The sequence below is a fragment of the Ptychodera flava genome, chromosome 1 (genome assembly GCF_041260155.1).
Source record: "Ptychodera flava strain L36383 chromosome 1, AS_Pfla_20210202, whole genome shotgun sequence".
NCBI lineage: Eukaryota > Metazoa > Hemichordata > Enteropneusta > Ptychoderidae > Ptychodera > Ptychodera flava.
In genome coordinates this window covers 62367072-62511250 of record NC_091928.1, presented here as the reverse complement: position 1 = coordinate 62511250, position 144179 = coordinate 62367072, and the positions used below count along the sequence as shown (strand labels likewise).

At 37.4% G+C, this 144179-nt stretch overlaps 7 protein-coding genes across 11 annotated transcripts; 2 read left to right on the top strand and 5 right to left on the bottom strand.

Annotated features, from left to right (window-relative positions):
• Positions 1-5472: 5472 nt before the first annotated feature.
• On the bottom strand, positions 5473-14996 carry LOC139146396 (uncharacterized). Its single transcript, XM_070717771.1, has 3 exons — positions 14936-14996; positions 13847-14800; positions 5473-6405 (listed from the first exon to the last, which is right to left on the bottom strand). The coding sequence occupies exons 1-3, from the start codon at positions 14994-14996 to the stop codon at positions 5576-5578; spliced, it is 1845 nt and encodes a 614-aa protein (XP_070573872.1). The 3' UTR covers positions 5473-5575.
• Positions 14997-40044: 25048 nt separating this feature from the next.
• On the bottom strand, positions 40045-54148 carry LOC139142614 (kelch-like protein 12). Of its 2 annotated transcripts, none has more exons than XM_070712631.1 (3): positions 53965-54148; positions 51226-51895; positions 40045-48846 (listed from the first exon to the last, which is right to left on the bottom strand). In XM_070712631.1, exon 3 carries the CDS (start codon positions 47395-47397, stop codon positions 45175-45177), a length of 2223 nt encoding a protein of 740 aa, XP_070568732.1. In that variant the 5' UTR covers positions 47398-48846; positions 51226-51895; positions 53965-54148; the 3' UTR covers positions 40045-45174. The 2 variants fall into 2 exon arrangements, with proteins under 2 accessions (XP_070568732.1, XP_070568723.1); XM_070712622.1 differs by having other exon boundaries at positions 40045-47885; positions 51593-51895.
• A 280-nt stretch (positions 54149-54428) lies between these two features.
• Positions 54429-71994, top strand: LOC139142622 (vesicle transport protein GOT1B-like). Its single transcript, XM_070712647.1, has 5 exons — positions 54429-54575; positions 59181-59272; positions 65915-66093; positions 67012-67093; positions 69771-71994. The coding sequence occupies exons 1-5, from the start codon at positions 54551-54553 to the stop codon at positions 69807-69809; spliced, it is 417 nt and encodes a 138-aa protein (XP_070568748.1). The 5' UTR covers positions 54429-54550; the 3' UTR covers positions 69810-71994.
• Positions 71995-80619: 8625 nt separating this feature from the next.
• LOC139142592 (formin-binding protein 4-like) lies at positions 80620-85193 on the bottom strand. The gene is made up of 4 exons (XM_070712582.1): positions 85022-85193; positions 83497-84035; positions 82505-82668; positions 80620-82179 (listed from the first exon to the last, which is right to left on the bottom strand). The coding sequence occupies exons 1-4, from the start codon at positions 85161-85163 to the stop codon at positions 82089-82091; spliced, it is 936 nt and encodes a 311-aa protein (XP_070568683.1). The 5' UTR covers positions 85164-85193; the 3' UTR covers positions 80620-82088.
• On the bottom strand, positions 85066-106321 carry LOC139142576 (formin-binding protein 4-like). Of its 2 annotated transcripts, none has more exons than XM_070712562.1 (11): positions 106209-106321; positions 105436-105519; positions 104929-105110; positions 104037-104148; positions 97432-97819; positions 95197-95749; positions 93541-93637; positions 90868-91025; positions 89891-89995; positions 88622-88754; positions 85066-85224 (listed from the first exon to the last, which is right to left on the bottom strand). In XM_070712562.1, exons 1-10 carry the CDS (start codon positions 106306-106308, stop codon positions 88707-88709), a joined length of 1827 nt encoding a protein of 608 aa, XP_070568663.1. In that variant the 5' UTR covers positions 106309-106321; the 3' UTR covers positions 85066-85224; positions 88622-88706. The 2 variants fall into 2 exon arrangements, with proteins under 2 accessions (XP_070568663.1, XP_070568670.1); XM_070712569.1 differs by lacking the exon at positions 85066-85224 and adding an exon at positions 87873-88139.
• Positions 106322-106832: 511 nt separating this feature from the next.
• Positions 106833-124797, top strand: LOC139142560 (chaperone Ric-8A-like). 2 transcript variants are annotated; one of them, XM_070712550.1, is made up of 15 exons: positions 106833-107129; positions 109933-109977; positions 110508-110703; positions 112459-112528; positions 113079-113151; positions 114495-114547; positions 117017-117233; positions 117913-118007; positions 119303-119474; positions 119767-119871; positions 120382-120443; positions 120673-120755; positions 121417-121585; positions 123741-123860; positions 124311-124797. In XM_070712550.1, the coding sequence occupies exons 1-15, from the start codon at positions 107040-107042 to the stop codon at positions 124426-124428; spliced, it is 1668 nt and encodes a 555-aa protein (XP_070568651.1). In that variant the 5' UTR covers positions 106833-107039; the 3' UTR covers positions 124429-124797. The 2 variants fall into 2 exon arrangements, with proteins under 2 accessions (XP_070568651.1, XP_070568644.1); XM_070712543.1 differs by having other exon boundaries at positions 106834-107129; positions 113076-113151.
• A 3793-nt stretch (positions 124798-128590) lies between these two features.
• On the bottom strand, positions 128591-142967 carry LOC139142550 (NAD-dependent protein deacetylase sirtuin-3-like). 2 transcript variants are annotated; one of them, XM_070712521.1, is made up of 8 exons: positions 142756-142967; positions 140922-141117; positions 139671-139829; positions 136721-136953; positions 136060-136211; positions 134773-134889; positions 133165-133377; positions 128591-132470 (listed from the first exon to the last, which is right to left on the bottom strand). In XM_070712521.1, the coding sequence occupies exons 1-8, from the start codon at positions 142805-142807 to the stop codon at positions 131937-131939; spliced, it is 1656 nt and encodes a 551-aa protein (XP_070568622.1). In that variant the 5' UTR covers positions 142808-142967; the 3' UTR covers positions 128591-131936. The 2 variants fall into 2 exon arrangements, with proteins under 2 accessions (XP_070568622.1, XP_070568630.1); XM_070712529.1 differs by having other exon boundaries at positions 140922-141114.
• Positions 142968-144179: the final 1212 nt, after the last annotated feature.

Genomic DNA, 144179 nt, shown 5'->3' with positions numbered 1-144179 from the left:
AAGAATTTTATTCCATAGAAACACACTTCGGGAACTGTGGTAGAACAAGTACAATAAATCAAACATTACACATATAATCAGGCAAGACTGCTCCCGAGACTGCTGCTGGGAATGAATAAGACTACTGGACTGAAGCTATAATGCAAATCTGAAACTACACCTGAATCCAAACATCACCCTGGATATCGCATCTGCTGGAGGATGCTATGGCTACCATGAGGCATGTGAGATGGCGCACAGGCGTTCTGTTGAGTGGGTAGTTTTTAAAAATGTAGTTCTGCTACGTTCCGACGTTAAGGCTACGGAAGAGAACGTCCGAACGTAGCATAAACTATACTTTTACAAACTACCCACACAACAGAACGCCTATGAGGTGGCGGTCTGTGCGATGGCATGGCACCTAATTACATTTTTGGCGCGGAGGTGAAAAAAGAGGGAGGCGTTGACAGGCCTAGGTAAGAAATATTAGCAAAGCGTACGGTCCATATCGTCAGGATGGAATTCTAGATAGCTAAGCTACGAAGTCCCACCTATGAGATGTAAAACACAGATAGTTGATGACAAAAGCTAGGTTGTCAAGACGCAATTTTGACGATTTTTCCCGTCATACATGGCGTTTCACCATGGCGGCCTAGGATAACGTCGATGCGAAGGCAGCAGTCGTGGTAAGTTTTTACTGTTATTTTTAGTTTTGAAGTGAGAAATCGTGAAAAAATGTATCGCCTTCCGGGTCAAATATCATGGAAAATGCCCTCGTGAAGTATTTTTGTCGAACGTTTGATATTTTTAGAGAAGATAGATGTTAATTGCGGACTGCTGTGGGTCTGCTAAGCAGATCTGTGCGATATCCATAGAAAACCACGTGCGTATCAGTACAAGTATGGTACACGTTATGGTACAAGGCTTTATACCAACTCATCGCAGATGAGCAGAATTTGATGATCTAAGCAGATCTGTGCGATATCCATAGAAAACCACGTGCGTATCAGTACAAGTATGGTACACGGTATGGTACAAGGCTTTATACCAACTCATCGCACAGATCTGCTGGTAGACCCACAGCAGTCCGCAATTAACATCTATCTTCTCTAAAAATACCAAACGTTCGACAAAAATACTTCACGTAGGCATTTTCCATGATATTTGACCCGGAAGGCGATACATTTTTTCACGATTTCTCACTTCAAAACTTAAAATAACAGTAAAAACTTACCACGACTGCTGCCTTCGCATCGACGTTATCCTAGGCCGCCATGGTGAAACGCCATGTATGACGGGAAAAATCGTCAAAATTGCGTCTTGACAACCTAGCTTTTGTCATCAACTATCTGTGTTTTACATCTCATAGGTGGGACTTCGTAGCTTAGCTATCTAGAATTCCATCCTGACGATATGGACCGTACGCTTTGCTAATATTTCTTACCTAGGCCTGGTTGACGGATCGTAACTTCTAAAATGGATCCATTGAACTGCATTGCTGATTGTTTGTTAATTGGCGCGGATGCCACTTCTTTTTCGTTTTTTGTTGCCAAAGGTCTGCAGACTTACGGGAGCACCAGTTGATTTAGGGGATTGTGAAGATGGAGGTGTAGACAATTTTTTTTTCACCCATTATGACGCATTTTTTTCAAAAGCATGCTTGCGAAACAAATTATTTTCTGCACAAACTGAAGGCAATGCATTCATTTTGACAACAAATGAAATATAATATTTCATTTGTTGTCAAAATGAAGTGCACGTGCATATGTTTTGCATGTCAAAGTTCATTCATGCAACCTGTAATCTTTATTGCAGAATTTTGCATATCTAACCACTTCCCACGTTAGAAAATTTTAAAATATCCAGATCTCAAAGATCAAAATACCAAGGTCGGTTCTAAACATTCACTTTTGGTAATTCCAGCACCTCGCATCACATTTTTGCCTTCCTCTCAGGGAAGTGGTAACATTTCTTTTCTCACTTTGGGGTTTTGCAGAAAATTATTTTATCATTCTCCGTGGGGGGGGGGGGGGGGGTTGACAATATTCCCCCTCCCGAATCCTCCAGCCCCTCCTTCAGAAATCAAATGATTCTCCCCTTAGCATGCTCGGTAAAAAACGAGGGGCTGAAATCAATCTATCGAATGACTAAACAACTAGGTCGAAGGACATCAGTAATACATACAAAAGGCATCGCTTATACTTACATACACAGTCGATCAACGCGTTAACATGAAACTACGGCCGTTTTGCAATTTAAGTCATTCTTTTGTGATCAGTTTTTGAAGGCAGGTAGTGTTTACACCCCTAATTGTCGTTGTATGCCGTACACATGCAATTATTGTTTGAAAAGTATGCTGAGCTATTGCGATCGTACAAAACAGAGTGCACAACTACATGTTGGCCACAGACACGCCCTCTTTTGGGTTGACAACCCCTCCACACTATGGTACTGCCCTCTATAAGGCGTGATTCACGGGCTACGGGTTAGATTTAAATTTAGATGTAGCTTCAAATTGAAATTACAGCCTAGTTTCCTATGGTATTTGACATAATTTTCATTTTGGAAACTTCAAAAATTAAGGTGCCTTACTTGTAGAGTTGAATAAATGATATATTTTATTTAAATCAAAATGTCTCTCTTAATTCCATTCTTTTCCGCTCAAAAATTCTGTGGACGAAAAATGGACTCTAATTAAGAAAAAACTAATTTTTTATTTGGTGTGGCTATTCCGTTCCGTTCCGTTCCGTTCCGCTCCATTCCGTTCCGCAAATTAGTGTAAGCCTACAAATACGTGAGCTTTGTATAAAAATGATGATACGAATGATTTTAGTTTTTTTCACAAATGAAAATTGTATACCTTCAATACTGACCCCCTGTTTCTAAAATGTTATTTTGATTTTCACTGGAAAATGAAATTTAATGTGCACTCTGAACAACCCTACCCATACTGAACATTTTATCACGGTTTAAAATACCGTACGTGTGTGCATTTACCAAATTTTACCTTCCTCCTGTTTACACAAAAAGCGAAGTCTGGGAAACTAAAGTGTAGACGGACCCTTTCGGCGTCATGCCACAGAAAACAAGTGTAAATTTGACCAGTTATAGACTCTCCACCAGACTTTTTATTTGTCATGAAAACGAAAATACTGAATTGATAGACAATACTGAAAAAAAGTCTTCTTGTGACGAAAACGAATGTCAATGTATAAATAAAACAACACATTAGTATCAAACTCACTGGTAACTGTAGCCCTGCGTACGATGCTGTGTGTTCCGCTACAGCTAATAGCCCCGCTCACCACAGCCCTGCAAAGACCCGTACGTAGGGTCGGTGACTTCAAATCCATTTTTGGACTTGACGTAAAAAGCTAAATTACTGCCGAAATTCAGCGTTCTTGGGCCCAAGTCGTATCCCTGCCTACCTCAGCTACTCGATCGCTTCCAAAAATGCCAGTCTTTTATTCACTTCTCGTAAATAACCGTCGATGTCGGCAACTCTCTCGTACGCGTACGCAGGGCTATGGTTAAATAATAACACACGCCAGCAAGGGCAAGATCACGATTTGTTGCCCGCCCAAGGGATGGTGCTCATGACGGTAATATTGATGATGCCCGAGCCGAAGGCGAGGGTATCATCAATATTACCGTCATGAGCACCAGCCCGAGGGCTGGCAACAAATCGTGATCTTGCCCGTGCTAGCGTGTGTTATTAATTTTATTACACCGAACAAACACTTGTTTTCGAAACTTTGCTCAGAATGCAGTCAAGTGTCGATCGAGACTCGCCACAGTGAAACGTTCGATTTGTTTCTCGATCGCAATGCTACATGAAGTTGAATTAACGTCTACAAACGAAGACAGTGTTGTTCACGCTTTTCTCGTCGTCGTGTACTTCAGGTCGAGCTAATTTCTTGTACCTTTTCAAAAGCCATTGCTTCACAGAAAATACCAAGCAAATGTACGCGATGATGTGGTACGCGAAGAAAGGACGCGCGGTATTCCAGAACGTGGTAGCGGGCTATATCACTGCACGCGACAGGGCTATATCACCGGGGCCAGACACTTCGCACCAAAACCAGTTCGCCCCACACAACTTCGTCCCAAAACCATTTCGTACCAAAACCACCTCGTCCCAAGTACTACTTCGCCCAACCCCACTTCGCCCCAAGTACCACATCGTACTAAAACCACTTCGACCAAAGTATAGTACCGTCAACTCGTCCTGAAACAACGATGTTACGACGTATAATAAGGTTGTTTTTACCTACAACTTGGAAGCATTAATGTGTTAGGACATTTTGGCTACCAAAAACCATTTATTGTTGCATCATGGTTGCATGAAACCATAAGCGCTAGAATAAGAAAATAGAAACACGCAAATGCTACAACTCAGGTGCCTTGCGCGGAATTGCACGATGTCAATTTCGCGAAATGCGTACACTTTCAAGATTTCAGTCCCAGGATGACAGAAAGGTGGTTATTTTCAGCTTTACCAGTTAGCGATAAGTTTCGGGCAAAGTGGTTTGGGGCGAAGTGGTTTCGGTACGAGGTTGTTTTGGTGCGAAGTGGTTTTGGTGCGAAATGGTATGGGACGAGATGGTATGGTGCGAAGTGGTTTTGGTGCGAAGTGTCTGGGAACCATATAACCTGTGCCATGTTCTATCACTTTTTGTTCTATATCACGTGAGTGAGGCTCAGCCAATTACAGTACCTGAATAATACGTGAGGTGTAATAATAACTGTTGGAGAGATCACCGATCGTTCATCGTATCAGCTGCAGCTGGCTGCCGGTACTTGTATGGGCGATAGCGCCCTCTACAAAAGTTGTGTCATAGTTCATCGTGATGGCGTCGGGTAAAGATCGTGTCCGTAGGAACGTTGAAGATAATGACTGATGTCGGCGTAATTTTGGTTCATCAACAGGAAAACTTGAAACCATAGATGACAGAGATAAGAGAGGATATGCAGGTAATTTTTCAAAACATTTTGCACACACAACTGTAGCTCTGCATGGCAGGGCTGTGTGTTACCGGCGTTGTACGGCCTCCCACCAGAGGCCGTATAACGCCGGTAACACACAGCCCTGCCATGCAGAGCTAACACAACTGTTGATTCGCCATTCTGTACGAGTTGAGATGTGACAGGATCAGTTCCATATGAAGCTTGTATTGCAGAACACACCTTTTGACAAAATGACTTAAATATTAAAGTACACAATCTCCAAAACAACTCACTTTTGGCATATTTGTATCTAAGAATAAAGTGACAGCTATGTTAAATATTTCAGTTCAAAATTCTGAATCACCGTCGATTGTCATACACTTCTTGTCAAAGTTCCTGAAATTTTTCAGTGAAAATGTGTCTGAAATTATTAAAATTCATTATGTTCAAACTCTAGAGAAGTAGCAACAACAACTTTGAATATTTTGGGGCCCAGAATATTGGTTCTAAATGTGAGAATAACCGATTATATTAGTTGGAGGGTGATATAAATAGTGCAGGCCGATCGTTTCGTCACGCTTGAGTGACGATTAAAATTAGCGCTTATAAACGTTTGAACAAATTTCAATATTTTGATGAAATTTAGACATTACACATCATCTTGGTGTTTCTGTCTACTTAGAAAATACATAGATTTCATCGTGGGATATCCTCTAACAGCAATTCTATCACCGTCGGCGGTCACTGCCATGTACCAGGGGTAGATCCCTTGACGATGGAAAAGATGACCTATCCAAGTCCAATCTCGACTCCAAATCGAAATCCTAGCATTGCGATCACAAACATAAACATGATCAGCGCCATCAACGGCAATGCTCTCTGGGTAGTACAGCTGACTATCACCGTGACCACTGTGACCGTATTGGTACAGAAAATTGAACTGAGCATCAAAACACTTGATGCAGTGATTCCCCCAGTCAGACACCATGATGACATCCTTACTGTTGACAGCGACAAAACTGGGGTAGTTGAATCGTGTATGGCCGCTACCAAGACTACCAATTTGTCCAATGTAAGGTCCATCCTGGCTGTACTTCAGGACACGATGACCGTTGACCTCTGTGACAATAACAAACCCCTTTCCAAGAGCAATGCACCAGGGATTTGAATCTGTAGGTAGGGTAATTATTCTGATAACTTTATTATTTTGATTACAAACAACTATTTGCACATTACTGTCATCAAGGATGAAGTAGAGGTTGTCCTGAGAGACAGCTATGGACTGTGGCTTGAATGGCTTGGCAAACTGACCACCAGAACTGCCCAACTCCTTTTTGCAAGTGTAATCTTTGTTCAGTATGTGTACAATATTGTTGTCTCTGTCACACACCAAAAGTTTATCCTTATGGAATGCCAGGCCTCTTACAACGTTGAACTTGTGTCCTTGATGACCCTTCAGAGTTCTTCTTGACCAACGTTCTGAAAGGTCAAAGGTCAAAACAGGATCATTAGAACATGAAATAGAAATACACTGACAACAGGCTGTACTGGAGCTCGTATATCTTGGAATTAAAACAGATATAGACACAAATGAAAGCAAAGTACAAAGTCAATTATTCAACAAACTTTCTACTTTTTTTCTCATCATCCTATCTTACATTTTAGTACATTATTACCATGGCAACACAAGTGTTAATTTTATCTGAAAGGTCATTTCTAAATGTTTTTCACAATATCTCGGCTTCTTTATATGCTTTGTCGATCAAATTTGACTCAGACATATTAGTGCAATAAAGGGAACATTGTCCAATGTAGCTGATTGAGGGAAAGTCATGTTGCCATGGCAACATTTTGTAGATTTTGGTTCAAAAATTATTATTTTGGTATATCTTCTGAGTTTCTTTTGTTGAAATGAAAATTCTTTACAAACCTTTTTTGATTATAGTAAACATTGAATTGTCAGTACATTGTGAATTCAAGAATCAAATATAATGACAAAATGCAGGTTTTTGTGTAAAAATGACGTTTCTGCAATTTTGCTGAATGAAACAAAGTTGCAACTTTCTACCTATAATAAATTCTGTCATTTTACAATGTTAATAACATCAGCGTGTGCGTAAATGTTGCACTCATTTTGTGAATGATTGCTGTTGTGCAACTTATCATTTGATAAATTTATTGATATGTTGTCATAGCAACACTTGTGGACCAAATGTTAAAATTTATAACTCAGTTATAATGTACTCTCTTTATTGGTAATGTTTATTTAAAATTCTCTAACAATAATCTACAAAAATTACACAAAGCACAGTGGTACTATAATTAAATAATGAGGACAATGCTCTTTTTACACATGTTATTTATTTATTGAATGATAATTTTTATTTTTTTCAAAGTTTTCATACAGCCTCAACTCATCATTAGACAGTTTTAAAAATATTGCTGTTATCATTAGTAACCTATGAATCAAAATTTAAATGATGAAGTTTATTGATATATCAAGGCTTACAGGTAATGTAAAATCTTGCACTATGTCAAATTGAAATAGCCAACCAAGTTGGTCACTCTTTTTAAGGAGAATGAATGTAAATTTCCTTTGTTTCATCCATTCATAAAAGTTACCATACTTTGTATTGGCCATACAGTTGAAACTGGTTTCTCTGTTTCCGTGTATTAGCTTTATCATAAATCTGTCAGACTGAATGTCTGTAAGAACGTTTTAATCTTTCTGGAAATTACTAACTCCTCCACAAAAGGTCATCATTAATTTCCCTGTTTATTCAAATTAATAAGAATAAACAGAAAATAAAATGTTCATTCTCTGAAAATTGTCTCTGAATTTCTGAATTTCTGTACGACTGATTGCTAGAGTTTTGATGTCAGTGTACAAATCAGGTTGAATTATGGGTAATTTGCATCATACTATTGAAAAATTACCTAGAGTAATTTCAGAGGATATTTTTTGCTGACAACTTGAGAACTGTTGGTACAAATGTTTTATTTCTCTATTGTAGGTCAGTTTACAAACAATGGAGTCATCATGTATGTACAGTAGTAGTGTGGCCTTTCTTGAACCTGTTCAGCATTTTATGTGAGTTGATTTCAATTCACATTTCATTCTTTCAACATATACAATAGTACCATTACATTAACCCTTTGCACCCTGACCCCCTGGTACTCTATGACGTCATCGGACATTTCTGTCGGAGCCGGGTTCAAAGGGTTAATAGATTATTTACACATTCATCCAGTAAAATACTTGATATACATTCTTGTATATTTATGTATATGAATGTATATGGAACACAACATTAGATATGCACTACGTATACCACATTATGTGGTGTTCCATATACCTTCATAAACATAATTATATCATACCAGTATATTGATGGTGTGAATACAGCTATCTGATTGGTCGAGACGTGAACAGTCCCGTGGTATATTCATGATATACCACGGCTGGCACACGGACGACCTTTTGGCTTGAACAAAAATCCTGTTTTGATGTTCCACGCCAGAATTTCAATATACTGTTATGATACAATATTAGCAATAAGTCACAGCCAGCAATGGTATACCACAAGATGTTGATCGGTTCACGACATATTTGCACTCACTATTGCCAGGGTTCGCGGTAGAGGTCGCCACAGTCGAAAATGCGACTAAACTTGTTTGTGGCGAACAAAAACCCATCGGCAATCGCCAAGATCTCAGAAGCATGGCGACAGCTGATTTCTATAGTCGAAATTTTCCACTAATATGCTAAAGACAACATAAAAAACTCTTTATTTAAAGCACTTACTTGAAATTGTAAAGGAAGACAAAATACAGAAAACAGTTACAATTTACATTCTCGCGATCTCCATGAACTGGCATTCCGATCACGTTGATACTGAGATAGACAACCATAGCCAAAAGCAGCAAAACTCAGCGACGATTCCGAGCTTTATTGACACAGTATTTCATATCGCAGTATCAAATCAAACTGATTACACAATCCCTGGATCAGCGACATTTTAGTGAAATTTCCACATTAATCATAACTTGAAAAAAGTAAACGTGAAACAAAGACGTCGTGTATGCTGTCGATCAACAGCATAGTGTGAACCGTAAACTAACTGGCATGTGCATTGACTGCACATAAAAGCAAGTCGACATTGCAATATCAAACGGTCTACATCTTGTGAAAACAACGACATAGCAGTGAAAGTTGTAATAGTCACCGGTAAAAACTCTTCACTGATGAAAGGATAATAACTTCAAACAAATGAAATTGCATATTTAGAGAAGGAAAACCAACGTCGCATCGTGGCCTTGAGTGAGAATAACAATGGCGGATGTGCGGAGTGGGACTATTCTATTTATGTACTGGGGTACGGAGGGACACAGATTCATGAAGGTACTAGCAAACCGTGCCATTTTCCAAACGATGCTGTCACGGAAACTTCAATGTCCCATTGTTGTAACTCCTTTTTAATAGTTTTTCTGATCGGAAAAGTAATTTTACTAACTGTAATGATCTATTATACGCTCATCACCTTTCTGTATCTGGTTTAACTAGGGTAAAAGCAAGTAAAGTAAAGTGAAGTAAGCCTTTATTGAAATCCTATCCCAATGGGGATCTTGATCATAAAGTGCAATACAGGTTTTGCAAAATCAACAACAAAAGAGTATATATAGATGAGGATGTAACATGTTCATCAATATTTTACTCTTTTTCATTTTTATTTTGGTCTGAGTTCAAACAATTTTCCCAAATCACATAATGATGATTTGTCTGTTCTTGAAAAATTTTATAAGGTCTTGTGTGTCTCTGAATGTGTTTTTACAAATGTTTAGTTAAAGATCATGTCTACTGTCTGTGTAGCCTTTGCAGCGAAAAAAAGAATGTATAATCTCATGTATCTCATATATATATATATATATATATATATATATATATATATATATATATATATATATATTTAGGGGTTATTACATGAAGTTTGGGCAATACCGTGTCGTATTCGAGTGATGTGTCCGTGTTTTGACTCGTTGTGAAGCAACGAGTCAAAATGCGGACACATCACGAGAATAAGGTCTTGTGTGTCTTGTGTGTCTCTGAATGTGTTTTTACAAATGTTTAGTTAAAGATCATGTCTACTGTCTGTGTAGCCTTTGCAGCGAAAAAAGAAATGTATAATCTCATGTATCTCATATATATATATATATATATATATATATATATATTTAGGGGTAATTACATGAAGTTTGGGCAATACCGTGTCGTATTCGAGTGATGTGTCCGTGTTTTGACTCGTTGTGAAGCAACGAGTCAAAATGCGGACACATCACGAGAATACGACACGGTATCGCCCAAACTTCGTGTAATAACCCCTTTATCATACATGCATGTTTTGGTTATGGCTGCTTTCCTACGGACGTTCCGAAATTAGCGACGAAATCAGCTGAAATTGACCTTGCTTGCTCATCGCTGCCGCGCTGTACTGATAAAAATTTGGTTGCTAAGGAGTGATGAGAACCGTATCACTTCTTGATATTATTCCGCTGTTGGGCCATTCCACTTCAAAGGAGGGTTTATGGCACACTTTTGTAGCGAACAATTTAAATATTAAGATGTCGGCACAGGTTTTCACACTTTGAAGAAGATTTACTTTTGATTTGAAATGGCGATGGAAGTAAAAATAGGCTGGAGTGTGTAAAATGAGTGTGTTTCGTGTTTTGAAACATACACTCACCCTTCGCGAAATCGGATCAAAATACTCGCGCCGCGCCAACGTTCGATTTCAAACTCGATCATGTTGATCGAGCAGCTGATCAGCATAGAGCAAGCAGCTCTGCGACATCTATGAATGCACAGTGGATATAATAGCCGTACCAGTCAGTTTATCTCCAAGAATTATACATGTCCTTAGTCGTCAAATATGCCGAATTTACCATCTTAGAAAGGAATTTGTTAGCGGATTAGGGGAAAACGTGAAGTAAGTACACTGTAAGCTGTAGCGTCGTAACTCGTTTGTGATCTTGTTGCTGTACGAATAAAACATTTCAAAGGTATTTTCATCGTCTGCTCGTATATTTTCCTTACTGGCTTGCCTAAATAGAACTAAATTTCTTTCACAACAACGTAAACGAAAGTTTTACTTTCCCTAGTATCTTACATTGTCTCCGAAACCCACACCGGTGCCACCGGGCACAATCATGACCTGTGAATCTCACTGACAGACCTGTACAAATCGGAAATATAATATGTGCATATCGTCTGTCGCGAGTATTTTCAGTGCGGTTGGATTTTGTGGCTCATTTATGGCAGTAAACGATGTAATTCACCACTCAGATACTTAAACTCGTCAACAGGAAACTTTTCATATAGCGGTTCTGTCAACCGAGATCGTAATCTTCGGCAGCGCAGAGAAGACGACATGAAAACACCACCGTATGGGACTGGCCGTGAACGATGACAGGTGTCGGGTCGGCAAAACATACACATTTTCAATGCGTTCGTTTGTATGTTTTTGGTACAACTACTTGTACCTAAGTGCAATGCCCATGAACTGACTGCAAACAACAAAATTTTGACCATAATCACATTCACAATGACGTTTCGGAGTGTCACAAGTCTATTCGCTCAGCAGTTTTACATGTATGTGAACATCCCAGCGAAGGTCACGCGTACGCGTAGCTGTAAGTAGTTCGGTTACAGTGAAAATATAATTCGTATTTTCACTAGTTAAAATACGAGTTCATATCAGTACCGTCTAAACAATAGGAGAATGGCAATACAGGCATAGCATGTATGATAAATATATATATATATATATATATATATATATATACATATTATGTATAATGTATAATCTCATGTATCTCATATATATATATATATATATATATATATATATATATATATACCGTATACATATATATACCATATATATATATATTATATATATATATATATACATATATATATATATATATATATATATATTATATATATATATATATGTGTGTGTGTGTGTGTGTATTTATGAATGTATCACATCAAAAACTTGAAGACTGAAGCATGTTTCTACCAGTATTTAGGGGAGAACCATTTGATTTCTGGGGGGGGATATGGAGGATTTTGAGAAAAAAAAATTTGTTGCAAGGTGTGATAGAAGAAAAAAAAATTTGATCCTGTCATGGCCTGAGGCCATGAGGGGATATCCACGCAACTCAGTACCAAAACACTAGCGCTCACAGAGTGAGCAAACACAAAGTGAGTACCCCTAACGTCAGCTCAGTAGTCTGTAATAGATTGTAGTCAACTAAGAAACCTTGGAGAAAGGCTTAACACTGTGGCTATGCCGCTAAGTCCCTTTTGATTTTTGTCATAGCTCAAAATCGTTCTCCCACACCTCAACCTGAGCCATGAACACCCCCACCAGTTTATGATATGACCCATCACAAGGCATGACGTCAACGGATCTTGACAGACGGAAGTCTTGACAGACGGAAGTTCTTGACAGCAGCATATTGGTTTTCAACTCTAATACCTTCTCTGTCTATAAATAGACACGAGAAGGTAAAAACACCTGTCAGATTGCACCAGACTGCACCATTGCACATATCAATATCTTAAAAATTTCCATGCAAGATAGGGGAAAGCCCCTGTGACACTTTCCCCCTAAGCCTCTCGCGTGTTCTCGCCCTGTACTTTCAAATTCTGCCCGGTCAGATATCCTAGTGAAAACCCTGTCATAAAACCCATCCAAATCAAACAATATGCTATATTGTTAGATACTGCGTGAGCTTTTATATCTTTATTTTATTTGACTTTGAATTTCATTTTGATGTGTTCACCTTTTTTGAACCATCATGAGATAACTGATGATAGTGTAGCAGGGTACATTAGGATTTGAAAGGTCTTTACTGTTGCTGTATTTTGTAAATTTTACAATTACATGTATTGGTATTTAACTTTTCTAAGTGGGGGGGGGGGGGGGGGGTCAGTCAAAATTTCAGAGTTAGAGAGGGAGGTTACTCAAATTCATCAGAAAGTGCCACCAGAGTCTTTCTTCTCTGTGGATGGATAAGAAATACCTACATCAACAGTAAGTTCTGTACTGCAATTTTAAAGGGCTAGTTATGCTAACCTTTCATGATTTTTTCCGTATTTTTGTTTTTTAATGTCAATCATTATTTCCTGTTCTACTCTCAAAGGCAAGTTGATATATTCAGCTTGTCAACTCAGCTTGTACTTGTGTAAACTGTGTTTTTATTGTTGACAATTGAATTCTTGTCTGGACTAGAATTCAAATGTAAACAATAACAATGCAGTCATATAGACACAATGTTGACAAGCTAAATAATGCATATTTTAGCATTATTTTGGATAGAACTGATATTTTATTTGTGGGTTGAGATTGACCATCACTTCAAGTTTGGAATTTCTTTTTCCAGCAAGTGTTAGACAGAACTTCCCCTACAGTGTAAGACATTCCATCTCAGACCATTGGTTGGTTGGAATACTTTTGTCACATCTCTCTTATACTTGCAAAACTTAGAGTCCAATACATTAGTGTTATTTATTGTACAATAAATGGCAAAATGTTCAGGCATTATCTGAATATTTTATCAAATTATTTGTGTATAATTGTATTTTTTACCCTGTCAAAGACAATATTCAAATTTATAGGATTTTCACATTATAAATGACAACCAGTAGGCCAAATAAATATTTTGCATTGTGCATGTTGACTGGCTATCATATTACAATTGTTTCACTTCTACATATATTACTTATCAATGGCAATAGACAATGAAAAGAATGTGTTAAGGTTCTGATGTGCTTTCGCCATGGTAACTAGTCCTTCATTAACACTCTTTTCTACAAAATGTGCTTTGAATAACATTGTTATGTCATTTCTAGTACCTTCTCGCAGCACCTGCGGTCGTGTTGGTGTGGCTGTCTCACTTCCCTCCCTTACAGTCATCTCAGGTTGTGTTTGTGTGGCTGTCTCCGTCTCACTTCCCTCCCTGACAGTCATCTCAGGTTGTGTTGGTGTGGCTGTCTCCATCTCACTTCCCTCCCTGCCAGTCATCTCAGGTTGTGTTGGTGTGGTTGTCTCCATCTCACTTCCCTCCCTGACAGTCATCTCAGGTTGTGTTGGTGTGGCTGTCTCCATCTCACTTCCCTCCCTGACAGTCATCTCAGGTTGTGTTGGTGTGGCTGTCTCCATCTCACTTCCCTCCCTGCCAGTCATTTCAGGTTGTGTTGGTGTGGCTGTCTCCATCTCACTTCCGTCCCTGCCAGTCATCTCAGGTTGTGTTGGTGTGGCTGTCTCCATCTCACTTCCCTCCCTGCCAGTCATTTCAGGTTGTGTTGGTGTGGCTGTCTCCATCTCACTTCCATCCCTGCCAGTCATCTCAGGTTGTGTTGGTGTGGCTGTCTCCATCTCACTTCCCTCCCTGACAGTCGTCTCAGGTTGTGTTGGTGTGGCTGTCTCCATCTCACTTCCCTCCCTGACAGTCATCTCAGGTTGTGTTGGTGTGGTTGTCTCCATCTCACTTCCCTCCCTGACAGTCATCTCAGGTTGTGTTGGTGTGGTTGTCTCCATCTCACTTCCCTCCCTGACAGTCATCTCAGGTTGTGTTGGTGTGGCTGTCTCCATCTCACTTCCCTCCCTGACAGTCATCTCAGGTTGTGTTGGTGTGGCTGTCTCAATCTCACTTCCCTCCCTGACAGTCATCTCAGGTTGTGTTGATGTGGCTGTCTCCATCTCACTTCCCTCCCTGACAGTTATACTTTGTTGCAGTGTTTTGTCGTCCTTGTTGTCAGGTATTTTTGCTTTACTCTGAGCATCATCCGATGTAGTGCCAATGACATCTGGAAACAGGATAAAAGAACAGATGTAAAAGTCTACAGTACTTTTGTCTGAATTTTAAAGGGCTAGTGTCTACAACTTTTGATAATGTTATGTTTTGTACATTAATTGCAAGTTGTTGTTCTACATGTACTGACCAACATGTTGAAACACCAACAGCACCAAGCTATTTTGCTTATCAACACAGCAGCTACTCATGTTAGATTTATGTTTAGTGTAACATATTTGAATCCTATTCAGGACTAGAATAGGAATTTGCAGTTAAAATACAAAATAAAAATAGTGAGAAGAAAATCATGCAAGTGTTTTTGACAAGATGATACTTGGTGCTGCCTTTCATATGTATGTACATAAGGAAAGCAGCTTTCATTGATTTTTTGGCAATGTAATATTTATCATTATTATGGGAAAGCAAAGAATGGAAGTTGTTCATTTTGCCTAGATGTCATAAAGAGGATCTTTTTTATGAAATGTTTGACATGCTAGAAGTCATGCATCAACATTCTTTCATTCATTTAGTTTTATTGAAATATTCCATGTATTCTTGTTGTCATAAAAAGGTAAAACAAGAATGACTTTGCCGCTTTAAGGTTTGGTGCGCCTTTTATTTCTCACCAATAGATTTCAATTAAAATTTCTGGATGGACCAAGAACCCTATAGATTAATATTGTCAAAAAAATTAGGGTGTCATCATGAAAATTTTTGAGATATCCAATCATTAAAATTTATGATTTTCATGTTTATGCATAGGAAAACAATGGACTGAATAATTAAGAAATAACATGGCAGAATTTAGTATTTCCCGCCAATAGATTTTGATGAAACTTCCTCAATCGAGGGATAAGTGACCAAAAAGTATATCAATAGAAAAAAAAGTGGGGTCACCACCTTAGTTCTTTTGATATAGCCAAAAGTTCTAAAAACCGGAGACTTTGATGTTGAAGTGCGCCTCCTTGAGGCAAAGATAAGAAATTATGTTTCACAATTTAAGGCAATATTTCCATGATATATTTATAAATTGTGAAATTCTTGACAACTCACAACGATAAAGTATGTGACATAACAAGTAATTGCATCAATAATGCCTTTAAATCATGTTTACTTCAGCTTTTGAATGTTACTCTACCGTGACAATCATGCATACAATGTTTTTTTTTGTATCAGTGCTGTGAGATTGCTGTAAAATTATTTGGACTGAATAATGATGAGATGTAGGCATCACTTTGCTTTAATATGTTGAATGGAAACATAATTAAATACAATAGGGCATTAGTGAGGGTGTTTTCCAACCTTTAACTCAAAAACTCCTAGACAACATTGTAACACTGATGATACCATCAGTGTATTGGTGAATTAATGGAATTTTATTCATTTTGAAAACTAAACTACTAGACAAGTCTATAATGTGTAAGAAAAAGCTCTCTTTATTCAAATACACTATTTTCATACTAGGTACCACTGAAGTGATCAAACAATGAATCAATAGTTTTTTTTTGTGTGTTTTTGGCTGGGCCATGGCCACTGACTGTAGCTAGCAGGCGACATCGCGTCGATAGCTGTATTCGCATGCGGTACATGTTTACATTTTCTTCAAATGGATTAGAATTGGATAATGTTTCTTGAATACACGAAACAGGTCAGCTACGAGGCATATAGAACTTCCTAAATTCACCTACATTATTTGGGAATCAATATTATTCGTGGGATTTTAGATTGGCATCAAATTTGTTCATGTTCATACATAACTTACGTAAGCTACGTAAATCTTAAACGGTAATAAACGATGTTGTGCTGCCACTGACAAGAAACAAAGTACCTGTACGCCATTGAATTCGTAACAAAAAGAAACATGAACGGGATAGGGATAAAGTTCATCATGTACCTTGTTCAATTTTTCCAATTTTTTTTTTGAGCTTGACTTCGCCTTATTATTGATTTTCTGGAAACATATTTCCCTGCCGTCGACGCGTTGCGGACGCGGACTGTTGCATAACGCTGCCATCTTGACTGACCTCTATAGTGCGCAGAATACGTTGCGCACTATTAAGGGCGCGCTAAACCTTAAGCTGGTTATCTAAATAGAAAATACCCTAAGCTTCTTTTACCGGTAGTATGTTTGAGTAAGATGTTAAATTTGTTGTAGATTTACAGTGGCTTTCACTGACTAAAATTATCAAGAAGTACACTTGTATGACGCTGTACAGTGTTGATTTAATGCTGGATAAATCTGGGTCTGAAAGCTGCAGACTTTATTCCATGTTCTTTCATGTATCTTTAATAAGAATTCACTTTGCATTATGATTGATTATTCCTGATTCAAAACATCACAACAAATCAGTACTTTTATTGTGTTTCTTCTCATGAATAGTAGGACAGACTAAAAAGGTCTTACCTTTTATTCCTCTCTCATCATCAGAATATTGACTTCCAACTTTCATTTTAGCCATTCCTTGTAGTTCCAACTCAGACTGTATCTCTTCCAGAGCTGACAGTTTTGCCTTAAGATCACTGATGATCTTTTCCTTCTGTTCCAGTTCAGATGAAAGTTTCTCATACACAGACTCAATGCCAACACGTTTGGTCAATTCCTTTTCAGTTATGTCTATTGTCTGAGTTAATTTTCTAATGTGTTCTACCAAAGTAGCCTTTTCATGTTTAGCTTCATCTAGTTGATGCTTTAGAACTGACTTTTGAAGATCTATTTCAGAATCTTTCTCACTTATTTGTGCTAACAGCTGCTTAACTATGTACTCTGTGATTTGGACCTGGCTAATTTGACATGGAAGTAAACTTCTAGCAAGTAAACTGACATTTTCATCTGATACTGGTAGAGTTTGAACTTTAGTGCCGTCTCTGATGAGTTGTACCTCCATTTCTATAATGAAAAAAAAACCAAATTAGTTATTAAGACCATAATAATCCAGATTGTCATCTTCAAGACAGAAAAAGACAAACTAACTGATCTGACTGAAGGCTGTCCTTTGCTAGTGACTGCATTTCATGACAGGTGAAAATAATACATACTCCCTTACACAGTATTAAAACACAAATTGTAATGTAATGTCTTTCAAAAAAGACACCATTGACATTGTTGGATTAACTGAGCAACCTCTCTTCTTGATGTTGAATATGAAATAACACTCTGTACAAAACCAGCATGTACTTTTCAGTAAATGCAGTTTTGCAAACATACTGTCTGTTTCAATCACTGAGCTGTTAATTTTCATGTTTAATTTAACAGTTTCATAATCACACTTATGGCTACATTTGAAGTCATTAAAATTGCTTTCTACACTCATGAAACAATTCAAATTATAAAATGATGACAGACATGAAAAGAGTTGTGACATAATACACAAATTTGCATATTGTGTCGCACATTCTTTCTATCTAAACCTAAAAAAGTCCACAGATCTCTCCCAATAATTCAGATCATACACCTCCAGAAGCCAACAACATGCAACATTGACCTGTCTCTATGAAACATTTTGGTGCCAGCTGTCACTTAAGGTAGTAGAAATAATGTGTTAATGCAGACCTGAACGTAAGTCACCAAGTAATGTTTAAGTAGAATTGTACATTTGCCAGGAATGTTTGTAAGTGGTTCAATGTTGACTTTATCTTCTTGGATTAATTGTAATATCAGTAATTGTTACCTTGAGTATCCATGTCCTGAGTTGCTGCATCAGTCAAGAGATACCTTGTAACACCCAGTAGTGCTAAGACATCCTGTCTACAGGATAGGATATGTTGAACTGTGTCTGTATTTGTTGTCAGTACTTGCAGCATATCACACTGCCTTCCTTTCAGTCTGATACACTTCTCAGCTTTGAACATTGTCTGTACACTAGTCTCAGTGGATGACTTCATTTCCAGTGCTGGGTCAATCTCAAGTAGCAACAACTTTGATGGATCCTTTCCTGCATCAAAAATAATTAATACGAAAATGAGTAAGGTTTTAAATAATTTGAATAGATCAAAGTGACATAGTTGCATTCCTGTTGATTTTATATTTTGCTGGAATATGAAAAGAAAATGTATTATTTTTGCTCTTAGTGGAAACTTGAATGTTTGGTAATGAAATCTGCTCTCTGCATATAAATTAAATTGCAAGCTAGTCATGTCATGTTTGATGTCATTCATATTGATGATAAAATATTTAGTTTCAATTATTTTCAGTTAAAAGTTCCCAGTATATGGAAGAAGTATTTAAGAAATCATTTGCATGCATGGTTCTTGACTTAAAATATTTCACTTCTTTAATAGGTATCATTGTTTTATTCTGTCAAAGTTTAAACCTATCAAGTTAGTACATACCCTGTTTAAGATCATCCACAGAATTGTCTGTGACATTGTCTTCAACATAACCAGTTTCCTCAGCCTTCTAAAACATAAAGATTACTGCATTATATGGTACATTTGCCAAACGAAAACTTTTCCACTCATACTTGTTATTAATGATATTGTTATTCATAATTTCACCTCTTTTTATTGTCAAAACTGATGTTCCATCACAGACCAAAATGGGCCCACCGACATTGGTATCTGTTATTAGTGACTCGTGTTCGGGTGGTGAAGTCGAGTATATTTATTTGTTTGTTTGATCCCTGGGATTTAGATTTTGTAAATTACTGTAAGTAAATTTCTTTTCACCCTATAGTCAATAAAACACTCAAAAGAAGCTGAAATGAACTCCCTTATGTGTTTGCATTTGCACAGATTTCTACTAGTAATATTTTGAATTCACCAAGGGTTGATCATGGCCATCATGTGTTGCTGTATGTTTCATTACATTTTGAAACAAAGTAACAACATCTATTCTAAGTCTACCATCACAGTGTCACATGGCAGATATATATCTTGTTCACATTGGCAACCCAACTGAAATTTGGTCCGACGCAAAATAATTGTCCTTTTGGGATTAAATTTGGTCCGTGTCCACACCTACCGGTACCAGAATTAGGGCCGACGTAACTTTACCTTCCTTTGTGACCTCTGACCTGTCAAAGTTCAAAATGGCGTATTTGAATATGGCATGCTGTTTCTTCTGTTCATGATTTTCCTGTGTTTTTACGCACAAGAAGGGCAAATATGACTACCACTAACCCTTTTAATCATCGGAGAGATCTTCACCATTTATTGGATGAGCATATGGTATATATAAGACCGCGGTGGAGAAATAACCAGTGCGCGGCATTTTTGACATGCCTCTCTAGTCTATTACGTGCACTGTGGAATCGAATGACATGGTCTCGTTTGCGGAACAAAGGTTGGTGGGAAGTTCAGCGTACATGGGATGATAAAATGTAAAGACTGGATTGAAAACTTTCGATAGGTGTAAACTTTAGTTTCAAACGTCGTTTGTTTTGCGCGAATAGTGTGACTAGTTCAACTTCGATCCATAGCGGAGGCCTGGTCAACTGGGACCAGGGCCGACGTAACGTGTCCACACTGGCGATTTGCGTCGGACCAAATTTTGCGTCGGCCCTGAGTCGGCCCTGAACCCCCCTTCTAACCGGGACCAAACTGAGTCGGCCCAGGGCCGACTCAGCGTGTCCACATTGGTTTTTTACGTCGGCCCCGGCCCTGGTCGGGACCTGGGCCGACGCAAAGTCGTCAGTCTGAACGTACTACTAGTTATAGATACCATATACTGTGAGTTCAAATTTAATCAAGATTACATACATTTAATGGCTGTCATTACAGACTATCTCTCAACATATAATGACATGAAATAATATTTTGCACACCTTTGAACTTGTTTGCACTTCATCATCACTGTCTTCTGCCAGGACATCATAGATTTTCATGGGTTGAATTCCACCACCATCTCCTACAGGAAAAAGTATAGCAATATTATAATACAACATTAAGTTATATGGTATTCACTAGTTTCACAGCAGTGCAGAACTTTAATCTAATAAGTTGTCTTGCCAGATTACATGATGTATATAAAGGGATATCATGACTCGCTAATTATGCATCAGCAAATTAGAAGGCATACTATTTAGTATTTCATTCAGAGTTGAATAGCTCATTGTTTTGAATAATGAATGAAATCTTTTCCCAATATTCTTAAGTCATTTATTTATTTATTTATGAATTCAATTTAAATTTGTCAAAGTAAAAAATGAGGTAGTTGAATGACAAAGTGGTTGAGTTCAGAGAAAAAACAAACAATGATACACCCAATACTGTAACAATCATAATAACTTTCCCATAAACCATACACAATTATTTCAGAATTACTAAATATTCTCAGCTGTTTAAATTATCAAAACTTACGATTGATAAAGAAGAGTTCAAGTTCCTTGAACCTATCTGGGTTGTATGTGGCCTTCAATTTCAGTTTGATTCCAACTTTTGCAGCAATCTCTCTCATTTCATCTGTTATCAGTAGTGGTTCAAATGCTTTGGCCAGACTTCCACATCTACAAGTCTGCTTTACTCTGTAGAGATTATAAAGAGTTAGTAAACTAAGTATGATACCCAAGGACTTTTCTGTCAAGCTTTTGGCATCCACCTCATCACCAAGTATCTTCTTGCAAAGTTTCGTTACATCTCCACTGCCATCTTCATTAGCCACTACCTCTTCTACTTTACGTTTCTGTGCCTTTTTACAGTCTCTCCATGCAGCCTTCAGTTTTGCAATCTTTTTCTGTCTCTGTTTTGCAGGAAGGGCTTTAAATACTTCTTCTACATGTAGTTCTTTCAGAAGTTGGTCATGTACATTATCGTCTAAACCTACTTGTACATCAAGAGAGTCTGTGAAAGTGAAGTAATGAAAACATTAGAGCATCATGGGACAAAAATAAACAGGGTCTCAAAGATTCTGTAACACACATAGCTTTAGCTGCTGATCGTCACTTACACTCATGACATCTGTTATCATGAAATGGTGTAAACAATACCACTAAATATATGAAGTCTTTAATATCAAATGTGAAAATGAAATAAATTTAAACCATTACTTTTGTTTTCTAGGTGTACACGGTGTACGATAATTAAAAACTCAAATATAATCGATGTAAATGCAGAAAATAGAATGACCAGAATACCTTTTCCATCTTCCCCAACTTCATTATCTTTACTCTGTTCTCCAGATCGTTGCTGAATATTTGTAGTTAGCATGGATGCAAACCTAGCATAGCTTGTTGATATGACTTCACTGTTCAACAAGTTTATCTTTAGGTCCTTTGCTTTCTCAAAAGCCAGAGCTGTGTCTGCCAGATGTTTCAGTACCATCTCTGACAGGTTTTCCTCAGGATTTCTTACAATGCAGTTGTCAGCATGTTTCTTAAAGTATTTAATGATGAAGTGAGCCAGGTGAGAATTTTCATCGACAGCCGTTGGTAAACCACATACCATTGCTTCTAATCCATAAAAGCTGTAATCAATGTACCATGGTGCAGGCAGACAGAGATGAGACTGTTGAAGAGATCTGAGCAAATAGTTTTCTGAGTGTCCTGGATGAAGTGTGGGCTTGATATGAGGACACTTCATCTTATCAGAAAGTAAATTTTCAACAGTCTTTTCTGCTTGTTTAGAGACACCCTGTATCTTCCACATTGGAGGGTTTGTGTGCGTTGCCTTCCTCTGATTAGCTGCTTTACCAATGGATGTTGCCATGACACCACATCTTTCTATGGCTTCTTGCACATTTAACTGACCACAGGTTAGTATGTGGTGCTGTGTGATCTCTCCTGTTGGATCTTTCCAAAAAGAGCAGCAGATTGGCTTTGGAAGAATCTCCTCATGCGGAATTTCTGACAACTTTCTACCATGAAACTCTGCCCTGTAAGCATTCTTGAAATATTCATGTATCCAAGGTCCGATGGAAAATATCAGGTCTGCTTTACTTGCCATTCGCAGCATCTTTTCTTCAAATTCATGTATCCCGTACTCTTCAGCTTGCAGGCAGTTAGATTCTGGACAGGCATGGTTGATGAGAACTAGCTTTGCACCAGGGAAAACTTCTGCTCGGATATCAGCTGCTGGGGAACCTGTTTTTGGAGCGTAGCCAATCACATATTCCACATTTTCCAATTCTCTCAGGTCTGGGTAGTAAATCTGATGATGTAGCAACCATGTCTTCTTTTGTTGTTCATCTTTTGGATCAGTCCATTCCTTTTTTTGTGCTGGAATCAAGGTAACACCACAGCTCTCAGCATCTTTCTTCTGCTCATCACTGATTTTGACATCAAGTACAGTACAGTAGGCTTTCAGATCTCCTGCCTTGGCCTTCCTTTCACAGAAATCTTTGACAAGATTTCTGTGAAATCCTGTCAGACCCAGCTCATCTTTATTCCAGGAATTTCCAACAAATAATGCTGCAGGTTTGGAACTGAGTAGATGAAGTTTGGCATTTTTGAAGAGATTTTCATTTATTGCAGAGGCAGCATTGTTTGTCTTTGCAAATAACCCTACCACATGTCTGATATTTTTCAATTTTGCCAGCTCTGGATAGTAGTTGATATGATTTAGAAGCCAGTTGATTGCAGGTGGATCTTCAGCAGGACTGGACCATTTTGGTCTGGTAGCTGGAATCAACGTAACTCCATGTCTTGCTGCATCTTCCTTTTGTTGCTTACTCAAATCAACATCAAGGACAGTGCAGTAAATTTTAGAAAATTCAACAGGTTTCTTTTTCAGTGTATTTTCACAGAAATCCATGATCATCTTCCAATTTGCTAGGCTATATGAATTTCTCTTCCATGATGTTATAACAGTGCTGCAGATCCTTCCATTTTGTTCCTTGGTGAAATTCCAGATTGCATTAATTGTGAACTTCTTGTCCTGAAAATAAGTTAAAAATGACTACATGTTTACAATAGTAAAGTATCGAGTATCTTCATCAAAGTCACATGCTCTGTCTTATACAGTAATGACTTGTCATTCAGCTTCAAAGTTCAAGGGAAAAGATCTTTAGAAAATTATGTTGGCATTATTATTTGTAGAGATGACAGTTCAGAAACACCTCTTTGATTTCATCCTAAAAGCCAGCTGTTGTCCACATCTCAACTGCATGCATGTAAATTAATGTACCAGGTATGTAGCAATTCAGCATTAATATGTTAGATCTGATATTTAATGGCATACACATTGCTTACAACACATGAGTCTAATACAATGTTACAGTAGTTTTTGGTCTAAGAAGGCATTTTTTACACACTTGACTTTTCTAAATTAAGGTTGACATTTACAACACATAGTTACAGAAAAGACCAACACTTTACAAAACACAAATTAAATTTAACATAGTGTGCCATTTCACTAATGACCAGAGTAGATAAGGTGAATTACCTGCCAAATGTGATCGGTATTGAAACCTATGTTAACCTTTATCAAAAAGTCTAATTTCTGGCATTTGTTTTGGAATTACAGCTTAGTTTTTGTCAAACTATTATCTTAAACCATATGGGTTTGCAATATAACAGATCTGTTATTTTACACATATTGTGGAGGATAATTTCTCATTTTTGTCAAAACAGACCTTCTCTGAAATTGCCGATATTATAACTTTCTCAATCAATTAACAAAAATGTTAGTGTAGGACTTCTTTCAAATAAGTGCATACCGGTATGATGATGAAATATGCGTACATTTCTGGACAAAAGTCGGTTGTTTTTAAAGTCTCTTTTTCAGTGATTATTTTAATAACTGAAATCCCTAAAATTACTGATTTCAAATTATCAAAGTTAAGAATCATCTGTGAATTATTGAATACTAGATAGCAGCGGCTAATTTTCATTGTTTTTTTTCCAGAAACAACCAAGGATGGTTGCCGTGTATGTTCTTACTGGTATGCCAACAACAAATAACAACTGGTGAACAGATCATAAACCATGGCATGGCTGATACCTGCACTCAGGACTTTGTACTCACTTCAAGTGGTCAGTAAATCAACCAGTAAATCTGACATCACAAGGTGTACGCAAAGTACATGGCAGCATTGAAATGTATTGAAAATTCTGAAATTGGTCAATATGAAGACTATGCTTTTGAGTGTTGAGATCACACATTGTTCAAAGATTGTGTAGACTTGAATTAGAAATTGTAATTAGCTGGCATTACTACTCACAGTTGTGGGGATAATGTTTTTGACATCCACATTTACAAAAATGATTTACAGTACTATTTGCAAAGCCTTACTCCTGTAAATAGACATTTTAAAATACAGGCTCTTAGAGAGCATGTTTTGTTTTTCAATCATCCAGGTCTCCTTTTACTAAGAGATTTGAATTACGGCTGGTAAGAGTAATTATTGTTCTTCAGAATCACCACTTCTACTTTGGAATTTTTTTGAATGTGCTGGAAATATATCGGTATAATATTAATTCCACATTGCAACTTTCAGGGCAATTGTTTTTTGTGGTTTGCTGTGGATATTATTACAGTTTTTTGGTTTCTTGTTGGAGCATTTTGAAATGCTCATAATTGTTTTGTCAACCCTGCCTGTATATGTAATGCCTCTATTATTGTGGATGATTTGTAAAATCTAGACTCCAAGTGACCAGAAAAATGTAACTAGTGGAAGATTTTGCTGGTTCATAAAAAATTTGAAACATATTTTGTTTGCCACCTCTGTAGCTTTACAAAAAATCCATGGGAGAATATTTTGTCTCTGTCCTAAGGGAAAAAATACTGGAATGCTATGTGCTTGATTTATCCTCATCTGAATTTTCACGGAGGTTTATCTTGGTAAGATGTTTTTATCAGTCAAGTTGGGTTTGTGTAATAAATCTACTAGCTTCTTGCTGCAAATATGAAGATTATTTAATAAAAGATTATTTAATAAAATCCCACTGTGGGTACCTATCGCAATTGAGATTCTAAAGTTGTGTATATTTATTTGTCACTGAGTACGTGTTTGCAAAGAAATAACAAAATTATGCATGCAATGCTTGATTTGTTGTATTCATATTGGTACACAGCTCCTCAGTACTTCCAGTACACATATCCACTAACTTATACATTATTAACAGCAGAAATGATCTCAAAGTAATCAAAATCTACCAGTTACTGCACCACTGGTACCATGGTTCCTGTCACAATGGAGTACCTTTGTAGTGTTTTTTGTGAGTATGTGGGGTAGCAAAGATGGCTGCATTAGCAAACTATCCCTTTCTGCACTAGTGATTTTCTGTCAATTCAGTCCTTAAACCAAATGAAGAAAATGTATAACTGGTCCACTGTTTTTGAAATGTTTTTTGCATTTATGCAGGGCAAATACTTATAATAGGCTTAGACACTCATCAATAAAGTGTAACATTTGAGATAAGAAGTATGTGAATACTACACCAAGTGACGTTACAGAATGCTCTTTCAGGTATGCAACAAGTCATGTAAAAGTTAGCATGAAAATCTGTACCTGGCATTGGTAAATTTGACATTTGACAATTGTTTTCAAAAAATAGGTGTCTTTCAGATGAAAAACTTTTGGCCAAGGATAACTTTATCAACTAAACCTGTCGAGGTTAAATCGTATTTTGCTTTACAGCATGTACATTTCATAAACATTACTAGTGCGTATCTGCTGTGTTTTTACTGTATACAATAAATGTACTTTGTTTTGAGTGTGTGGAAGACCTCTGATTTTTAGCTCCCATAGCCTATGTATATATGGCAATGGAAGCTATTCTTATAGGCTAGGGAAATGTCTGTATGTCTGTATGTCTGTATGTCTGTCCGTCAACATCAAAAACTCCAAAACCGCTGTACATTTCATCTTGATATTTGGTGTGTACATGGATGATGGGCTGTAGATGAGATTTTGTTCAAATGAAGTTGTCATTGCCAAAAATATGCAAATTAAGTGAAAAAATGTAAAAACAGTCAAAATTGAAAAAACTCAATAACCACTGAGCAGATTACATGAAAAATTAGCATGTAAGTACTTTGGGCTGACATGAAATGATTGTGCACATCTTGGGTCAGTATCTTGGACTTGCTATTTTTCATGAATTTTTTTGTAATTTTCTCCCATTTTTGGTCAAAAAATCTCCTGCTCTGAAACCACAAGTCCGATTGATTTGAAACTTGGTATGGAAGTGCATAGGAGTGACCTTTCCCAAATTTGGGCAAATCGTGGTGAAATTTGCATATTTTTAGTTTACACGTCCATAGACTCCCATGTATAAGGCAGATCTCCATAGACTCCCATGTATAAGGCCATGAAAAATAAAAATTTAGTTTCTCATCGTATTCATATTGCAAAAAGGATGCAGTGACACAATTTTTAGTCCCCACGGATGAAGTCCAGTGAGCTTATAGATTGGGTCATGTCCGTCAGTTCGTCCATCCGTGAGTCCATCCGTTCATGCAGATATCTCGGATATTTTGACAAAATGTCATGTGACCTTGATGACCTTTGATCTCAAATATACATATTTGTCCATAACTCAGTAACCACAAGTGCTACCACCCTTCATATATGGTATGATGGGACAGCTTATGACGCCACATATTGTACCTCATTAATTATGCACATATCTAATTTTGAGCGAGCCAATAGAGCTAGAGGCCTGATTTTTGGTATATAGGGATAACTTAGCAAAACAATTTTTTTGACAAAATGTCACGTGACCTCGGTGACCTTTGACCTCAAATATACATATTTGTCCATAACTCAGTAACCACAAGTGCTACAGCCTTCATGTATGGTATGATGGGACACCTTATGACGCCACATATTGTACCTCATTAATTATGTGCATATCTAATTTTGAGCGAGCCAATAGAGCTAGGTCTGATTTTTGGTATATAGGGATAACTTAGCAATACAATTTTTTTGACAAAATGTCACGTGACCTCAGTGACCTTTGACCTCAATATACATATTTTTCAATAACTCGGTAACCACAAGTGCTACAGCCTTCATGTATGGTATGATGGGACAGCTTATGACGCCACATATTGTACCTCATTAATTATGTGCATATCTAATTTGAGCGAGCCAATAGAGCTAGAGGTCTGATTTTTGGTATATAGGGATAACTTAGCAATACAATTTTTTTGACAAAATGTCACGTGACCTCGGTGACCTTTGACCTCAAATATACATATTTTTCCATAACTCGGTAACCACAAGTGCTACAGCCTTCATGTATGGTATGATGGGACAGCTTATGACGCCACATATTGTACCTCATTAATTATGTGCATATCTAATTTTGAGCGAGCCAAATGAGCTAGAGGTCTGATTTTTGGTAGAGGGATAACTTAGCAAAACAATTTTTTTGACAAAATGTCACGTGACCTTGGTGACCTTTGACCTCAAATATACATATTTTTCCATAACTCGGTAACCACAAGTGCTACACCCTTCATGTTTGGTATGATTGGACACCTTATGACGCCACATACTGTACCTCAATAATTATGTGCATATCTCATTCTGAGCGAGCCAATAGAGCTGGATGTCTGATTTTTGGTATATAGGGATAACTATAGGAGAGAAATTTTTTGACCAAATGTCATGTGACCTCGATGACCTTTTACCTAAAATATATGTTTATGTCAATAAATAAGTAACCACAAGTGCTATGTCCTTTGTATTTAGTAGGATGGGAGACCTTATGACAACACACGCTTTACCTCATTAATTATGTACACATCTAATTCTGGGCAAGTGAATAGAGCTAGAGATCTGATTTTTGGCATATAGGGATTAATTAGCAATATAATTTTTTCTTACAAATGTCATGTGACCTCGATGACCTTTGATCTTGATTATACATATATATGCATATTTCAGTAACCACAAGTTCTATACCCTCCAATTTTGATAGGATATTAGACCTTAAGATGTCACATCTTGTACCTCATTTATAATGCGCATATGTATTTCTTGGCTGGCCAATACTGCTAGAGGTCTGATCTTTTTTTTCCCGATTTAGAACCATAACTTAGACATGCCTCATGTGTTTCAAATTGGGAACAACGACATAGACCTATGTGCCCATAGATCTCAACATATACACTCCAGTGATACTTCTTAATGACCACATTTTCCTGCCCCATCAAGACTAATACTCCTATTACAAGTGGGGACTATGTCATTGTAAATGACTTGTTGAGTTAATGGTTGTATCACAGTATTCGATATATCTAATTCTGTATTTTTCCATTTTATATTCTGAATAATTACATTAAACATATTTCACTGTCTCCAGTACATTTCATTTAAGTATTTTCACTTCATGCACTTTATCCCTTTCACACATGTTCAAATATCTGACCAGAGAACAAACACTAAATAGTCCAGGATGGGAGCTACAGTGTCATTGACGCTATTTTTTAAAAAAATGAAAGAAATAAAATTTGCATTTGGATTTTTTTGAATTTTGCATTCATTTTATTTTTTAAACTTGCTTCCCTGTAAACCGTTCCTCTGTAAACTAAAAACTTTACAATTTGTATTTTGGTTCCTAAGGAATTACTTCAGTGATTTTTCACTTTTGATAGCTTTGGAATTCAGTGAGTAGATTAATGTGGATGGCATCATCCAGATTTCTTCAAAGGATGATTAAATTTGAATACTCAAATTTGTAAGGCCTGTACGTTTTCTACTCATTACTGTGGAAAGACCTCTTCAAGGACATTCAATATACATTTATCAGTATAACCCGCACATACCGGTATGGTGTGTTCTGTTCAAATAGAAGTGTTATTGACACTATTTTTGCAAAAGTTTGTGACTGAGTACAATTGATTTGTGATGATAGATTTGTTTCATATTGACCCCCTTCAGAAAGTTTTGCAAATAATGCCTACCAGAATATAAGGAATCTGGATATCCAATTTTTGTGAGCTCAATTATAATGGATACAACCATAGGAGGAAAGAGGTCAAAACCATTCATTTAATACACACCCACTAATCCCCATTCCTGATTTTATTTCCCACCGCCATTGTTGTTGTTTCAGAAAGGTCATTTTAGGTCACACTGACTTTGTACTGATACCTCACCTTACTCTGAGGTAAAATGGCTGAAAATTCCACAAGGCATAATTTGCTTTCCAATTCAAAGTTTTGATCCTGATCTTTGACAGTGTAATCAAAATCATAATTGTTTTTAAAATCCATGTTCTAGTAAAGTTAGACTATTTTACCCTTGAATGTTTGAATGCCCAGATGAATTATTCAGAATTCCTGTTGGAATTGAGCGAGAAATCATAATCGCTTGTTTCCCATGATTCAAATTACATGGAGTCGATGAAGCCCTAAAATGCAATTCCAGCACTGTTTTTATCCGTTTCTGTAAAAAAGTCCCGCGAGTTATAATGGCGAAAATGGCTTTTCAGGAATAAATCGCAACCGCAAAGCTAGCATATATGTAAAAATCATCCTTGGTGAACTTCCCCTTTAAATCAAAGCACAAACTTGGAAAGAACAGGAAACAAGTATAACATACCTAAGTCTCTGGATAATTATCTGTACTTTCACCAGCGGATCCTCAAATCACACCTGAAAAGCCACAAGGAAGTCAGACTGGTAGTACAAGCTTGCTGTAAATGTAGCAACACAGCATCACGTGATAGAAATCAGATTAGGAATTTATATCTGTTATCCAAATGACATGATGAGGACAAAGTTCACTTATGAAGTGTTAGAGGTTGTTTTCATAACTTTCCACAAAGCTCAATCAACTTTATGGTAGTAGTATATTTTCTGTAAATGTTATCTTGTGTCAAGATTATTGTTTGCCTATGACCTTGTTTTGACTTTATAATCTGGTTCCTAGTGCCCCATTGCTACCGCTGGCTGCATGCTAACGAAAATAGGGTCAGGTATGGGCCGCCATTTTAGTCAAAATTTTGACTGAATAGTAACGAGGTTAAAGTCACCTGACGAGATCATGTGATCAAAATCCATAAACAAGATTTGCATCCACTCCACAGGTTTCTGTAGCAAAGAAGTTAATACTGCATATTGTAAGTTTGTTCCCTGGAATGGCAAAATTTAGTAACACAACAGGATTTGATATGTGTTTGTTTGTACCAACTAGGCTGTTTGCTAAGGGCGTAACGTAAACTAATGTAGACATGAAGTCCTGCTTTTCGATGCATTTCAAACCAAATGGCTGAAAACCTCATCCCATTATGGCATGAATATGGGGAAGTATTGACCCACATACACGCTACAACCATACTTTGGTATGCCATATATTTCTAATTGGGATGGATTTACCTGCACCAAGGAAATATTCTGCAACTCCTGCATATTGGCAGCAAACTTTTCACAAACTTGCTGTAAAAATAATCTTTGGGAAGGGATTGTTGTTGGATGAGATATGGTAGCAGTATTGATCTTGTAAAGTGAGTGCAGAGGAGATCACAGCTATGATCATGTAGACAGAATTATAACACTAAAATATCACGTTTCATGGATCATCCAAAACTATATTTATTTTTAAATTCTTAAAAGAATACATGAAAACAAGCATGCTTTCATTGACAGATTGATAGAAAACCTTCCATGAATACAAACAAGTTTATGGATATGAATGTATTTAAATATGAACATACATTACCACCAAGCCATACAACATTTTGAGAGGGAAATATCTGTTTGGTTAAAGATAATATCTGCTGGTTGGTAAGAAACAAGTATCTGTGGGTTTGTGAGAGGGAAATATCTGTGGGTAATTGCTGGGAGGGAAATATCTGTGGACTGGTGAGAAGACTATCTGTGGGTTGCTGAGAGTGAAATATCTATTGGTTGCTTAGGGGGGCGGGCAATATCTGTGGATTGCTGAAGGAAATTATATTAATTGTTGATTGCTGTGAGGAAGATATCTGTGGGTTGAGAGTGGGAAATATCTGTGGGTTGAGAGTGGGAAATATATGTGGGTTGAGAGTGGGAAATATCTGTGGGTTGAGAGTGGGAAATATCTGTGGGTTGAGAGTGGGAAATATATGTGGGTTGAGAGTGGGAAATATATGTGGGTTGCAATGAGAGTGGGAAATATCTGTGGGTTGAGAGTGGGAAATATATGTGGGTTGAGAGTGGGAAATATCTGTGGGTTGAGAATGGGAAATATATGTGGGTTGAGAGTGGGAAATATATGTGGGTTGGTTGAGAGTGAGAAATATCTGTGGGTTGCTGAAAGGGAAATTCTATTGGTCACTCAATCTGATTAAAATCAGATGTAGAGTATGGCGACGTCTTTGCGCGGAATTGTCTTGCTATCGCTTCTCACTACGTGACAGCAAGAGAATACTGCGTATTATAAGAACCTCACCGTACTCTACATCTGATTTTAATCAGATTGTTGGTCGCTGAGAGGGGAATATCTGTGTGTTGTAAGAGGAAAACATCTGTGAATTGCTGAGAGGACGCATCTTTGAGTTGCTGAGAGGGAAATAAATGGGTCACTGAAAGGGGAAATATCTATGGGTTGCTGAAATTACACGATTGGAACTAATTTGGGATAATTGGATTTTCATATTTTTTAGAAAGTTAGGTGCCCTGTAGCTGAATGTTCCAATATTGCAAATTACTCATAAAAACAAGTGTAATAACTTGAAAAGAAAAGCAGATGAGATTGCAGTTGCAGATTAAATCGACATTACTTCACCATCCAATTATCCCAAATTAGTTCCAATCGTGTGAAAGGGAAATGTCTGAGGATTGCTGAGAGTCAAACATCTGTGGATTGCTGAGAGGAAAATATCTGTGGATTGCTGAGAGGCAAGTATGCTACAAAACAATCAGGCATCTTCCCACGATTACTTTGGGACCAAAACAGTTGACTCTGCAGATTCGGAGTACTTTGGTTAACAAGGAATATAGTCCATAAAGAAAGTAGTACTCGCTTTAATGCAGTCAAAAAATAAAGAGTTTTACATTCATTGTAGAAGACTGTAAGTTACGAAACAATAGGGTATCTTTCATGAATCATTCTGGACCAAAATATAGTTGTCTGTGATGCAGAGCACCTTTAACCCTATGAAGATAGTACATAAAGTTAAAGAAAGAAAGCAGTACTCAATTTTTGAGTTTTCTAACCTGTGCAATACTTGCTTAACTTGAGCTTTAGATTCCAAACAGTGGTGAGAAATCAGTTTTAGCTCGCAATATCTTATTCAACGTCAGTGGAAACTTTGAGGAGATAACTAAGTTCACTGTCATGGCAAGTATTTTGGTCAGCCATAGTTGGCAATAAAAGTTGTACCAAGGTTTGAGGTTTCCGACATGCAGAAATTCTTGTTTAACATGAGATTAGTATGCAAAAGATATGTGATAAAAACCTTTCATACTCCCTCGGATGTGTAAAGTGAGACAAGGACTTAGTGTCAGAAAATGTTGTCCCTCTCAAGGAAGTAGAGACAAGTACTCTGCCGTGTGATTGAGTTTTCAGCACTGAGCAAAAACACTGGTCTCCCTGAGCGGACAAAAAGTCCCTAAATGACTGAATTTACTATTTTTTCTCTCAAAATTCAAATATGTAAACCTTCTTTGCAGATTTACCTTATATTCAAACATATAATTGACCTTTTCCTGACTTAGAGCCACCTAGCAGGTATATTTTTGGATAAACAGCCTCCACAGGTAGTTAAGCTTTAATGCAGTCAAAAAAACTAAGAGGTTTACATTCTTTGTAGAAGACTTTCAATTAATTTGACATCTCCCCGAATTATTCGGGACTAGAAAATAGTTGACTGTGATGAAATCAGTTATAGTTCCCAATTGTTATTCAATGTCAGTGGAAACTTTGTGGAGATAACATAGTTCACTGTTATAGTGTTATGTGGAGTTATTTGGTTTCTTAAGTCTGTAAGCAAAGTGTAGTTTGAGTTTCCGACATGCAGAAATTCAGGTTTAACTTGAGATTAACATGTGAAAGATAGGTAATGAAAAACGTTTCATACTCCACGGATGTGTAAAGTGAGGTGAGGAGTCAGTGTAAGAAAATGTCACTCTCAAGGAAGCAGAGGCAAATACTCGTCAGTGTGAGGGCGTTTTCTGCTTCACCAAAGCAAAAAAAGGTCTGCCTGAGCACTGGGACAAATGTCCCAAAATGGCCGAATTCTCCAGTTTCTCTTCTCTTGAAATTCAGATAAGTAAACTGCTTTGCAGGTTTGGCTTATATTCAAACATAATTGACCTTTTCCCGACATACAGCCACCTAGCAGGTATATTTTTGGATGAAAAGTCTCCACAGGTAGGTAAGCTTTCAGTCAAAACACTAAGGAATTCTGGGGGCTATGCCGAGAAGGCATTCTCTCAGCAAAATGAGGCCGCGTACGGTACCGCCCAATCCAGCATTAATCAGCATTTGCTGTTGAACTTACATTCTTTGTAGAAGACTTTAATTTATGAAATAATCGGGCATTTTCCCAAAATTATTTGGGACTAAAAAATAATTGACTGTGATGCGGAGCATTTTGTGTACCCTAGAAGGTATAGTCCGTAAAGAAAACAATACCCGATTTTGAATTTTCTAACCTGTGTTTGAGTTTTACGTCATGCAGAATTCTTGTTTAACCCTTTGATTTTTGTGAACTTTTTTGTAATTTTTTTGGTAATTTTGGACCAAACGAACTCAACATTTCATTGGCTACAGTTTTTTATCAAAATTTTGGCAAAAATCTGATAAAAAGTAACTGAGTTATATTTTCTAAGGGCGACAAAAATTGACTTTGGCGCTCCAAGGGTTAAGTTGAGATTAACATGTGAAAGATTTGTGATAAAACCATTTCATACTCCTATGGATTGTGTAAAATTAAACAAGCAATTGGTGTAAAAAATAGTGTCCCTCTCAAAGAAACAGAGACCAGTTTTCGGCCTTGTGAGGGCATTTTCTGCTTATCCAAATGGGAAAAAATAGCGCCAATGGCACTTAATCACAACTGGCACATTGTGATACTACTCTATCTCTGGGTACACCTATACATGAAATACCGAATGGGTAGGTGCTGCGGATTTGGAGTTTGTCAGTACACACTACCACACAATCATATCATATACCAACTCAAAGACAGACAATCTCAAACCTATTAGAATAATTTGCACTGGCACATATACTCTTGGCCATATGGGAGTTTGAATGAGTTAGCTCTACATACTGACATAGAGGAGATGTTGTTGATTTTGCCAGCACTTCAAATATTAAAGAATAGCCACCTGGTATTTGTAGCTGACAGCTGGGGAAAAAGTGACATGGGACAAGTATGGATTTTAACTGTAAACAAATTTTATTCAATATATAAACACTGAACAGTATTAAAAAATCAAGCAGGTAGTATTTTGTAAAAAATACCGTCAAGGACAGTGTGCTCACATTCAGTTTGAATTGGTCTATTCGAGAAATATTTAAACCAGGAAAAACAAGAATGACAAAAGCAAATAAGGTCTGAAAGGTAGGTACTCGAGGTCATCTTTGGAAACATGCATATCGACTTCTATAGCAATGGGACAAGCAGATCCTAAACCACGGTCCCTCCACAAAACGGTCAAGAACGCCACCAGTTTCTTTTGTTATAGTCCGGGTTTCGATTGATTTTACTGATGGGGATAATCCCGGATTATCACGCGTGCGGCGGGAGGTGTTAACAGTTACGTGCATAAAATTATCGTAAGCAGAAACTTAAATTCTCCCAGAATGCATTCAGATTATTGTCTGCGCATGCGTCTGAAGGCCAAAGTTTGTTTACATGTGCCTGCCGTGGAGTCACGCAGCGTGAACTATGTACAAGTTCAGAGACGATTTCGTCAATTTTGACGACTCCCATGTTGATTGGGACTTCATTTTGGAAGAAAAAATCCTGCGTCGACACGTACTGCTGCGAAACCCAAGCCTTGCGTGGTCTTCCAATGTCCACAGTGTAGCAACCGATACAATCAGTTTGTATATAAATACCCATCGATGGGCTGACCACGGTCTCTCGTGGGTAACATACGAAAACCCAAACACGACATGATTTGTATCTCACTTGATCCTCAATAAGGAAAATCCATGGCAGAGAGTTGGCACCCAGGCTTGGGAGGTCATGTCACCAAAATGTCGCGACACTTGTAGGGTTTCTAGATTCTCTAAATTTGGCGGTCTGAGAATTCGAAAGGTCGACAAAATCAAAACATCGGGTTCGGCAGTAACTTGTGTCTTTAAGAAAGAACAGATTCCGTCATGAACCTGATTGCCTACTTTTGAGAAGACTGAACGATCGGTAGGGATGCACTTGACACCTCTGAACGATCGATAAAGGAGAAAAAAAGGGGAAAAAACGTTGCACTATTACCATAACGCCAACTCTCAATGGGTCGACGCACGGTCGACGGGAGCACCTTGCAAAAACAAGGTCATCGTAAGAGTTCCTTGATTTCGTGCATTGAATTTTGTTGAAAACGATTAAAAATTTCAAATCGAACTCTCAAAGTTTGGAACTGAGGAATTATCATGTTAAATCGATATCAAAAGGGAGTTAAGGAAGACATTTTAGGATTTTCCCATGCAATGCACATACGACTCGTCGATCCCAAGCGACGCCATTTTGTTTTCAGTTGAAAATATAAACGCGGCAAAAAAGACTAGTTTTCTTGTCGAATTAGGTTTCAAAATAACAACACAACACGATTCCCTATTTTTTCGAAGTCTTTGCCTTGTTAGGAGGTGCATGACTTACTTTTTTGATGAAAGGTGAAAAAACAAACGGGGGAGTAAAATTCACAGTGTTCCGAAATGCATGGCGTCGGTCAAGATCACCTCATGGCTGAACTCAGCCATAAAATATCATCCAAGATTTCTCGATAGTGACCTAGATCTTTAAGAAACTGTTTTACTCATCTTCTCACCAGTCTTCAAATACATGCGAAACAGTGCAGAAAGATGAAAATAAAGTAGCTTGATTGACTGAAAATCGTAGGATACCGGAGCGGGACCGTGTCACAAGACGCCACTGAAACAAGACGCTAACTTGCCTATGACGTCATTCGCTTCCTGCGTCCACCGCAACGCAGACTGTTGCAACTGTGTAGGTGATTAGCACCTTTGAACAAAAGCGTTTCTTGACCGTTTTGTGGAGGGACCGTGGGTAAACGCATAAGCAAATGTCAACAACAAAAAATAGACAGAGAAGGCTTGATAAAAAGAAAAGGTGGGAGTGGTAAAAAAAATGTACAAGGGATCTGGTAAAAAAGTAATGCTACCTCATCAATCTTCTAGACCCTACCCCTCCTGAATATCAAATGTTCCATCCCTTGGTATTACATAACGCCAGATGACAGGAAATATATTTACAACCTTGGGGAGTTTTTAATTACAATGGATGAGTGTTATCATTCTAATGTAAACAGTACTGAAGTTAGTTACAGATAGTGAAATTCCTTCCGCTGTGGGTGGTGATTACAACATCTGGAATCATCCTGGGTCCAAATTTCTCATCAGTTCTTGTATGTCTTACATAGAAAAGTTGCAAAAATTCGTCTGCAATGAAAAAATTTACCTCAGCTTTGTTTTCTCAATCAAATTTTCCTACAAATTGATACCAAATACGACAAAATTACGTTCACAGCCTTCGATACTGTCTCATAATATATCCTGGGTTGGTGTAGGTCATTTAAGGTCACAAACTGAGAACATTACCTAAACTATACAAATATGGGGGGTTCCCATCACTTTGAGCAGAAAAATTATCTAATAACATCCCTCGGGACTTTATACCAAATTACAAAGCTATCAAACAAGTTATTTTGAAAAAAACTTTTCTTGACCAAAAATGACAATATTGTCTTAAAAATACAAATTTGTATATTTCAGGACAATATCCACATATCTAACTATTGTAATCTCTGTACATCTGTTTACCAAATATAAAAGCTGCCTGTCCAGGGGTTTTAAAAAGAAAATACTGTTTAAGAATTTTTGACCAAAAATGACAAAATTGCTCCAAAAAAGTAATTTTCCAAATTTTGTCATAATTTCAACAAATTAGAAGAGTAACACCTGCGCAAGGATCCAACCCAAATTTGAAAGCGATTGGGCTGGTAGATTCAGAAAAGAATTTTTACTGAAAATGAGAAAAATCACCAAAAAATTCAGCAAAAATACAAAATTAAAGACATCTTCACAATATTCATAAAACTGTATAAGGTTCACCTAAGGTACTTGCACACACATTTTCAAAGCAATCAAAACAGCGGTTCTAGAGTTATTAATTCTTGACCATTTTCACATTTGGTAAGCTCATTTGCATACTTTTGGCAATGCAGACTTCATTTGAATAAAACCCATCTATAGCCCAGGATGCATCCACATACCAAATACCAAGCTGAAACGTGCAGCGGTTTGCATGTTTTTGATGTTGACGGACATACATACACACATACAAACTGTCTCGGGACCTCCAGTGTCCCATCATTTGTAAAATATAACAAGTGTGCCATGAGTTTCATTGAATACAGTGATATCAAACACACATAGTTGTAAACTGGCACGAAATGGTGATCCATGGAGAAGCTTGCATGGGGAGATGGAATGGAGATATACCACAGCAGGCACAGTGTATCTTTTCTGACCAAAGTACCTCGGAGTTTTCCAAGGGATATTGGAAGATTGGAGGGAAAGTGATAGGGGCTTATCAAGGTTGGTCTGCGGTTAATTTGTGTGCTGTTGTAAGAGTCCTTCGTTCTCTCACTGAACGGATTGATCACGCAATACAGTTTTTGATCCAAATGCAAACACAAAACAAAGTCCCAAAGTAGCGAATTCCAGCCATTTTTAAACCACACTGTTGTCAGTGGGGTAAACAATATTTGCAAAAATCACATTTCCAGGCTAATAGACTATGTTTTACGAAATCACACGTCCTCATCACAAAATAAAACGATCTTTGTCTTTAAATCAATGCGCCAGTAAACAGGTCCAGCAGCTAGTTATGTCATCAAGTCTGTAATGTTAAGGGTCATAACAAATGTGAGAAATCTAAAACATTAAATATGTTGTTTTTTATCAATTTTATTACCAAAAGTGCATGAAAATCTCTGATACTTTGTATCAGCCATCCTGCATATTTCTAACATTCATCAAAACCTCATTTCTGTTCCACAACTCATTAAATAGTCCACAATGCAGGATTGGTGTACATTCCAAAACTAATATATGAAAGACCCCTAAAATCAATTAGTTAAAAGGGGGGGTTAGAAATTTCCCAAACTATCTAACCGCTGCTCCGTTTGGCTCCATTTTTCAGAATCAGAACCTTGGAACCATTCTGAATATCTGTACCAAATATCAATGCAGTCTGTTCAGCGGTTTTTGACTTTTGTCGTTTACAGAAAATGGACACACGGTTAAAGCTAACCCTATATCACAACTTCCAGTTGTGATAAAAAGTCCCCCCTGGAGCTGACAAAAAGTCCCTAAATGGCTAAATTTTTGTCTCATGAAATTCCAATAAAGAAACCTGCTTTGCAGATTTAGCTCATATTTGAGCATATAATTGACTTTTTTCCAACATCGATCACCTAGCTGATCAATTTTTGGATGGAAAGCCTCTACAGGTACATAAGCTTTAATGCAGCGAAAAACTGACAAAGACATGAAATAAGTTCAGACAGGGCAAAAAAAAGACTAGCAAAACAGACAATTTTCTACACTTTGCATTGACATTGACTTAGTGTCATTGACCCTACAAGTACACTTGAGTAAAGGAACTTTCAGCATTCAATTCTTTGCCCTTTTTGGTCCCCATTAATCAGGGCAACATGGCCGATTGTTTTGTAGCTAAATGTCTTGTAAAAGGCAACACTCTACGTTTTTGACATTGCATTAAAGCTTACCTACCAGTGGAGGCCTTTGGTCCAAGTATTGACCTACTCAGGGGTTTTATGTCAGAAAAAGGTCAAATGTATGCTTGAATATAAACTTGACATATTCAGAAATTCGCTTTTTTGAATTGCGAGAGAAAAAAACAGGAAGATTCGGCCATTTGGGGACTGTTTACCGCTCTGTCGGAGCCTTATTTTTTGCCTGGTGTGGACAAAAACGCCCTCACACAACTGAGTATTTGCCACTGCTTACTTCAGAGCAGTGGTACGCAAGTTTTTGATATGGACGGCCAGACATCCATATACCCATACACCCATATCTACATACAGAACAGACATATTACATACAGATATTTTTACATCATATAACCTCCCAGTTGCAATATATGTATGGCAAATGGGAGCTAATACGCATCACCAAGTAACTTGTGGTCATTATACATTGTTGGTATGAACAAAAACTCTCATAAAATATCTACTGAGCATATAACAGTTCTTATATTAAGTTTTAGTATTTACATGAAACAACTTGTGTACATTTTACATACTGTCAAAAACTAATAAAATATCTGAGCATACATGTATTTTGAGTTTGTGTTTACATGAATTTCGATAAACAATATGACAAGGGAGTAAACCTTCTTGAGTTATTGCTATCTAAAATTTTGTTTATCATTGCAATTATAAATTGAATTCTGATATGAAGTCAAAATCAACAATATGGAAATACTTCAAAGAGTTGACAAAAATAAAACTTCTCACAAATGAATTCTAGTCACCAAATCATGATATTGAAAACTGAGAAAAAAATTGGATCAGGCAAACTTGAGTAATAATGGCCATTCAGATATAACAAGTCATCGTTGATGACACAGTCCCCACTTGTTAATGGGTACATTGATTACATGTCCTCAGAGAGGATAGAGTCCTCTTCATTAATTAGGTTTGTGATAAAAATACTTTGATAGAGATGGCGCTCAATGGCCAAGAATGAGATCCATGGTGATGAAAACATAAAACCAATGTAGGCACCATCCTAAAGTTCATAAAATGAGTCAACTAGGAATTAATCAACAGGATGTTGCAAAACATTTTTGCATACAATCCTAACACTTAACAGATTATCACTGGTACCATATTTCATAAAGTTTGATGCAGTATTTACAAAACTATGAGATCAACATCTGTATCAAGTTTCATCAAATTTGACGTTGTATTAATTTGTGGCTATATCACTCTAATTAGGTAAGTCCATTACTTATGCAATTACAAATTAATTAAAATGACACTGATAAATGTCTTTTTCAATGTTAAAGCAATGTGAGCTTAACATCTGCACAAAGTTTCATGAATTTGATGTAGTATTTCTTGACATATTAGCCTACTTACGAAACTTCAATAATTGACATGTTACTGCTACATGACGTGAAACAAATTGACGAGCATATGTATGAAATAGGTCGATGTCCTTGTACCAACTTTGAATGATACTGGTGGAAATATGTCTGAGTTACGGCTCTGTACATTAGAAAACTGTAACAAAATCACCACCATGCAGCGATATTTGATCTTACTGTTTAAAAAATCAACAAGTATATCAATGTTCATGTACCAACTTTGGATAAGATCAGTTGAGACTTGCCAGAGTTATGGCTCTCGACATGAAACAACCATAACAAAATTGCTACCATGTGGCCATATTGGACCATCTCGTGAAACCAATCCACATACATACAGATAAATAAATCAATGTCCTTGTACCAACTTTGAATAAATTCACTTGATACATGTCTGAGTTATGGTTCCGGACATGAAAAAATCGGGAAAAAAATGGCCACAAGGCGGCCATATTGGATTGTATCACAAAACAAATCAATGTGCATATGCATGACATAAGTCAATGTCCTTGTACAAAGTTTGCATAAAATGGTGAATAAAATCAGTTGAGACGTGCTCAAATTTTGGCTAAGGACATGAAATAATTGTAATGAAATGGCTGCCATGCAGCCATATTGGATCATATCATAAAACAAATTGACCTACATATGTATGACATAGGTTAATGTCCTTGTACCAACTTTGAATAAATCGGTTGAGATATGCTGAGTATAATGGTTCTGTACATGAAAAAATCGTAACAAAATGGCCGAATGGCAGCCATATTGGATCGTATCACATAACAAATTGACATGCATATGTATGACATTAGTCAATCTCCTTGTACCAACTTTGAATAAATTAGCTTAATACATGTGTGAGTATTATGGCTCTGTACATGAAAGCATCGTAATAAAATGGCTGCCTAGCGGCCATTTTGGATCATATCACAAAACAAATCGACATACATATGTATGACATTGGTCAATGTCCTTGTACCAACTTTGAATAAAATCGATTGAAACATGTCTGAGTTATGGCTCTGTACATGAAAAAATTGTAATAAAATGGCCGCCTGGCAGCCATATTGGATCGTATCACAAAACAAATCGACGTGCATATCTATGACATTGGTCAATGTCCTTGTACCAACTTTGAATAAAATTGGTTGAAACATGTCTGAGTTATGGCTCTGTACATGAAAAAATTGTAATAAAATGGCCGACTGGCGGCCATATTGGCTCCTATCACAAAACAAATTGACATGCATATCTATGACATTGGTCAATGTCCTTGTACCAACTTTGAATAAAATCGGTTGAAACATGTCTGAGTTATGGCTCTGTACATGAAAAAATTGTAATAAAATGGCCGCCTGGCGGCCATATTGGATCATATTACAAAACAAATCGACATGCATATCTATGACATTGGTCAATGTCCTTGTACCAACTTTGAATAAAATCAGTTGAAACATGTCTGAGTTATGGCTCTGTACATGAAAAAATCGTAATAAAATGGCCGCCTGGCGGCCATATTGGATCGCATCACAAAACAAATCGACGTGCATCTGTATGACATATGAAGTAATCCTTGTACCAAGTTTGAATGAAATCACTCCCTGCATCTCTGAGATATCTGCGTGAACGGACGGACGCACGGACGGACGGACGGACGCACGCACGCACGGACATGACCAAACCTATAAGTCCCCCCGGACGGTGTCCGTGGGGACTAAAAAAGTGCAACAAAACGGGTGTAAGGTGGCTACATGAAATTACTATTGTTAAAATTACTGACATGGATGGGTACACTGGAATGGCACAGTATACGGAAGTAGACACCAGAGTACAATTCCTTATACTAACGTTAAATTAACATTGGTTTAGGTTAAATCATGTTTTAGGAACAAATATTGAAAGTCTAAACAGTCCATGTACACATGATCCATGTGGAAGGAATTCAAATGGACCATGGTACAAACAAACCCATGTGCGCAAACGTGAATAGAAATGTATGCGCTTGTACAAATGGATTTGTTTGTACCGCCATCAGGTGATCACTTGGATGTACTGATTCTGTAGAACACATCACGTCATTTTTTATTCCGGAATATAAGCATTAATAATTACAACTATGGACAGAATCAAGACTTGCACATAAAGCATCATTGAGGGCAACACTACAATAAGTTTTCATTAAAAACAAATCAATTTTAAAGAACAAAGACCATAAAGTTCCTTTAACATCTGGTAAAATTTAAAAAGCTTTCATGAGATGACTCCAGTTTTGTAATCCTTATCAGGAGAGGTAACACATTGTGTAGCACAAGGTAATTTGGGCAAAACTGCACAGCTCTTTCAGTTTTCAAATATTTTCACTTTTTTCAAATAACAGTAGTCACTAAGATATTTACTACCACTATGAACTGTATAAGAACAGTAACAAGTCATAATTGTAATCCTAGATGTATTTTTATGTGAATGTATTACAATCCAAAATCTGGACATCTGTGTTGTATAATGGACACTCCCAATGATTAGCAATTTATGTTTCAAAGCTACTTTGCACACAGCTGAGGCAATAGTTACCTACTTGCATACAGCTCAGGCAATAGTTACCTACTTTGCATACAGCTAAGGCAATAGTTACCTACTTTGCATACAGCTCAGGCAATAGTTACCTACTTTGCATACAGCTCAGGCAATAGTTACCTACTTTGCATACAGCTCAGGCAATAGTTACCTACTTTGCATACAGCTCAGGCAATAGTTACCTACTTTGCATACAGCTAGGGCAATAGTACCCAGATGTGAAGATATGATGGAACTAACAATAATGGAACTGGTCACAGATTTATCTTCTTCTAAGCATTTCAATAGACTTAAGAAAACCCTGAGGTGAAACTGTCCAAGGTAAGAACTGCCATACAACAGAGTTCATTATGACTCTGTAGAATCATCTGTACACTGAACTTTTGTTTCAAATTCTAATAATATTAAAGTGGAGACCTACTTCTCATTTCTGTACTTTTAAGTATACCATACAATTTTGTGCACTATTCTTCGTAATTCTGTTTTGCTCTGATCTCTAATATAAATTACGGTAAAATCTTCAGCAAAAACAGACCAGTGGTCTTTGAAGATCATTCAACAAGTACACACTGAGACAAGCAGCAACATTTTTGAACAGAAAGTTCGATACACAGAATTTGACAGCACTTCAGGTAATATGCGCCTTGGGGACAGATTTTTGGACACTAAAACTGTTCCAATTCTTTCTGATCTACCTCTTTTGGAGTCATTTTGAAGCCGATGGAGTAAACAAAACTTTCACTGTGAGTCTTACTTTTTTTTTTAAATCAACAATTTGTTTTCTGAATACAGGGCTGGCTGACATTTTGAATTTCAAATATCAGTAAATCTTGGGTAATTAGTTTCTCTAGTACCAAAATTTGCACAGTGACCTATGATTTTTAATCTTGGTTTTGAAAGAGAATGGTTGAAATTGATTTCCTTGAGGAAGGTTTGAGCAAAAGTTTAAGTCTTTCACTTTCAAGGTGCTTACTACCTTAATGGCAATGCCATTGTGTAGATTCTATTCGATATAACTTATAAGCATCACTGTCGAGTCTATAGCAATGACATGTAAGTAACACTGTAGTTTATAACAATTACATGTAAGACTCACTGTAGAGTCTATACAACAATTACATGTAAGCATCACTGTAGAGTCTATAACATGTAAGCATCACTGTAGTCTATAACAATTACATGTAAGCATCACTGTAGAGTCTATAACAATTACACGTAAGCATCACTGTAGAGTCTATAACAATTACATGTAAGCATCACTGTAGAGTCTATAACATGTAAGCATCACTGTAGTCTATAACAATTACATGTAAGCATCACTGTAGAGTCTATAACAATTACATGTAAGCATCACTGTAGAGTCTATAACAATTACATGTAAGCATCACTGTAGTCTATAGCAATTACATGTAAGCATCACTGTAGTCTATAGCAATTACATGTAAGCATCACTGTAGAGTCTATAACAATTACATGTAAGCATCACTGTAGAGTCTATAACAATTACATGTAAGCATCACTGTAGAGTCTATAACATGTAAGCATCACTGTAGAGTCTATAACAATTACATGTAAGCATCACTGTAGAGTCTATAACAATTACATGTAAGCATCACTGTAGAGTCTATAACAATTACATGTAAGCATCACTGTAGAGTTTATCACAATGTTTAAATTGTTTGAATGTTGCTAGTTTGCAATATCGCTTACAGCAACCTGGATGCAATGCCTGAAGTGTACGCCATCGTTTTGTGTGAATGTCATACACATCCAGCATCATACCCTTGACATCAACTCCTTCCAAATCATAGACATACTCTTTCATTATCACATAGAGTTTACCATTCAAACTACTAGCACTGACAATATCAACATTTCTATTGAATGTAAAGGGTATCTGCATTGAATGTTTCCATAACATTGTAGATACATCTAAAATCCACAGATTTGGTTCCAACATGCCATCAGTCAGACCAAGGCAGTGTATTTCTTGATTAATCAGAAATGCAACTTTAAAATGGCCAAGGTTTGCTGGTGGATGATATTTTGATAAAAGATACCATTGATTATGACTTGGTAAATAGAATTGCAATGTATCAACACTCATATCACCATTGAACACAAACAATCTACTTCTTTCCTCATAGGATACTGCTACAGGGCTTCCTAAACTGTCTAACAAGGGCTCTCCATTTTTCCAGGAATCAGTGATTGGATCATAAACTTCCACCTCATCCATGGAATACTTTCCGACACTGAGTCCTCCAATGCAGTAAATCATTCCTGATAAAACACAGGCAGCATAGTTCCAACGTTTGACTTTCATGGATGGTTTTTGTGACCATGAATTAGTAACGGAAGAATACTTCCACAACTGACTGGTAACTTCAGGAAGTCCAACATCACTGCAGTAACCCATCACATAGATATCATTATCCAATGTGACTACAGTCACTGGTACAATACCAGTAACTAAACATGGTAATGAATTCCAGCTGCCTGTACTTACTGAGTAAGTTTCAACTGACAAACTTGGGCCACAAAGACTCTCACTTCCTATCATTACGATGACTTCCTTTGTGAGTTTATCACGTGCCCTGTAACGCTGTGTATTATCTTGGCTATCTGATTCTAATGGTGGCTTGTTTGATTCCTCTATACACTTCCTGACTATTGGTGATGTCATTATGTGTGACTCACTTAGTATCATTTCATGGAGATAGTTTTTGTTGACAAACGGAAATCTGACACATTTCATAACATCATTGATTAGAGCAACTCTCATCTTTTTATCATAATTGATCCACTTGACAGCAGCATGGAGTACTGTGTCTTCTTCATTAATATTCAGATTATCATCACTAATTATTTTAATTAGATGATCTTTGGATAATTCCAAAAATTGCTTCGTCATGTAAACTTTTGAGAAGTTAGTCACAGCGAGTTGAATGGCTGCTTGATCAAGTGACGGGCTCAATAAGGCAACTGACATGTTTAAAGCCTGCAAACAAGTTGAAGGCGACAGTTTTCCCAACAAAGAACTGGTACAGGTTTCTGCTAACTTTTCTAAATGGATTTGAAAGTAATTGACAGTTGTAAGCATGTCCTGCATGTCATCAGGCAAAAGTACAAGCTGTGCTGTGTATATGAATTCTATCAAACTCTCAAAGATGTCAGCTGAGATTTGATTCAGCGTAATATGGTGACAGTGTTTTTCATTCATTTCATTTGTAAACATTGCTTTAAAATAATCACTACAGCTTGCAAGCACAGCACGGTGACAAGCAAACTGTTGACCTTCAACTTGAATCTCAGCATCAATCAGAATTTTCAGTTTTCTCATCTCATTTAACTCGGATAGAATTGCTTTGGTGTTATTGACATCAAAGAAATGCTGGTATCGAGGATTTACCCTTGACGAATTCATTGTCTCTGATTTTCTATCGCCAGTTTGTTGTACATGGAAATGATCACATGCTTTCTCTAACGCTGAAAGATGAAATTTCTTTGCAATGCATTTTAAATCTTGAATGTCACTTTCATTGATGACAATATTGGATGTGTAAATGAAATCAATGACTTGCTTTAATACTTTAGGTTTGACATCAGTGAGATTTATCTGATTAGTTTCCATCCATGCTGTCTTGCTTGGTTTGTTGGTATGACTTGTACAACTTGCTGCCATCAACACAATTTTATGACATTTGACCTCTGTGTTACCAGCAACAATTGTCAAATCTGTTAAGCATTCTTTGTCTCTCATTTGGTTCAGCAACATCAAAATATTGCTTTGATGACTAGAGTCTGTCACCACTGTTTTACGGCGTTTGCCAACCTGAGAAAATTTATTGCCCATATCCAGTATTGTTTTATTTCTTTAATCAGTTTACCGTGAACACCATTGGTAATTCCAGTAAGGCCCAAATTTGTCTAAAATTAGACTCTTTCAGTGGACTTGCCACATTCTTGAATCCAAATACAGACACACATTTCCCTGCAGCAAAGTGGTTTTATCAGTCCGATAGAGACCTTGTCTGTATCATTCTAGTAGATATGTCACTGCTTGAAATCAACAATATTCTTGAATCTTGAGAGCCACTTCACTACTTCAGACTACATGTAGCTGTATCCTTCCACTTCACTACTTCAGACAAGCTGTATCCTTCCACTTCACTACTTCAGACAAGCTGTATCCTTCAAACATCCCTGCTGCAGAAAGGTTGTGTATTCACGGCCAGTGGTAGCCTTCCTTCCTACCGTCACTTCACAGGTTGACTGTAACCTTGTTTCCACACATATACTGTACCTTCACACTTCAAGCTGGTAATTCTTCATCTACTTGCCCTGATAGAAAATATAATTTTTCCATGTTATAGATTGACAGTAAATCAACGAAGGAAAGTGTAGTATTAACCCTTTGAGTGCTGTATTTTTTCCCACCAAAATTTTAGTGCAACATTTTACCAATTTTTATGAACTTTTCTGTAATTTTTGATAATTTTGGATCAAATGAACACATTTTATTGGCCACAGTTTTTATCAAAATTTTGGCAAAAATCTGACAAAAAATTGACTGAGGTATATTTTCATAAGGGCGACAAAAATTGACTTTGGCACTCTAAGGGTTAACTGTTTGGCAGTATTGATTATCTTCACAAACACAGTATTTCACTTATCCAGTATTCAACTCAGAAAGAAACTTTTAAATTTTAACTCTATTATTCTTTTTACAGAACAAACATTTAATGGTCACTCTGAAATTTTTATTTTTGTGTTATTACAGGCCTTGTACATTGACTGACACCACATAGGATCACACACCGCATAAGAACAAATAATAACATGTTGATAATGACATGGGCCCTGACATAGTAATTTGACTGAAACTCAACTATTTTCAAAGTACATGACAGTGAGGCAAATATGTTCATTTGTTGTTCATTGATGAAAAGCATTTTATTTGTGAAGAATCTTGTACATCATGGGCATTGCCACTGGCACAAAACATGTTATTCCTACACAGAGTTTGTTTATGATAGATCCTAACAGATTGGTTTGCAGTGGTCAATATTGACAACTTTACTGATTTGATTTCATAGACGCTGTGATTTTAAGAACGACAAAAACAACCTGTTTATCTCTCTAAAGTCTGCCTATCTTTTCATTCAGGACATAACAACAGTCAAAACATTTCCTTTTGTCAAAAATGTCCCTGGAAATAAATACAGAGCATGTAGAATGGTTTTGAAGTTTTGATTGTTTGACTGTATGGCCCAATTGTTATCTACACAATTGACTGTTTGACCTTGTATGGCCCAATTGTAATCTACACAACTGATTGTTTGACTGTATGGCCCAATTGTTATCTACACAACTGATTGTTTGACTGTATGGCCCAATTGTTATCAACACAACTGATTGTTTGACTGTATGGCCCAATTGTTATCAACACAACTGATTGTTTGACTGTATGGCCCAATTGTCATCTACACAACTGATTGTTTGACTGTATGGCCCAATTGTCATCTATACACTGATTGTTTGACTGTATGGCCCAATTGTCATCTATACAACTGATTGTTTGACTGTATGGCCCAATTGTCATCTACACAACTGATTGTTTGACTGTATGGCCCAATTGTCATCTACACAACTGATTGTTTGACTGTACAACTGATTGTTTGACTGTATGGCCCAATTGTCATCTACACAACTGATTGTTTGACTGTATGGCCCAATTGTCATCTACACAACTGATTGTTTGACTGTATGGCCCAATTGTCATCTACACTACTGATTGTTTGACTGTATGGCCCAATTGTTATCTACACTACTGATTGTTTGACTGTATGGCCCAATTGTCATCTACACAACTGATTGTTTGACTGTATGGCCCAATTGTCATCTACACTACTGATTGTTTGACTGTATGGCCCAATTGTTATCTACACTACTGATTGTTTGACTGTATGGCCCAATTGTCATCTACACAACTGATTGTTTGACTGTATGGCCCAATTGTTATCTACACAACTGATTGTTTGACTGTATGGCCCAATTGTCATCTACACTACTGATTGTTTGACTGTATGGCCCAATTGTTATCTACACAACTGATTGTTTGACTGTATGGCCCAATTGTCATCTACACAACTGATTGTTTGACTGTATGGCCCAATTGTCATCTACACAACTGATTGTTTGACTGTATGGCCCAATTGTCATCTACACTACTGATTGTTTGACTGTATGGCCCAATTGTCATCTACACTACTGATTGTTTGACTGTATGGCCCAATTGTCATCTACACTACTGATTGTTTGACTGTATGGCCCAATTGTCATCTACACAACTGATTGTTTGACTGTATGGCCCAATTGTCATCTACACAACTGATTGTTTGACTGTATGGCCCAATTGTCATCTACACAACTGATTGTTTGACTGTATGGCCCAATTGTTATCTACACAACTGACTGTTTGACTGTATGGCCCAATTGTCATCTACACTACTGATTGTTTGACTGTATGGCCCAATTGTCATCTACACTACTGATTGTTTGACTGTATGGCCCAATTGTCATCTACACTACTGATTGTTTGACTGTATGGCCCAATTGACATCTACACAACTGATTGTTTGACTGTATGGCCCAATTGTCATCTACACAACTGATTGTTTGACTGTATGGCCCAATTGTCATCTACACAACTGATTGTTTGACTGTATGGCCCAATTGTTATCTACACAACTGACTGTTTGACTGTATGGCCCAATTGTCATCTACACTACTGATTGTTTGACTGTATGGCCCAATTGTCATCTACACTACTGATGTTTGACTGTATGGCCCAATTGTCATCTACACTACTGATTGTTTGACTGTATGGCCCAATTGTCATCTACACAACTGATTGTTTGACTGTATGGCCCAATTGTCATCTACACAACTGATTGTTTGACTGTATGGCCCAATTGTCATCTACACTACTGATTGTTTGACTGTATGGCCCAATTGTTATCTACACAACTGATTGTTTGACTGTATGGCCCAATTGTCATCTACACAACTGACTGTTTGACTGTATGGCCCAATTGTCATCTACACTACTGACTGTTTGACTGTATGGCCCAATTGTCATCTACACAACTGATTGTTTGACTGTATGGCCCAATTGTTATCTACACAACTGATTGTTTGACTGTATGGCCCAATTGTTATCTACACAACTGATTGTTTGACTGTATGGCCCAATTGTTATCTACACAACTGATTGTTTGACTGTATGGCCCAATTGTTATCTACACAACTGATTGTTTGACTGTATGGCCCAATTGTCATCTACACAACTGATTGTTTGACTGTATGGCCCAATTGTCATCTACACAACTGATTGTTTTACTGTATGGCCCAATTGTTATCTACACAACTGATTGTTTGACTGTATGGCCCAATTGTTATCTACACAACTGATTGTTTGACTGTATGGCCCAATTGTCATCTACACAACTGATTGTTTGACTGTATGGCCCAATTGTCATCTACACAACTGATTGTTTTACTGTATGGCCCAATTGTTATCTACACAACTGATTGTTTTACTGTATGGCCCAATTGTTATCTACACAACTGATGTTTGACTGTATGGCCCAATTGTTATCTACACAATTGACTGTTTGACCTTGTATTGTCATCTACATAATAATGACAATAACAATAACATTACAAATTCCACATTGTTTCACAACCATTTGTTCAAATCTTGACAGGAAATGCGTCTTTTATAGTTTTACATGTCACTATGTTAAAAGAATGATAAGACGAGAACAATGATAAACTCTAAACATTAATTCCACCTAGAGCAGTCAGGTAAAACTGCATTTCAGAAAAAGTACATTTTGAATAACTTTAAAAAATCGCCCTGCATGAATTTTTCAAGCATAAATGAAGGTACATCTACATAACTAAATGCTGTAAAGTAATTCTTGTTGTGAAAAAAAAATTAATGACTTGTCCCTGGACAGTAAACACATTAGTTGCTTACATACCATAAATTCACCTCTGCCTGCTCCTTGATATGACCTCAGTGTGCTTGATACGACATTCTTGTGTTTGTTGCCATGACCTCAGTATGATCTTTGACATGACCTCAGTGTGCCCTTTGACATGACCTCAGTGTGTTCCTTGACGTGACCTCAGTGTGTTTCTTGACGTGACCTCAGTGTGTTCCTTGACGTGACCTCAGTGTGTTTCTTGACGTGACCTCAGTGTGATCTTTGACATGACCTCAGTGTGCCCTTTGACATGACCTCAGTGTGTTCCTTGACGTGACCTCAGTGTGATCTTTCCAGCTTCAAAACAGTAGAATCAATAATTGATTTAAATCTTTGAAATACTTTGCTACCAATACCAGACAGTGGAAAAAATCCAACATTATTTCTTATGTTTAATCATGACTGTTACCATGACAATTGTTTAGGCTACAATGCACATCAAATGAACATTTTTTTCACAAGTTTGAAAATAAATTCATGATTAACCATAAGATTGTTCCTAAAAGTTACAATAGGAACATCAGCAGGTGTTGGTAAAGCAAGTATATTTTAAATTTGAATTTTTGAGAATACCACCAGAGTAACTCATCCACCGTTTTGTGATCTGGTACACCACTTCAGATATACAAGGTGATGCTCTGACCATTAATGTTTATTTATGGACAGGGGCAAGAGGAAAGGCAAAAATTAACTGACAAGGCTTGCCGAGCCTGTTTACTTTGGCGTCCGGCGTCCGCTAACCTGCACCCATAAATAAATGTTAATGGTCAGGGTGGAGTCTGTTGTTTCCATTAAATTATCAATGAACCCCCTCCCCCCTCAAAAAATAAAAAATAAACTAAATTTTTGAAAATTTCCCACGCAAAAGATGACGAGGCCCCATTACTTGTATTACACAAAAGTATTCACTGAGCAGTGATGTGTTAGATTCCCTGTTACATGAGCTGTGCAAATTTTTCAAAACTGGAAATTTTTCAGAAAAGTGTCCAAGCTTGGCTCACGAGGCCCCATTACTTGTATTACACAAAAGTATTCACTGAGCAGTGATGTGTTAGATTCCCTGTTACATGAGCTGTGCAAATTTTTCAAAACTGGAAATTTTTCAGAAAAAAGTGTCCAAGCTTGGCTCACAAGTGCTCCATTTATTTTGTGATTGATTATGATCTTTGTACAAGCACAGTCCCTCTGTGGATGGAGGGACTGTGGTACATTGTTAGTCACAATTTACATTTTAGCTCTAGAAATACGATGTTTACGATACTGTGTGTTGCTAATACTATTATTCATATTCACAGGCATGTAAACAAACCACTACTGTGTATTTGTGGTCGGTCATATGGTTCAGCTCAACCAATGAATATGCGAAGGACACGGGATGGTCCAATTATAAATCTACTTGTGTAGACTTTTGTAATTTGCACTGTTCTGGTCTATCAACAACCTCACACATCCATTTGACCTTTATTCAACTGCTATGATTAAGTCTGACTCCTGGTTATAATATGTTAATTAATTATCTGATTATCTGATCTGTCGATATGATGATTATTCATTTGTTGCATAGTCTGATCAATGCACGCAATTGAAGTACCTTACTCTGGACAGTATTGATGCATTGAAAATTTACACTAATATGTCCATTTTAACCAAACCTTAGTCCTTGTGCACATACATTTCAAAATTGTTGAGTAGAAATGCTTTTTGTCTGTTTGTCATACATCAAACATTTAAGTTTAGAACACTTACAAAGCAATGATGGGACCTACTTGGCTACTGACAATATCGTTGCCATGTCAACAACGTTGAGGTCTGGTGATGGGCGCACGCGCATTGAGAGACAGTGCCTTCCACGGCATAAAATATATAGGTCAGTCACCGATGGGGAGAATGAACCTGACTTTTTTTAGTTTTTTTATGACCAAAAATCTAATTCATGACCTGCAACTTACACTATAATGATCTTTCATGTCAAAAAAATGTATGATATTTGTCGGCTTGGTCCCAACATCTAAAGACACATTACTTCCGTGCATTTGTACCCATAGTGTCTGCAAAAACAATTTTATATACTAAATGTACAAAGCTTCATTCGCGATCGCGATCAGTACATGTATTCGTATAATTCATACCGTGGTGTTCTGTACCAAACCCTCCGCCGGCGCTGTCTGTGACACTGAAATTTCTTCCGAAGAGAGACTGAAAACATTCTATGCAGACTCACTTCTACAACCTGCAACCTTTTCACTTGAGTCTTGAGCTGCAAACCCGCAAGTTTGTTGCCTTGTGAAAATGTGCGCCTTCCCTAAGATTATAAACCAGTAGTTTCGCTACACAGTACATGGGATAACACTTTACTAAACACTTACCACTTTACTACTATGTTCCCATTGCCAACTAAGTTACCACGATCGACGTCCCGATCGTCACAACGTCAGCGATCACTGGTGTCATTCTATCTGAAAGTTGACAGTCATATCTTGTCAGGAGGTTGTGCATCGTCAGTACGTTTACACTTTCACAAGGAAAGCCTTGACATATATATAATACACTTGCAATGATTGGAGAACTCGCCACACTGGTGTGTATGGTAGCCAATCATTATTTACGATATACACCAATAAAAAGAGATCGTTTATTTCTTAATAGGGGTGTCAAAGAAGAGAATATCGGGATCGAAGAATATTTTCCTTTATTTGGAGCATATGCAACAGTGGAGCATATTAAAGCGCAATAATGACATAAAACAAGTAAAATGATGTCAAATTTCGACCATGTACGTGTGACGTATTTGATAATTTGGAATATGAAAATGTACCCTAAGCTACACTCCCCCGTAATCGATAGACTTGCCAGTGATTTCCGCTTCAGACGTGGCCTTCGAGTTGGAATAGGTGCCATGTCCGTCAGTTGTACACACTCGCTCTCCAAAACCGGCTGACATCGGACTTAAAAATGTTTGAAATAACAGATTATCAGAGTAAGTGCTACAATATCCATATATGTATCCATATGAATACACTTCCGTGATAAAGACCAAGGAAACCTCAAAATTATTTCCATCCGAAGGATGATGTTTTCAACTAAAATCTCGTGTATGTGATGGATGATATGACTAGACTGGTAGACCGCTAGACGTGTAAACAGTTGGTATTCGTTCTTACCTTTCGACAGCTGTGTGAGATATCTTTTCGTGTAAATATTCTGCGTTGTCGGTAGACTTAAATGACACATATGTACGGATGTACCGACCTGTCCCATACAGTGTCATTGTCATTGTCATTGGTTTGAGCCTGGGGTGGAAGCTGGAATCCACCATGGTGTAGTCCAACACAGTAACACTGACAGATGTTGAGTAGATTCTACAAAAGTTAGTTCATAGTTGTCATTGATTGATGATAGTTGCAAAAATCGCGTGAGATTTTTTACTAGTTTTAGACATGTTACCGTGGTTTGACATGAATACACTGATAAAACTTCTGATCAACTGTACTTCCCAATGAACAGTGATGATTGATGTTAATTAAATAATCACACAGCAGTCCTTCAAGTTCACATGTCGAGGTTGGTAGCTGCAAAATTGTAGCTCTACGGTGAGGCGGTCGGTGAGTTTTGGTTTTTGCGACTTCGCTCACCAGTAGAGCTACAATGCCGAAGGCCCTGTAGCATTCAAAATAAGCGCGTCGCACATGACGCGGCATTTTGATGTGAAATCCCACATATTTACTGCATTTGGTCATACCGATTTATCACTACTACAGTATACTACACTAACCTTGTCGTTTATGTGGTTTGGTATTTGTTCAAACACATCGATCGCATTCCAAAAACATTTCTGGGAGCCGCCATTACCAACTTCCGGTAATGGCAGCTCACAGAAACACGCTCAGTGTTTTTGGAATGCGATCGACGTGTTTGAACGAATACCAAACCACATAAACGACAAGATGTAGTATAGTGTTTAGTCTTCAGTAGTGATAAATCGGTATGACCAAATGCAGTAAATATGTGGGATTTCACATCAAAATGCTGCGTCATGTGCGACACGCTTATTTTGAATGCTACAGGGCCTTCGGCATTGTAGCTCTACTGGTGAGCGAAGTCGCAAAAACCAAAACTCACCGACCGCCTCACCGTAGAGCTACAATTTGCAGCTAGTCAAGGTGGTTGTCCTTTGTTTTGTTACAAGTCATATGTGACAGATAAGAAAGAGCACTGATTTTCAGTACAATCTCAAATCTCACTCCTGCTGACTTGTACAGGACTTAAGATGCAGTCAAGAAGTTTATTTTAATGGAACACAAGTAAAAAGCAAACTTACCTTATTCTACATTTGACCTTGAAGACAATATTCAATAGGTGTCATTAGTTCGAAATTATAAAAGCAAAAAAGCAAACCCAGCGACGGTATACCACGACATTTTGACCAGTACACGACATATGCACAAGCAATAGCTTTACTTTACTTTACTTCATTGCTCAACAACACACTCAGGGAGTGTGGTAAGACAAAAATTACAAAACTCAAAGATGCAGACTTCAACAAACACTTGATGAACCTGCTGCTGGGGGAGGAACTAAAGTATCAGAAATAAATTTGGCAAGAGGTAGTTTATCTTTGTGAGTAAAGATATACGTGAACTTTTCTCTATCATTCAAATCAAGAAAACCAGGATTATACAAACTTGTGGATGAAAATAGAATATTTCGATAAGCTGATAAGTTGTGTACTTTGGACATTCTATTACAAAGTGAAATTCATCCGCAACTGAAGTCTTACAATATTTGCAGAATCTTTCACTTGCAGGAACTTTTGGAATTGACCTACTCAGTTCTATTTGAAGGTTATGATTCGAAATTCTTAGTTTTGTTAGCCACTTCCTATAGGTAAAAGATTTTATATGTAACGAGTAACTTTCAATTTTAAAATTTGTCTTAAATAGTCTATAAGTTCGGAGCTTATTCTTCTGCATCCACACTTCCTTGTATCATTATGATTATTTCTCAGCCATGTTTGTTCATAAATTTCACATAAACTATCATACATTGTTATCACAACTGGAAGTTGTGATATAGAGGTGGTTTCAACCGGTGTTTGATGTCGTCCATTTCCGTAAACGACAAAAAGTCAAAAACTGCTGAACAGACTGCGTTGATATTTGGTACCGATACATAGACTGGTTCCAAGGTTCCAATTCCGAAAAATGGAGCCAAACGGAGCGCGGTTAGATAGTTTGGGAAATTTCTAACCCCCTTTTTAACTAATTGATTTTAGGGGTCTTTCATATATGTAGTTTTGGAATGTACACCAATCCTGCATTGTGGACTGTTTTATGAGTTGTGGAACAGAAATGAGGTTTTGATGAATGTTAGAAATATGCAGGATGGCTGATTCAAAGTATAAGAGATTTCTATGCTCTTTTGGGTATCAAAAGCAATAAAAAAAAACATATTTCATAGTTTAGATTCTCACTTTTGAGATGACCCTAAGCATTTGTTATGTAAACATCCTTGAGTCAATATACAGACTTTGACATTCCTGAGATTAAGTATCCATGACCTCACATGTTACAGTCTTTCACTACCATGGTATGGCCCAAACCCATTGTTATCAATGGAGAGTGTGACCTGTCTACAGGAAATTGGGGTGAACAGGTTTAATAGACAATGCCATGACAAGTTGCAAGGTAGCACCAGCATAGAGTCCTACGCATGTCCATGTGTTCTCACAGGAAATTACAGGGAAAAAAATTATTTGAGAAGTTTCTCTCCTTTAAATAGAAGTATATTACAATTTAAACCTGTCATGGATAGATTGCTCTCAAATGATCTGAAACACAGTTATTGCCCATTAGCAACAAATCTATAACAAGATTTATGTAAAGTTCATGAACTTACACAAGGTATTAGACAAAAGATGACCATGACTTTGCTACTTTCAACATTTATTTCATTCAGATTTCCTCAGCTTAGTGTATAATTTTGTAATCTTAATTACTGTCAACTTAGCTTTACTAACTTATTCTAACCTCATTATTCTTACACTACATACTGTATACCTTATAACCACAAAATTTCAAGAGATGCATATATGATTGTCACTTAACAAACAATTTACAAATATGTCTTCTGCTGTTTTCTCCATATACATATACATGTCCCTTTTCTCATAAAAATGGGCTTAAAATCGCAATGTGAAAAATAGTCTTTCAGCTGTATGTTGCTCATTGACTTTGTGGTCTGTCTAATTAGTCTCCACGGACACCGTCCGGGGGACTTATAGGTTTGGTCATGTCCGTGTGTGCTTGCCTGCGTCCGTGTGTGCATCCGTCCGTCTGTTCACGCAGATATCTCAGACATGCCCTGGTCAATTTCTTTCAAACTTTGCACAAGGATAGTACCCTACCCCATACAGATGCACGTCGATTTGGCCATGTTAGAGGACTTTTTAGTTTACACCACCATAGACTACCATGTATAAGTCAGCTGTCTATAGAATCCCATGTATAAGGCCAAGTAAAATAAAAATTTAGTTTGTCATCATATTCATATTGCAAAAAGGATTCAGTGACACAGTTTTTAGGTCCCATGGATGAAGTCCAGGGCCTTATAGATTGGGTCATGTCCCTCCGTTCACGCAGATATATAAAATATTTTGACAAAATCTCCCGTGACCTCGGTGACCTTTGACCTCAAATATATACATATTTGTCCATAACTCAGTAACCACAAGTGCTACACCCTTCATATTTGGTATGATGGGACACCTTATGACGCCACATATTGTACCTCATTAATATGTGCATATCTAATTTTGAGCGAGCCAATAGAGCTAGGTCTGATTTTTGGTATATAGGGATGACTTAGCAATTCAATTATTTTGACAAAATGTCATGTGACATATACATATTTGTCCATAACTCAGTAACCACCAAGTGCTACACCCTTCATATATGGTATGATGGGACATCGCATGACGCCACATATTGTACCTCATTAATTATTAGTAGTTTCACAATGTGCCAGTTGTGATCAAGTGCCATTGGCGCTATTTTTAACTGTGGAATTGATATTGCAACTAGAAGTCCATATATCACTCCCACTGTAAGAGTTCAATATGCTTTGTATATAATTGGACCAATCTGGGTGTATAAGCAGACCTCAGTAAGATGTCATCCGATAAAACCAATCTATGCCAGTATTTGAGCATGTGCTTTTATCACCATATAGTGAATTGGATATCTAATAACGAGTGCATATATTTTGTGAATTAGTCAAAATCTCGTAGTATACAGTCGGTGAGGTGGGTTATTGCTATATCATAACAGTATATTGAAATGCTATTGTGATACATCAAAAACAGTTCTTCTCTAGCTGAGAGCTCACACATGTTCAAACTGTGGTATATCATGAATATAGCAAGGTTAGTTTCACGTTTCAACCAATCAGATTGCTGTATTTGCGCTATCAATATACTGACCAGTATGATATATGATAATCATTTGAAATCAAACCATAATGAATGGTATCAAAGAAGCAGTAAAAAGAGATCTAATGATTGCATTGATTTTGATTTCATCAACAGAAATCGGAGTGGGCCTGTCTGGCTTTGGTGTTTTTTTCTTATTTCTTGGAATATTATTTTTCTTCGACAAAGGACTCCTTGCCATTGGAAATGTGAGTAATTATTCAAGCATCTTTCTTTAGCTGTCAATATTGTTAGCTTCAAGGAGAACAAAGATTTAATCTTAGAAAATTAGACTTCCACTGTTTTGTGTATGTCATATTGGCATAGAGGGCGTACTGACTGTTGTCTTGGGTGACAATGACTCTCACAGTGATCAACAGACAAAAGTTTAACTATGTTTGTAAAAAGTGTTGAAGCATATCCAGTATTCTTTTCTATCAAATGACGTTATGCGCGTCATTCGAATTTCCAGTTGTTACGTGCAGAGAAAACGAACAAAAGGGTGAACTCAGCAGTTTATGTTTAAACAAAATTTATTACGAAAATAAAACTAATTGCTAAGTCAGGGATAGAGTACAAGCTTTAAAAGTGTACAGACTACTTATCTCAGCTGGGACGGCAAAAGTTGTAACAGTCAGTCGGATGAATGAACAGTCCTTCGGCTTGCAGGCTAGTAGTTGCACAAAGTCCACAGTATAAATCCAGCGTTGACAGTGAAGGTCTTGAAAGGTCTTGAGAATGACTACTGCTGGAGTTTAGTAACACACAAGAGACACGATCCCAAAAGTCTGACTGGAAGCTGTGCACGTCCCTTTTATAAAGGCATGTAAGAACAATCTAGAACTTTTATTGACATGCTAATTACTGTTCTAAATTATCTCCCTTACACAACTAATCAACTTTCCAGAACATTCCAAACATGACTAATTGAATTCAAGGTTGTGAGGTCATTAAGGGCAGTGACCTTGAGAATGTTCTAGACTAATTGAACTCAGGTCATGATGAGTGTGGGGTAAATGACCTACATAACACACCCCCTCTTCAAAAAAGAAAATTTTTCAAAGAAAAATCTTTCTTTTACAAATGTAATCTTGAAAAGGATTTAAGTACTCAAATTTTGTTTTTACTCTAAAGTAAAGTTTCTTGAAAGTGAACAACAATAAAATTTCTTGAAAGTGAACAACAATAAACTCTAAATACGAGAGAGACAGTCTGCAATTAAATTGTCTCTGCCTTTGATATGTCTAATGTCAAGATTAAACTCCTGTAACATTAAACTCCATCTTAGCAATCTCTGATTTTTGCCTTTAAATTTCTGCAGAAAAACAAGAGGGTTGTGATCAATATAAACCACTATTGGCTGATTTGAAGAAGTAACATAAACTTCAAAATGCTGTAAAGCTAATATCAAAGATAAACACTCTTTTTCAATTGTAGAGTAGTTTCTCTGGGATTTGTTAAATTTGCAAAATTTGTTAAAAATAGCAAACAGGATGATCGGTCCCATGACTATCCTCTTGAAATTTGATATCGGAAAACTCGAAATGGCACTGAATTTGGCATAAAGTATGCATTGTAAAGTCCAGTTATTTTTATTGAGTTCGATAAAGTCATTGTTCGGCAAATACTTGGCTTCCTCCTGGAGATATTCCGCTTTTGCAGGATTCAGTCCGTCTGGATGTTGTTCCACTGGATTACTGTCGCAGACATCTTCGTTGTGATGGGTGACGTTTGTCCTCGTTGGAACATCTTGAAACAGGTGTTTATATTCATGGAGCCGTTCTTTCACCTGTTGTTGTTGTTCTGGCTGGAGGTGTGCCAACTTTGTAGACTCCAGCTTCTCCAGGATTTCTGAGTTCTGAAGCTTGACCGAGCCCAGCTTTGAGTTTAGAGTATTTTCACTCAAGTCAGTTTCAGTATCACTATCTTCATAATGGCCAGAACTGACTGCACTGACAGGCTGAGTTATAGTAGGATTATCCCTATCCAAATATGGCTTAAGCATATTTATGTGACATAGCTGTTTTTGTTTTCGCCTGTCAGGTGTTATTATGATGTAATTTAAATCACTTAATTTCTTATCAATTAGGTATGGCCCAAAGTAGCGAGCATGGAGTGGTTTGCCAGGAATTGGAAGTAGAACAAGAACTTTTTGACCTGGTTCAAACTTCCGTTTTGAGGTGTTTTTATCGTATTTGGTTTTCATTGACTGCTGAGATGACTCAAGATTTTCTCTGGCTAATTCACATGCTTTAGAGAGTTTTGTACGAAAATCTGACACATATTGCAAAATATTCAGACAATCATCATCGTCTGATAGGAATTTCTCTTTAACTAGCTTAGTGGGCCACGGACTGTATGTCCAAATACAAGCTCAAATGGGCTAAAACCAAGAGACTCTGAATTGACTCTCTAACAGCAAAGAGCAGAAAATGAATTCCTTCATCCACTGCTTCTCAGTGTCAAAACAGTAGGTCCTAATCATGTTTTTCAAAGTTTGATGAAATCGCTCAAGAGCACCCTGACTTTCTGGATGATAGGCGGATGACCTATACTGTTTAATGCCTAGCTGATCCATTACTTGTTGAAAAATTCCAGACATAAAGTTGGAGCCTTGATCGGACTGGACACATTTAGGGAGGCCGAATAAAGTGAAAAATTTGACTAAAGCTTTCACTATAGTCTTTGTCTTTATATTTCTCAGTGGTATGGCTTCGGGGAACCGAGTTGATGTACACATTATTGTCAGCATGTACTCATTTCCTGATCTTGTTTTTGGTAGGGGCCCAACACAGTCTATTAGTATCCTACTAAATGGTTCTTGAAATGCAGGATTGGCTGTAAAGGGGCCTTTGGAATGGTCTGATTTGGCTTTCCTACCATTTGACATGTGTGACAAGTTTTACAGAAATGTGCTACATCCTGCCTGAGATTAGGCCAATAAAAGTGACTGAGAATTTTATGATAAGTTTTCCTGACTCCTAAATGACCAGCCCAGGGGTTTCATGGGCCAGGCGCAATATTTCAGCACGATAGGGCTTTGGAACTACAATTTGATGTTTTATAGCCCAATCGTCATCAACCAAAACATCTGGAGGTCTCCATTTACGCATGAGAATACCAGATTTTGTATAATAGGAAACAGAGCTATCTGAAGTTTTACCTTCATCATCTACCCTGTCAAACAAAGACAAAATATCTGGGTCTTTGTGTTGTTTTGCAATGAGATTTGATCTAGAAAATGTCTGACTTTGGTCAGCAGAAGTTTTACTGGAAGTTTCAAATCCACGAGGGATAACGGAATGATCCGTGTCAAACACCTGACTGAGAAAGGTGTCATTTAAGTCAACATCTGTGACATTATTTTTGAGAGTATTTTGATTCTCAGAAGTTTTCTTTAACATGGCTCGAGTAATGACACATGAAGGAAATAAATCGGGTATCTCTTGTTCAATGGCTCTGGATCCTGATCTAAACTAGGATTATCAGTCACAAGTGGATTAGTAATGACCTTGTCCCCAGCAAGGTCGTTTCCAAGAAGAAGGTGAATCCCTTCAAAAGGCAAAAAAGGCCTAATACCTAAAGTCACAGGTCCAGAAACAAAGTCCGAAGACAAATAGACATTATGGAGAGGAACAGGAATGTAGTCATTGCAATCTACCCCCTTAATAAGAACTTTAGAACCTGAAAATGACTTTTCAGAAAACGGCAGGGTATCTGCCAACAAAAGAGACTGGGAAGCCCCGGTATCTCTTAAAATTTTGACAGGGGTAGCGGAAGAAAAATCACTAGAAAGTGATATAAAACCATTATGAATAAATGGTTCGAAAATACCCATAATGCTATCTTGAGAAGAATTGACCTTGACCTCATTAATTGGGGATAAGAGGGGTTTAACCTCAGAAAATGTGTTACACACATTATTAGACTCTAATTGAGTTGATGAAGAAATAAAGCCGGTGGGCTTAGATCCACTTTGACCACTTTGACCTTCACGTTTTCTTTTCAATTTGAAACAATCTGACATTAAATGGCCGTCTTTCTTACAATAATTACAAGAAAGTGTACCGAACTGTTTGTCAGAAGGAGATTGAGACTTGGGATCTGATGATGTGGGAGTGTTACTTGAATTTTGTGAACTGTTGTCATTTGATTTTCTACTGTCCTTTGAGAAATTCTTGATGAAAAGGAGGAGTTAAATTTACCTGCATTGTTTCTGTATGAAAAGGACTGGATGGTTTGCTGAGAAAGGAAGATTGTGGGTCAATGAATAATCATCGGCCAAACGTGCAGCAACCTCCAATGTATCTGCCTTTTGTTCATTGATAAATGTCTTGATGTCACTCCGGATGCACCTTTTAAATTCCTCAATCAAAACAAGTTGTCGTAATTTGTCATAATTCTGACTGACCTTTTCAGAAGAACACCAACGATCAAACAGTTGTTCTTTTGTTCGAGCAAATTCAACATAAGTTTGATCCTTCACCTTCTCACAATCCCTAAATTTCTGACGGTAAGCTTCAGGCACCAACTCATAGCCCTTGAGAATTAATTCCTTCACAGAATCATAATCTGAAGCCTGCTCTACTGACAACTGAATGTAAATTTCTCTGGCTTTACCCACCAAAGCACTCTGCAAAAGCATAGACCAGGACTCCTTAGGCCAATTCAGACTCTGAGCAATTTTCTCAAAATGAAGGAAATATTTATCAACATCCTTTTCTTGGAAAGGGGGAACTAACCTGAAATGCTTAGTGATGTCAAAACCGTGTGAAGGGAAGGATTTTCCTGACTGTCCAAGCTCTAAACGTTTCATTTCTAATCTTTCCTGCCTATCTTTCTCTCTCTGTCTTTCTTCCATTTCTAACTGCATTTGTATTTTTTCTTTTTCTATTTGTAATTCTAGTTTCTTGATCTCCAAATTTGTCTGCATTTCTAATTCTAATTTTCTTAGTTCAAAGGTAGACTCGGGCTCATAATCTTTCAATGTGGATTCCTCAAATTGGCCTAAATTAACTAAATGTTTGGCAATACGGTACTGTATTTCCCTCTTGCGCATAGATCTTTTGACTTCTACTTTAAGGAAATTGGCCAGTGTTATGAGGTCGTCTTTTCTGAGGGAATCAAATGTGTCCTGATCAAGGTCATCCATTTCCTCTGGTTTAAATTCCGCCATGATTAAATTTCGCTGAGTTCACAGTATACAGTAGTTTTAAAAAGGCTGGCAAAATGTTGTCAAACGGCTCAAAATGTTCGTCTCCCGGACGAGCCCCCAATTTGTTACGTGCAGAGAAAACGAACAAAAGGGTGAACTCAGCAGTTTATGTTTAAACAAAATTTATTACGAAAATAAAACTAATTGCTAAGTCAGGGATAGAGTACAAGCTTTAAAAGTGTACAGACTACTTATCTCAGCTGGGACGGCAAAGCTCCAGTCTCAGAGTTGTAACAGTCTGTCGGATGAATGAACAGTCCTTCGCTTGCAGGCTAGTAGTTGCACAAAGTCCACAGTATAATCCAGCGTTGACAGTGAAGGTCTTGAAAGGTCTTGAGAATGACTACTGCTGGAGTTTAGTAACACACAAGAGACACGATCCCAAAAGTCTGACTGGAAGCTGTGCACGTCCCTTTTATAAAGGCATGTAAGAACAATCTAGAACTTTTATTGACATGCTAATTACTGTTCTAAAATTATCTCCCTTACACAACTAATCAACTTTCCAGAACATTCCAAACATGACTAATTGAATTCAAGGTTGTGAGGTCATTAAGGGCAGTGACCTTGAGAATGTTCTAGACTAATTGAACTCAGGTCATGATGAGTGTGGGGTAAATGACCTACATAACACAGTTGACGGGCAACGTGCGCATTCTGCATGCAGTATGTGGTACAACAGTGCAGACAACAATACCATGCCATGCCTGACATATGTTTAAGGTATACAGTCACCTGTAATCTAAATATGCCCATATATGGTCAAAGGGGCGTTCCTTGGTATTCAAAATGCCCATGTGAGGGCGCTGTTTTTATAAAGCGGCCACCCGCTTAAAATCTGTGATTGGTTAGATTTTCTCTTTCCATGGTAACTGGCAAAATTGGAACAGGTGACAGTATACCTTTTAGTGTATGGTTGTAATAATCAATCAAATAGGGAAGTTGGAAAGACACTTTTTAGGATACCAAAGGAAGTTGTGCACAAGGGTGAAAAATCAAGAAAGTTGAGAAAAAAGGCTCTTCAACCTGTCAGTATGTTGTACAATATTGTTTTGCCCGTCACTTAGTGACAACAATGTCTTCGATCACATGCCCTGGTCACATGATTGATACCTGTGTCACGAGGTAGTATGCACCTCTGGGACAGATATTCAGACTCTCAAACTTTTACAATTCTTTTCTAAACCACCACTTATTGGGATTTATTTTAAAGCTGTTGGTGTTGGAAAACTTTTCACTGCCTTTGTTAGCATTACTGGCCCTTTATTATAAATACACTGTCCACACTGACAAGGAAGTGCTTGATACATAAGTACAGTGCAGACTTCTTTTGCACAGTTTGTAAGTTTGTCCAGAAAAGACAGTAGCTCTCAAGCGTTGTAGTATTCACTGCTGCATGTTGTTGTACAGTGAGGGATATAAAATTGAGGTGAACAATTCATCTCACATTGTGTCATTTCCTGGAAGCCACTGAATGAATCCTGCAGTACAGTATTGTTCTCCCGTGAATCAACACCCAGAAATATTTCATGTATAATGCAGCTGTCTTGTTTACTCCCACTGTAAAGAGTTCAGTCATGTTTACTTACACTGTAAAAAGTTGAGTCATTTCTGTAAAATTCTGTTTTGTTTGCAGATACTATTTCTTTCTGGGCTAGGGTTTATCATTGGATTGGAGAGGACTTTCAGATTTTTCTTTCAAAAACACAAACTTAAAGGCAGCAGTTTTTTCTTTGGTGGAATTCTCATAGTATTGATTGGTTGGCCATTGGTCGGAATGATAATTGAGTTGTATGGCTTTTTTCTTCTTTTCAGGTAAGTATTCCACTGCAAGTATTTCATGAAAGTTTTTGATGTTCAACCGTTCAGTTTTCATTGTTAAAGCCACAGAATACTGAAAGTTTGAATTACAATATTTGATTACTTGAGACCTGAGTATGCTGTAAGTTTTTCAAACTCAGTGTAAGTAATTTTGAAAACAACAGCAAAACTCTTTTAATTATCATGTTTTGTCATTCAAAACAACTACAACTCTGCAATTATCATACCTTGTCATTCAAAGATGTATGACATCATCATCATGTCACATTTCAATAATAACACATGCTAGCAAGGGCAAAATCTTGATTTGTTGCTCGCCCAAGGGATGGTGCTCATGGCTGTAATATTGATGATGCCCGAGCTGAAGCCCAGGGTGATCTTGCCTGTGCTAGTATGTGTTATACATTTTATTACACCCAACAAACACTTTTGTTTTCGAAACTTTGCAATTGATGTAGTCAAGTGTCAACACTTGCCACAGTGAAATGTTCCATTTGTTGCCCGATTGCAATGCCAGATGAAGTAAACTTGGAAGGTCAACTGAAATTAATGTCTAAAAACAAAGAAGATGTTGCTTTTCTCATATAATGTACAAAATGTCGTCTGATTAAAGTCCAGCTAACTTCTTGTACCGTACCATTTCAAAAGCTATTGCTCTGCAGAAAATATGAAGCAAATGTACATTATGCGGTATGCACAGTAACAACGTGTGGTATTCCAGAACATGGTAGCAGGCTATATCACTGCACGTGTATGCGACAGGGCTATATCACACAAGCACTTCTTGTTCTATATCACGTGAGTGAGGCTCAGCCAATCACAGTAACTGGATTATACATTAAGTGTGTAATAACTACAGAATCTGTGTCTGTTCAATTTTCACAAGTTTTCATATTTGTTTTCCTATTACAGAGGCTTTTTCCCAGTAGTTGTAAATTTTCTCAGAAGGATACCAGTTATAGGTCTTCTCCTGAATTTACCTGGAATTAGTCAGGTAATTATATCAACCTGCTTCTCATCTGTTTCTTGATTTTACAAATGGTTGAAGGTGAGGGACTGTTCAGGCCAGTTTTTGTGTATGAAGTGGGCGGAGGAAAAGTTTTAGTATTGGTGGGGGTCATATTTATTCTAACAGATGAAGAAGGGTATCACCATGTTTTTAGACTGAGATGACAAATAAACTGTTTATACTACAACAAAATAGTGATTCAATTATAACACATGAGAGCGAGGGCAATATCACGATTTATTGCCTGCCACAGGGATAGTGGTCATGATCGAAATACTGATGATGCCCGAGCCGTTGTATTGTATGTAGCTTAACCAACACAACCTTCAAAGTGCTACAAGTTTCCAAGTTCAGTCTCAGATCAAAAGTCTTGAAATTTTATGCCAGATGTAACTTTTATGTGTGGTGTATTGTTACAAGCCACTCTTTGATTTTTAGCTCATATTTGGTATGTATATGATTACCAAAAAGAGCTTATATGGTGAGCCGGTGGCGTCTGTATGTCTGTATGTTTATTAACAGTAAATAGCTGTATCTTGAGGACATGATGGCAAAAAAGCATTGCAGATTAGAGAAATACAATTTGATATTGGCCAACTTGGAGACATTCACAAATGAATTATTGTGCATTTTAAAAATTGTCTTGAAGATCAAAACCAAATCAAAGTTCTGATGAAAATGTGCTATAGATTGGTATTTGAAGGTTGTTGAACAATTGTTAATCGGCAAGGTGGCTCGAAAATATTGAGAATTAAATTTCAAAAAAATTAATTGTACAACTGTCAACATTATGATCTATCATAGTTCAATACGGATACATAGCGCTACTAATAGACATGAATGGTATGTCAGATGAGTCTGAAGAATCGATCCCATTATACTCTTTGGCAATATATACACATATCATTGTTACACAGCAGCCTTTAGAAGTTTTATATTTATAACATTGTCATACAGCATGTGCCAATATTACCACACTGACAATTCCATTGTTGTATAGTATTTAGCAATATTGCTACAGTAACCGTTTCATTGTTATATAGTATGTAGCAATATTGCTACAATCTAACCATTCTACTGTCATATAGTATGTAGCAATACTGCTACACTCTAACAATTCCACTGCCATATAGCATGTAGCAATATTGCTACACTCTAACAATTCTACTGTCATATAGTATGTAGCATACTGCTACACTCTAACAATTCCAATGCCATATAGTATGTAGCAATATTGCTAAACTAACAATTCTACTGTCATATAGTATGTAGCAATATTGCTACACTCTAACAATTCCACAGCCATATAGCATGTAGCAATATTGCTACATCTAACAATTCCACATCCGTACAGCATGTAGCAATATTGCTACACTCTCACAATTCAACATCATATAGTATGTAGCAATACTGCTACACTCTAACAATTCTACTGTCATATAGCATGTAGCAATATTGCTACACTCTAACAATTCCACTGCCATATAGCATGTAGCAATATTGCTACACTCTAACAATTCTACTGTCATATAGTATGTAGCAATACTGCTACACTCTAACAATTCCACTGCCATATAGCATGTAGCAATATTGCTACACTCTAACAATTCCACTGCCATACAGCATGTAGCAATATTGCTACACTCTCACAATTCTACTGTCATATAGTATGTAGCAATACTGCTACACTCTAACAATTCTGTCGTCATATAGCATGTAGCAATATTGCTACACTCTAACAATTCCACTGCCATATAGCATGTAGCAATATTGCTACACTCTAACAATTCTACTGTCATATAGTGTATAGCAATACTGCTACACTCTAACAATTCTACTGTCATATAGCATGTAGCAATATTGCTACACTCTAACAATTCCACTGCCATATAGCATGTAGCAATATTGCTACACTCTAACAATTCTACTGTCATATAGCATGTAGCAATACTGCTACACTCTAACAATTCCACTGCCATATAGCATGTAGCAATATTGCTACACTCTAACAATTCCACTGCCATACAGCATGTAGCAATATTGCTACACTCTCACAATTCTACTGTCATATAGTATGTAGCAATACTGCTACACTCTAACAATTCTACTGTCATATAGCATGTAGCAATATTGCTACACTCTAACAATTCCACTGCCATATAGCATGTAGCAATATTGCTACACTCTAACAATTCTACTGTCATATAGTGTATAGCAATACTGCTACACTCTAACAATTCCACTGCCATATAGTATGTATTAATATTGCTACACTCTAACCTCTAACAATTCTACTGTCATATAGCATGTAGCAATATTGCTACACTCTAACAATTCCACTGCCATATAGCATGTAGCAATATTGCTACACTCTAACAATTCCACTGTAGTATAGTATGTAGCAATACTGCTACACTCTAACAATTCCACTGCCATATAGTATGTATTAATATTGCTACACTCTAACCTCTAACAATTCCATTGTTGTATAGTATGTAGCAATATTGCTACACTCTAACAATTTCGCATTTTGACAACATAGTGAAGATAGTGAGATGTTGCCATCAAAGATTTCAAGACTACCAGTACATTCTATACATCCATAATTATTCTCCTCTACAGCCAATATTACAACCCAATACTTTTCTTTTTTCCCTTGCAGCTTGTTGGCAATTATGACGAGTCAAGGATTCAAGTGTGACAGATGTTTATTCAAATCATTTTTTCATCATTTATATTCAGAGATTCAATCAACAGTTGGAATAACAGCAAAGCCTTGGTGACTGTGTACACCGAAATATCATCAGTCCTTCAAGATTTTGTTTTTTTACATCAGCGTCCCTTTAACCTGAATTAAAGAGTGGCAAAATGTAGCTGTTTTTTTTATCTGTGTACAACAAAAAGGCCAAAGATTACACTTGTGAAAGGGTGTTTTTCTAAAATTATTAAATTACTAAACTCAAACCAGTGCCTCCAATTTGGTATGTTAGCGTATTTTATGAGACACATTTTTATTCTGTTGCTCAGCTGTTAGCTGTGCACATTGTTTATCAGATTGCAGTAGATTGTGATGTCACCTCCATTGTGACATCTCAGTGTACATTGTGATGTCACAGTGTAAATTGTGATGTCACAGTGGTCATTGTGATGTCAGTGTCTCTATTGTGACATCACCATGTGTAGATTGTGATGTCGTAGTGGAATTTTTGATGTCACAGTCTCCATTGCGACATCACAGTGTATGGTACATTGTGATGTCACAGCCAGTGTACCGGTACATTGTGATGTCACAGCCAGTGTACCGGTACATTGTGATGTCACAGCCAGTGTAACCGGTACATTGTGATGTCACAGCCAGTGTAACCGGTACATTGTGATGTCACAGCCAGTGTACCGGTACATTGTGATGTCACAGCCAGTGTACTGGTACATTGTGATGTCATAGTGGCCATTGTGAATGCGTCACATCACAATGTGCACTGTGACATCACAATGTACTGGTACGCTGTGGCTGTGACATTGTTTAAAGAGTCAGATATATGATCTGATTATGACATGAAGTTACAAAAAAGACGTTAAATGCGGAATTCACTTCTCAATAATTGCCTGATGACTGCAGCATTGAGATTCTGACAGACTCTTGTTTTAATCTGTAAACATGCAATGTAAGTTTCTTTGAAAGAGTTGTAAATTTGTAACGTAATGCCATTGTCAAGACTGTCTGCCCAGGGTTACTATACAACATTTCTGTATTTTATTAAATGTATAGTTTGCTTTAAACTCATTGTTAAGTTTTCAGAGTTTAACTGGAAACATTTACTTGTAACAACAAGTCAAACTGTTTTCTGCATTTTTTTGTTTTCTGGAGGTATTTCTAGGGAGTGTTTGGTCTAATTTGAAACTGATAGACTGTCACTAGAATGTGTTCACAGCAATGATCTGTGTTCCAAAGTTAAATATTTGACAAAGATGGTATACTGGTGTTTTGATACACAGATATCTAGTTCTTTAGTTGATGAACATAAATATTAAATATTCCTGGCAACTATTCTTCAGCTGTTTTACAGTGTCTAGAGCTGTTTTACAATGTCTAGAGCTGTTTTACAGTGTCCAGAGCTGTTTTACAGTGTCTAGAGCTGTCTTGCTGTGTCCAAAGCCAAAGCAAAGACTCTTAAACCACTCTGTACAAACTTAGTGCAAAGAAAATACATATCAGATAATTTGGTAAAAGATGGTACTGACTGATGACAAAATTCCTGCTCCCTTTTTGAAAAAAATTTGTCAAAGCTTCAAAGTCTACACACACCTCAAAATGGCTATTGCTGAAAGTTAGATACAAAAACATATGTGAAACATTCCGTGGAACTGCCACTACTTATATCAACGGTGGCACCCACAATGCTTTGCACCTAGTGGTATTTCAATTGCTACGCACATTCCGCCTTGGTACAGCTACTCTTTACAGGTCATTACAGTCAGGCTATAGTTGCCACTCACAGAAATTATCTCCAAATATTAAAAAATTAGTTTTCATTAGCACGGAGTGCATGGTAGCTTAGCTGTTGACTATGTAATTTGCATACTTGATTTTGATACACCATAATGACATTGTAGTTCACAGTGTTTAGATGATAGAAGAACCACATTTAAAGCTAATCATCTGTGTGCACAGGGTACCATAGGGAAGCTAGCCATCTGGGAGATTCCATATGTGAATAAGACTTGCTATGTTGAAATAGTAACACTCTGGTAAAGGCAAGAAAAATCTGCAATTTCATCTCTGAAGACATTATTACTCTCCTGAGGACATCATAAATGATAATATTTATTTGTCAGGTCATGTAGAGTGATTTTAAAATTTGACATAGGCACCAATAATATTTGAATAAAGGTCATAGATACGACTGGAACTTTCATGGTCGGTATGAGTGTAACATACACAACTTCAATTGAAATATCTAGATTGAGGTACTCCATAGAACTTGTATGACTGTAACTCACAGACATGTCTAACATGTTGCACCTCAGTAGCAATAGTAACAATATGTTCCCAATTACTGCCCTGCTATACTATCATACCTTGTATTATGTCTGATGGCTATTAACCAGACCGGTGAATTTTTGGCACAACGCAAAGCATGGAATTTTATTTTTTTACAAACCATTACATTTTTCAAATGATTTTAAAACATTGACTGGCAAGACACTGCCCATATTAAATGGGGTAGAATCAAATACAAAATTTCATTTCAAACAAATTTTACAGTATTCACCGTACAAGGAAAGTGATCACTGATTAAGCAATGATTATTAGGTTTTAAAAATCCAGACAAGTAGACTTTGTGATCCTGTCGACCAATTCTGAAACTCTGTATGGCTATTTCATCTTATCTGTGATATTTTATCTTTTCATTTCATTTTGTTTCATTTGCCATTTCAATAATAAGTTTATCATGAGTAAACAATTTCAAATTTGAAATGTAGCAACAGAAAGTTAATCAGCAGCAATTACGGTGGTCAGATAGTAGCTTATCCCAAGATGTCTGGTTTTGGCAGAAATTTCTCTGACATGCTAGGTAATAAGGCCAATAACAGCAAGTGGTGACAAATTTCCCAAACGTGACTGGAATGTCAGTCATTGTTCTGCATTCCCAGTAAATTAAAGATCTATGTTAAATCTTTTCCTGCCAAGTTCATATTGCACCATCAGGTCAAGTTGGTTTAAACTAAAGAAGCAAAAGATGTCCCATATGGTGCAATTTAACAAAGATTTGAAGATTTGAAAGTCCCTGAAGACAGAATACTATAAACATGATTTTTACAGACTAAAGCTCCTTTAACACACTTTTGAAGCCAAGTGGATGAAAATACATATGGTTTTGGCTCAATACCACTTTTTACTGACTTGGCAGATGGGGAAGTGATACTGTCCGGCAGGTAAAGGGTTAATGGCTTTTGAGGTAATCAGTGACAATTTTTAGTTGTCTTGTCACTGTCAGACATCGTTGATAGATATTAATGTCCATGTTCAAATATAGTACCAATAGAATAGAAGACAGTGACGTGAAGACATGCAGTGTTGGTGCTGTCATTTTGGAATGGAGTGAAACAGTTGGATACCTTACAGTCTATGAGTACAACAGACACTGACGGAAAATGTTTCTGTCTCCAAAGTCATCCTGTGTTTTGCAATAAATATTTGTAAACAGAAGGGTGTAGTTAAATTTCTTTTCCCTTGGACCTCAATTTTTTCAATAAAAATATTGATATTTTTGTCAGACATCTGAGGGTGAGACCTGTCATAACATTTGTAACAAAAAGCTGTGTTAGGTCTTTTATCAAGTACATGTACTTGTCCACAATAAAATTTCTTTCAAAATAATGTCAGAGATGGACTCCATTTTTTTGATTTATATACCGGTAGCTACGATGATTTCTGCCAAAATTTAATCAGTAAAGTTGAAATCTCGCAGCGTATCAACTTTTATGTCAACATTTCAAAAGTTTTGCCACGAATGACAAAACAAGGAGACATTATTTTGAATAAATATAGAATGTTCTGGGATGTGTCATAGTGTCTGTCTGTGTGTCTGTTGATCTGTATGTGTGTCCGTGAATTCGTAGAAAGAAAGTTGAAAATGACATACATTGGTGTGAAAATGACAATTGTAGTACTATGTTGGCTTTCTGATGAAAATCAGTTTGTCACGGTATTCATGTTTATATTATCATAAAATTTTACATAAACTTCGAGTAATGTTCAAATTTAAACTTGAAGACATGCTAGCAGCAATTTAATTACATGTGAATACAAATTATAAGAATATTACAAGACAGACTCATAGAAAGCTATTCCTGGTACAATATATCCAGACTGATTATCATTACAGAAGTAGCAAATCACAATTATTTATGTGAATAAATTTATGGAAAGACAGAAGACAGAATTGTCACCAACCTGGAATTACATGTACTCATCTGGTACCGGTACTACTGACATTTTTATTGCAAAACCATCAACGCAGACAATATTCTACAATGTGTGCAAAAGTGATTATCTGGTACAGTATACAGTAAAATGTCAGACACTATCAAAAATGAAATGCGGTTACAAACTGGTAATTGGAATATTGCATTTTAATCACACTGATAGTGATCTTCCTCGGTGCACAGGTGCATTGCCTCAGACATTTACAACTTCATCACAGTGATTTTCTGTCAAGCCTTACCTTATAGCGCCCTCAGTAGGTGAGATCTCAGTCTGACAGGCCAAGGGGGACAGTGTTGCATTGCTGTGTTCAGAGCATTTAACCAAACACTAGTGCTAGAGGCCCTCTTCAAGTTCATACCTACTAATATCTTACCTGAAATTACTGAATTCATGGCTTTTCAATTTCTGTGAATTGAAACAACTTTTTGCTTCAACCCATGCAAAGATGAATTTTTTCCCCTTTTCATCTTTTTGCTTGTCCTATGGTCTCAATCATTTTTTTCAGATAATTCAAATGATGCATCAGAAAGCCATTCTTGTGAGCCAGAGTTTTTTTCTGCTCCATGAACCTATGCAATAGTCAGTGAACAGTATAGTCAGTGAACAGTATAGTCAGTGAACAGTATAGTCAGTGAACAGTGTAGTCAGTGAACAGTGTAGTCAGTGAACAGTGTAGTCAGTGAACAGTGTAGTCAGTGAACAGTGTAGTCAGTGAACAGTGTAGTCAGTGAACAGTATACCGTAGTCAGTGAACAGTATAGTCAGTGAACAGTATAGTCAGTGAACAGTATAGTCAGTGAACAGTATAGTCAGTGAACAGTATAGTCAGTGAACAGTATAGTCAGTGAACAGTATAGTCAGTGAACAGTATAGTCAGTGAACAGTTTACATAATAATAATAATCTTTATTGACGTTATTCCCTCAAAGGTGAACATAGTCAAGAACTAATACTACAAAAATAAGAAAAGGATATTTATCAAAAAATAATAAATATATATATATATAAATATAAGATATAACTTTATGCAGAATATGAAATGTTGGGTAATCTTAAAAATATCTGTTTCTTGGATAAATGTTGTGAGGTATATCATGCTATCTGTATTGCTCATTATGTAGCAAATTTGGCTTGCAGATCCCAGTTGTTGAAGTTTTCATTGTTGACTGCTATCGAGTCTAACAATTTTTGTCGTGATTGTGTATGACATGGACAACACATGATATAATGAAATTCGTCCTCAACTGAGTTAGTATCACACCTATTACAAATTCTGTCCTCAGCTTTTAGTTTTGGTCTCATGTGTCTACCTTCTCAATCATCAGATTATGGTCACTTATTCTCAGCTTGGTAATGTATTTTCTGTCATTTTTATCCTTGATACAGCTTAAATACTTTTCCATTTTAAAATCCGTTTTAAACTTTCTATAAACGCGCAATTTGTTATTCTCTCCTGATGATGTCTTTTCTGCATTAACTTCATTTTTCCATTTTAAAATGTAGTCATTACTTATCTTATCTGTTAAGTTTTTCACACTATGTTTATCATTTTGCCAAAAATTACCAACACTCTCCAATCCTGTAATTTCTTGCATTGCAGTTGCCCAGGCCATGTTATTGTTAGTACAAAATACCATCACCTCATGGATCAAAGTATTTTCTTTCTTAGTGTATGTTCTATACCAATATTTAACCATCATTTTCTTGATAAAAGTTAAAAGAGGATGCCTGCCCATCTCACCTCTCACTGCTAAATTAGTTGCTGACTGATTAACTTGGAGAAGTATTTTACACAACTTAAGATTCAATTTTTCAATTGGTGTCCTATCTGAATATTTCTCAGTTCCCCAAATTTCACATCCATAAGTTAGTATAGGCCTAATAACGTGGTCAAAAATATGAATCCATGCATGAATATTTATGTTAGCTGATGAACTGACCACTTTTCTAATATAAAGAACGCTTTCAGTGCCTTCTTGTATAGAGTCTCCTTTGCAATGTCGAACTTCCCATTACATTTGAAGTCTATGCCTAAGTATTTGTAGCTTTGAACAATTTCTAATTTCATACTACTATAATAAAAGTTATATTTATGACGAAGGACCCTAGCATTCTTGTTGAAAACAATGACTTGGTTTTGTTAGTGTTGACTTCTAAATTCCAGTCATTACAATATGAATGAAGTTTATCAAAGCAACGCTGTAATCCAGCCTCTGATTCAGAAATTAATACAAGATCATCAGCATATAATAGGAAATTGATCAGGGACTGTCCTAAATTAACTGGTTCACACCTATCATCAAAGTAACCTGATAAATCGTTAACAAACAGATTAAAAGAATGGGACTAATATTGCAACCTTGCCTAACTCCTCGCATTGATTTGAACTGTCGTGTGATTCCACCATTAAGTTTTATACTGTATTTGACTTCGTCATACATACTTTTAATTATTTGATAAATATTGCCATTAATATTGTGTGTTAGTAACTTATAATAGAGCCCTTGACGCCAAATACTATCAAATGCCTTTCTAAAATCAACAAATCCTACAAACAACCGATTTTATTTTTCCTTTTATCCTTCGCATTTTCAATGTTTGATTTACTAATATACTTATCAATAACCGATTTTAAGATGAACATGTTGTCTGTTGTTCGAAATCCAGGCCTAAACCCAGCCTGATATTGACTTAGAATATCATGACTCTCAACATATTTATGTAATCTGTTATTCAAAACTGAAGTGAAAAGTTTTGAGAGACAACTTGATAGAGCTATCCCTCTGTAGTTATTTGGGTTATTTTTATCCCCTGATTTGAAAAGTGGTTTTATAATGCTAGTGCGCCAAATGTCTGGAAACTTTTTTGAATTTAAAATACTATTAAAGAGTTTTGTAATTGGTTTCAGAAGGACAGACTGACCACTTATTAACATTTCATTGATTATTTTATCATCACCTGGCGACTTTTTCTTTTTTAACTGTTTAATTGCCTTCATGATTTCAGTGGAAGTAATATCCCCATTCAATTCTTCATTAATTTCCTTACTTTCTAGCTCCTTTATAATTTTGTCTAATTTTGAACTATGGTTATATTTCTTATTTTGATTTGAGAAATGCTTGATCCATTCCTCAACACTTATACTATTACTGATATCATCATTTGTTGGTAAGGAATTGTTGGTTTTTAAGGATGTACGATCGGAAAAATATAAGCGTACTGCGCCGAATTCTGCGCAGAAATGTATCCATAGTAACCACGCGCGCATAGTGACGTTCCGAACGTTTTTGCGTTGTACAAAATGTCGTCTGCAGGTAAAGTAAAATCGCGCCAAGAAAATGTTCAGCGTGCCCTCAAAACACGCTAGAAGGTACGAGAATTCAGCAAAGAGATAAAAAAAAATGCAATATGACCGTAGCCTGTACAGCGTAAATCAGAAGTGTGACGTCTGATTTGCTATTCGTGGTTATAATTCCAATGATAGTGTCGCTAGTAGACCTACCGGAGAATGGAAGAATGGCCGTCGCATAGTCGATTTGAGTGAACTAGCCGAAAATCTTGACACTTGTGTCAGTTGCGGGCTTGCCTTTACGATTGTCATCGTGTATTGGAGAAACACCAAGTTCACGGCCTCGGCTCCCGGCTCCACGTAGTGTGTGACAACTTACTTAGCCTGCAGCGAAGTCAACCTAATCCCCACCGATAAGCGTTACGGCAATAAATATTACGTGATTTTTTGTATGCTGTATTAATATATAGACTCTAAAAGTAGAAGAACCTAAAAGTCTTTGCTTTGTTCTGCCATTTCCCTCTCATTAAAGTTTAATGGTAGGCTTAAATCATGACCATGCCTGGACAGGGCCACTGCAGGTAGCCACGGCAGGTCAGCAGCATTTGAAGAGCGCCCTCGTGAGACGAACCCGGGAGAGCATGGTTTATCGCCAGAACCTGTAAATCCTAGTTAGTTTTTGCAAAATTGTGAAAAATCGAGCTCGGTGACCTACTAAACAAAATGTGGTTTTGGAAAATTCACAAAAAGTGCTATTATTTGGCAAAGTTTGAGAAAATTGACATTAGTAGAAACTATCAATAATTAATAAATTACCCTCTCCGATTCCTAAAATTTTGGGCATATTTGTTGCAATTTTGGTTAAAAAATAAATATGATGACTTTTTAACTCAATTTTAATCTAAGTAAAATCTTCAAAGTAGCTTAGGTTTATAATTTCTTTATTCTTTTACAGTGTAAACGTGAAAAATGCAATCATGATATAAATATGAAAATGATGACCTGTTTTATTGATTTTTAGTGATTTTGTGAAAAACCGTGAATTTTTAATGTCATTTTGTAAAAAACAAGCGCGGTGACCCATGTTTTTTCCCAGTTTTGGACTATTCACATATGTAGGTATTCAAAAATCCCCATTTGAAAAAATTGACATTACTTTTACTTTTCCGATCGTACATCCTTAATTCTTTCAATGCACTCCAGAATTGATCTAAGTTACCACCATTCACTTCCGTGATATTATTTAAAAGATTCTCCTGGTACATTCTCTTTTTAGTTCTAATTAACTTTTTATACTCTTTCTTAAGTTGAAAATAGCGACCTCTCACATATGGGTCATTTGGATATTTCACAATCAGTTTACCCATTGCTCTAACTTCACGTTTTATTATAAAACATGATTTGTCATACCATCGAGTAGCAGTCGTTGTGGAGAGGCCTGTCACAGTGATTTATGAAGATATAGAAAGCAGTTTTCGTAACAATAACATCCATTTTGTAAAGTCTGTCATCTTGAAAAGAAATTTTCCATGTAATTGTACTGATGTACTAGAGAGATCTACAATTGTTACCAAAGATCTCAACATATTGACACCATTGAGCATTTGTTGGACAGCAAACAGATATATGTAAATTTGTGGTACCTGAATACATTTAATGATGTATGTTGATTCAGAAACTTGGAGACAGAGAACAATTTCACAAAATGGATTTTAAAGTAATGGTTTGAAAATTGAAGGTTTTATGGCACTGCAGCAGAAAAAGTGGAGAATTTCTCAATTGTTGTTAGATCATTTAGGACCCCAGTTTGGCAGATGTTTGCTTCAATAGAACTGAAGTTACTGTCCTTCCAAAATACAAGTGTGTGTGTGTGTGTGTGTGTATGTGACAAACAAATTACCCATGATATATAACCTATATTTCAAATTCAAACTTGCCGCAAACTCTGTGTTCACTCTATGGAGAAAAATAAAATTTTCGATTTTTGAAAAACAAAGACTGTGAAAAGTTTTTATACACAAAGAGCTTTAATATGAACCCCTTCAAGTGGTTAATCAGAAAAGAATTGTAAAAGTTTGAGAGTCAGAATATCTGTGCCTGAGGTGTGTTCTACATCAAGTAGTCTCTACATTCTCTGTCCAAGAATTGTTGTAAAGATAATTAGCAACATAAGCATGGTCTGAAGCATCATGGTCTTTGGAATAACATCGACTGTAATATTTAAGATTTTATGAGAAGCTTTGGACAAAATCACTATCTTTTCAAATTATTTTGGTTGTTTTTGTTTCATATCAGCAATATTGTTCTACTAACAGAAACATGCTTAATTGTCAATCGTCCAATTATTAAATTCACTGAAACATGCTAAATTGTCATGCAGCCAATTAAGGTAGTATGCACTTCTAAAATGAAGGACTTAAACTTTTGCTCAAAGCATCTTTCAACCATTCTCTTTCAAAATCAAGATTAAAAATCGGGGGTCACCTTGCAAATTTTGGTACTAGAGAAACAAATTATCCAAAATTAACCAATATTTGAAATTCAAAATGGCCACCATCTCTGTGTTAACTCTATGGAGAAAAATAAAATTTTCTATTTTCTAAAAACTAAGATGGTAAAAAGTTTTCTTACACCAAGAGCTTTAAAATGAACCCCCGCAAGTAGTAGATGAGAAAAGAATTGTAAAACTTTGAGAGTCAAAGTATCTGACCCTGAGGTGTGTTCTACCTTCAATCCACTGAAATATGCTAAATTGTCAGCCATCAGATATTAATCCTTCCTACTTGCAGATAAAAAAATGCTTTCATGATATAATTTGAGGTAAATACAACAAATTAATCATAAGCATAGATGTATACGTCATGTTTATATGCAAGGTATGAGTAAAGCTCTGGTGTTTGATAATTCAACATATTTCAGTGAGTAGAGCATCATGAAACAAAAGATTATTGAAATACTTTGAAAGATAGTTTGTCCCTTAACTGTAATTGGGTGCAAACTTGTTTCTAGTCAAATAAGTAAATAAATAAATAAATTTCATGCTTGCATTTTGTTACTAAGCATTGTGTTGATGTTCAGAGTAGATCACAGAAATGGTCACACATCTGAAGACCGCTCACATTCCCTCAGACAATTGTGCATGGGTATAAAACCAAGGACAGCTCTCACCACTCATACGTGTCATCTGTACACAGCCTCTTTCAGTGTTAAGTAAGAACAAAAGCACTGAATATTCAGAGACAAAAAATACAAAACTTTATTTCCACTTGGTAGAACATCATATATTTGTGAAAAAAGATAGAAAGCTAAAGACAACTTGACACCATACTTCTAAATACCTGAAAGTCAGGTACATGATGTAGACAACTATACACCATATTACTAAATACTTGAAAACCACAGATACATCTTGATGCCATACTACTAAACACCTTACAGTCAGGTACAGGGTAAACAAAAAGATCCTCTTAACAATTTGATTGTTGATTGTACCTGTTTGAAACACCTGCTACATCTTGATGATATCTATAAATACAAACTTTTGTTTCTTCATCAATGTCTCGTCTTTAATATTTTCTATACAATGCTGTACCATGCAAAGATATAATGGCAGAGAAACAAGACTGACGGCATTTGTACTGCAAGGGAACTAGACGGACAGAATACATAGTCTGCAAGTCAAGGTTGTAATTGTGTACTTTTTACAATTTACCCAACTTAAAATACTTTTTGCTCTGATTCCAGTGACTCATGTACAGTACTACAATGTATGTTCACATACACTTTGTAAAAAATATAACAAAACTTCCAATGGTTGAACTAAGCTTTGCTTCTGGGATAGCAAACTTTGATACTGTGCTTCATAACACAGCAAATCTTTCCTTAGATTACCATCAGGATCTAAAATGAAATATAAATCACTAAATCTAGCCAGGTTGTCTGAGTTTTATCAAGGCTGCAGAATTGCCAGCCATGTGCTAGCTGTTAAATACTGAAGGGGGCTGACGGTAAGCTATGCCCTACCTATCAAACACTGAATTGGCAAGGCTGCAGAATTGCCAGCCATGTGCTAGTTGTTAAATACTGAAGGGGGCTGACGGTAAGCTATGCCCTACCTATCAAACACTGAATTGGCTAGTCCCCTGATGGAACAATATCCCATCATGCAACTGCCCAATTATATTACAATTATTGTCTTTGCCCTTAATTATTCCAAAGCTTCCTTGAAATTAGGATATAAATAACGTTTCTGCAGCAAACTAGATGAAATGGTTTCTCTGCAAACTTCTTGATATAAAATATCTATAACACATGATTGCATTTCCAATATGTATGACAATGAGAAAACTTTCCTTGGAAAACTATGAGCAGAAATACCACACAAAGAAGATAATAGAACCTATACTTCTGTGCTACACAGCAGCACAGACTGCTAAGCTATGTTGGAAATACATGTACTACAAATTCAAAACTGAATATATGCAAAATGCCTATTCAAAATGTCAGTTTTCCAAGTCACAAACAGACATCAAAGAGACAAGAGTCATGAATAATGATGACAAGGAGAATTTTGAAACTTGAGAATAAGCTGAAACATGCAATATACTGAGAAATGTTTATGTACTTGATTTACAAATGTTGACAGTTAAAGAAAGGACACAATATCAAGATCAAACTTATAAAAATAAAGATCATGTACAATTAACTGTCTGATGTAGCTTTCCTTTTTTTAAGACGCTGTCTCCAATTACCATGAATCTCAGTAAAGTTAGGATTGTGTGCAGATATTCCACTGAAAACAAACAAAAGAATGACACAATTAAGGTTGCATGAAATTATTTACAGAAAATATTGGAATTTTATCAGATCAAACACGCAATAAATGTCACATACTAAACCTTTCAATAACAATTAGTATCAACGGGAAAGGTTTCATAAAATAAGGTATATTGTGAAAAGAGTACGTAAGTGAAGCACTACTGCTATCACATCTACATTTATTGTACATCATCATTTGTCATTGATTTAAGTTAGTTGATATTAGTTACAGTTTCAGTTCATGATAATCATTGATAGCTAAAATCAGATTGATAACTCATCAAGCCATTCATTCTTACCTCATCAACTGTTCTTTTTTCCATTCTTCAATTTGTCTCTGTGCTATAACACCTTTATCTTCCTCTTCCGATGAGCTAGCTTCATCTTTTTCAACTTCTTCTTTGATTTGTTGCCATTTCTTCACTAACTGTGGCATCTTTTTACTTGTCAGACCTTTCTTGATCTGTAATCAAACCATTTGTCAACAACTCATGAATTCTCATGCAACTAGGTACAGAACATTTGGCAGCAATACATTTATGACATGGCTTGTCACAGACATCAATACAGGATTGACCCTATTGACCAACATTGTTATGAAAACTACAAAAATCAGCTGTTTAGGGGGTCTTGGTAATTGACCATTGTTGTTCTAAGGTAGTATGTGCCTCTAAAGTCTTAGACTTTTGTTCAAACTTTCCTCAAGGAATCTTTCAACCATTCTTTTTCAAAATCAAGAATACAAATCGGGGGCCACCATGCAAATTTTGCTACTAGAGGTATAAAATACCAAAGAGTTACTGATATTTGAAATTTGAAATGACTGCCATCCGTGAGTCAACTCTATGGAGAAAAATAAAATTTTGGATTTTTTGAAAATCTGAGAAAGTATAAATTTTTCTTACATAAAGATCGTTAATATGAGCCCCACCCCCCCACCCCCCCACCCCCCCCCCCCCCCCCGAGTGGTACATCAGAAAAGAATTGAGAAAGTTTGAGTCTGACTCTCTGTCCCCAAGGCATATTCTATCTTAAACACTTATCAAATGCTGTTCTTGGTCTATCACATGATGCAGCAATCAACACAATGAAGACTTCAGAAATTTGTCATAATTTTGTTGGCAGTAGTAACTAAAGATTATGTGTGTGTGACTATACATTTAGATACAATCACTGATAGTCCTTTTCCATTGTTTTTGAACAATGAATGACACGGTAATTTGAAGGGTAATATAGTGTGTACATATAAGACTGGTGAATATTCAAATTGGTCTGTACTGGATTTACTTACCTTCTTTGTCTTTTTTGTTTTGGAAGTTGTTACAACTGTTGATGGCTGTGATGTCTCACTACTTGACGCAATATTTTGTAGAGTAGTAAATCGTATTCCAGGGTCCACAGCAGGGAATGTTTGCTGTGGTTGACTCACACTGGACCCTGCATTGCTACTATCTCCAGACGCACTGACTGCTGGTACAGACCTCACTGGAGGTGCTGATATGACAACGGACGTTGTACTGTGAGGTGGGGATGTACCAGGTGGAGGGGGAGGTGGTGAATTTGGTGGTGGTGGTGGGGTTCCAACATCTATGTTCACATCACAAATATCCATTTCAACATCTACTATTTCACCATCTTCAGGAGACTCTGGGGGTGGGGGTGGTGGTGTGTCTGGAGGTGGGGGTGGAGGTGGTGGGGGAGGTTCCAAATCACCGTTGGGTGGCAATGGAGGTACATCCATGGGTGGCAATGGGGGTACCTCTGTACCAGGAACTGGTGGTAATGAGAATTCAACAACAGGGTCTGTTTTAGGCACACTGGGAATATATCCTGCATCAAAGAGACAAGAAAAAACATAAACTGTCTATAAGCTTCTTAAAAGAGCTATTATGAAAGGTTCTTTCTATCAGACATCTACACACGTCATCACTGTCTTTCCAGAATAGTTAGTACCTACATGATTTTTACAAGAGATTTTGTTATAATTGTAAGCTTGGCACAACAATATTATTGTTATTTGACATTTCATTACATTTTTAGAACTTGATAGAAAAACATAGTCATAGCACCTGTAAACTTGAACAAACTAAGAAAGCAATCAGATTTCTAAGGGGCCCTCCCTGGCTTTATCAACTAACTTGACACTCTAGGATTATGGTGATATGTACATTTTTTTAGAGAGGGCCACTATTCTTTAGTCTCACCATTTCAATGTTTTGAGCTGTCCACATTTTAAGTTATGTAAATCAACCCAATTGCTTCAATCTGTGGATATTTTAGTATATAAAATCAGAACAATCACGTTTTTATTCAAAATTTAGAAATTTTGTTAAACAAATTTCATATTGGCAAGTCTATGAAACAGTAAGAATCTTGGAGAAAATACATGACTTTCAACTCTGACCTATTGTCTTAAAAAGGATTACATAATGTGAAATCTTGATGTGAATATCAATGATGAGTAAATCATATTTACATGGCATGTCACTAACATAGATTTATTGTCACTGTTACTAATGACCCTACAAAGGTTACCATACACCAAATACTAAGATGGTTGGTACTGTGGTTTTTGAGTTTTTCATGTGGACGTACAGACCGAACAATCATACATACATACATACTTACTTACATATATACGTATGTATGTACATACATACATACATACGTACATATATACATATGTACATACGCACATACTTACATACGTACATACAGACATACAGACGCTGCTAACCTACCAAATATGCTCTTTTTGGTATATAGACATATACCAAATGTGAGCTAAAAACACAGATAGAGGAGAGAATGAATACCTTGTGTTTGCAATGATGTAACAGTAGAGTTTGTCACTTTGCTGGTCTGAAGTCCGATAAATGATTTACTTGTGTCTTCATATTGCCTGCTATCCTTTCCTGATTCTCCAAGTTTTTCCTTGTGCTTTTCTAGCTCTTCCATCGGATAATCCCATTGTGACTCTCCGGTAGAATTGTTTGTGTAGTAATACTGCTTGTGTGTCCTACAGGTCACGCCACACAGGGAAGAAAAACACAAACAAAAAACACATGATAAGAAACAACTAATATATCATTGACTGAGTCGTATATTGACGACTCAGGTGGGCTCTTGATGACATCTTATATCTTCTCTATAAACTTGGTTTCTGAAATAAAGTGTGAGCCAGACATCAAGGATTTACCAGGCACAGAGTCTGATATACTTTATGTGCAGCAATGCAGCACACAACTAGTCTGACTGTGCCTGGAGTGTCAAAGACAGACCAACTACCAGTCCTTTTGATAAGACACTGTAGATACACTGAAAGTATAATGTATGTATTATTATATATCAAACAAGTCATCGTTGATGACACAGTCCCCACTTGTTAATGGGTGCTGTTTGATTACAGGTCCTCAGAGAGGATAGAGTCCTCTTCATTAGGTCTGTGATAAAAATACTTTTGAATAAATTCGCTTGATACATGTCTGAGTTGTAGTTCAGGAGATGAAAAAAATCGTAATAAAATGGCCACATGGTGGCCATATTGGATCGAATCACAAAACAAATCAATGTGCATATGTATGACATAGGTCAATGTCCTTGTACCAAGTTTGAATAAAATTGGTTGAGATATGCCTGAGTTATGGCTCTGTACATGAAAAAATCGTAACAAAATGGCCGCATGGCGGCCATATTGGATCGTATCACGTGTAAAGCGTTGTATTCATTGCTTCGCTTCGATATAGTTTGTGTGAGATGTATGATAGCGTGTGTGCTAGCGTGAGTGCTTCACGAACTCTACAGCGAGTGGAGAGGGCGCAGTAAAAAATTGTAACATCCTAATAGCTCGGTTATTGAACTAATCTTTTTTAGGATTGGGGATTTAGTCGAGCGGTTTGTCTGTTGTCCTCTGCGCTAGGTGATTGGGTGCCGTGCGTTGTGGGTTCGAGTCCCGGTTGATACCATCGTATTTCACAAAACAAATTGATGTGTATAGCTATGACATTGGTCAATGTCCTTGTACCAACTTTGAATAAAATCTGTAGAAACATGCCTGAGTTATGACTCTGTACATGAAAAAATCGTAATAAAATGGCCGCCTGCTGGTGGCCATATTGGATCGTATCACAAAACAAATCAATGTGCATATGTATGACATAGGTCAATGTCCTTGTACCAATTTTGAATGAAATTGGTTGAGATATGCCTGAGTTATGGCTCTGTACATGAAACAATCATAACAAAATGGCCGCCTGGCGGCCATATTGGATCGTATCACAAAACAAATTGATGTGCATAGCTATGACATTGGTCAATGTCCTTGTACCAACTTTGAATAAAATCTGTAGAAACATGCCTGAGTTATGGCTCTGTACATGAAAAAATCGTAATAAAATGGCCGCCTGGTGGCCATATTGGATCGTATCACAAAACAAATTGACGTGCATATGTATGACATAAGTCAATGTCCTTGTACCAATTTTGAATGAAATTGGTTGAGATATGCCTGAGTTATGGCTCTGTACATGAAACAATCATAACAAAATGGCCGCCTGGCGGCCATATTGGATCGTATCACAAAACAAATTGATGTGCATAGCTATGACATTGGTCAATGTCCTTGTACCAACTTTGAATAAAATCTGTAGAAACATGCCTGAGTTATGGCTCTGTACATGAAAAAATCGTAATAAAATGGCCGCCTGGTGGCCATATTGGATCGTATCACAAAACAAATTGACGTGCATATGTATGACATAAGTCAATGTCCTTGTACCAATTTTGAATGAAATTGGTTGAGATATGCCTGAGTTATGGCTCTGTACATGAAACAATCGTAACAAAATGGCCGCCTGGCGGCCATATTGGATCGTATCACAAAACAAATAGATGTGCATAGCTATGACATTGGTCAATATCCTTGTACCAACTTTGAATAAAATCTGTAGAAACATGCCTGAGTTATGGCTCTGTACATGAAAAAATCATAATAAAATGGCCGCCTGGCAGCCATATTGGATCGTATCACAAAACAAATGATGTGCATATGTATGACATAGGTCAATGTCCTTGTACCAATTTGAATGAAATTGGTTGAGATATGCCTGAGTTATGGCTCTGTACATGAAAAATCGTAATAAAATGGCCGCACGGCGGCCATATTGGATTGTATCACAAAAAGAATCGACGTGCATATCTATGACACTGGTCAATGTCCTTGTACCAACTTTGAATAAAATCAGTTGAAACATGCCTGAATTATGGCTCTGTACATGAAAAAATCGTAATAAAATGGCCGCCTGGCAGCCATATTGGATCGTATCACAAAACAAATCGACGTGCATCTGTATGACATATGAAGTAATCCTTGTACCAAGTTTGAATGAAATCGCTTCAGGCATCTCTGAGATATCTGCGTGAACGGACGGACGCACGCACGCACGCACGCACGGACGCACGCACACACGCACGGACATGACCAAACCTATAAGTCCCCCCGGACGGTGTCCGTGGGGACTAATAATGACAACCATTTTGAAATGACAATTTTGACTGTAATCCAAACGGAAACTGTTGGGTAGAGTACTGACAAATAAGGGTTGTACTAAATGTAAGCATAAGATGGTTTTAATGCAAACAAGACTAAGATTTGATTATGTAATTTGATGACACACAATACCGTGGTGTTCTACAGTGTCTTATCACGAGTTACAGAACCAGCAGCTCTTGTCCTGAAAGGGAGAAAACATGTCAATGATTGAAATTTGTGTCAAGTTTGTAACATCATTGAATCATGCACCCAACAATATCAATATGCTTTCAAAATATAAATAAAAGAACCACACAGAAAATAGGTTTCACTAACCGCACCATAGCCCTTGTTTCTTCACCATGTTCCAGAGGCTCATCTCAACCAATCCCATCATTCTTCTTCTGCATGGCATGTTGGGAAGATTCCACATTTTGAAGAGCAGCATGGTACATTTCTTCTCAAGCACTTTGTTTTTGAATAAAGTCTCTTGCAATGTTCTCTCAGCATTTTTATGGTGAAACTGCATTTTTTTCTTTTATTTTTTTTTCATTTTGTGTTGGCAATTTTGGGAATGTTTTTATCCTCATATCAGAATGAGCAAACTTAAAGCAGTAAAACTTTTTCTGAACCAAAATGGAATTTTAGTTTACACAAATTCAAGGAATTGCACTTTTGACAGAAGATTGGCATTGTGTCATCGGCAATTAAGATGACGCAGATGAGTTTCTGCAGAGATAAACTAGATTCAGTGGGACATATAAACACCATTCATTATCACATTGTATACAATTCATTGTTACATTGTATACAATTCATTAAAAGTCACCAGGTGACTTGTACGGTCATGAAATTAGAGGAAAAGATAAAAAGAGAATGACCGTACCTGTCCCAATGACAAGACCAACCACGTGGCATTGATCTCATTTCATGTTGTTGTAATTCCCATTCTGCATCTTGTAGTTTACGGATCAGGTATTTGCTATCCAAGGCTCCTTTTTCCAATCAAGAATACGGGTCTGCAAAAACAAACATAAAAGAGTTTTGTCAAGTAAAATACTTTATTACCACATTTCAAGATGTTACATTCTCAGCAAGATCACCAAATCATTATTTCATTCAATTTTACATAACAAAATTTCTATAAAAATAGCACCAATGACATTTTGCTAACATTGCATTCGATGTGGTAGGCCCGAGTGAGTGTACATACAATATTTAATAGCTTCTATGGGACTTTGTTCGTAATGCTAATGATGCTACTGCCTTGATGGACGCTACCTTGCACAAAATAGTTTAAAGTCTGCTGTTATTAATAACATACATATACTGATTCTCATAACTGTGTTTGAGTCTGTGGCATCAGATATCTATTTTATGGCCCTGCAAAGCAACTTTACAAGCATCAAACCAGGGATTGGAGTGAAAGATATTGTTTGACCTGAAATTCCATAAAATTACTGTATGAAACCGGATAACACCAAAAACCCTGCAAACCATCATAGAGCACTGTCAGCATTTTTTCTAAACAAAATTGACATATCTACATCCACAAAGATGTAAGATTTGAATATTCATAGCCTGACCTTGCTGGATTAAGGGGACAAGTTTGCTATCTGTACATATGACATTTTTATCTGTATGTACATATTCATGTCATCCTCCATACTTGTAAATGATAAAAAGTTGGCTTTTTACAAGATCTGTACCCCACAACTTCTTGTAAAATAAAATACACGTGTGTCTACTTGCATGCTACACTTTTTGTAAAACATGGTGAGTCAGCTGCCCCAGTTACAATTCCATATATCAGCTAATAAATGGCCGATACGAATGAGAGGTCTATATTAAAGGCACTTGAAATTATCTTCAAGGCAATCTGACCGGCAGTTATTGAGATTACCACAATTTTTACACTTTTCCTGCTTATCAGCATACTTTTGGTAAATGATAACTTCATCTGAACAAATGCCCATGTAAAGTTGACATGTATTTTACACAAATAATACACCGGTACAATGTGCAGCCGTTTGATACTGGACTTAATAATAAACTATTTCCTGTCAATTCACATAGCAACACTTGCAGTATTAGTTGACGGAATAAACTTGTACAGTAAACACAACCACAGTAAAGTTAAATTGCAGTTACTTACCTCTGTTTCTAGTAACATGATTTGAAATTTTGTAAGGGACGTCTTCTTGATGTCCAAAAATTCCAGTTTATTGGTGATCAGCAAAGATAGTTCCACAATTTCATTCTGTGGAAAAAGACAAGAGTCAATGTCAATAATAATGATAATCAGAAAATGCAAATATGAACAAAGTGCATGTGTGATAAAATGAACGTACAGGATGTCATCATCAACACATTTGACGGTAATATGAACGCAGTGCAGGATGATATGAATACATGTGGGGTGATATGAACACAGTGTAGGGTGATATGAACACAGTGTAGGGTGATATGAATACAGTGTAGGGTGATATGAACACAGTGTAGGGTGATATGAACACAGTGTAGGGTGATATGAACACAGTGTAGGGTGATATGAATACATGTGGGGTGATATGAACACAGTGTAGGGTGATATGAACACAGTGTAGGGTGATATGAATACAGTGTAGGGTGATATGAATACAGTGTAGGGTGATATGAACACAGTGTAGGGTGATATGAACCCAGGGCAGGGTGATATGAATACAGTACAGAGGGATATGAACAATACAGCACAGACTGATATGAACACAGTGTAGGGTGATATGAACTGTGTTTAGGGTGAATCAACAACAGGGCAGGGTGATATGAATACATGTGGGGTGATATGAACACAGTGTACGCTGATATTAACTCTGTTTAGGGTGAATCAACCCAGGGCAGGGTGATATGAATACAGTACAGAGGGATATAAACAATACAGCACAGACTGATATGAACACAGTGTAGGGTGATATGAATACATGTGGGGTGATATGAGCACACTATATTACAAATGTGTTTCCTGCTTTCTTTTCACCGTCACTAAGTATATGCTGAAAAATGATTCAGTCAAAAGCCTGTTATTTTCCAAAAAAATGTTCTCAAAATCATGTGAGTTGATTAGAGTTAAATGAAATCAGTCAGCATTCCAACCTTCATGTCTTCTTCTTCCTTTGCTTTCTGTTTTTCTCTCATTTTATTTTCATCTTCAGCAGATCTGTCAAGGTCATCATCAACTTGTGTCTCAGCATTGACATACTTGCATACTTTCTGTCGTTTGAAAGGGATAATGGACACTTCTCTCTTTGTCTCTGAAATTATTACACATAAAAACTGTTTACGTAAGTTTTAGTCAAATTTAATGCCTCTGCTTCATAGATTATGATAGATTTCTTGAGATGAAGTGTTATAAACCGGACCAACTATTTTCAATTACTGTATTTCTTCGCGTCACCGCCCTTCCCCTTTTGTGATTTATGTCTATTGGGGTCATATCCAGTGAACCTGAGTTATGGCTCTGTACATGAAAAAATCGTAATAAAATGGCCGCCTGGCGGCAATATTGGATTGTATCACAAAACAAATCGACGTGCATATCTATGAAAGTGGTCAATGTCCTTGTACCAACATTGAATAAAATCGGTTGAAACATGTCTGAGTTGTGGCTCTGTACGTGAAAAAATCGTAATAAAATGGCCGCCTGGCAGCCATATTGGATCGTATCACAAAACAAATTGACGTGCATATCTATGACATTGGTCAATGTCCTTGTACCAACTTTGAATAAAATCGGTTGAAATATGTCTGAGTTATGGCTCTGTACATGAAAAAATCATAATAAAATGGCCGCCTGGCGGCCATATTGGATCGTATCACAAAACAAATTGACGTGCATATCTATGACATTGGTCAATGTCCTTGTACCAACTTTGAATAAAATTGGTTGAAACATGTCTGAGTTATGGCTCTGTACATGAAACATAGGGCCAAAGTCCCTGAAGCTACTATAGACATGGATACAAAATTAAGTATTTCCTTACTGTATGAAATTATCTCACTAAGGTCATCCTACGGACAAGTAAACTAAATATTAAAGCTGTCTGACCAGCGGTTTTGAAAGAACAAGCAACTCAACAGTTGACAGAGCTCTGTTGAGTTATGTAGAGAATAACCTTTTGTGACACATGTATTGATGAAGAAGGTGGATATCTTTGATTAACATTGTGAGTTCTGTTTAATAAGTTGAGACTGTACATACTCAGAGAAAACACACTGAAGAGACAAAGGTTTGAAACTTAAGAAGTTCAAGGTCATCAAAAGCATTATAAGGAATCATGTTACACTTTCATTGCACTGTTTACACAGATTGCATAATTGCTATAAATAGCACATGAGGAATCTTTATACAGCCCAGCTTTACCATAAAAACCCTATCACTTTGACCACTCTTTTAATTGACCACTCTATTTTTTTCCTCAAAAAGTAATTTTATTTTATCCTTACCAAGTCAACCATAAATGGAAATTAGAACTTTTTCCATCTCTATCTCTATCTCTATCTCTATTGACTATTTTGAGCAATTTCTTTTAGATAACATACAAGGCACAATAAATGACGGTTCAGAATATGTCAAAGTTGGGATTCAGGAAAGTTGCCTTTACATGTTTTAATCCTCCAAGATGGTAAGCATTTCACTATGAACTGTCAAAAAAAGTTGAACTTTCTGATAATTCTACACTACAATTATTTTGGCTTTGATGAATTCCTAATTAATTCAATTATTTAAAATCATATTAATTATTTTTTTTTGGTGAATTGATAGGGTTTATACAGTACAAGAATTACATACAATGTAAGTCAAATTTTGACCAAAAATGACAAAAAATTCCTTAAAAATACAGATTTGCATATTTCATCACAATTTGAACAAGTCTAAGTTGGGTTACCCCTAGGGACCTGTATACCAATAACAAAGCTGTCTGGCCAGCAGTTATGAAGAAGAAGATTTTTTACCAAAAACACCTTTTTTGGCATTAATATGCCTATTTTCAACAATATCAAAAAATTAAAAAAAATAGTTTCTCAAAATCGTATTTTTCATCTACACAACAAATATCAAATCAGTAAGTACTGCGGTTCTCAAGATATTTGAGTGGACGGACGCCTCACAAACGGACATACATACATACATACATACATACATACATACATACATACATACATACAGACTGACGACGGACGCCGGACGGATACCCATCCCAATAGCTTCTATAGACTATAGTCTATAGTAGCTAAAAATCGTAATAAAATGGCCGCCTGGCGGCCATATTGGATCGTATCACAAAACAAATCGACGTGCATCTGTATGACATATGAAGTAATCCTTGTACCAAGTTTGAATGAAATCGCTCCAGGCATCTCTGAGATATCTGCGTGAACGGACGGACGGACGCACACACGCACGCACGCACGCACGGACATGACCAAACCTATAAGTCCCCCCGGACGGTGTCCGTGGGGACTAATAACATGGTATCAGTCCAATATCTGTCTACATTATTTCCTCTCTTTGACATTGGGAGTTTTTCAATATAAAAAGGCACAATTTTCATGCTGGTGATACCATCAATCAACAAATATGAATCATAGTGCATACAGTGTTCTCCCCAGAGCTATTATAGAGTGGTGGCCGCCACTCTATTATTTTTGGTAAACAATAGAAACTCATTACCATAACAATTACATTTATTGTTATGCAAATTAGCCGCCACTCTATCAGAAAATCCTGGGGAGATCACTGGCATACTCTGAATGACAGCACCTTACCTTTGTCTTCCGTTTCATCGCCAGATCCTATCGGTGTAGCAGTGGTTGATGATGGTAATGAAAGCATCTTTCTCTTTATACTATCACCATCTGTTACCTGAAAGTCATGATGCAAAATGCTTGGTAAATATACTGGTAGAGTAATTACTCCTTTTAATTGTCTCTGTTTGGGAAGAATAATATTCTACTGAATATTGAATTGAATTTCATTTTGCATCTAACTACTGCAAGGATGACATCTTTGTTTGATTAACAAAAATGAGAAGTACAATCAAGAGTTCAGTTTGCTTTGCACCATTCAAATGTCAAAAGTTTTATATCGTTTTTGAACGACAAACACCCTGAATAATTTTCATCACAAGAATCAATTTCAACCTCCTCCCAAGACTAGAATCACTCAAAAATCTTTCAGAGAACGTGTCAGAGTGGAACCACACGCAACACTGCGATCAATGTCAACAAGTTGTTAAACATGGCGGCCAACATGGCCAGCATGGCCAGCATGGCTGCCGCCATATTGGAATGCAACGTGAACTCGATCGCGATCGTACTCGGTTTAAAAAAAAGATCATCATTGTAAAATCACAATCAACCTCACAAATCAACCACTTCATTTCTTTCTTTTGCAGCCCATTCTGTTGATCAAAGCACGGGAATGTGATCAAAGGCCTTGCTTGTACACCGTCTAACTCTGTGTATACTTATCGGCGATGTATACTGACTATCAAAAGGCCCTGTCTTTGTTGGTCGTAATAGTCGTTGTAGAATGAAAACTTGTGAACAACCCAGCTGATTCTTCTATTGTTTCAACGTTCCTCTCAACACTTATGGACAATTTATCTGACGCATACCATACTTCACACCTTCCACTCTTTCACAAGGTGGAAAGTTGCAGTGTGTGCTGATGTGTAGAAAAACTGTACTTTGCATGCAACGGCTGGTAGCTATGCAGAGTGTGTGAACTAAGGATGGCGGGAATACTTTTAAAGCATAGCAGGGAGAATTAAAGCGTAGTGGGGAGAGGCGAAGCCTAGCAGGACCGCTATGATAAAATGGCCTGGGAGAACACTGTATGTCCTTGTAAGCTGTATAGCAGGGAGAATTAAAGCGTAGTGGGGAGAGGCGAAAGCCTAGCAGGACCGCTATGATAAAATGGCCTGGGAGAACACTGTATGTCCTTGTAAGCTGTAGCACCTTTGAAACAAATCCAGTCCTTGCATGCTCTGTCACATCTTTTGGCATGAAAAACAACAACAAAAATATCAACATGGCAGCCATATTGGATTATATTGCAAAACAAATCAACATGCAAATATATGACATATGGCCATATCATTTTACCACTTTTGAGACAAATTGGTCCGTACATGTGAAACAATTCGACATGCGTACTGGTATGTATGACATTAAGTTATTTCCCTGTATGAACTTCGAGAGAATAAGCTTGTGGCTGGCAGGCCATCTGCAATCACTAATTAGTGAGTTTATCTGACATTCCATCGGCCAAATTTGCTGATTTGTGATCGCACTTTGATATGAGATATTTTAAGATTTAAAGTGCACACTGTTGAATCAATGACAACCTTGAATTTGCAATTTGCCCTCAGTTACAGTGTAAGTCAAGAACATACAGTTAGTTGCATTACAGGGACTTACGGTTTTTCTCTCCAGTGCAAGCTCCAACTGTTGATCAATGTCGAAATCTTCATCGTCAATATTAGTGTCCATTTCAAAACCAGCTGAACCTGAACTTGTTACCATTTGCAGAGACATTCCACTGATGTTATTGTCTGTACTACTGACTCTACTAGACAATCCTGTATCAGCAGAACTTTCCGTCTCATTCTGACTGGATTCTGATGTTCCTGGTAACTTGTCTCCTTTCACAAATTTCTGTATCTGCATTTTAAACTTTGCTCTCCGGCGTTGCTGTTCATTTAACTCATTGTCAATATCATCAAGACTAGGGTCTTTCTTTTCAGCAAATGGATTGCTAGGACCAAATACTGGCAACTTGTCAGGTTCACTGGTCAGCTTTGTTTTCCCAAACACAGGAATTTCAATCCCATCTTCTTCAACTGGTAACTCTCTTTCCATTGGATCTTCACTTACTTGGGTCAACTCTGGAAGCATATGAGGGCCAATCACGGTTTGTCCTTCATCTTCTGTACTGGTGACAGCTGCAGTCTGCCTACCATTGCTATCAGAACTTAACATTTTATAAAAATATTAAATGAATTTTAATTGACACATTCACGGACACAATCTCACACAAAAGCAATCCTGGGAGAAAGATTTTGTCACAAATGATTGTTTCATCCAGGATGCCATAGTAAATGGTGTTGTGTCCTGTTGCCCCATATTTAGGGAGAGGAGGGTTGACATGATTCAATGGGCTGAAATTCTCTGTCTCATCATGACACATGCCCTGTTTGATAATTTAGTGAAAGTGCACTGAGTGAAATAATCTGTTACCACTTTAGGTTCAAAATAGTACCTGACAAATGTTTTATAATAAGTGTTCATCTACAAAAATATTGCGAAATAGCCACGACAACAAAGTGGGTTTCAATCAGAGGTATAGCAGACTTTGTAGTGGCACATGATTAAAAATTGACTTACATTTTTTTGTTTGGTTAAGGCTTTTTAAAATGTGAATTTAATAATATTGATAATAGGCACCAGCAAATTTAGATGATAAGGGAGTAGCTTCCAATGGTGTTACAGCCAGGGTATACCTTGTCACATTTCAGGGATCACATGATGTACCAGCCTGCATGAAACACTCATTGTAATGATATTTTCTTGAATAATGGAAAGGTAACAGTTTAAGCTGATTAGTAGGAAAAGTACTGTACAATCATGAAATTAACAAGTCATCGTTGATGACACAGTCCCCACTTGTTAATGGGTACTTTGATTACAGGTCCTCAGAGAGGATAGAGTCCTCTTCATTAGGTCTGTGATCAAATACTAAATTTAATAAATTCGCTTGATACATGTCTGAGTTGTGGTTCAGGACATGAAAAAATCGTAATAAAATGGCCACACGGTGGCCATATTGGATCTTATCACAAAACAATTCAATGTGCATGTGTGTGACATAGGTCAAAGTCCTTGTACCAACTTTGAATAAAATCGGTTGAGATATGCCTGAGTTATGGCTCTGTACATGAAAAAATCGTAACAAAATGGCTGCATGGAGGCCATATTGGATCATATCACAAAACAAATTGATGTGCATAGCTGTAACATTGGTCAATATCCTTGTACCAACTTTGAATAAAATCGGTTGAAACATGCCTGAGTAATGGCTCTGTACATGAAAAAATTGTAATAAAATGGCCGCCTGGTGGCCATATTGGATTGTATCACAAAAAAAATTGACATGCATATGTATGACAAAGGTCAATGTCCTTGTATCAAGTTTGAATAAAATCGGTTCAGATATGCCTGAGTTATGGCTCTGTATATGAAAAAATCGTAACAAAATGGCCGCATGACAGCCATATTTGATCGTATCACAAAACAAATTGAGGTGCATATGTATGACATAGGTCAATGTCCTTGTACCAACTTTGAATAAAATAGGTTGAACATGCTAGAGTAATGGCTCTGTACATGAAAAAATCATAATAAATGGCCGCCTGGCAGCCATATTGGATCGTATCACAAAACAAATCGACGTGCATCTGTATGACATATGAAGTAATCCATTACTAAGTTTGAATGAAATCGCTCCAGGCGTCTCTGAGATATCTGCGTGAACGGACGGACGGACGCACGCACGCACAGACGCACGCACGCACGGACACACGCACGCACGGGCATGATCAAACCTATAAGTCCCCCCGGACGGTGTCCGTGGGGACTAATAAGGGAGCATAGTACCTGGAATCACTGTCTGCAGCAACTATTGGTCCTGCCATTGGTCCTACAGTTGGTCCCATAGTTGGTCCTACAGTGGGTTCCATGATAGTGGGTTCCATGATAGTGGGTCCTACAGTGGGTCCCATAGTTGGTCCTATGGTAGGTCCTATAGTGGGTCCTTCTGCAGGTCCTATAGCAGGCCCAATGGTAGGTTCTTCCATAGGTCCTACCAGGGGTTGTTGTGGTCCGTATGTCTTATCATCATTGCTGTATTCTGTGACTACTTCAGTGGTTGATGTAGATTGTTTTATAGACTGTGGTATATCCCATGATACTTCATTAGTGACTGTGTTCCAATAGTAGGTACAATTTGTATTGGCATCAAAAACTTCCTGCCACTCACTGCTTCCTGTAACCAAGGTGATTAAGCCATCATACAAACTCCCTTTAATTAAATGCATGGCTAGATCAATTAATCATTTGAGCGCGAAAGTCCATTTTAATCGCCTTCACAAAATATGCCAGGCAATTTTTTCCCCAATGAAATGTGATGTCCATTTGGTCCAAAATTGTCAAAAAATGACAGAAAAATTCACAAAAATTGGTAAATTTTACACAAAAATTATGTTGGGAAAAATTATAGCACTCAAAGGGTAATAAGGTTGTACTGATGATGGGCAGGGCCTATAGAATACACATAATGAACAGATTCATCATATAGCTTATTTTCCTACATGTTTACATTCACTGCAAATGGAAGTAACCTCTTGGAATAGTGCTGTTCATGGTTACAGGTTTGTTACTTAACCCTTTCCTGCCAAGTTGGTGAAAATCCGCTTGAAATTCGGTGTAGCTAGAATCTGAGCAGCCACGGCCGTTATCCTGCCAAGGCGGTGGAAATCGGGCTACTTTTTGGTACCCCCTTTCCTGCCTAGTCGACGGAACTACGTGTAGCAAACCCTTGCTCGCGCTAGGGGTCGTTCGAGGACAGGTTTTGGGCGAGGAACGGCGTTTGCTCTCGAAATGGGTTCACAGAGAGTCCAACGACAGGGAAAGGTGCGGAAGCTACCCAGCCAGTCCCCCACCCCGGTGGGGGACTGGTTTTTTTTGGGGGGACGAGTAGCGTACTTGGCAGGTTAGCACGTTGACGTATTCTAGCGGAGTTTGGGGTAACTTGGCTCTGAGGCACTACATAGATTGCGGCCGAAATTGACTGTCTCGGCAACGCTAATCTGTAAGGCAACCGCCTAAGACCGCCTCAGCTGGCGGTGCAATTTTTTGCCAATGGTGCGAGACGAAAATCACGGACTTGGTCCTGATTGACGGGAAGTGCGGACGGATTTGACGGACTCGGCTTGATTAGTCCCTGACATGGAACTGATCCGAACGGACTTGAGCGACATTTGTGAAGGGTAACCACCGCTTTTAACCGACTTGTTACCTTCTCGAAAAGACTACCCACTCAGATGTCGGACGTTGTCGGCTGCACTTGGCTCTAGACGTTCAAGCCGTGCAACGAAACACACCGCCTCAGCCTTGCCATTCAGGAACATGGCCTCAAAATTTGATACCATTGTTCACCGACTTGGCGGCTGCGGTTAGGTGCGTGAACCGTTGTTCACCGACTTGTTACGCCTATGTTGTCCCTGTGAAGTTCGGCTAACGGCCGAGTCTAACGGGAGTTGGCAGACCTGTGTTTGGTTTATACCGTAGTATGACCGACTCAGGTAGAGGTACCTGTCGGTATATTCCGAGTTTTACGCACTCGGGCGTCAATGACGGGTCGTCATCACCGCTGATGACGTAGACGTGCTGGCCACGTTATTTGAAGGAGCCATGTTTGCCCAACGGACGAGGCCGAGACAGCTGTTGACAATTTTGGCATCCTTCATCTTTGACCGCCTTAGTTGGGTAAGCCGCTCGGCAGGCGACGGTTATGACCTAAACAAGCCGCTGAAGCACTGTTCGTTGCCGTACAAGAACGAGACGGCCAGTCCATTACTGCTTAATGGGCAATCTGTCGGGTTGGCTTGTCACCGACTTGGATGACAATACGCCCTGCGCAGGCGTACTTAGAAGGGACATGAGGTTAAAGATACGGGTTTCCCACCCGTACTAAACATGGGCTTGGGCCAACGTCCTTGGGTGGCAGGTGCGCATGCCACGTACCCAGCTGGACGGAATGTCAAGTTGAGATGCTAATGACATTGACTATGTTATGCTAAGTGCTCGAGTGATTTGCATCGCAAATGAGTATTATTAGCATATCAAATGGTGCGGACAGGCAATTTACATGACGGGTAGGAATGTCAGCGCCGGTTGGTGGACTGATTGCCGTAGGTCCATTATAATAACAGGTGGATGCATATATTAACACCCCTGCGTCCAATCATGTCCAGGGCTTTGTTTCCCTGTGGCTTTAAAAGGGAGGGACCTGCTAGTCTGTCGACACTGTTCCAGACATGAGCTTGACGGACCGCAAAAGTTTTCTGAAGGCGAGCAGACGACTGAAGCTCAAAGATGCAGAGTCTCCGGGCGGTAGTGGTAGCGATCGTTGTGATGTCCCTAGTAAACGTTCTAAGAAGTCGGGCAAGAAACGCTCCCGTAAGGCGAAGCCATCTCCGGCTGAAAAACCCAGTGGTAAGCGTAAACATAAGACCGATCGTTCTGCCGATGAGGATGATGACGGGTCACCGGTTGCCAGTGGTTCTCACCCGGCTGCTCCGGGAGAGACTACTTCACCTGCAGAGACTACATCTGCTCTTGTGGGAGATACTTCACCTGCACAGACTACGTCTGCTGCTGCTAGTGAGACAGTGAGTAATGAGACGGCTGATGCCATTGGTTCTCCCCCGGCTGCTCCGGGAGAGACACCACCTGTTGCTACTATGAGCCCTCATCCTGCGTCAGGAGAGGTTCCTGTGCCCAGTGCGAAAGAGCTTGAGTCCTCGTCATCAGCAGAGGCTGCCGAGCCCGCTCCTGCCATAGTTTCGTGTGCTGCGATGTCCCCGTCGAAAAAGATAGTGCGGAGGGTTCGTTATCAGGATAGCCCACCTGATTTTGAGCCAGATATGATCCTTGATGCCGCTACGGGCGAGTTCAGGCCCAGACGCCCAGACGACGGTGATATCACCGCTGAGTCCGACTCGGAGGTTGACGAGGATGCGGCAGAGGACGATGACTTTTATGACAGGCAGTACGTAGGTGAGGCAAGCTCTGACGACGATGATGACGTTGCTGCTGTGTTGGCGGAGGACGACACCCTCCTGTCTGGCGTATGTCGGAGACTACCGATGCTAATATATTGAGGAGACCGATTTTGACTATGAGAGAGGACCGACTTTCACCTGCCCAGCCACGCCCGTGAGCTCGATTACTTTTTTAAGTTTATTCCAGCTACACTGATCAGATTGGCCAAGGACGAGACTAATAAATACGCCAAATTCCACCAGCGACATATCGCTAGGAAAATAGATAAATACTGGCGTAACGCTGACTACCGAGAGGTGCAGGCGTTCATTGGCGTCTTAGTCTGTATGGGTATCGACCGTAAATCATCAGTGGAGGATTATTGGTCTAGCGATCCCTTTCTGAGAAACCAGGGTATTTCTACTGTGATTACCCGCAGTCGCTTTCAGCAGCTTATGCGATACTTTCATCTGGCAGACCCAGAGAACGATCCACGTCGTGATCCTGATGAGGCACGCCGCCGACGTCGGTGTCAGGAGGATCCCCTGTATAAAATCAATCCATGGATGGAGCCCATAGTTGACCGGTGCGTAAATAATTATAAGATGGGTAGAGAGATCTCCATCGACGAGGGCATGGTGCGATTTAAGGGCCGTTCTAAATTTAAGCAGAGATTACCGCATAAGCCTGATCGAGACGGTTTCAAGATATGGCAGCTGTGCGACTCCACCACTGCATACATAGCTAACTTTGCACCGTACCTAGGTGTGAAATATCGGGATCGGACTGATGGGAGACGGCAGGAGCGAGGTGTGGTGAAAAGAATTACGATGGAGCTGGTCCAGCCATTCTGTGGATATAATCACAGCCTATTCTGTGATAGCCTGTTTAGCACGGTCGTTACTGCTAGAGAGCTGATGGAGACCGGGATCTACATGGTCGGGAGTTTCACCGCCGTAATCGTCGCACCATGCCCCCTCAATTAATTCCGCCGGGTAAGAGGAAGCGCCTTCCTCTGTCTGTTGGGGATATGAAAGCCACGACCAGAACGGACTCTCGTCTTAACATCACTGCTTATCAGGATAGTAACGCTCAGGTGCTGATCTTGAATACGGTCTATCCACCCTTGGAGTGCGTGCCAGTGGGGGAGGGAGACGAGCGGCGACAAGTGCCTCTGTCGCTGTATAATTATCGCCGGTACATGGGAGGCGTCGACCGAGCCAACCAGAAGCGCAAGTACTTTCACACTGGGCGCAAGAACCACAGATGGTGGACATATCTGGCATGTTACCTGATTGATGTTGCCCTGGTAAATGCATATATATGCTTCAAGCATGTACACCCTGATAGTAAGCTGACCCATAAGATGTTTCATCAGCGTGTCGGGAAACAACTCATTGGCGGTTATTGTGGGCGATCGCAGCCCAGTGTGAGAGAGGTCGAGGCCACTGTTTCTCTTGCCTCGTACATCAATCCACAAAATCAGCCGATGCACGTTGTCAGCCGTTTGGAGGGGCGGCAGAAATGCTGTAAAAGTATGTAGCAGAGAGGGTAAGACCACTGCGAGCGGACGACTGTCTGAGACGTCCAAAGGATGTAGTCTGTGCGGGGTTCATCTTCACGAGGGCGAGTGTTTTGCGGCTTTTCATCATCGCATGATGCTACGAGGTAAGAGGAGCATTGGCGTGCAGACCTCTACTCACACAGCCCCGACGACACCCATCAGCAAGAGAACCCGACGTAAATAACGGACAGGGGACAGCTTCGCCTAACAGTGGCTTGACTGTATTCTGAACACGGACCATGATCACATTTTGAGCACGGTTGTGCCGTTTGTTTGTGCTTTACGATCCCGCTGATTGTAAATTGAAACACGGATTATTTTGTACAATTCCCCGATTGTAATCTTTGTAACACGGACCATGCACTCGGACGTCGAGACAGACTCTGAGATTTATTATTCGGCATAATGTAAATTATTCCCGAATAAAATACTATCTATGGATCGCATATTTTCGTTTTGTTTTGTTTGTTTAGACGGATTATTTTGTACAATTCCCCCTATTATAATTTTTGAAACACGGATCTGCCACCCCGATTGTAATTTTTGAAACACGGACCATGCACTCGGACGTCGAGACAGACTCCGAGATTTATTGTTCGGCATAATGTAAATTATTCCCGAATAAAATACTATCTATGGATCGCATATTTTCGTTTGTTTTGTTTTTACCCCCCATTTCGTTTTTGGCAGATCCGTAAGGACGCTATAGTAATGGATGAACGTGCGTTGTATCACGTGGGAGGGGCACAGCCCAACGGAGGCTGTGCTCGTGCGACGTAGACGTTGTACCAACCATCTGTCGTTGGGGTTAGTGCATAGAGCAGTTGCACTGTCCAGAGCTAAGGTGGTACAAAACTGCACCTTAGTAACAACTGCACAACTAACGTGTTAGGAAACGGTAACACTAACGAGCTAAGTGTTCACTGAACTGGCCAAACTACGTACACGCCTTCCTTCAATGGCGGAACTATGTCGTTGACACTACGTCAAAGCAGACTGCAATGTGCGACTCTTCCAAGTCGTTCAAAGTACGTGGCCAAGTGACACAACCCAGGGGAAAAGGACAGGTTTGAGGGTGCTCCCGCACCCATAGCACTAACCCCTGGGTCTTCTACTAACCCACGAGAGAGGTGACGTTTCCCCGGTGTGGCCGTGCGTGCCGGCGAACGAGCTTTACTTCCGCGAAAGTAAGCTAGAAAAGGGCATAAAAGTGCACGTCCCCCGGGGCAAACAACGCCCGTGACCTCGTCATTTTCTGGACACAACCTCATCAGCGGTTGCCCCTCTATACGGGCATGCAAAAATTTTTGAAGTCTAACACGTATATGGTCGGTAATCGTACCCCGAAAATGCGGTATTTCCCGCCAAATGCCTGGCAGGAAAGCGTGCAGGAGAGCCTATCTTCTGTAGACACGGAAAAGGGGGCCGGTTTTGACCGACTTGGCAGGATAACGGACAGGGGCGCTCGGAGGAAAAGGGTTAATATAGCTGCAGGTGTGCAACATCAGACACTACTGTTTGACATGCACACAAATTTTATCAATGTTACATGCGTGGCTGTTTTTACAGCTTGTAATCTGAGTCCTCAATATGTCTTTTAGTATTTATTGTTGCACTAGCAATTGCCTACTAAGATGCATTTTCCTCATTCTTCTGTACATAATTTTCAAAAGCGTGATTTAAAAATGCAGACAAATGGTTTTTTTTTGCATATTAATAAGATAACAATGACACCAATCATGAGCAGCCCTATTGGAAGAATGACATAATAAGATAACAATGACACCAATCATGAGCAGCCCTATTTGGAAGAATGACAGTTACAGACAGGTTTGGTTTTACCACAAAATGTTTGGTATATTCTTTCACATACCTGTGATAGAATCATTAGTGTCCTCGGTAGTGGAATCTGCTGAACTCTGTGGTATGACTGTACTTTCCTTGTCATTTGTCTCTTCATCTTGTGGTGCCAATGCATCTATTTCCTGTATCAAACACAAATACACCAGACAATGAAAGCAGAATCTTGTTGTTCTGTGAACAAACTCTTAGAAAACGTTAGCAGGCTCGTGTAGACAAAATATCCTCAACTTGTGTGAGAAATCTGATCCCAGGTCCTTGGTGTGCGAGATTCTTTTTCTCACATGACCACAAAATGCGTTAAATTCACAATGGAAACATTGAATGTTTAACTGTATCAGCGACTATCCTACTTCGAGGCCATCTAAAATTCCATGTCATTAACCCGAATTGAGTGGCTAGTTCCACTGCCGATACTTCAACTTCTGATACAGACGAGATGTCCAACAACAAAAAAATGGCTATATGTTCAAAGTGGCCTATGTTCACAGTTATTTGTAAAATTCAGCCGTTTTTTTGTGAGTCTGTCACCAACGACGTACAGCATTATCCAAAATCGCGACAACGCTGTCATCTGCCCCCGTACTCTGACCCGCTTACTCTGTAGTTCCGGTCAGTGTGTTACTCATCGTGCTATTGGATGATATTTTGCATGTGGGACGAAAAGCTGTTTATCATCCAATCAGAGCTTGTGTAATATTTCTGAGATTTCTGATTTCGGAAAAATTGAGCCACCGTCGATCCCACACTCCCAGTGGCCAGGAATGTGAGAAAAAGCACTGACATACATTGTAACATGCCCAAGAATAAAAGAGATCAGTAGATCTGAAGACTTGACATGACTGAGTTGTAAAACTCCGAAGGAATGCATGCACTGTAACCTCCATCATTAAGTGTCTACTTACAGCCAGGAAATCTGCAACTTTTGAATCCAAATCACCAGTTTGTTTTGTTGATGACTTGACTGTCGAAGTTGATATATTAGAATGTCCTGCTGAAACATCGCCTGAGCTTTGATAGGACGTGCTATCTCTATTGACATTATCTTCTTCATCGCTGTCAGCATAGGCACCAAGAAGACCAATACCTACATGTATGCAAAACACAGAATTTCAAAATCAATACATTTCTTACAGAGAATCAGAAAGACTATCTGAAAGTTTAGTTTTTGACAGCATGTGTGAGACGTACTGTATGAACTATAGGGAGTTCACTGGTAACTACGGTTTTTATCACATTATATTAATTCAGAGATTTCTAGCACATACTCTGGTATATTGCACAAACGTATTTGACCAAAAGATGGATTTTTACAAAATCTGGAATATCTAAACCTTTGCATAATTTCTTGAAAAATGATACATTTCCTTGCTTTACAAGAAAATTTGGTAATAAATATGTTTGTAACATACCGGTTGTTGGCTTTGTTCCTGTTGACTTCAATGACCAATGTTGGATATTTTCACTTCTACCGGAGCTGTGAGGTGAATTATCACCTAAAAATAAAAAAACATTAAAAAAAAAGGAATGATATCTTCTGCTCACAACATCATGACAATAGTAAATCATACTAAGTTAATATCATAAAGCAGAGCCATAATGCATTTTGAAGATGCTAAATTTCCAGGTTTTGTCTGCGGAGCTTTTATACTTGATTTCTACAGCCACATAATCACACATCCCTTTATTTTCATCAAAACAATGTGATAATAAAATGAAGCCATTATAATATACTTTATAGTTGGTGTCTACCAAAAGGAAGATATCACAGGAGTTAAATTTTCTCTGCAATATATAGCTAAGTAAGTCATTCAAATTTTGTATTGTTTTTCCGTATATGAATGCAGAATTTGCCATAGTAATTTGACAATACAAGGTATACCATGGACGTACATTAAGTGGTATGTACATGGTATAACGATACCTGAAGGTTATACTATGTGGTGAACAATCGGCAACAACCTTTCAAGATGCTAGACCCTACAAGAAATAATGAGCAGAAAAGGAATTTCAGAGTACAAAACTGACCCTAAATTCGACCCTTGGATTCACCATGGAACTACCATGGATTCACGGAACTTTTTCCTTTCTCTGCTTGGATTTACAAAACATGCATTTACGTTGAGACATTGAGGGTAGAGGACCTTAACGACGAATATTTACTTCGATGAGGGCTTTGTCTTACCTGCACCATCCTTTTCTTTACTAAGACTTGTACTACCAATTTGAAGAACTGTTCGTCGTTTCCCAGCCTGAGCAAGGCCTTTGTCTCGACGTCGACCCATCGTCGTAGTACTACACTACTGTTCAAGAATATTTAAAAGAATCGATGATATGAACATTTTATCAGTAAAGAGTCCGTGAGGCTCGAGTGCAAAAACATACGAGTAGCTGGTATTTCTATACAATGTTGATTTCTAGTGGTGGAAATTAGGCCCACTCTTACTCCGGGCACTGTGGTCTCGTAGCCGTAACTAACTGTCTTCGATAATATTCCGATGTCAGTCAGATACGTAAATAGACGCGTAAATTCTGGATAATGCGATATCAATAAATGCACTTTTCGCGCCAGTTGAATATCTGGTGTAAATAGATGAAGACACTGTCAATAATGTCGGCGATAAGTCAAATTTTGTCCAATGAGCTTAGTTTTTTGCTTCGTGAGAAAACCACTTATGATAGAGCAGCCATTTTGTCGCAAAGCATTGTGGAAGCAAGTATGGGCAAAAATGTTAAATTAATCCTGATTGGTTCATATTTCTGAATCGTTGAATGATTAGCCAATCAACTACACCCATGTAACACCTAAACAATACGCTATGCTCATAACATAGAAGCTCATGACATCAGTGGAGTAGAGAGCAAGGTGTGTTTTGTCGTCTTTTTGTAAATTTCAGGACGAAGATCGTGTGCTAAAAACCTAAAAGTTACTTAAATATCAAAAACCGCGTGTAAGACGAATTTGTGTGTTCCATAGTAGTCTATAGCAACCGATCGGCGCAGTACATGATAAATCATGGAGGAACTAGTCCGTTCCATGTTATCTGTGATGCAGACTGGAAACGAAGAAGATATCAGCGCCAAATTCCAGGAATTCAATAAAGAGGTAAGGTCATCGATGCGTCGATTCGAGCGGCAGAAAGCCTGCATTACAATTACTGTATAAATTAAATACTGTGTTTATCATTATTTTTTCAACCATTATCAAAAGCAAACAGTCTGGATCGGTGACGATGCATCTCTGACGAGGATGGGATGATGATGATGATGATGATGCCGATGATGGATGGTGGTGGTGGTGATCCCGTTGAACGACGAAGCGATGATGAGGATGATGATGATGATGATGATGATGATATGCATTTCCAGTGTACAGATCCTGTCAGAAAGTACACGCGAGTCTACCGGTATAACAAAGGCCTAGATACAATCTCGGTTTACCGACACAGAAACACACCCACTGTACTTTACCGAAAGCAGTAATTCTTTTTTGATACTCTTAACTGGGGAATTATCTGTTCTGTTGATTTTTTCTGAATTCTATTTGTCATTCCTGCTAAATAAAAACAGCATTGACATTTGTAATGCTGGCAGATGTTGCCAACTTGTGTGATACACTGAGCTGTTTACATCTGAAGTTATTAAAGCATAAAGTTGGCATCATCCTCATCCTCAGCTGCATGTCTGGCAAAAATTATTCTGAGAATAATAGTACTACAGCATAAGTTTTGCCAGTTTCAGATCAGACTATTCCTGACTGTGACTGATGACATTTTTACCGAAGCATACATTTCCAGCACCTGTAAGAAATGCATTTTACCTTTTTTGTCACTTCAGACATTAACTGAAACACCATGGCCGTTGTCTATACAGCAAGACACACTAGACCAAAAGGGGGATTTTCTCCCTATCGGGAGACAATCTCCTGATCAGGAGAAAAGTTGACCTCCTGATCAGGAGAATTTCTCCCGATATACCGTAGAGACTTTTTTTGATAGAGTAACTCTATCACAGTAATTCTGCGCAATTTTATAGAGATTTGCGCATTTAGAAAAGTGTACATTGTACTGTTCATTATCAAATTTGACAGTGGGTTCATCATTGTTCCGAAAAAGTTCACCATTGCTTTCTTTGTATGTTTTCACATTTATTCAATAGTAATGATACCCTCTGTAGAAAAGGCATAGAGCAGTGGATCAACTCCATTTGTACTTGTCAATGTCAAAGTCATGTCCCAGAATTCATTCTTTAACATTTTGAAACTGTTACACATTTTGGACAAAGTCTCCCAATCAGGAGATTTCTGTCATTTTTGAGAAAAACTGCCATCAAATAGCTGTATCTAAATTCATGTAACATCTCTTGGAAGTCTCCCGATCGGGAGATTTTCTCCCGACTGGGAGAGAATCCCCACTTTGATCTAGTGTGCCTTGCTGTATAGCAATATTGGATAATTTCAGATATTTATTGTCTGTGTATTACGATGCATTTACAACACAACATTCTTAGCCATATATTTGAATGCTGTATGTTTGTTGTTCCTCGAAGCCTAAATAACGTTGGTTTTTCTGGTTGTAGGTTACATTTATTGAGTGTATGGTTTTCACGTCTTCTGTATTAATGGTCAGTAAGGTGATTGTGAAATTGAAGCAATTTACACTGTCATATTGATGTTTGCAGGGTTGATATTACCTAAATATGCATTCAATGGCAGATAGTTTTCCAAGGAGTTTTATCGATGATAGAATGACATGCTATTGTTCTGATCACAGTCCCTCCGTATGGAGGACTGTATTCTGATTTTACTGATTATGGAAGTTTTATTTAAAAATATTCCATTTGGCAACTTGAACTCTTGTTTTTCAAGTTGTGGGTAAATTATCAACTTGCTCAATTTGAATCAGGGCCGATAGTAGAGGCCTACTTATTATACTGCAGTAATGAGTGTATATCATTGCCAGTCTACTTTCCCGATCATTTTCTGAATGCTAATGCTATGTCACCAAAACAAGAAAACCACCTTAAAGCCGCACTTTTCAATCCCAGGTTCTCGCATTAGCGGAGTTCTCCTCCCAGTCAAACACATGGCCAGTACGATGTTTGATTTCTATAACATTAATTACACAAACTGATCTCAATCTTTTGTCTCCTTTTGCTAATCCTGCAAACAGAGCTTATATAACCGTTTGATTGACGGTCGGTTCAAATTGCCAACGGTCATTTATTCCTCAGCACCACACTCGAATTTCCTTAAAAAACGTCGTCCAGTCAAGTTAGAATTTGAATATAACCACAGGGTTTGATTGGCAGCAGCTTCGTGCTAACCGCTTGGCAGTCTGTCAACGTTTTTGCGGCCGGAAAAAACTAAAAAGTGGCATTTTCTGGAGCGTGTGCCCTCATGTTACCTGTTTGGTGTCCACTTACACAATGGACGCCGCCATAGGTTGGCGCCCTTTTAAAGGGAGGCTCCGCCTTTAATCAAGTTTGGAGAACTATTGGTGCAATTTTATTCCTTGTGATAGAACTGATTGCATTGTAGGTCTTTGTCAATAATTTACATACCTACCCATAGTATGGTGTAATTGCTTATGGTCTTTTATCTCCATATTTTGTGGTCATTCTGTTCTTGATGAACGCAAAGGTAGTATTGCGTTCTCGCTGCAAAGTTGCACTTCGAAAACAATAGACAAAAATCCTTGTGCGATTTTGACGCACACAGAACAAAATGAGTTTTTACCCTCTCCACCCTAAACGAAAGAATTACGTTTGTCGTGCGTCAGCTTTTATTATTGACGGCCCCTCAAGACAGACCTGTGAAGTCCCACCTTATAGTATTCATCTTTAATGCTGAGGTCACTGCTTACAAATTACTTTAAGTGCTTACAGTACTCATTGTTACTGTCTTTCAGAATGCAAGTACTTTCACCTTTGATTTCAATGAAGATCTTAAGAAGGTAATGAACTCAATAGGAATTGTGTTTCTTTATGTGGAGATTGTTGTTTAAATTTGGATTGCAATATTGAAGGATCATTTAATGTGAAGTATTTCTACCGGTAATACATGCCTTGTATCTGCTTCATTTAAATATGCCAGTAATGTACACCTGCTGAACCTGTATCCAATTACAATATCTGTCGGATGTCTCTATCGTTCAAGATCTCTCTGTTCATTTTCACAGACGTTCTCAATATTAGTTAAGATAAACAAACACTAAAACGATATCAATATTGAATGTGTAAAGGCATTCCACAGAAAGAAGTAAAAAATCTCCAGCTTGGTTTTTTAGTCAAAGATAGCCTAAGTCTATAGAAATTGAAGAATACAAAAGTCTTCAATAGTTTACCATTCACTGAATTGAAGTTATGTTAAAAAAATACATGATTTCAATCCTTGATGGAAAACCGTTCATACAAGTATTATCTCCTTTGATGACATTGAATTCTATTCTACCGGTATTTGTAAATTCAATTCTCAATTTGACAGGGTTTAATTCAAGGCATTTTAGACAGTCTAACCTTACAAAGAAGCAGTGAATGTCATGCCCAGTGTTTGGAGACATTACGGATTTTCAGTCGGGATAAATTCAGACTTCATCAAATGACTCAAAGAGAGGGAGTCTCCATATTGTTAGGACACGCTGGTTTGGATCAAGACGGAGTCGCTGAAGTTGAAGATAAAGGTGAGTGTTGGCTGTCAAGATGACAACAGCCTAGATATGAGATATCTCCAGTCTAAACATGTAAAGTTTGTCCTGACTAAAACTGACATTGAGATATGAGATATCTACAGTCACAGAAACATTTAAAATTTGTCACGGACTAAAATTGAAATTGAGATTCTCAAACGGAAAGAGAAAAAACCTCAAATTAATATTGATCAAAATAAATGATAACACAGTATATATGACAATTTTGAATGCGGAGTTGAAAAACTGCAAATCAGATTGATTTGAAAGTTTCTTTCCATGTTTACTTACTGTGCAACTAGTATGTCATAACTTACTGTATTCATGTTATTTTTTCAAAAAGCTTAATGTTATGTTTTCATAAAGCTTACATGATATACACACATATACCATAGATTGTGATTTTCACAGGGACATGTTGTAGTTTTGCAAAGCTTGAATTTTTCAAATGGTGAAAGTTTCTCATGATTAATGAACTGAACAGTTCTGTCTACTGCAGTGTCTGAGTATGAGTCCCCAGTGTGACAATACAAATTCCATTACCCCAGGGCAGGGGCTCACTTTGGCAATATCCATTACCCAAGGGGAAGGGTTTATACCCAGGCAACCCAATGCTTTCTACCCTACATGCTTAATTCATGCCAACTTATGCAGTAGTACTGGACCTCTTGAAACTTCAATCTATGCTTTCAAACATCCATTTACGTCCAATATGCTGACAAGATTTCATCCACTATTTCTCACAATCTCCTGAACTGGAATGACACGATCACCTTGACACTGATTGACAACCAAAGTCAAAAATCAATAAAAGTCAGCATCAATTTGCAAGCCTAACTGACATGGTATTTTATATTGCTGTTCCAAATCAAACCGATAATACATTGCCTAGATTCACAAGTGACTATTTGGTAACATTTCAGTTTGAATTAGTTCTTGAAATATGAAGAAAACTTAGAGCAAAGACATCATTTATGCTGTCGCTAAGCATTGATTAACACTAAACATGCATTTACTACAGTACATGTAAAAGCCACTGAACTTCCAAGATCAAACAATCAGTTTCTTGTAAAGAACTGACATAGCAGTAAAATTCAGAATATTAAAAAACCTAAACTTCACAGATAAAAAACAATTGCTTCAAACGATGTAAATGCATGTTCAAAGGATGAAAACCGATGTCATGAATCTGAATAAACAAATAGGGGTGTGTGGTGTCAGAGTTGGACTGTTCTGTTAGGTAATAGGAGCCATGGAGGTGTGTGTGAGATCAGAGTTGGACTGTTCTATCTAATCAAGGAGGGGTGTGTGATATCAGAGTTGGACTGTTCTATTAGGTATTAGGAGCCATGGAGGCTCACACAATCATAAGTAATGGAAAAATGTGCAATTTTCCAGACTGTATCAAAATTGTAACTTCAATATATGTCGCATTGTTTTAATACCTTGTCCTAGTTTTGTGGGTGTGAAAAGTCATAGAACTGACTGGAAAGATTTTACTTTCCTAATCCTTCCTGTATTTGAATTAAACAAGGGTAGGACTGTACAGATGAATGTACAGCATTTTCAAACATCCTCTAAAAGTAGTGAAGGGGCTCACACATGGACAGGGATTATACTTGGATGAGTATGGTATTATCAAACAATACACAAAATCAGTGTAGATATGGTAAATTTCCTAGCACTATCCTTAGTCTTTCAAAAAATTATGTGATTTTAACTTCTACATATATTTGCATCTATTCACAGTCAAAATTGAAGCTCAGAAGTGTTTGTGTAATTTAGTTTACAATAGTTCACAAGTACAGAAACTTTGTAGGTAAGTCATGTTTGCTGTGTTTACTGGAGTTGATGTCTGTCTATCATGTCTGTTTTAGATGTACGTATTCATGTAGATGTAATGTACAGATGGCACTATGGTGTCATTGTTCACACAGAGCAGATGCAGTAATTGTAGGTTTAAGTACATAATACCGTAGTAACATAGTGTAGGTTGTAGCTTGAATAGTGTACTTGATAATATAGATTGTTTCTGGAATAGTGTCAACTTGAGTGTATAGATTGTTGCTGATATAGTGTACTTGATAATATAGTTATTAGAGTTGTGCCAACTTGATAATATAGATTGTGGCTGGAATAGTGTCAACATGAGAGAATACCATAGATCTGTAGATTGTAGGGTAATGATGAAACTATTTCTACACATCATACCTTCCATTCATATTTTCCTGTCAAAATTCCAACTATACTGTTGAATACATTTGCACAACTCCAAAGCATAACTATATATATGAGTAACTGTCACAAAAGAAAACACTAAGAATGAAACCACGTAACTTGACACAGATTTGCTTTCTTTGTTACAGCAGTAGTATGTGTATTGATGCTATCTTGAGAAGGATGACGTCATATAAAGATCCAAAAATTAACCAGCAAATAAAGGTATGTGTTAGTAATGGCAGAGCCAGACTGATTCTGCAGTTAATGTAGCACCAGACTGATTCTGCAATAATGTTACAGCCAGATTGATTCTGCAATTATGGTAGAGCCAGACTGATTCTGCAATAATGGTAGAGCCAGACTGATTCTGCAATTATGGTAGAGCCAGACTGATTCTGCAATTATGGTAGAGCCAGACTGATTCTGCAATTATGGTAGAGCCAGACTGATTCTGCAATAATGGTAGAGCCAGACTGATTCTGCAATAATGGTAGAGCCAGACTGATTCTGCAATAATGGTAGAGCCAGACTGATTCTGCAATAATGGTAGAGTCAGACTGATTCTGCAATTATGGTAGAGCCAGACTGATTCTGCAATTATGGTAGAGCCAGACTGATTCTGCAATAATGGTAGAGCCAGACTGATTCTGCAATAATGGTAGAGCCAGACTGATTCTGCAATAATGGTAGAGTCAGACTGATTCTGCAATTATGGTAGAGCCAGACTGAATCTGCAAATTATGGTAGAGCCAGACTGATTCTGCAATTATGGTAGAGCCAGACTGATTCTGCAATAATGGTAGAGCCAGACTGATTCTGCAATAATGGTAGAGCCAGACTGATTCTGCAATAATGGTAGAGTCAGACTGATTCTGCAATAATGGTAGAGTCAGACTGACTTTGCAATAATGCTAGAGCCGGACTGATTCTGCAATAATGTTACAGCCAGACTGATTCTGCAATAATGGTAGAGCCAGACTGATTCTACATTGATTTCCACAGTTTTAATCCACCCACTGAGACCCTGTTGTTTCATAAACTAAAGACTTATAAAACATGCAATATTTGCCAGACACTACATTACCTAGAACACTGTTTACATAGAGTGAATCAAATGCAGTTTAACCCTTTTCCTGCCGAGCGCCCCTGTCCGTTATCCTGCCAAGTCCGTAGAAAACGGCCCCATAATATGTGCCTGCAAAAGATTGGCTCTCCTGCATGTTATCCTGCCAGGCATTTTGGCAGAAACCGCCCATTTTCAAGGTAGTTTTAGCCGTACTTATACGTGTACCGGTATATAATCAGCAAAGAAACACTACATCCAATAATAATATCTATTATACCGGTATATAATCAGCAAAGAAACACTACATCCAATAATATCTATTGTACCGGTATATAATCAGCAAAGAAACACTACATCCAATAATAATATCTATTGTACCGGTATATACATCCATTGGCTGAAAATATCTATCGTATCTCATTCATACCCAGTATGATTTCAAGTTGGTATAAACAAAAGATTGCTCATCTAATTGTTAATTCAATTATTTTTCTTTCAGTTTTTTGACATGAGAATGTTATTTCTGCTGACAGCTCTTTGTCCAGAGACAAGGTAAGAGTTTATCACTCTGATCAAATTGTTTATGTCGTATCTTTCTGTCTGTTTGATGAAATGCTGGTCCACCATGCCTATAAGGCCAAAAAAAAAAAATTGTGCTGTTCCGATTACATGGTTTTCAAAAATAGGGTAGGTAGGTAGGGAAATTTTTTTTTTTTTTTATTTCCAATGTGCATTTTGTATGCTTTCAAACAAACTACCAGTGAACAATTTCTTCATGAAATGCACTCAAATTGAATACCAATTTATTAAAATAAAATATTCATCAGTAGAATAGACATGTGTGGTTTATTAGACTGCCACGGAAATTGATATGGCCGCATTACAATTCTTTGACAGGAAAGTGAACTGTTTATCCACAGGTAAGTCTGACTTGTAAGAACTGACACAACACAATATTTACTGTCATCAATGCAGTGTTTCATCTAGGATACTGTACCAGGGGGGATTGGTCCCCCTCTCCTGGAATTTGTCAGGGGGATTTTAAAATTTTTGGGGGATTTAACTGAAACATTTAAGGACATCTTATGTAAGTTTTAATGTTGCAGTGATGTCACTTGTGATATACATACTACAAGCCATAAATCACTTGCTTACACAATCCAAGCTGCTGGCTCCAAACACCATCCTCTATAAGATTTTTTCAAAAGTCAACAAATTTGGGTGTCACTGTTGTGAATGTATAGGGTTTCCAAGAGTGGCGGACGGCTCATTAATATTCTTAAGCTTTAATATCCCTAAAAATTGTAGCATATTGCCTCATGCTTAAATATTCTGTATGTTTGTTTGCACATATTCTGTAAGTTTGCTTTCATAGGGCTTAATGTACATTCAAACATCAAAATTAACAACAGCCAGCCATTCCCATTGTACCTTCAAGGGATTTTTTTCATTTTTTACTGAACTGTCTGCACTACACAAGCCAAGAAAAAAATATATTGTAGTTATAAAAGCATATTTTGTAGCTTCTGAAAAAATAATGTGCTTGTTTGTCACGTTTTTACTGTGCGTATATCATCCCTCACTACTGTAAGTTTGGATCAACATTGCCCTTTGCAAATCAGTGAGCTGTGTTTTTGTAGTGATCTAGCTGGTCTTGTAGTTTTGTGCGCAGACTCAGTAGAGTTAAAACGAACAACTTAGAGGGTCAGATCCCTTGTTTTGACTTGAATGCGGAGTTGAGTTTTTCTCGATGTCAGATATGCTCCAGTTGCTTTTTTCAGTCATTTTAGAATGGGGAAAATAACAAACAGAAAGGTTGGTTGTCACCGACAGTTAATTTTAGGGTTTATTTGCTCTGAAAAATGAGTCAGTGTCTGTTTACTGAATTCAAAAACGGGGCCCATGTGCCCGTTGACACCACAGCTTGCTTCAATGCTTGTGCAGTCTGCACTGAGCACGTTTCTGTACCAGTAAAGTCCAATATTAAGTCCAATTTTTCGTGTCAATTTTGCTATCAGAATTATTTTCAGTGTTATGGACATTCATATGATGCACAAAACCTTCAGTTTGTCTCCTTTTCTCGATCGTGCAGAGATGATGTGACACAGAAACCTTATCGGGCAAGGGCAATTAACTTTTGTGAACGTAACTCTCAAATGGCTGATAGGCTTTCATATGCAAAATCAGCGTACGGAAATTTACGCGTGGTATTGTTTCAACGACATTTTATTGAAGTAGATCAAAAAGTATCAAAATCGAACTAAAATTAGTTTCATGCGTTTCACGTTTTTCATATCATTGTTTTTACTTCCGGCTTTACGAAGCTCTAAAAAGTCTAGGGTCGGGGGGATAAAATTGGGGTAGGTCGGGTAATCGGAACAGCACATATTTTTAATTTTGGCCTAACAGCAATTACAGTTTCCTAAACCAAGTGACATAACCATCCTGTATGTTCTCTAATACTCCATTGAGTATTTTTTTATTGTCTTAGGTTATTCATAAACATATCTCTTGTCAAATAGTTTCCCTTCCATTCAAGTCCAATTATTCATCTTGACAATACACTATAATGTGACATTTATATCAGGATGCTTAGACCTTTTCAAGGAGTAGGGTTAGGTCAAATATTACTGTTAGAGTCAGGACAAATATGACTCTAAGGGTTAGGTCAATGACTGCTCTCAGGGTTAGTTCAGATATTAGGGTTTGGTCAAATACTGCAGTTTGGGTATCGTGAAGTACAGATGCATGTCAATTGTTGTGTGTGGTATGATCCAATATGGCTTCCTGATGGCCATTTTCTTTTAGTGTTGTCAGACTGGCTGAAATATTCAGACATGGCAAGACCAATTTCATTTAAACTTTGTACAAAGACAACGTTCCATAACAGAAAGCCAAGATTGTATAAACCTATGCTTATCAGTCACATATTCTAGTTGGTGCAAACTTCAATTCAGTTACATCAAATCACTACAAGACAGTTGGGGACTGTGTCATTTAAAATGACTGGTTTTCTTGCAGGAATCAATTCAAACAGACATTGTCATCATTAAGATTACTAGTTGATGCATTGGATGCTACTGTCCATGGTGATGGCGTTACCAATGACAACATTACAGAAACAGAAAGTGATACAGTGTACATAGCTATTGATGATAGTGATGCAGATTTAGCCATGGAAATTCTCAAGACATTGTTCAATGTAACAATGACAGCAAAGAAAGGAAACTTGGATCAGGTAAGTTTGATGTGAGGGCGCTGTTCAATGGCATTTCCTGTCTGTCCTTTTGAATGTATTCATGTTATCTTCACAGTTTGAACTGCTTTGATCAGTGTCATACAAATTAGGATGTGATGTCACATCAAAGGCATGATCAAGATAAGTGTTTTTTGACAGAAATTCCCATCTTCTAATTAAGCTTTATTTGATAAACTATCATTATGATATCATAATTGGTTTATGTTTAGTAGCGCTGGAAGCATGGCATATATATACTTGGGATTCTTAAACAATCTTTTTTTCTGATATCAATCATGGATGTACATGTAAATTCCCTAATATTATTGATATCATTTTAATATGATCAAATCAGTTCTCACTCAAGAATACAACTCAATGAATTTGAAGTGACATGAATTCCAAACTGGGTGCATTGTCTTGTATTATTGCCACACTGATTGCATTGTCTTGTATTAATGCCACACTGATTGCATTGTCTTGTATTATTGCCACACTGATTGCATTGTCTTGTATTATTGCCACACTGATTGCATTGTCTTGTATTATTGCCACACTGATTGCATTGTCTTGTATTATTGCCACACTGATTGCATTGTCTTGTATTATTGCCACACTGATTGCATTGTCTTGTATTATTGCCACACTGAGTACATTGTCTTGTATTATTGCCACACAGGGAGAAGAAATGCTCTATGTTGACCTGGGTGCAATTATCAGAAGATTATTATTAAGCAAAACGTCAACAGAAGATAAAACAGAAACTCTTCACAGGTAGATGTTGACGGTTTTTGGTTTACAACGATTATAGATAGACTGTTTATGCTCCAAGTATTATACCGGTAGATGTACTCTGTATGCTAGAATGGGTGTAGATGTACTCTGTATGCTACAATGTGTGTAGATGTACTCTTTATACTACAATGTGTGTAGATGTACCCTGTATACTACAATGTGTGTGTATGCTACAATGTGTGTAGATGTACTCTGTATGCTACAATGTGTGTAGATGTACTCTGTATGCTACAATGTGTGTAGATGTACTCTGTATGCTACAATGTGTGTAGATGTACCCTGTATACTACAATGTGTGTAGATGTACCCTGTATACTACAATGTGTGTAGATGTACTCTGTATGCTAGAATGGGTGTAGATGTACTCTGTATGCTACAATGTGTGTAGATGTACTCTGTATGCTACAATGTGTGTAGATGTACTCTGTATGCTACAATGTGTGTAGATGTACTCGTATGCTACAATGTGTGTAGATGTACTCTGTATGCTACAATGTGAGTAGATGTACTCTGTATGCTACAATATGTGTAGATGTACTCTGTATGCTACAATATGTGTAGATGTGCTCTGTATTCTACAATGGGTGTGTATGCTACAATGTGTGTAGATGTACTCTGTATGCTACAATATGTGTAGATGTACTCTGTATGCTACAATATGTGTAGATGTGCTCTGTATTCTACAATGGGTGTGTATGCTACAATGTGAGTAGATGTACTCTGTATGCTACAATGTGAGTAGATGTACTCTGTATGCTACAATATGTGTAGATGTACTCTGTATGCTACAATATGTGTAGATGTGCTCTGTATTCTACAATGGGTGTGTATGCTACAATGTGTGTAGATGTACTCTGTATGCTACAATATGTGTAGATGTACTCTTTATACTACAATGTGTGTAGATGTACCCTGTATACTACAATGTGTGTGTATGCTACAATGTGTGTAGATGTACTCTGTATGCTACAATGTGTGTAGATGTACTCTGTATGCTACAATATGTGTAGATGTACTCTGTATGCTACAATGTGTGTAGATGTACTCTGTATGCTACAATGTGAGTAGATGTACTCTGTATGCGACACAGGGATGATGGCCATTTTGAATATTCTTGATTGTAAAAGAGAATGGTTTACAGTTTTCTTGACGAAAGTTCGAATGAAAGTTTTAAGACTTTTCAATTCGAGACATATACTGCCTCAAACAATCCAGGTTATTTACCCTTTACAACTTTAGATAGTTTTTAATTGCCATTCAACTCTCTGTCATAGTCATACAGTTAACCTGCTGACAAATATGCCAATGTGTGCAGCACTGGAACTTACACCAAAATGTCCTGAAGAGGGCGCTGTTGGTGGCAAAGATATCCATGAGACATACAAAGGTCATTACATCGATACAGCCCTTGTTCTCAAACAGTTTCTGGTAAAAAGGGTTGAAAAGGTGAGTTACAACTCTTTTCTTTTCTGAAAAATATTTAAGCTGTCAAAATTATGACTGAGATAGATTGAATTTTGTACTGGAAGTGACAGGATAAAACTTTTCATTGCAAAACTTGAAAATGTTAAATGTGAAGTCCTATCCTCTCGATTTGATGGAAATTACGTTGGCTTGAAGTATTACAGTGTCTTCTGAGTGTATTGATAGTCTTGCAAGTATCTAGTGTCAGCTCATTTATTTAGTATGTCATCCTATTGTTTACGTTTTGTTGTTGTTGTTGTTGTCTGATTGACAGGGTGGCAAAGGTGGTTATTTGGTGGAAAGTTTATCACCAGTGTTAAGTGCATTGCATACAGTTTGTAAATACAACAGGATTATAAGGAAATATCTCCGGTCAGAGGTCAGTATCAGTAGAATGATGCTTTAAATAGCATTATCAAACCATAGTATTACACAAAAATTAGTTGACATAAAGTTAAAAAGAAGTGAATTTATTGTTTTATGTGATGCCCTTATGTGGACAATATTCTTTAGTAATATGTACCAGGTGTTTCTGTGTACGTGTGTGTGTGTGTGTGTGTGTGTGTGTGTGTGTGTCCTGCTATTCAATGACATGACAGTGCATTGATGTACTGTTGAGTGCTGCCTTTAAGAAACATACTGAAGCAAATATTTATACTTATTTGCACCTCAATATTAGCTTTAACTTTACTTTGATGGGTTGTTAGAAATTTCCATGCCACAGTACCAGACATGGATGTAGAAGTTTACCAAAAATGTAGCAAGAATATCAATCATTCATCATTGCATGGTATGCTGGAACTTGAATTCAAATCTCATTGTTACTGAAAGTCTTCTAACAATGTTAGAGATAAGAAAGTAAGTATTGTCTGTTCTGATGACTTGATAGATTTTACCTCCACTGAGAGATGCATCTACTCTACCTGAAGAGGGAGAAACCATCAGGAATAAGTGAGTAACTTATTTGCAATACACACAGTGATAAACAATGTCAGATCTGGATGACAGATTAACTGATGTCATATTTGTTTCAGAGCATTCTCATTTCTTTAAAGCACAAAGGGTACTATGACATAACCTTGATTCAAAATTCTTCCAGTAATAGTGAATCATTTTAATAGCTTGAACTCTTTACTGAGCAAAAGATGTAATTTTGCATTTGTTATTGGTACTATTGCAGGTTAGTTCGCCTGATGACAAATCCATCGACAGAAATCAAGGACTTAGTTGCTGATTTTCTCTTTGTACTCTGTAAAGAAAACGGTGAGTCTTGATGCATTGAATAAACGTAGCAAAGTCTGCAAAAAGTTGTCATTAATAGAATATGCAGTAGTTAATATTGATTCTTCAAGATTTGGACGGTCACTGTTTTCTTGTTTCAGAATTCAATTCTTTCACAGGGAAATATCCGTACAGTTTGGAAATATCCATGCAGTTTGGAAATATCCGTATAGTTTGGAAGGAATTATCAGAACAAGTGGTCAGGATAAATGTTCTTTTTAATTTGTTCAAATGATATGCACAATTGTATCAACATTGTATGAATCATTCAAAAACAGCATGCATTTTTTGTTTTCTTTTCATTTCTGTTTGATTATGTTTAGACAAATGTACCTGTGTGTTTGTGTGCTGTATTTCCATCATGAAATTTAACTGCACTTTTTATGTGGAGTTTTACAATATTTGACCATGAAGTTTAACCATATTTCAACCACAAAATTTAACCATACTCCAATCATGAAGTTTAACCATATTGCAACCATGAAGTTTAACCATATTGTAACCATGAAGTTTAACCATATTGCAACCATGAAGTTTATATTGCAACCATGAAGTTGAACCATATTTCAACCATGAAGTTTTTCCATGTTTCTTGCTATTGGTCAGCTCTATTCTCTGCTGATAAACTTTGATTCATTTACAGTGGACCGATTGATCAAGTACACTGGCTATGGTAATGCTGCTGGTTTGTTGTGTCAGCGTGGTTTAATGGGAGGTGCTTATACACAGAGTACAACAAGTATTGGAGGTAATACAGATGAAAGCAGCTCAGATGATAGTGACACTGAGGAGTATATGGAAGTCAGACACAAGTAAGTTGTCTTGTAAACTGAATACTAATTATCTACTGTAAAAGTTGTCTTGTAAACAGAATACCAATTGTCTATTGTAAAAGTTGTCTTGTAAACAGAATACTAATTGTCTATTGTAAAAGTCTTGTAAACAGAATACCGATTATCTACTGTAAAAGTTGTCTTGTAAACAGAATACTAATTGTCTATTGTAAAAGTTGTCTTGTAAACAGAATACTAATTGTCTATTGTAAAAGTTGTCTTGTAAACAGAATACTAATTGTCTACTGTAAAAGTTGTCTTGTAAACAGAATACCAATTGTCCATTGTAAAAGTTGTCTTGGAAATGGAATACCAATTGTCTATTGTAAAAGTCTTGTAAACAGAATACCGATTGTCTACTGTAAAAGTTGTCTTGTAAACAGAATACTAATTGTCTATTGTAAAAGTTGTCTTGTAAACAGAATACTAATTGTCTACTGTAAAAGTTGTCTTGTAAACAGAATGCCAATTGTCTGTTGTAAAAGTTGTCTTGTAAACAGAATGCCAATTGTCTATTGTAAAGTTGTCTTGTAAACAGAATACCAATTGTCTATTGTAAAAGTCTTGTAAACAGAATGCCAATTGTCTATTGTAAAGTTGTCTTGTAAACAGAATGCCAATTGTCTATTGTAAAGTTGTCTTGTAAACAGAATACCAATTGTCTATTGTAAAAGTTGTCTTGTAAACAATACCAATTGTCTATTGTAAAAGTCGTCTTGTAAACAGAATGCCAATTGTCTACTGTAAAAGTTGTCTTGTAAACAGAATACTAATTGTCTACTGTAAAAGTTGTCTTGTAAACAGATTGCCAATTGTCTGTTGTAAAAGTTTTCTTGTAAACAGTATGCCAATTGTCAATTGTAAAGTTGTCTTGTAAACAGAATGCCAATTGTCTATTGTAAAGTTGTCTTGTAAACAGAATACCAATTGTCTATTGTAAAAGTTGTCTTGTAAACAGAATACCAATTGTCTATTGTAAAAGTTGTCTTGTAAACAGAATGCCAATTGTCTATTGTAAAAGTTGTCTTGTAAACAGAATACCAATTGTCTACTGTAAAAGTTGTCTTGTAAACAGAATACTAATTGTCTATTGTAAAGTTGTCTTGTAAACAGAATACCAATTGTCTATTGTAAAAGTTGTCTTGTAAACAGAATACCAATTGTCTATTGTAAAAGTTGTCTTGTAAACAGAATACTAATTGTCTATTGTAAAGTTGTCTTGTAAACAGAATACCAATTGTCTATTGTAAAAGTTGTCTTGTAAACAGAATACCAATTGTCTATTGTAAAAGTTGTCTTGTAAACAGAATACCAATTGTCTACTGTAAAAGTTGTCTTGTAAACAGAATACTAATTGTCTATTGTAAAGTTGTCTTGTAAACAGAATACCAATTGTCTATTGTAAAAGTTGTCTTGTAAACAGAATACCAATTGTCTATTGTAAAAGTTGTCTTGTAAACAGAATACTAATTGTCTATTGTAACAGTTGTCTTGTAAACAGAATACCAATTGTCTACTGTAAAAGTTGTCTTGTAAACAGAATACCAATTGTCTACTGTAACAGTTGTCTTGTAAACAGAATACTAATTGTCTATTGTAACAGTTGTCTTGTAAACAGAATACTAATTGTCTATTGTAACAGTTGTCTTGTAAACAGAATGCCAATTGTCTATTGTAACAGTTGTCTTGTAAACAGAATGCCAATTGTCTATTGTAACAGTTGTCTTGTAAACAGAATGCCAATTGTCTACTTTGTCTTGCAATCAGGGCAATGATTGTCTGCATTAATAGATATGTGCCTAGACTTTCTCCAAGTCCTGTGACATATAAGTATCAAAACACAGTATATTTCTAGAATACTGTAAATGTCAGCAGTTTTTTGTTTTAGTGGTGAGATGATTGCACAAGTGAAGCAGTATATACTTGGGCGGACTGCCTGGTGAGGTGATTGTGACGGCCCATAGACTTGTGAACTTTGAAAAGTTTGAGTTGCTGTAAATAATTCATCATGATATCAGGCCATAGATATTCATGAAGGGATAGGTAGATTATTAGCATAGCATGAACAGTTTTTCATGTCAATTCACATACAAATGTCTTGCTAGTCATTTACCGTGTCAATTCATGATTACAGAATCAACCCTATCACTGGACGTGTTGAGGATGAGAAACCCAATCCTACTGAAGGTTGGACAGAAGAACAAAAGGAATTCCATGCCAATCAATTAGCCAACATGTTTGATAAATTATCAAGGTACATGTATCTTTTTCTTAGATTCAATTAGTTCCTGTGATTGTGATGACAGATGTCTGCATGAATGATGAGGCATTTGACTTAAGTCCTGTAGTAACTTAAAGTGCTTCATTGGAAACCCCAAAAAACAAGCAATGAATAGTATTTACTCTTGCTAAATCTACAATAGTATTTAATTTTATTACTCATTACTGTTAACATAAAAAGATTTGATGGCATTGCTGCTGTGCATACATTAACTTTGCAACACATTCTGCTTTTCAAAGGATTAACAAATGAGGTTGTAAGTCCTGCAATGAAGATGTAATTTCCAAATGGGTCACTTGAACTCGTTGATAGCTTTAAAGGCATCGTCAGAAAATTGTAGATCTCTCCTGTAAGGAGGATATCGTACTGTATTCTTAATGTACAGTATGCCTGTAAAATTCATTTACTACTCCTGTATTTCAGAGAGGGTGTTATAAAGCCAATGACAGTGGGTCCAGATGGCAGACCAATTCCACTGGAAGAAGCCGTCAGTCAAATTGAAATTCAAGAACACAACTCTGATAGTGAACTCAGTGACTAGTATTTGAACAAATCTTAACCAAAATATTATCAACAAATTCCTATTTATTGAGTTTTCTGATTTGATTCAGACACAAAGTCATTTCACATTTGTTGACTGGATTTTATTTCCATTGAGAGGAAAGAAACCACTGCTTGCTCTGTGGATGAGAATTTCCACAACTCTGACAAATACGGAATATCTTTCCATGCAAATAATTGAATTGGTATTTATTTATGTAGTGTCCACTGCATGTCATTGCCTAGTGCTTAGAGACAGAGTCTGTGAAATCAAAAATCATGATAAGTTGATTGTAATGCAAAACAAGTATGTATTTATTGTAGTATGTTGATATTATTTCACAATGAAAACAAAAATCAAGAATTTTAATCAGTGTTAGCGTTATTCTGTTTATTCCTGCCTAAACTTCAATCACATCACAATCACCTGTGTACCCCAACACTCATAGCGGTACCTACAGTACTTCTGAACTGACAGTGACAGACTGTATCCCATAATCCAGTGTTGCAGCCAGGAATTTTAAACTAGGGGACACTGTGTTCCACTACCGTTTATTTTTGGGGACTTTTTGCACATTTTGGGGACAACATGAGTCAGTTGTCAATCAAATTTTGTATTATTTTATTATAAATTGGTTTCACAAAACAAAATTCCAGCTACTGGGACTGCATCACTATGCATGAATATCAGGCAATTGTAGCAGTATACCGTATCTGCCTCCAATCAGAGCTCAGTCTGACTACAAGCAAGTATTATATTATAATGAAGTGCAGCATTGTAGTTACTTTTAATCACGGCTTTGATAGTACGTACATATAAGCCACAAAACAATCACAAAACAATCGTGACAAACAAAGGTCTTCATCAGTAACAGATGTCACTTGGCAGACTACATTTAACACAGTTCACTCATGAGTGCATCTGTGGTGGCCCGTAGTACTTGAAAATCGAGACAATGGGTTCCGTTTTAGGGACATTGTCACAAGGGCGCGTCCTGGCTGCAACACTTACATAATCCCCCCAACAACTGCCTTTCCAAGGAATCTCTAGGTACACACTTTATCCCATAATCCTGCCTCTAACGACTACCTTTCCAAAGAGTCTACAGGTACACGCTCTATCCCATAATCCCACCAACAACTACCTTTCCAAAGAGTCTACAGGTATACACTCTATCCCATAATCCCACCAACAACTACCTTTCCAAGGAGTCTACAGGTACACACTCTATCCCATAATCCCACCAACAACTACCTTTCCAAGGAGTCTACAGGTACACACTCTATCCCATAATCCCACCAACAACTACCTTTCCAAGGAGTCTACAGGCACACACTCTATCCCATAATCCCACCAACAACTACCTTTCCAAGGAGTCGACAGGCACACACTCTATCCCATAATCACACCAACAACTACCTTTCCAAGGAGTCTACAGGTACACAATCTATCCCATAATCCCACCAACAACTACCTTTCCAAGGAGTCTACAGGTACACACTCTATCCCATAATCCCACCAACAACTGCCTTTCCAAGGAGTCTACAGGTACACACTCTATCCCATAATCCCACCAACAACTACCTTTCCAAGGAGTCTACAGGTACACAATCTATCCCATAATCCCACCAACAACTGCCTTTCCAAGGAGTCTACAGGTACACACTCTATCCCATAATCCCACCAATAACTGCCTTTCCAAGGAGTCTACAGGTACACACTCTATCCCATAATCCCACCAACAACTGCCTTTCCAAGGAGTCTACAGGTACACAATCTATCCCATAATCCCACCAACAACTACCTTTCCAAGGAGTCTAAAGGTACACACTCTATCCCATAATCCCACCAACAACTACCTTTCCAAGGAGTCGATAGGTACACACTCTATCCCATAATCCCACCAACAACTGCCTTTCCAAGGAGTCTACAGGTACTCACTCTATCCCATAATCCCACCAACAACTGCCTTTCCAAGGAGTCTACAGGTACACACTCTATCCCATAATCCCACCAACAACTGCCTTTCCAAGGAGTCGATAGTTACACACTCTATCCCATAATCCCACCAACAACTACCTTTCCAAGGAGTCTACAGGTACACAATCTATCCCATAATCCCACCAACAACTACCTTTCCAAGGAGTCTACAGGTACACACTCTATCCCATAATCCCACCAACAACTGCCTTTCCAAGGAGTCTACAGGTACACAATCTATCCCATAATCCCACCAACAACTACCTTTCCAAGGAGTCTAAAGGTACACACTCTATCCCATAATCCCACCAACAACTGCCTTTCCAAGGAGTCTACAGGTACACACTCTATCCCATAATCCCACCAACAACTGCCTTTCCAAGGAGTCTACAGGTACACACTCTATCCCATAATCCCACCAACAACTACCTTTCCAAGGAGTCTACAGGTACACACTCTATCCCATAATCCACCAACAACTGCCTTTCCAAGGAGTCTACAGGTACACACTCTATCCCATAATCCCACCAACAACTGCCTTTCCAAGGAGTCGATAGTTACACACTCTATCCCATAATCCCACCAACAACTACCTTTCCAAGGAGTCTACAGGTACACACTCTATCCCATAATCCCACCAACAACTACCTTTCCAAGGAGTCTACAGGTACACAATCTATCCCATAATCCCACAAACAACTACCTTTCCAGGGTCGATAGGTACACACTCTATCCCATAATCCCACCAACAACTACCTTTCCAAAGAGTCTACAGGTACACACTCTATCCCATAATCCCACCAACAACTACCTTTCCAAGGAGTCTACAGGTACACACTCTATCCCATAATCCCACCAACAACTACCTTTCCAAGGAGTCGACAGGCACACACTCTATCCCATAATCACACCAACAACTACCTTTCCAAGGAGTCTACAGGTACACAATCTATCCCATAATCCCACCAACAACTGCCTTTCCAAGGAGTCTACAGGTACACACTCTATCCCATAATCCCACCAACAACTGCCTTTCCAAGGAGTCTACAGGTACACAATCTATCCCATAATCCCACCAACAACTACCTTTCCAAGGAGTCTACAGGTACACACTCTATCCCATAATCCCACCAACAACTGCCTTTCCAAGGAGTCTACAGGTACACACTCTATCCCATAATCCCACCAACAACTGCCTTTCCAAGGAGTCTACAGGTACACACTCTATCCCATAATCCCACCAACAACTACCTTTCCAAGGAGTCTACAGTACACACTCTATCCCATAATCCCACCAACAACTACCTTTCCAAGGAGTCGATAGGTACACACTCTATCCCATAATCCCACCAACAACTGCCTTTCCAAGGAGTCTACAGGTACACACTCTATCCCATAATCCCACCAACAACTGCCTTTCCAAGGAGTCTACAGGTACACACTCTATCCCATAATCCCACCAACAACTGCCTTTCAAGGAGTCTACAGGTACACACTCTATCCCATAATCCCACCAACAACTGCCTTTCCAAGGAGTCTACAGGTACACAATCTATCCCATAATCCCACCAACAACTGCCTTTCCAAGGAGTCGATAGTTACACACTCTATCCCATAATCCCACCAACAACTACCTTTCCAAGGAGTCTACAGGTACACACTCTATCCCATAATCCCACCAACAACTACCTTTCCAAGGAGTCTACAGGTACACAATCTATCCCATAATCCCACAAACAACTACCTTTCCAAGGAGTCTACAGGTACACACTCTATCCCATAATCCCACCAACAACTACCTTTCCAAGGAGTCTACAGGTGCACACTCTATCCCATAATCCCACCAACAACTACCTTTCCAAGGAGTCTACAGGTACACACTCTATCCCATAATCCCACCTAGCGATTAATGAAGCTCATGATATATTAACATTCTGTGATCAGTGGATACAAAATACAAAAGGGTACTGGTATTTTATCTTATCAGACAATTTGGCACAAACTTGTTGACATATCAACCTACAGTTTTACCATCCATTACAAGAAAAACACTCGCTAATAGAGCAAAACAAGTCATGCTAGGAAATCAAAGACAAGTCAAAATGGCAAGGTTTGAAACCGCTGAGAGACAAGAATACAAATGTTACTTGTTGACAAGACTGATAACAAGGTTGAGAAGATATATATTTTCGAAATTTATTGTCATTTTCAACATTAATTGTCACAAAGATTACAATCAATATTGGAAAAATTCAAATGAAAGTGTTGCCATGGATACCTACATATTAGCACAAGTAATGTTTATTATCTTTAAAAGATGTGATGTTAATTTTTAAGTGTTTGTGATTGTCTGTATCTCAAAAACAGTTACTGAAAAATATCAAAGTACAAGGCAATTATTGGAAAAAAGTTGATATGAGGACACCAGGTTAATGGTGTTCTTGGTCATTTGTAACACTTGTCTGAGATGTTTACTAATCTGTTGTTCATATTAAACACATTGTCTTCAATTTTTACCTTTTAACAAGATTTTAAAACAATCCTCTCTGACAATGTTAGAAATGTGACTGAGCACAACCCTCTATGTGAATGGGCACCAAGTACCCTCTATGTCCAAGGTATATCATAGCTATGTACTTTCTATGACCCTACTAATGACATGGCATGGCTGATCAGCAGTAATTTCATCACATGCATTCTCAGTTTGTCTAAATTTCATATTTTTCTTGTTTCTTAATATTAATCATCAAGTGGGTATCCAACATAAAAATTATAGAAATACTCAAATCAAATCTGATGACTTCAAAAACCTCAAACAGTCTTTACAGAAAATAACAACTTGCACTTCAAAAGTGATTACCAGTCACATGTCAATCAAATTCTGGCAAGTCACCTGTCAATCAAACTCTGGTATTGCTGATTAAAACACTTTAACGATGACTTTGTCAGTTTGCAAAATGTCAAGAAATCTTCATAGAAGCTGTTATTTTGGATCAGATAATGTCAGTATCAATACTGCTGCAATTGGCAGTGCCTGTCTCTCTGAAATTCATGGAGGACACAGCATGTGAACAAACTAAATAAAAAAGACACAGGAAGTTTCTTGTTTTGGCAAACATTCTAAGTGGAGCATTGTTAGGACTGTGACAAGTTACTCACTGAAAATAATGACATTTTTTCATCAACTCTGTCAATTCATATCGAGCAATAATTTATCAAATTACTGGAATGCAGTCAGCTCTATCTTGGGTAGCCAATTACAGATTTTCACTTGGGTGGCCACACAAAATCAACTTTGCACAACCAATTGCGTACAATGCTACCATAGTCATATTCTGAGGGACAACATGGCTGACATGCCTCTGTACACAGTCCCTCTATCCACCGGTCTGGAAACGTGGTGGTTTCTTTGTGACACTCTGTGATATGAACAAACACACGATTCACACCTTAAACAAAGGACACCGAAAATGTTCAACTGGCCGTTATATCAATGTCGCTACCCCGCGATCCTATGACAGGCGCAATGTGATCGTTCAAAAACATGACGTTTGTGGGTTGTTATTTTCAGAATATCACAAAACATTACAACTTGTTCCCTTTAGAAACACTAAACAATTTATTTTTTCATTAAATGGGTAACGTTGCCCCTCTAGATAAAGCTTGAAAGGGACCACACATTATGGTTGCATTATGATCACGATCGAAAAACAAAATGGCGACGCACTGTTTGCAAGTGTCATGGACTATTGCCCGAAATCAAGATGACACACAAAATCAGCCGAATATTAACATCGACAGCTGAGTAGTTCATAACGAAACTTGTTATTGTGTTGACATATAGCATTTTGTAACAGGCATTTACTGTGCTTGAGCGCGAGTGTACATATCAAGAGTTCCAAATATGCGAATAAAATCTACGTGCATTTCTACACTTGTCGTTCCCATTCTGCTCAGTTAACAGACATGATTTCACAGAATATTAACAGACATGATTTCACAGAATATTACACAGAAAACATATTTAGATCATATTTGGAGGCACTGACTTCTAGCATTGCAAAAGGGACGACAAATTTTCCGGTGTGATTCCAGCCGTTGCTTGTGCCTTTGTCAACACACTCGAAGCGATCAACCCCAGAATTTATCGCACACTATCATCATTTATGATGGGAGAAGGATCACGAAAAACACACCGGTTTCAGGATATGGTTATTTCTGTCTTGGTTTCGAAGATAGATGCAGAGAACACTTTATAGTGCCAAAAACAGTGAAGATTCGACAGGACAAACGTCTGCCTTGACACAGAGGTCAAAACCAAGCGACGCACTGGTATCACGTGACCGTGTTGCACTTTGGCTGTGCGGTCTAGGTGATTAACACCTTTTACAATGGGCGTTTCCAGACTGGTGGATACAGGGACTATGCTCTGTAACTTGAACTCAATGTGATAAAGTGTTATCACTTTCACTTCAACACAAACACTTTCACCAAAAACACTTTTTCTGTCAAAATGTACACCACAAGTTTGCATCATAAAAGTGTGTGTTTCCATTTCAAAATAATATAAATTCTGGCACCTCTAGCTATGCTGGCATCTCTAGCTATGCTGGTATCCCTAGCTATGCTGGTATCTCTAGTATTGCTGGCATCTCTGGATATGCTGGTATCTCTAGCTATGCTGGTATCCCTAGCTATGCTGGTATCTCTCGTATTGCTGGCATCTCTGGATATGCTGGTATCTCTAGCTATGCTGGCATCTCTAGCTATGCTGGTATCTCTAGTATTGCTGGCATCTCTGGATATGCTGGTATCCCTAGCTATGCTGGCATCTCTAGCTATGCTGGTATCCCTAGCTAACTGATAATTTGTACGAATAATTTAAAAATAAATCTACGAACAATTTATTTACAAGGTAGATACTTTGTCAAGAAAATTGGATGGAAACTATTTACATATACCTAATAATAAATTACATATCAGATAACAAAACAGTTCAAGATAATTTTTTTACAAATTCCATTTCTCACTCTAACACTCATTTATTAAAATTTCATCCTGATTGGGTTTGAAGGCAGTGCCTCTGTCATCTTATCTTACATTTCATTTTATGAGGAACATTGTGTTCATTGATCTGAACAGGTCTTTGTAACGATAAAAACTTACTGACAATATCATGATGTAAACTTTATCAGCAGTGACATAGTGTTAATGTTCTGGCAGACAGAATACATTTGTAGTTAACTTGTTCTGATTATAAAATCTTTAAGAGATGAGTCCTAAACAACTATTCTTTTGCCGTCACTGAAATAAAACAATCACTAGGAATAGAGAATTGATTTTAGATTCTCAATGACAAGTAAATCCTTCAATAAGATTTCAATTCATTTCAGATTCCTGTATAACACATGATCCCAAATAAGATTTCAATTCACTTCAGATTCCTCAATAAAAGAAGAACCCTTCCATTAGATTTCAGTTGCTTTCAGATTCCTCAATACAAGTGAATCCTTCACTAAAAGTTCATTTCAATCTGAATCACTGGTCGAGTCTGACGTTTCATCACTACTATCTTCACTGCTAGATGATATCTGTCTTTGTCTGCTGACCACTCTTCTGTTATAATTTCTAGATTGGTAATTTGGTATCCTTGGTAACCGCAGGTTGTCTCTGCTAACAGCTGGTTTACTTGATGAGTAGACAGATTTTCCTAGTTTAAGGTCAGCTATGCTTTCATTTCTGAAAGCAGTAGGGTTCTTGTTAGCTGCTGTGCTGTATGATCTATTTGATGTCGCTGATGGTGCTGATCTTGGTAATGGTTTCTTTCCATGACGATTATTATCAAGTGTAGATTTTGATTGTGTTGTTTTATCATTTGATTTTGTTGCTTGTTTACAATTCTCAGATTTCCCTGGATTGTCATTGTCCTTAATCTCTGATTGAATTTCTCCCCTTGCTTGTTGATTGTCATGGCAACAGTTTTCACTTGATTTGGTGTCATGCTCATTTTCACCATTGTTGACATCATCTCCAGTCTTTGATTCTGCCTGACTCTCTCCATTCTGAGAAAACAAAATAAACAGATTGATGTCTTAGAAACTGAAAATGCACAGCCATCCTCTGCCTAGGTGAGTGAGTATTGATGAAAATAGCTGCAAGGAATAGCAATTAACAGTATTTGGAGGCAATATCTGCTGTAAAAGCTGTTACTTTCTATGACATTTAACCCACTTTATCATTCTTGCTTTAGAAAACAACTACCGGTATATTTCCTTTTCACTCTATGTCGTATGTTGAAATACATTTGACATAACTATCAGCAATACACCTTTCTTACCAAAAACCATTGAAAGTCATAATCAACGTTCTCAAGTAAACCAATTTGTCTATGATGTTGAACAGTTGGAATCAGTCAGAATTTTGACAGAAGAATCGGTTGGAGAGGCCATGACAGATGTACAAATTGTCAAGAGCTCCCAGCTCAGCAACGTGAAAACCCCTATCATGAGTGTGCACTGACAGCGCATGTGTTTGTAATTATGGGCTCTGATATGACCACCGAGGGCGCCCTTCAGGTTCCTCAGTTGTCATGGCATTGAAAAAGGGACTTCATAATTTCAAACCTTCAGCTCATTTCAAAAATCCTATGAATGAGAAACAAGTATGCACCCATGTGAATTGTGATTCATCAAATTCAAGGTTGGTAATGTAATGAACTCATTTGATTTGTTTCCAAAGTGTATAAAATCAACTTACCGTTTTGCCCTCACTTTCTTCAATAAGATCCTCCATGGTTTTTTTCCATCCCAAAACTCTGGCAAGTTTCTTAACACTTTCCACAATATCTCCAATCTCACTAACATCATTAAATCTGGCCTTTCTGACAAATGGACCAACCAATTGTCTGTTTATAAGAAGTCTTGGTATATACGTCCTGGTTGAATCAACAATTCCTGCAAATGGGTAAACCTGTACATGAAAGAAATGGAAAATAGAGAAGATATTGAATATTCCATCAAATACTTGACTTGTTTCTGTAAAAATATCACAAAGAGCAACAGCAAAGAATATGGAATGCATTTGATTTGATTCACTTGACCTAGTCTTTGTCTTATTTACAATGAACTGCCATCTTGGTTAATCAAATAAATTCAAGAGGATCAGTTCAAACCCAGATACTGCACACAATCATAATAATATTTATTCATCATTGTCTGATATTAAGATCACCAGTCAAATCAACTCTCTCTACCTTTCTGTTTCAAAGCTAAATACTGACATCAACTTCAGTCACTAGAAGACAAATACTTGCTTTATGGTGACATTGTATTCAAAGTGCCCAGATTCCTTTTTTAACGTTATCTTAACAAAAACATGTTGAAATGAATTTCACAGATACCAGTGAACTGAAAGCAAATTTCATTGATCAGACTATGTGAAGTATGCCATCAATGGTTACCATGGTGAAGTATGCCATGGATGGTTACCATGGTGAATTGTGCCATGGATGGTTATCATGCGAACAACTGATTTTGTTGCACAATACTGTTGGTAAAAATGAATGGATTGAAGATAAATTTATTTTATGAAATGTGCATTTTCACAATTATGCTTGAAATAGAGCTGTTTTTTTCTTGTTTCAGATTGCTTAATGTTTCTGTCTCATTTTTTATTTTTGTTTGTACTAATAAACATTTCACATTGATTGAACATTGAACACTGACTAATCAATGAAAACTGACTCATCAATGAACACTGACTCAATGAACACTGACTCATTGAACACTGACTCATTGAACACTGACCCAATGAACACTGACTCAATGAACACTGACTCAATGAACACTGACTCAATGAACAGACTCATTGAACACTGACTCAATGAACACTGACTCATCAATGAACAGACTCATTATTGAACACACTCACTGAACACTGACTCATTGAAAACTGACTCAATGAACACCAACTCAGAGAACACTGACTCAATGAACACCAACTCAGTGAACACTGACTCATTGAACACTGACTCATCAATGAACACTGACTCATCAATGAACACTGACTCATTGAACACTGACTCATCATTGAACACTGACTCATTGAACACTGACTCATCATTGAACACTGACTCATCATTGAACACTGACTCATCATTGAACACTGACTCATCAATGAACACTGACTCATCAATGAACACTGACTCAATGAAGACCGACTCATCATTGAACACTGACTCATTGAACACTGACTCAACGAACACTGATTCATCACTGAACACTGACTCAACACTGACTCAATGTACACTGACTCATCATTGAAAACTGACTCATCATTAGTATGAAACAAAGCATCAACACTTACCTCTAATGAAGTTCCCATCACAATGAGAAGATCACACTGAGGAAAGTCTTTTAAATAATAGTAGAATCTCCGTGGTAAATCTTCTCCAAAAAAAACAATATCTGGTTTGACAATTCCCTGAAATGTTAGTGAACAATGTTTTGAGATTTAATAGCAAATTGTACAAGGCCCTTTGATAACTACTCCCATTTACATGCATTTTCTATTCACACAGATCACCCTACAGACCTCATGGATCTGTTATATCAAAATGTTTTATTGTTCCACCATATCTTTCAAATGAAACAGAAATTTTACAATCTAGAACATACCTGTTAATTACAAAATGGTATACTGCACAATGTTATTATCAAAAGTTGGCTTATACTGACAGAAATTTGAAACAAATTTTGTGTTTTGTTTTTTAAGCCAAAAGCATGAGACATTTTGTATTTTTATCAAAATAATGGCACTAATAAAAACTATTATAATTAATCTTGAACTTGTTGTTTCTCAAGATTTGGTGAAAAAAAATTATTTGAATTTCTGTTTTTGAATATTAACCCTTTTCTTGCCAAGTCCATATTTCACCACCAGGTCAAGATGGTTGAAAGTAATGAAACACAACATATTGCATATGGTGTATTTTAACATAATACTGTACATTTGAAAGCTGTTGAAAACATAAATACTGTAAACTTGATTTTTTTGGGTTAAAGATACTATAACAGACCAAGCAAAGTGGGTGAAAATACGTCATGTTTTGGCTCAATACCGCTTTTTACTGACTTGGCTGATGTGGAAGTGATACTGTTTGGCAGGAAAAGGGTTAAAGATGCAGCAAATATATCATTCCAAATTTGGACAATCAAACATCATAATAACCACAACAAACATCGTAACTACCGTAACAAACTCTACAACTGCTAAATCATGTATTAAATTCACTTATTAATGTTGAAGGCTTATTCTTCATGACTTAACAAGCTCTGAACAGTACCTGAGTCTACTTCTGTGTAGAAAAATCATTTAGTTTCTAATTTTCTCTTATCATACATACAAAGCAGACGATATGAAATACAAATGGCCTGCACACTGAACTAAGTGGTCCAGTAGTACACACTCCCAGACTTAAGTAAGTGGTCTACTATATACCGGCAGTACATATTCTGCTCACCAAACTGACTAATTAGTCCGTATAGAGTACAAATTCCCATAGGATGTCATTGCCAGTACACCACTTTGCAAGAATCATGATTGTGCTCTGAATTCTCAACTCTAATTCCGATCTAGAAATCAACTACTCACCGTACAGGTTGCTGATTTACACCTTGGTATCTTGCCAGTAAATATCTTATCTTTAATATCTTCTGTGTTGTGTTTGAGATTGCATCGTATACAAGATGAGGTAGCAAATGTGCCGTGGGCTTCCACTAACTTACTTGCAGGAATACCTGCCACTGGAACAATACAAAATAACATTGTTGGTGAAAACAATGAACAAGCTGTATGGTGTGCATCTAGCTTCTGCAGAAAGAACTATTTTAGAATTCTGAAATTATAACTCAAATTAAGATCTACACTTCAGATAGGGCTGGTGAATTGATGACAATGGCTTGATTAAAAGGTGAAATGCTTTTCTGTCAAGATTAATTTATTTAGCTTATGGAAGAATGCGCGTCTGGGACAGACAGTTGGACTCTAAAACTTTTACAATTCTTTTCTGATCTACCACTTGGGGGGCTCATTTTGAAGCCATTTGAATAAGAAAAACTTTCACCGTTTTAGTTTTCGAAAATAAAAAATCGTACTTTTCTCCATGATGAATTAACACAGGGATTGTTTTTATCCAAAGGAAACATTGAAAGGATTGTCCGAGATGTTTGTAAACAAGACTTACCATTTTTGAATACAAATAATTTAATGAAAACATTTGACAGATGAAACCAACATTGAATATTGTACTTACATCTTTCTAAGCCATCAATATTCTGTGTGTACATTCTTAGCAACAGTCCTTTCTCGTGTAACAGTCTCACAAAAAAATGGACATAATTTGGGCGATAATTCCCCGGAAATAACTCCTTGGCTATTGTGAAAAACGGTCTTGCATCTCGTTGTAAATAATCAATATCAAATATGGCCTCTGGATATGGAATCCTGTATTTCTGTAAATTATCATAAAGTCCGGTACCTGGGGACCTGTAAGATAACCATCATAGCATAAATTATCATAAAAGTCCTGTACCTGGGGACCTGTAAGATAACCATCACAGCATAAACCACTGTCAGTGTGATAAAACTAATCACAAAGTCCTGTGAGATAACCATAGATAACCATCACAGCACAAACCACTGTCAGTGTGATAAAACTAATCACAAAGTCCTGTGAGATAACCATAGATAACCATCACAGCACAAACCACTGTCAGTGTGATAAAACTAATCACAAAGTCCTGTAAGATAACCATAGATAACCATCACAGCACAAACCACTGTCAGCGTGATAAAACTAATCACAAAGTCCTGTAAGATAACCATAGATAACCATCACAGCACAAACCACTGTCAGCGTGATAAAACCTTTAAGTCATCACATGCAAGGAATGGATCTCTATCAATGGTCTGATGGTCAGAGATAAATGTATTTCAGTTGATGGATATTAGTACCCGTATTCAGTGCCCTTATATGGTCCAAGGGGCAGATATAAGCAATTATATCATACAAGTATATTGATGGGGCAATTACAGCAAACTAATTGGTCGAGACATGAAAATAACCATGCTATATTCCTGATAAGGCACGGTTGGCACATATACCAGCTCTTGTCAGGAGCAAAAATCCTTTTTTGACATCCCATGCCAAAATATCTACATACAGTTATGATTAGACTGAAAGATTCATCACTTGAGGGCGCTCTCTACACTCCCCCCTTTACCCAGCGATGGTACACCACTTGGTTTTGACCAGTTCACTTCATATAAGCGCTTGCTTTAAACATATTTCTGATGGATAATACTATTTGGTGCCCTCAGGAGAATAGATTCATGAAGTTTAAAGCACTCAATATATTGGGGTTGACCTAGACAATAAATTTACCTGGAAAGAACACATAAATAAAGTAAACAAAACAATAAGTTGGAAGGCAGGTATATTATATAAAATTAAGCATATTGTCCCTCAACCAATATTGTTTCTACTCTATAATTGTTTCATTTTACCGCACATCTCTTATTCGTTAGAAGTTTGGGGGAATACTTACACCACTTACCTTAAGCCTATACATCTTACCAAAAAACGAATAGTACGTACTCTTACAAACTCCAACAGATTTGAGCACACACCACCATTGTTTCAAGAGTTGGAAATTCTTGATGTTTATAAGCAATATACTTATCAAACTGTACTTTTTGTTTATGATAACATAAGTGGAAATTTTCCTTCAGAAATTCCTTGTTACTTTTGAAGCATTCAATATCTGTATCCTACTCGGTCGAAAGACAAGGGAAATCTTCTCATCCCTAAATATACCACTAATATAGGACAGTGTTCAATGAAATACTCTGGTGTTACACTCTGGAACCAAATCCCAGAAAGTATAAGATCTTTGAGATCTAAGTCAAAAGTTAAAAGAGACCTGAAACGTCATCTCTTGTTTATCTGACAGGTTTCTTCTCTCTCATGTATATTTTCTACCACAAAGTTTTATAATTTATGTACTTACATTGACATACAATTTATTTCAAATATCGAGGAGAGGCCACAATGTTCAATATGGCGCCCTATGGCAAAATGATAGATTCAGTGATTGTGAATGGTAGGGGGCAGGACTCGATTAGTATGATACTATTTTCTAATCCCTACCCAATTTACTCATCCTTAATGTGTCTGTATTTTTTTTTTCCATTTTCTTCTTTTCTGTTCTATTGGGAAATAAATATCCTTATCCTTAATGAAGCATTCAAGAAACAAATAAGCTTTGCCATACAAAGCAGATAAGTCAGGAGTGAAAGTATGACTTAAGAATGCTGACCTCCAAACATACGGTATTCAAGAGAAATGTTATACAATGTTACTGATAGGATAGTCGATAATTTTATAGAGCACATTTCTTTTTCTAGCACTGTGCAATGCAAATGTTATTGTGCTGTGCAATGCTCATTTCATCCTTGGACACTGAAATGGGCATAATTTTTGATTAATCTCACCCATGATATATTTGGCACAAAATATATCAGAAAGTAGAGAGTCAAAGACAAGAGTAATATATGATTTATACGTCTTCATCTTTTGACTTATCACTGCTGTAAAATCAAGGGTCTTAAGTTGTCGTGAAAAATGATTTTGTTATCACACCTATTTTCTGCCCTTTATTACATATGTAATAACATGCTAAAATTTATACAAGATACTCAATATTACACTGGTGATAATGTACTCAATATTACACTGGTGACAATAGACACAATATTGCACTGGTGACAATATACTCCATAATACACAGGTGACAGTAGACTCAATATTGCACTGGTGACAGTAGACTCAATATCATACTGGTGACAATATTTTAAATTATATGATACCAGTATATTGATGGTGCAAATACAGCAATCTGATTGGTTGAGACGCGAAAAGAGCCGTGGTATATTGGCAATATACCAAGGCTGGCATACGCGCTAACTCTCAGCTTGAGCAAAATTCCTTTTATGACATTCCACGCCAGAATTTCAATATACTGTTATGATATAATAGCAATAAATCACACCCAGCAACGGTATACCACTCGATTTTGACCATTTCACTTCATATTTGCACTCGCTATCGCTCCTGCATATATGTTGTGAACTGGTCAAAATCTCATAGTATACCATCGCTAGGTGTGCTTTATTGCTTAAATATCTCGCTATTTCAAGATTACCTAAAATCTGGAATCCCACTTGGTGTGCTGATACCAGCTCCAGCCATTACCACAATATTTTTGGCTTTTTTGTTTAAAATGACTCTGGCAATGTCTTCAATGGTTTCGCATTCTGTTTTCTTAGTTGAGCTGGTTGAAAACTTGCGTGATTGAGATACACTGAATTAAAGACAGAAATGTTTTTGAGATTAAAAAGGATATGAACAGCAAACTTTTGTCCTGGCTTTTTAATAAAAGCCTGTGATTAATACAAAATTAATAAAAAAAGTTTAGAGACAATAACTGTGTATTTAATTGTCTGTATGCCCTAGAGACAACTTCTTACACACTCTATCTGGTACATGATTACAGGAAGTCATCACACAATCCTGTTTTTCCAGTTCTTACAGATTACTATTAACAGACAGTAGAATGAATTTAGTTGAAAGTGTGCTCAATTTTTGACAAACTTGCAGATCAAACTATCTTGAAGATCAAACTATCTACCACAAGTTCCAAATTGATATAGCATCTGTTCAATACCAATAAATAGCTTGAATAATCATTGTTTTTTTGAAATATCAAAATTCCACTCATAAATTTTAGGCCATCTTGAGCTTGAATTCCTCACATTTAATAATTACAGAACAGGCTTCACAGAAACTTTTCTTGAAACTTTGACTTGCTGGTAATGTTTTCCATCAAGTTTTTGAATTAGGCAATGTTTTCCAGGAAATTTCTGCAATGAGGTGACTTACCATAAAATGTGTTCATTAATGTGACACTTTACATGAACTTTGTGCATTTTGGCAATTTCCCTAAGCAATTGTTCTTTTATGTGACATTTTCCATTTGTTTATTAAGGTAGAATGCACTTTGGGGACAGATATTTGGACTCACAACTTTTTACAATTCTCTTTTGTGTTAAAAAAGCACTTGTGAGGGCTCATTTTAAAGCTCTTGGTGTAAGAAAACTTTTCAGTTTTGTTTTTCGAAAATCAAACATTTTATTTTTCTCCATAGAGTTAATACAGGGATGGCGGACATTTTGAATTTCAAATATCAGTATTAAAATCTTCGGTAATTCGTTTCTCTAGTACAAAAATTTGCATGGTGACCCCAATTTTAATTCTTGATTTTGAAAGAGAATGGTTGAAAGATTCATGTAGGAAAGTTTGAGCAAATGTTTAAGTCTTTCACTTTCGAGACAGATACCATTTTTTGTGACATTTCTGCATTAAGGATGATATTTTCCATGACATTTTGGCTTACCTAACACCTCGCTGATTGTTCTCATGTAACTTTAATTTTTGAAATGCTGCAGCAATATTACTGTCTGATTTGCTGTGTGGAGTATTTTTCTTGTTGGTTGGAGTTGAAGCAGTTGATCTCACTTCTCTTGTCACTGGTTTGTTTTGTCTCACCACACTGGACTTGGGACGTCTTGGAGGTACAGGAACTCGGGCTGCTAAAAAATAATGATATCAGACTGAATATATTTTCATAGAAATTCCACACTCAATTGTGATAAATATCACAATCAATTAAATAAGTTCAGCTACTGGTTATTATAATTTCAGACAACTCAAGATTGTTTCTCTTGGTTGTGATAGATTCACACTGGGACCATGATTTTTTCAATCATCATATTTGTCAAAATGAAATGAACATCTAGTGTATCATTTGTAGGAAAAACACACACAAAGATTGTACTGGAATACTCGTCTACTACAGGTAATATTCATACTCATTGTAAGAGTGCTGTTTGCAGGTACAGCTTGATTGCTGAATATAGCTGCACATGTGACATTGGACACTGTTGCCTGAAATGCACACAAATTTTATTACTGTTGTATGTGACCCTGTTCTTGCTGCTTGTTGTACTCAGAACCATTCATGTGTATACTAGCAGTTGCCTACTAAGTTGAATTTTCATCATTCTTGCAGGCATAATTTCCAAAAGTGTAATCCAAAAGTTCAAAAATAATTATCTTTTCATAATAAGAGATCAATGACATCATTTGAGACTAGGCCTATTGACATAGCACACCAAGCACAGCTACATATACTGTGTTGCTACAACTTGTCATCGACTGTACATGAACCTACTCAGTGAGTTTGGAAATGAGTGAATCAAATCATTTGAAAATCAGTAATATATTGAGGATTTTTTCAATTGGAAATGGTGTGAAGTGTGGTGAATGGACTGACTAGATGTGAAAAAAAATTAAATGATTATATCATAAGAAATACCTACTATTGGAGCTCAAAGTCTCACGTCACTATCAGCCTCCTCCATAGGTGGTTAAGAATACACTGGAAATGTTTTTTAAACTAGGGTGTACATAAATTTCACTATGGCCCCTAAGTCATGTTACTGAGGTATATCCATGCACGGTCCCTCCACAAATTTTGTGGAGGGACCGTGATCCATGTAACTATGTTATGGGACATTACGATTATCTTCATCTATTGTTCTCAACCTTGGCAAATACTGTAAGTGTAGGTGGCGACTGTAATTGTATTAAACAAATCATTGACTACTACCTTTGAACATATATTTTAAAACAAGAAATCCAATGAAATGATAGAGTCGCCGTCAGTCGGCATCTCTGTATCACTCTACGTCCTTCCACATCAAAGGAACCACGAATCAATCAATGCAGTTTGTGATTGATTATGTAGTCCGACACCGTCATACATTTACGTGTAAGGTCAATCAAAATAAAAGACAGATAAAAACGTAACAAAGACTGCGGCCACAGAGATCTTCCGTTAATAATTTCAGGGTCAATACTTTCGTTCAAGTCTGTTTAAGCAGAGATGTCGTACTTTTATGACTGTGGACAGCGTGTTATTGTAGCGATGCCCTATCTAAATCATCATGCAATATGTATGAAGTAAAACAGAGTCAAAGAATTTTCTCATTATTTTCTGTTCATTAATCTTTAGAGAAGTGTTCTCCACTGAAAACCATACCAACTTCACAAGCAGTTATTCGTCGCAAACTTATTCACAGACAGTCCCTCTACCCAACCACCTGGCCTTGTGCGCCAAATTACTTGTAACCGTTTTTATAGCAACCGCTACCAGTAGGAATTCTTACCTTTGCCGAGAGTAGCCATCGTCCCTTGAATTAACAACTTTAGAATCCGCATTTATAGGTTTCAACACCCTGTATTCGCATGAAGTTTGTTATTTGACAAACAACTTCAAAAAGAATATCCGCGGCACATCAAACGGGACAGGAGTAGGAAGAGTTTGTGTTTTGATACGCAAACAAACTCCACCGGTGACACATTGTCGGCCATCTTGAAAATGACCCTTTAACATTGTCATCAAAATTAAGCAAACCCCCTATCTGAAGAAACATTTTACCTTGCCCAAAAGATAAGCACGCACGCGCACTGGCTTTTAGAGGTGTTTTCACTAGATACATAGAAAAATAGATCTTTATTGAACCGTATGCCAGTCTGACATATTAGCTCATACAATAAAGATATTGAACCTTGAAAATGGAAACTTCAAGTTGTACAAGTCAGAAAGAAAGAAAGAAAAACCTCAAAATTCATTTAGAAATAATGTAACCCTTTCAGCCACAATAAATAAATTTTGCCAAAGAAACAATTGTGTCATTGTTTGTCATTTATTTCAATAAATGTTTCAGTTAAACTTTGTTTCTTGTCTTTTAAAAGGAGGATTTGTATTCTTTCTTTGTTATATAATGGGCATTGGAGTAGAAAGAGTATTTCATCTTCTATTTTGTTACTCTTGCAACATGGGCAGAAACGCTTCTCCGCTCCCATTTTACAATGTCTGCCTGTTTCTATGTTAAGTTGATGTGCACTTAGTCTAAATTGTGTTAGAGAAGCCCTTGTGCATGGATTTTTCACAATATCTACGTAAGTTTCATAATATTGGTGTGTTTTGAAATATTGCCCTGTTTATTATCATTAAATATTATGTATTTTGTGTCTAAAATGTTCTTCTATTATGAAACCTTTGTTTTTCAAATCTGTTTTGTCTACCTGTTGATTTTCCTCAATTTCTTCAAAGCCAAAGCTTGACAGTAATTTATGTATGTAGTGTGTGTGTGATTCAATGGGAGAGGGAGAACTACTCATGTGCTCCCCCCGCCCCCCTTTTAGGGTATTCTACCAAGGTAACAAAACAAATTGAAAATACCTCTTACAGATTGCACCATACTGCATCATTGCACACATCAATCTCTTAAATTTTTCACAGGATCTAGTAGAAAACTGAATTGTTGTGAATTCATCCTTTATCACAGAAACATGCATTTAAAGGACTTCAGTTCAGTAAAAATTTTGACATTTAACCATACTGTATTCAGGCTTTTCATTAGTCTGGCAGAGACCCTGCTATTCGCGTTCTTCCCCTGTTCATGCTGTTGGAACACGCGCGCGCCCTTCAGAGACGCGACACGAATCCAGGGTCTGGACGTTCTTGCAAGCGGACCCGGTCGGATTTCTGCCTGATCCGGGTACTTTATAGAACACCACAAATCCG

Coding starts and splice junctions, on each gene's coding strand:
- LOC139146396 (XM_070717771.1), bottom strand. CDS start 14,996: ATGAGTAGCTGCTGTGTTGATAAGCAAAATAGCTTGGTGCTGTTGGTG. Junction 14,801..14,935: donor GTTGGTGTTTCAACATGTTG/GTCAGTACATGT, acceptor TCCTGTTTCCAG/ATGTCATTGGCACTACATCG. Junction 6,406..13,846: donor ACCGCAGGTGCTGCGAGAAG/GTACTAGAAATG, acceptor TTGACCTTTCAG/AACGTTGGTCAAGAAGAACT.
- LOC139142622 (XM_070712647.1), top strand. CDS start 54,551: ATGTTTGAAATAACAGATTATCAGA. Junction 54,576..59,180: donor TGAAATAACAGATTATCAGA/GTAAGTGCTACA, acceptor TTTCATCAACAG/AAATCGGAGTGGGCCTGTCT. Junction 67,094..69,770: donor ATTTACCTGGAATTAGTCAG/GTAATTATATCA, acceptor TTTCCCTTGCAG/CTTGTTGGCAATTATGACGA.
- LOC139142560 (XM_070712543.1), top strand. CDS start 107,040: ATGGAGGAACTAGTCCGTTCCATGTTATCTGTGATGCAGACTGGAAAC. Junction 107,130..109,932: donor TCCAGGAATTCAATAAAGAG/GTAAGGTCATCG, acceptor ACTGTCTTTCAG/AATGCAAGTACTTTCACCTT. Junction 120,756..121,416: donor TGTACTCTGTAAAGAAAACG/GTGAGTCTTGAT, acceptor ATTCATTTACAG/TGGACCGATTGATCAAGTAC.
- LOC139142576 (XM_070712562.1), bottom strand. CDS start 106,308: ATGGGTCGACGTCGAGACAAAGGCCTTGCTCAGGCTGGGAAACGACGA. Junction 105,111..105,435: donor AGGAACAAAGCCAACAACCG/GTATGTTACAAA, acceptor GCATACATGTAG/GTATTGGTCTTCTTGGTGCC. Junction 93,638..95,196: donor TTGCACTGGAGAGAAAAACC/GTAAGTCCCTGT, acceptor CATGACTTTCAG/GTAACAGATGGTGATAGTAT.
- LOC139142550 (XM_070712521.1), bottom strand. CDS start 142,807: ATGCGGATTCTAAAGTTGTTAATTCAAGGGACGATGGCTACTCTCGGC. Junction 136,954..139,670: donor AGTGGGATTCCAGATTTTAG/GTAATCTTGAAA, acceptor GTTATCTTACAG/GTCCCCAGGTACCGGACTTT. Junction 132,471..133,164: donor AAGAAAGTGAGGGCAAAACG/GTAAGTTGATTT, acceptor TTGTTTTCTCAG/AATGGAGAGAGTCAGGCAGA.
- LOC139142614 (XM_070712631.1), bottom strand. CDS start 47,397: ATGGGCAATAAATTTTCTCAGGTTGGCAAACGCCGTAAAACAGTGGTG.
- LOC139142592 (XM_070712582.1), bottom strand. CDS start 85,163: ATGGAAGAGCTAGAAAAGCACAAGGAAAAACTTGGAGAATCAGGAAAG. Junction 84,036..85,021: donor TACATCATTGCAAACACAAG/GTATTCATTCTC, acceptor TCTTTGATGCAG/GATATATTCCCAGTGTGCCT. Junction 82,180..82,504: donor AAAAAAGAACAGTTGATGAG/GTAAGAATGAAT, acceptor GTTTGTTTTCAG/TGGAATATCTGCACACAATC.